Here is a 144,179-nt window from a genome sequence, read left to right as displayed (position 1 = left end):
TGAGGTTAGTGGGTCTTTCTATTCATGCTCTATGCTGCCCTCCACTGATTTAGTATGCAAGTCAGTACTTGAGCTAAGGTATCAAATGTGTTTAAATACTCACATTTCAGAGTCTCAAAACTATATAGAAATCTATATCTATATATATATATATCTCACAGACCTTCAGTGGTTTCGCATTATAGCGGGATCCAAAACATTGGGACGGTTGGGCAGTTACACATGCCTCATACTTCATACATGATGGTAAAGGCAAGAGAGAGTGATCTGCGTCTTCCAGGGCCACAGGCAGCTGTTACGAGTATACCAACTGCCATTCCTACAAAATATAGCTTTAAGGGCTACAGGCATTTTCACTTCATAACTGAGGGTGATGGGAGTTGTAGTACACAAATTATTTTCAAACATTTTTGAATTGATATAATTAAAAATATGCATTATTATATATTTATGTGTCTTTGTGCGTGCATTATTTTAAGTCATTTTTTTTCAACGAGGGGGGGGGATCTGTTTTTTCTTTTAGCAAAGACGATGTATTGGGTGAATGATGTCACTGCACCCTTCCTCACTGTAAGAGGGAAAGTGAGGTGTACCAGTGCTGGAGTTTTACTGCGATAATACATTATTCTTATCCCGCACTCATTTGACCTGCTCATTTTTATTAATGGATGTTCTCCATGGGTACATTAAGCTTAGGCCTTAAAAAGAAAAAGGCTGCAGGCTTGATCAAGAAAAAAAACAAACTATTGTGACATCAGCACTGCAATGACATCAGAGTGGTGATGTCACAAAGCACCCTGGTAAACAAAGCTTCTGACCTGCTTTTCGCTTACATCTTGTTTGGCATCTCAATTGTTTGGATGTTGGACTGGAGCAGTGGTGATAGCACCTATTTGACTATATATATATATATATATTTATATATGATATATATTTTTTTGCTTTTCTTGATACAAGCAGATCTGAAAGCGCTTTAAACATGAATTGTAGTTTCCTGTTTGCATTGAAAGTTCTGTTTGGAAATATTCCCTTTTCCAAATGTGTCTATTGGAGTCAGAAGTTTTGCAGGACAGTGGTATCACTGAGCAAAAAATGGAGGGTTATGAAGAAAAAAAGTAAAATATTTCCCAAAAAGAAACAAATTGGGAAAACTGATAGCAACAAGAAGCTGATTTCCAAAAAGACACCAAATGGAAAACGCACGTGCCGCACAAAAGGATTTGTAACAAAGGAAGATCAGAGCAACTCTGCAGAAAAGAGGACGTCACACACAACAAACACAATCCTTCCTGTGTCGACTATACGTGAAGTTAGCAACGAAGCTATTGGGAACAATGTGGCTGTATTGGAAAACAACTCTTCAGCACCCACGAGTAAAAGAGCCTCGCCACGCTTACATCAGCAAAAACGGATCTACAAACGTAGAAAAAGTGTGAGGATACTGAAGGGGGCTAAGAAAGTATTGAAAGACAAATTGCACCGCATTGTAGAGGATTTTCCTCAAGAAATTATTCAGCATGGAAAACCAGTGAAGCCACCAACCAAACCAACTAACTCCAGCAATGAAGGAGAACAAAACACGGATCTTGCCTTCATTGATCAGGATCAGTCTGTGGAATGGCTAGCTCTGTTAAATCTGGACTACGAGCAATTGCATATTCTGCAGAACCAGGAATGGTTGGATGACAGACTCATTGATGCTGCTCACAATTTATTCAAGACGCAGTTTCAGTCTGATGGTTTACAGTCTTGTCTCCTGGCACACATTGGATTTCAACCAGTGAGTAGGCAGGCTGTTCAAATCCATTATGACGCAGACCGAGCACACTGGTTTACCTCATGTTTCAGGAGGGGTCGAGTGGAAATCGCAGACAGTATTATGCCGGACGAACTCTCCCTCTCAGCCCAGGAGCAGATTGAGGAATGCTACCAAAATGTCATCGATGACCCACTGAAAAGTGTGGTACTGCTGGACGTAGATCAGCAACCAAACGGCCAGGACTGTGGGCTATATGCCATTGCAAATGCATTTGAGTTTTTGAGCAATGGAGACCCCACATGCAGGTACAACAATAAGAAGATGCGACAACATCTTCTTTCCTGTTTTCAGAAGGGTTACATCACAGCATTCCCAAGACGTGCTTAAAAAAACAATAGGGAACATCCAAATATTGGTAGTGGGCTGAAGAAACTTGAGCAGATCAGCATTGGTTCTAGAAACCCTCCATATGACAGGACTTTGCCACCTACAAAGGTAACTTTATATTTTAAAAATGTCACAAAAGTTCTAGAAACATACAAGTGCATCCGTACGTATGTGCATCATTTAAACAAATGTATATGTAAAAAAAAAAAAGTTTACATTCCTTTATTATTTCTTACATTTTATTTTTAATGACTCTGTGAATGTAGTGTGATCATGTGACATTAAATGTTCTGTGTGTCTCTCCCTTCGTTTAGAATACATTGTCCTGTTATCATTGGCAGTAATGGCATATCCAAGATGGCTGAAAAGATCACCGACGGCTTCAATGAAAGAACTTTGTCGCAGATAAGCCATCTTATTAAAAACACATTTTTGCCATTCATATACAATTTTTATTGTTTATTTTTGTGGATCCCTGAATCCATTTTTTATATTTATTAACACCCTAAAATAAAATTAAAAAGTCGTTTAATGTAACACTAGCAATTACTGTGGAATAGGTTTACCATATTTCCTAACCGCCCTTTAAGGACACTTACTTTCTTACTCTGACGAGTGCATTGCATAAAAGTTATGTTTGGGACCAGTGAAAACCTATCTGCCAGTGCATTTCACAGTATTTGCGCAATCACTGGCTACATAAAACGGTGATACTTCTATACATGTTAGACATCTCTTTTTTTAATGTTTTCTCAATGAGCAGGAACTTTTCATCTAAAAAAAACCACTAAAACATGTATTAATGACTAAACACATAATAAATTGCAAAAAAAACTCCTCAACCAGCTGCAACCTTCTACCTGCTCTTTGATGGCACAGGTGTATGACGACATGATACCTGGGAATACTCCAGGTATGACCGAGAATCACTATCTTCCCCATGAATCTGGGTCTGTTTCATCTTCCTCTGGGCAGAGGAGCTATGTTTGGCCACAACCACTCCCCATACCACTTCCTTCCCCTTACCACTTTTGGGCTAGTGATGGGAAGTTCGGATCATTAAGAGCGAATCGGATCACTTCGACTCGTTCGTTGAAATGATCCGATTCATGATCCGAATCTTCGGATCATTCAGTGTGACTCACAGGAGTTACTGTTTCCCAGTCCCTCCCTGCAGTCACACTAACGATTGGCCCGGCCCCTTTCATTACAGTCAATGAACCCTCCTGCCTGCCTACTCTAGTGATGTCACTGAAGGCAGAGAATCGTTCAAAGATTCGAATCTTACAGGGATCCGGATCATTCAGAGAATATCACTGATACCGTACTTTTATAAATAAATACATTAATAATCTTCACTGCCCCCAGGATTTCGATCTGCCCCCCCTTTACCTCTAACTGCACCTTCGCTTAACTTTATTAAATTAATTCAATGAACCCTCAGTCCTCAGCATTAAATCAACCACAATTGCCCCTAAATTAACCCTTAACACCCCATCAACCATAACTGCCCCTAAAATGAACCCTAAAGACCCTAAAGGGGTGCTTAGGGTTAATTTAGGGACAGTTATGGTTAATGGGGTCTTTATGGTTAATTTCAGGGGCTGTTATGGTTAATGGGGTCTTTAGGGACATCACTATTTTGGGCGAATTCTGCCACTAGGCGCATCTAGCCTTGGCCCTTCACAACACATTTACCGCAGAAGAATGGAGAGCTCCATGTAACCTACTCTTTGAAGTTCCCAAGTATGGATATCATATACCAGCAACTTTACTATCAGCAGTATAAAGGATATAAACTCTACTGAACACTACCGTATGCAGTTATAAAACATGCCCCATGCCACATAACACAGGAGAACGTTGTAGAATCTTATATTTTACAGAACGCATCCATATTACAACAGTGAGGAGAGGGTGCTAAAAGAGAAAGAAACAAGATATCCAAAACTAAGGTCTGGGTGTGTGCAGATCCAAAACGGGTAGACGAGATGGGCCATCAAACTCTGTTTCTAGTAGACTTGGGCACCAGGGGGCTCTTCGTGTTCGTCTTCGTGCTCGTCTTCGGGGAAAAAAAAATCTTCGTATTCCGCGAATATTCGCCCGTTCCTGTCTTCTCTTCGGGCGAATATTCGCGGACATTCTTCGTGCTCGTTTAATCTTCGTTTTCCTCCTGGTTGCCTAGCAGGGGTTAATACGGGGTTAATAACACATCACAGCAGCAGCAGCTGCCGTGAAGGTACGTGTGTGCAGCTCTATTGGTCGTTTCGGCAGGGGGCTGGTCTGGCATCAACGAGTGAATTGCAGAACTGCAGAATGCACTTCATTCGTTGATGGCAGGCGAGCCCCCTGCCGAAACGACCAATAGAGTTGCACACACATACCGAGGTGTACTGTCCATAGATGTTTAATAAAAGAATAGGGAATATTTTACATTTTTAAATTGATTTTGGACCACTTTACATGCCTAACATTTGCTACCTATTTACAATGGCATACTTTGCAACAACCCAACTTACTTATTGGACAGGACTGGAAAATAGCAGGACTGTCCACCAAAATCTTGGGTGTGTTGGCAGGTATGCTGATGGAAAAATGTTGGACAAGAACTAAAAAATAGCTTAGGGTTAATGTACGGTTATGTTTAAGATTAGTAGCAGTGCACTGGTTTGGTTAAAGATGGATTATGTCTAAATAATAATAATTTAATTTTAATGTTTTTTTTTTTTAAAAAAAATAGGGGTTTATTTAAATGTATTTTAAAGTTAGATTTATTATTTAGTACTTGATTATATTTATTAAATGTTTATAGTAGCGTTACCTACCGAGCTATAACTACCTATGTGTATTTGCATTTTGCATACCTAGTTTAGCTAAATTAGATGGGACAGGACTGGAAAAAAGCAGGACTGTCCCTGAAAAAGTTGGGTCTGTTGGCAGGTATGTGGATGGAAAAATGTTATAGGGTGAAGTGTGAGTTATAGTGTTAATGTAATGCTATTAGTGAGTGAAGGCCAGGGCAAATAACAAGGAAAAGGTCCTTGTGTTTTGTGCATTGTAAGTGTGTGTGTATGTGTGTTATGTGTGATGTCACTGTGTGTTATATGTGTTATATGTGTTATTGTGTGTGTTATGTTTGGTTGGTTGTGTATCAGAAGGAAAATAATGAAATGGAAAAGGAAATGGGAAAGGCAAATGAGTGGGCAATTGGCGACCCGCTCACCTGTTTCACCCCAGGGCAAAGCACCCAAACACTGTCAGTCTTAGACGTTTGGCAGCAGACTTCCAGAGCTCAGACACAAGGCCCTAGCGTAAGCTGGCCACTCCGGCGGAGGTAGCAGGCGTTGCCACACCGCAAACAGAGGCAGCCAGGGGGGAGAAACTGCCCTTACCATTAGGGACATTTTGGGCATGACTCTAGCCAGGAAGCGAACTGGCAGAGAAGAGATGCTGGCACCACCACCAGCAGCAGCATTGAAAAGGCGAATGAGTGGGCAATTGGCGACCCACTCACCTGTTTCACCCCAGGGCAAAGCACCCAAACACTGTCAGTCTTAGACGTTTGGCAGCAGACTTCCAGAGCTCAGACACAAGGCCCTAGCGTAAGCTGGCCACTCCGGCGGAGGTAGCAGGCGTTGCCACACCGCAGACAGAGGCAGCCAGGGGGGAGAAACTGCCCTTACAATTAGGGACATTTTGGGCATGACTCTAGCCAGGAAGCGAACTGGCAGAGAAGAGATGCTGGCACCACCACCACCACCACCACCAGCAGCAGCATTGAAAAATTGGAAAGGCGAATGAGAGGGCAATTGGCGACCCGCTCACCTGTTTCACCCCAGGGCAAAGCACCCAAACACTGTCAGTCTTAGACGTTTGGCAGCAGACTTCCAGAGCTCAGACACAAGGCCCTAGCGTAAGCTGGCCACTCCGGCGGAGGTAGCAGGCGTTGCCACACCGCAGACAGAGGCAGCCAGGGGGGAGAAACTGCCCTTACAATTAGGGACATTTGAGGCATGACACTAGCCAGGAAGCGAACTGGCAGAGAAGAGATGCTGGCACCACCACCAGCAGCAGCATTGAAAAGGCGAATGAGTGGGCAATTGGCGACCCACTCACCTGTTTCACCCCAGGGCAAAGCACCCAAACACTGTCAGTCTTAGACGCTTGGCAGCAGACTTCCAGAGCTCAGACACAAGGCCCTAGCGTAAGCTGGCCACTCCGGCGGAGGTAGCAGGCGTTGCCACACCGCAAACAGAGGCAGCCAGGGGGGAGAAACTGCCCTTACCATTAGGGACATTTTGGGCATGACTCTAGCCAGGAAGCGAACTGGCAGAGAAGAGATGCTGGCACCACCACCAGCAGCAGCATTGAAAAGGCGAATGAGTGGGCAATTGGCGACCCACTCACCTGTTTCACCCCAGGGCAAAGCACCCAAACACTGTCAGTCTTAGACGTTTGGCAGCAGACTTCCAGAGCTCAGACACAAGGCCCTAGCGTAAGCTGGCCACTCCGGTGGAGGTAGCAGGCGTTGCCACACCGCAGACAGAGGCAGCCAGGGGGGAGAAACTGCCCTTACAATTAGGGACATTTTGGGCATGACTCTAGCCAGGAAGCGAACTGGCAGAGAAGAGATGCTGGCACCACCACCACCACCAGCAGCAGCATTGAAAAATGGGAAAGGCGAATGAGTGGGCAATTGGCGACCCACTCACCTGTTTCACCCCAGGGCAAAGCACCCAAACACTGTCAGTCTTAGACGTTTGGCAGCAGACTTCCAGAGCTCAGACACAAGGCCCTAGCGTAAGCTGGCCACTCCGGCGGAGGTAGCAGGCGTTGCCACACCGCAGACAGAGGCAGCCAGGGGGGAGAAACTGCCCTTACCATTAGGGACATTTGATTCATGACACTAGCCAGGAAGCGAACTGGCATCGAAGAGACACTGGCACCACCACCAGCAGCAGCAGCAGCAGAATTGGGAAAGGCGAATGAGTGGGCAATTGGCGACCCACTCACCTGTTTCACCCCAGAGCAAAGCATCCAAACACTGTCAGTCCTTGGCGTTTGGGAGCGGACTTCCAGAGCTCAGACACAAGGCCCTAGCGTAAGCTGGCTACATTGGCGGAGGTAGCAGGCGTTGCCACACCGCAGCAAGTGCAACCAGGGGGGAGAAACTGCCCTTACCATAAGGGACATTTGAGGCATGACACTAGCCAGGAAGCGAACTGGCAGAGAAGAGACACTGGCACCACCACCAGCAGCAGCAGCAGCAGCATTGGAAAAGGCGAATGAGTGGGCAATTGACGACCCGCTCACCTGTTTCACCCCAGGGCAAAGCATCCAAAAACTGTCAGTCCTTGGCGTTTGGGAGCGGACTTCCAGAACTCAGACACAAGGCCCTAGCGTAAGCTGGCTACACCGGCGGAGGTAGCAGGCGTTGCCACACCGCAACAAGTGCAACCAGGGGGGAGAAACTACCCTTACCATCAGGGACATTCGAGGCATGACACTAGCCAGGAAGCGAACTGGCATTGAAGAGAGACACTGGCACCACCACCAGCAGCAGCAGAATTGGGAAAGGCGAATGAGTGGGCAATTGACGACCCGCTCACCTGTTTCACCCCAGGGCAAAGCATCCAAGCACTGTCAGTCCTTGGCGTTTGGGAGCAGACCTACAGAAGTCAGACACAAGGCCCTAGCGTAAGCTGGCTACACCGGCGGAGGTAGCAGGCGTTGCCACACCGCAGCAAGTGCAACCAGGGGGGAGAAACTACCCTTACCATCAGGGACATTCGAGGCATGACACTAGCCAGGAAGCGAACTGGCATTGAAGAGAGACACTGGCACCACCACCAGCAGCAGCAGAATTGGGAAAGGCGAATGAGTGGGCAATTGACGACCCGCTCACCTGTTTCACCCCAGGGCAAAGCATCCAAGCACTGTCAGTCCTTGGCGTTTGGGAGCAGACCTACAGAACTCAGACACAAGGCCCTCGCATAAGCTAGCTACACCGGCGGAGGTAGCAGGCGTTGCCACACCGCAGCAAGTGCAACCAGGGGGGAGAAACTACCCTTTCCATTAGGGACATCTGAGGCATGATTTCAGCCAGGAAGCGAACTGGCAAAAGATACTGGCACCACCACCAGCAGCAGCGTTGGAAACGGAAAAAGGTGAATGAGTGGGCAATTGACGACCCACTCACCTGTTTCACCCCAGGGCAAAGCATCCAAAGACTGTCAGTCCTAGGCGTTTGGGAGCGGACTTACAGAGCTCAGACACTAGGCCCTAGCGTAAATTGGCTACACCAGCGGAGGTAGCAGGCATTGCCACACCGCAGCAAGTGCAACCAGGGGGAGAAACTACCTTAAACATTAGAGAGAAAAAATTTAACTTTCCAAGCTAAGAGCTGGGTAACCCAATTTGGGCAGATTGAATTTAAGAAAGGCAATCTGCTCCATCAGATGAGGTGCCATGCGTGAGCGCTGTGGACTCAGTATGTTTCCAGTCATAGAAAACACGCGCTCACTTTGAACAGTGGTTGGCGGACATGATAGAAGCTGCTGCGCAACCCATGAGAGTGCAGGCCACACACTCTTCTTTTCATCCCAGTAGCTAAGAGGATCAACATTAGGAGCAGAAGGAACTTCACAGAGGTAAAGTTTGACCATTTCAGCAGCACTACTCTCCTTTCTGCTGCTAGCTCTGTCAGATGGTCCAACTATACTGCCAAGTGCCTCTTCCCAAAACGCAGCTGCTCCACTCAGCTGTGTTGTGCTGCTTGTGGCACTGCTGCTGATGCTGCTGCTAGGGGTAGCAGACCACATCATCTCTTCCTCCTCCTGCACCTCACCCACCTCGGACAGCATTCCCATTTTACGCTGCCAGTCACGCACCTTGTTGACCAATTGCTCCCGGTAGCTACTGAGAACATTGAATTTCAAAGCTAGCTTTCCCTTAATTCTTGGATCACAAAGGCACGCTAGCATCATTTCGGGACTCTCTTCCATTCGCTTGCGAAGGTGTACTTTTAGCAGATCCTTCAGCTTCCTGACTATGGCTGCTACGTCAGGATGTAGAGTGCCACCTTGAACAGCCTCACGGTTTCCAAGGAACACATCCATCTTGCTGCCTAGATGGGAGAACACTGGGATTACCTGGGCCAGACTGGCAGTGTTTGAGCTTAAATTTTCTGTGGCATCCCTGAATGGTTTAAGGACTGCCACTAGCTGGGCGATCACTGTCCAATCCTCCCTATTCAATGGAGAGGTAATCCCAATATTGTGCTCTGAGGCAAGATTATGGATTGCCCTCTGCTGCTCCAAAATCCTCTCTAGCATGTCTAACGTGGAGTTCCACCGTGTACTGACATCCTGACGTAGGCAGTGTACGGGAAGACCTGACCTCTCTTGCTCTTCCCTCAAAAGTTGGCTAGCCTTAACACTATGGTGAAAGTGCCCAGCGATCTTTCTGCAGCGGGACAGAACTACTGCTGCCACATTAGTTCCTTCTGACATTGCTGCCTTCACTACAAGATGGATGATGTGGGCTGCACAGCGCACACCAACAATATGACCATCTCGCAGCGCTTTCACCATATTGGCACCTCCGTCAGTTACCACAAAACCAACTTCAACATTGGTGCCCGCCTCTGCTCCCACCCAAAGGCTAAACATTTTCCTAATCGCATGCAGAATATTTTGGGAAGTGTGCTTTTCATCCATCACTTCTGCATGGAGAAGGAATGATCGGTAGCCTGCTGCAGCAACTTCCTTAGACACACCGGGCTGCCACCAGTGTGCTGTCAAAGAAAGAAAGGCATGCTGGGCGCTAGGTGCACTCCACAAATCTGTAGTGAAATGAACACACTGACCAGCAGCCTTGGAAAGCTCCTCTTTCACTGCTGCAACACAGGACCGATACAGCGAGGGGACAATGTTCCTGCTGAAAGTGGAACGTGACGGAACTGTGTATTGTGGAGCCACAGCCGCCATCAATTGTTTGAAAGGCTCCCCTTCAATCATGGAGAAGGATGCCCCTCCAACAGCAATGAACTGACCAATAAGTCGCGTTACTTTATTGGCCTGCTGTTTGGGCATCGTTCTCTTGGAGTGGAATGCCCCAAATTCTTCCAGGGTGGGCTGGGCATGCAGTGCTCCAACCTGCCTTGGTCTCTGGCTGCCAGCACTAGTTGCTGCTGCTGCTGCTGCTGCTGCTATTGGCTCAGAAGAAGAAGCTGTTGGGGTTTTTCCACGGCCACCAGCTATGCTGCCTGCACTAAGTTTTACCTCTGCATCTTTCCCCAATAGCACAGCGTTGTGTTGAGTGCTGAGGTGATGCTTCATGCTAGCACTGGTAAAATGGCCAGACACTTTCCCTCTGCTTATTAGCTTCCCACAATGTTTGCACTTTCCATAGCGCCCTTCTTCAACATTTTCAAAGTGCTCCCAAATTGGGGCGCGCATAGCCTTGGAGTGTGCCTTGGGTGCTGCTCTTACTGCTCGGGGTGGATGAACAGAGGCAGAACTAGTGGTGGTGGGACTGGTGGTAACAGTACTGGCCATAGTGGGACTGCTAATTGCTTTAGATTTGCTAGGTTTTGCTGCTGCTGCTGGTGGTGGTGATGGTGATGATCGTAGCGGAGAAGGTGGAGGCTCAGGGGAAAATTGTGCACTAGTCATTTGGACACTGCTCCCTGAGGAATCTGATTCCTGACCACTCATCTCCTCTACTTCCTCTGGCTCATAGTCTAGCTCTTCATTAGCCAGATCGAATGGAATTCCTGCTAGGCTGGAGCTAAGACTGATATCGTCGTGAGACTCGTGACTAGTAGTAGTGCGAGCAGGAAGAATAGACTCTGCACTTGGCCTCTCAGTCTCAGGCTCCTCTGCTACCTCGCTAGGTGGAGTTCCACTATGTGTAGCCCTCTCTCTAACTGTCTTTACAAAAATTTTGTAAGGACTTGGTGGCTTGCTAGAGGTACTAGGAGGACATGGCGTGGCGGTACCAGTGGGAACAGTAGGCGCAGCACTAGTGGTGGTAGAGGCGGGGGTGGTGGTGGTGGTGGTTTTCCCTACAAAGGAATGAGATCGCTTTGGTTTGGGACCCCTCTGAGTCTTGCTGCTAATTTGGCTCTGCTTGGTACCTTGCATGCTGCTGGTGGATGGGGAAGATGCTGCTTGGGGCAAAAGGCACTTCTTTTTAGTCACTGGGCTGGTACTACTTGTGCTACCCTTTAACTTTGAACGTGCTTCTGGTGCTTTAGGCTTTCCGTAAAAAACCATAGAGCTTGTGGGCCTAGCCGCACTACTACTGCCTGCTTTTGGTGCCTTTCCTTTACTTGATGATCCTTCAAGCAATGCTTCCCCAAATGATAAGCGAGAGCTTGGCCTACTTGGCCGACTAGACTGACGCAAAGGCTGCATCTTAGAGCTGGTGGTGGTGCTGGTGGTGGTGCTGGTGGTGGTGGTGGTGGTGGTAGATGGAGCTTGTCCCTCCTTAGTCCCAAAAGGAGGATCCATTTCAAATTTTGTGTTGTGTGTGTAGTGTAGTGTAGTGTAGTGTAGTGTAGTGTAGTGTTTAAAAAACTATAAAAAAAAAAATAAAAACATAAAAATAAAAAAAAGGAAAAACGAATTAAAGACAAAAAAATTAGAGGAAGTTCTCTTCAGTGCTACTGCTTAAAAAGTAAAACTATCCACTACTGCACTGTGCTGTGTGCAATCTGCCAAAATCCTAAAGTTATTGAAATTATTAACTCAAGATTAACTATTTAATAACTAGCAGTATTTTATTTTTAATTTGAATTTACACGGGCCTAAGAGCTTAGCCTACCACTATGCTAGCCTAAAGCTATATTTCCTTACTATAAGTCTACCTCTAGGCAGACGCTCTCAAACCCACTAAGCTAAAGTGAGGTTAAATCAGATTCAGTATATGATTTATTAATTAATATTAAGTTATATAATATTAATAGATTAGAACTAATTTACTTATATATTATGTATTATAGATAGAAGAATATAGATTATGAATTAGAATTTAGAATTAGAATTACTTATATTATAGATTATGAATTAGAATATTATTATTTATAATATATTATAGATTAAGATTAAAGAAGATTAGAATTATTTTAGTACTACAGCTAGTAGCTTGAAGCTTTGCTTAGTACAGCTCGTCACAGTCAATTTTTCTTGAAAAGAATTAGAAATAAAATAAAATGTCACAGCAAAACAGTTATCTTCACTGCTTGCTGCACTCACTAGCCCAACAAGTTCACTTCACTGATGGACTGAGGTGAGCAAAACACTAAGGGTACTTTTAATAAAATTGAAATAAAATGTAAAATAAATGAGAAAATCTTTGCAAAACAGTTAACGTCACTGCTTGCTGATCAAAAAAAAACACAGCACTTATGCGGCTGCACTCACTAGCCCAACAAGTTCACTTCACTGATGGACTGAGGTGAGCAAAACAAATGAAATAAAATGAAAGATTAATTAAGAAAAATTGACTTGGTCTCTTACTGTTGCTAAAACAAAGCACAAACTATAGAGCTGCAGCACCAGTACTAATAAGATTAGCTGAACTATACGCTAGTAGTAATTAATTAATATTATTACTTTTATTTATAGCTAATTTAATTAACTATTAAGATAAGAAAGAATTAGAGAATTATTGATATTACTGATTTTAGATTAGACACTAGTAGATGTTCTGAATGTCTACAGTACACTCTACACTAGTATACTATTACTAACTATAACTGACAAATATATATATAATTTTATAATGAATTCAATTATTAATTATATTAATTAATATTACTGATTTTAAATTAGACACTAGTAGATGAATGTCTACAGTACACTCTACACTAGTATACTATAGTATATATATATATATGACTGACAAATATATATATATATATATAATATTATAATGAACTATTAAATTATAGATTCTATTAAATTGTAATTTATAAATTCTATTTAATTTATTTAAGCAGGACAGGCAATAGGCACTAGTGCCAGCCCAGGGCAAGGGCACCCCAGTGCCACTGAGGCACTGGGTGCACTGTCAACTCAACAGCACTTACACTAAAGTTGATGACAAATTAATTTTAAAAAAATTAAATTAATCAAATTATTATTATTAAATATATTAATTAAGTAGCACTGAAGTGAGGATGAAGTACACAGTGAGAAATGGCAGGCTAAGGCTTACCAGTCTCACACAGAACAGAACAATCTCTCTCTGTAACGCTCGGATGCAGCACAGCAGTGTTGCCAAAGCAGTCACAGCGAAAAATGAATGGATCTCTCAGGCAAGCTCTGGTCTTATAAAGGCGCCTTCAGAATTCAAAAAACAGCAGCACAGGCATTGGACGAGACCCTTAGCGTTACGTCACAAGAGTGAGCTGATTGGACAGACGAGGATCAGCTCACTCCTGTTTGAAATTTTGGCGGTTGCGCGGCAAAAACGAAGACGATCACGAAGAATCTTCGATTCTTCGTGATTGTGAGTCTTCGTCTTCGCCTACGGTTTGCCGGCACTGTATTCTGTTCTACGTTCCTTCGGAACGAACAAAAAAACGGCCTCTTCGTGCTCGTTTTCATGTTCGCCCGAAGACGAATGCACAAGTCTAGTTTCTAGCCTATGTAATTGAGGTTAGTGGGTCTTTCTATTCATGCTCTATGCTGCCCTCCACTGATTTAGTATGCAAGTCAGTACTTGAGCTAAGGTATCAAATGTGTTTAAATACTCACATTTCAGAGTCTCAAAACTATATAGAAATCTATATCTATATATATATATCTCACAGACCTTCAGTGGTTTCGCATTATAGCGGGATCCAAAACATTGGGACGGTTGGGCAGTTACACATGCCTCATACTTCGTACATGATGGTAAAGGCAAGAGAGAGTGATTTGCGTCTTCCAGGGCCACAGGCAGCTGTTACGAGTATACCAACTGCCATTCCTACAAAATATAGCTTTCAGGGCTACAGGCATTTTCACTTCATAACTGAGGGTGATGGGAGTTGTAGTACACAAATTATTTTCAAACATTTTTGAATTGATATAATTAAAAATATGCATTATTATATATTTATGTGTCTTTGTGCGTGCATTATTTTAAGTCATTTTTTTTCAACGAGGGGGGGGGATCTGTTTTTTCTTTTAGCAAAGACGATGTATTGGGTGAATGATGTCACTGCACCCTTCCTCACTGTAAGAGGGAAAGTGAGGTGTACCAGTGCTGGAGTTTTACTGCGATAATACATTATTCTTATCCCGCACTCATTTGACCTGCTCATTTTTATTAATGGATGTTCTCCATGGGTACATTAAGCTTAGGCCTTAAAAAGAAAAAGGCTGCAGGCTTGATCAAGAAAAAAAACAAACTATTGTGACATCAGCACTGCAATGACATCAGAGTGGTGATGTCACAAAGCACCCTGGTAAACAAAGCTTCTGACCTGCTTTTCGCTTACATCTTGTTTGGCATCTCAATTGTTTGGATGTTGGACTGGAGCAGTGGTGATAGCACCTATTTGACTATATATATATATATATATATTTATATATGATATATATTTTTTTGCTTTTCTTGATACAAGCAGATCTGAAAGCGCTTTAAACATGAATTGTAGTTTCCTGTTTGCATTGAAAGTTCTGTTTGGAAATATTCCCTTTTCCAAATGTGTCTATTGGAGTCAGAAGTTTTGCAGGACAGTGGTATCACTGAGCAAAAAATGGAGGGTTATGAAGAAAAAAAGTAAAATATTTCCCAAAAAGAAACAAATTGGGAAAACTGATAGCAACAAGAAGCTGATTTCCAAAAAGACACCAAATGGAAAACGCACGTGCCGCACAAAAGGATTTGTAACAAAGGAAGATCAGAGCAACTCTGCAGAAAAGAGGACGTCACACACAACAAACACAATCCTTCCTGTGTCGACTATACGTGAAGTTAGCAACGAAGCTATTGGGAACAATGTGGCTGTACTGGAAAACAACTCTTCAGCACCCACGAGTAAAAGAGCCTCGCCACGCTTACATCAGCAAAAACGGATCTACAAACGTAGAAAAAGTGTGAGGATACTGAAGGGGGCTAAGAAAGTATTGAAAGACAAATTGCACCGCATTGTAGAGGATTTTCCTCAAGAAATTATTCAGCATGGAAAACCAGTGAAGCCACCAACCAAACCAACTAACTCCAGCAATGAAGGAGAACAAAACACGGATCTTGCCTTCATTGATCAGGATCAGTCTGTGGAATGGCTAGCTCTGTTAAATCTGGACTACGAGCAATTGCATATTCTGCAGAACCAGGAATGGTTGGATGACAGACTCATTGATGCTGCTCACAATTTATTCAAGACGCAGTTTCAGTCTGATGGTTTACAGTCTTGTCTCCTGGCACACATTGGATTTCAACCAGTGAGTAGGCAGGCTGTTCAAATCCATTATGACGCAGACCGAGCACACTGGTTTACCTCATGTTTCAGGAGGGGTCGAGTGGAAATCGCAGACAGTATTATGCCGGACGAACTCTCCCTCTCAGCCCAGGAGCAGATTGAGGAATGCTACCAAAATGTCATCGATGACCCACTGAAAAGTGTGGTACTGCTGGACGTAGATCAGCAACCAAACGGCCAGGACTGTGGGCTATATGCCATTGCAAATGCATTTGAGTTTTTGAGCAATGGAGACCCCACATGCAGGTACAACAATAAGAAGATGCGACAACATCTTCTTTCCTGTTTTCAGAAGGGTTACATCACAGCATTCCCAAGACGTGCTTAAAAAACCAATAGGGAACATCCAAATATTGGTAGTGGGCTGAAGAAACTTGAGCAGATCAGCATTGGTTCTAGAAACCCTCCATATGACAGGACTTTGCCACCTACAAAGGTAACTTTATATTTTAAAAATGTCACAAAAGTTCTAGAAACATACAAGTGCATCCGTACGTATGTGCATCATTTAAACAAATGTATATGTAAAAAAAAAAAAGTTTACATTCCTTTATTATTTCTTACATTTTATTTTTAATGACTCTGTGAATGTAGTGTGATCATGTGACATTAAATGTTCTGTGTGTCTCTCCCTTCGTTTAGAATACATTGTCCTGTTATCATTGGCAGTAATGGCATATCCAAGACGGCTGAAAAGATCACCGACGGCTTCAATGAAAGAACTTTGTCGCAGATAAGCCATCTTATTAAAAACACATTTTTGCCATTCATATACAATTTTTATTGTTTATTTTTGTGGATCCCTGAATCCATTTTTTATATTTATTAACACCCTAAAATAAAATTAAAAAGTCGTTTAATGTAACACTAGCAATTACTGTGGAATAGGTTTACCATATTTCCTAACCGCCCTTTAAGGACACTTACTTTCTTACTCTGACGAGTGCATTGCATAAAAGTTATGTTTGGGACCAGTGAAAACCTATCTGCCAGTGCATTTCACAGTATTTGCGCAATCACTGGCTACATAAAACGGTGATACTTCTATACATGTTAGACATCTCTTTTTTTAATGTTTTCTCAATGAGCAGGAACTTTTCATCTCAAAAAAAACCACTAAAACATGTATTAATGACTAAACACATAATAAATTGCAAAAAAACTCCTCAACCAGCTGCAACCTTCTACCTGCTCTTTGATGGCACAGGTGTATGACGACATGATACCTGGGAATACTCCAGGTATGACCGAGAATCACTATCTTCCCCATGAATCTGGGTCTGTTTCATCTTCCTCTGGGCAGAGGAGCTATGTTTGGCCACAACCACTCCCCATACAACTTCCTTCCCCTTACCACTTTTGGGCTAGTGATGGGAAGTTCGGATCATTAAGAGCGAATCGGATCACTTCGACTCATTCGTTGAAATGATCCGATTCATGATCCGAATCTTCGGATCATTCAGTGTGACTCACAGGAGTTACTGTTTCCCAGTCCCTCCCTGCAGTCACACTAACGATTGGCCCGGCCCCTTTCATTACAGTCAATGAACCCTCCTGCCTGCCTACTCTAGTGATGTCACTGAAGGCAGAGAATCGTTCAAAGATTCGAATCTTACAGGGATCGGGATCATTCAGAGAATATCACTGATACCGTACTTTTATAAATAAATACATTAATAATCTTCACTGCCCCCAGGATTTCGATCTGCCCCCCCTTTACCTCTAACTGCACCTTCGCTTAACTTTATTAAATTCATTCAATGAACCCTCAGTCCTCAGCATTAAATCAACCACAATTGCCCCTAAATTAACCCTTAACACCCCATCAACCATAACTGCCCCTAAAATGAACCCTAAAGACCCTAAAGGGGTGCTTAGGGTTAATTTAGGGACAGTTATGGTTAATGGGGTCTTTATGGTTAATTTCAGGGGCTGTTATGGTTAATGGGGTCTTTAGGGACATCACTATTTTGGGCGAATTCTGCCACTAGGCGCATCTAGCCTTGGCCCTTCACAACACATTTACCGCAGAAGAATGGAGAGCTCCATGTAACCTACTCTTTGAAGTTCCCAAGTATGAATATCATATACCAGCAACTTTACTATCAGCAGTATAAAGGATATAAACTCTACTGAACACTACCGTATGCAGTTATAAAACATGCCCCATGCCACATAACACAGGAGAACGTTGCAGAATCTTATATTTTACAGAACGCATCCATATTACAACAGTGAGGAGAGGGTGCTAAAAGAGAAAGAAACAAGATATCCAAAACTAAGGTCTGGGTGTGTGCAGATCCAAAACGGGTAGACGAGATGGGCCATCAAACTCTGTTTCTAGTAGACTTGGGCACCAGGGGGCTCTTCGTGTTCGTCTTCGTGCTCGTCTTCGGGGAAAAAAAAATCTTCGTATTCCGCGAATATTCGCCCGTTCCTGTCTTCTCTTCGGGCGAATATTCGCGGACATTCTTCGTGCTCGTTTAATCTTCGTTTTCCTCCTGGTTGCCTAGCAGGGGTTAATACGGGGTTAATAACACATCACAGCAGCAGCAGCTGCCGTGAAGGTACGTGTGTGCAGCTCTATTGGTCGTTTCGGCAGGGGGCTGGTCTGGCATCAACGAGTGAATTGCAGAACTGCAGAATGCACTTCATTCGTTGATGGCAGGCGAGCCCCCTGCCGAAACGACCAATAGAGTTGCACACACATACCGAGGTGTACTGTCCATAGATGTTTAACCCCTTAATGACAATTGCCGGTCCTGGCACGGCACGGAAAAGCATGTGCTTTACGACAATTGACGTGCCAGGACCGGCACGTCTTTAAACGGGTGCAGAAAGCGATCTACTATCGCTTTCTGCACCCAAAAAGCGTTGCTGAATGCCTCGACCTCGAGGCATTCAGCAACGCCGCGATCGGCACGAAGGGGCCATCTCTGGCCCCTCCACGGGGCGTCAACATCCGCCATACTTTGTATGGCGGCGGACGCCCGTTTTAAAAGCGTTTAGGAGGCGATCGACGATCGCCTCCTAAACTTAAATGGTGTCGCTGGAATGCCTCGATCAGGAGGCATCCAGCGACACCAAACACTAACCTTTTGATGGGCTGTGACCGCTCCGGAGAGCGGTCACAGCCGCAGCTGCCGGCAATCTTCGCCATCAAGGAAGATGGCCGCCGTCCTGTAACAGGAACCACAAATTTTAAAAGTTTGCTAGATGGTCCAGACCATCTAGAGAACTTTGGCTCCACTTGCAGGTTGAATACAGGTACTGCATTCACCATGCAAGTCAATGGAGCCCAGCTTTCTAATCACAGTGTGATTAGTAAAAATAAATTAAAAAATAAAATAAAATTAATAATAATTAGAAAAAAATAGTAAAAAACAGTAAAATGTAAAAATCATTTCCCACTGATGTCACTATCAGGGGAACCTCCAAGTTGAAAAAAAATGTTACATTTTTTTTTAAAAAAAAAATAAAAAAAAAATATATATATATATAAAAAATATATTTTTGTGAGCAAGTCCTAAAATTAGCATATTAGCTTAAAACAATTCTCGCATGGAAAGAGTTAAAATACTGGCATATTAAATGCCCGTGGGGTGTCTACTTTTAAAAAATGTATGATTTGATGGGGTAAATTGAATGGGCCAGGTTCAACAACGTCCCAATTAACACGGGGGGAAGGATGGCCACACATCTAATTTCCAATTAGAAAAATGCACACGTACCAAATGTGGCCTTTTAGTTCCCCAAAAAAATGACACACCCATGCATGTGGGGTATCACTGCACTCAGGAGATGTTGCTGAACACATTATGGGGTGTCGTGTGACAGCGGCATATACCAGGAGCTGTAAATTCATACATAAAGTAGGTGTGTGTGGGAAAAATACACACACAAAAATATTACTGCAAACTTTGAAAAAATGCTGGTGGTAAAATATGTGCATGCAAAGAGTTAAAATACCAGCATTTAAAATACCCTGTGGTGTCTAGTTTTGAAAAATATATGGTTTTGTTGGGCACACTGAAATGGCCTGGCTCAAAGATGTACCAAATAGGGCATGGGCAGTGGATCCCAAATGCCAAAGTTCAACATTGAAAAAAGCGCATGCCCCAAATGTGGCATTTTTGCCCCAAAACAGCCAGGCAAAATCATTCATGTGAGGTATCGCTGTACTCAGGAGATGTTGCTGAACACATATTGGGGTGTTTTGTGATAGTGACATATACGAGAACATTTTAATTCATACCTGAATTAAAATGTGTGTGGAAAACCAAATGCAAAAAAATGACTACCACAAAGTTTGACAAAGACTGGTGGTAGATATGGTGCATGGAAAGAGTTAAAATACTAGCATTTGGAATACCCTGGGCTATCTAGTTTTCAAAAATATATGACTTGATGGGGTAAATTGCATTGGCCGGGTTCAAAGATACCCGGAATGGCACATGGGGGGAAGAATTACCAGATTTGGAAAAAATGGCTTTGAAATAGCAAAACGCTACCTGTACTTATTGCCCCATAATGGGTAGAAAAAAGCAAAAAAACATAAAAACATTGGGTATTTCTAAACTCAGGACAAATAGTAGAATCTATTTAGCAGGTTTTTTCATTACCTTTTATAGATGAGTAAAAGATTTTTCAACTAAAAGTTAGAAACAGTCATTTTTTTCTAAATTTTTCACCATATTTTATAATTTTTTTAATAGTAAATAATATGATACAATCAAAACAATGTCATCTAAAGAAAGCCCTTCTTGTCCTGAAAAAAACAATATCTAATGTGTGTGGGTTCAGTAAACGGGAAAGAAGAAAATTACAGCTAAACACAAGCAGCGCAGAAATGTTAAAAAGGCCATTGTCATAAAGGGTACAAAAAGTAAAATCAGCCTTTGTCTCGAAGGGGTTAATAAAAGAATAGGGAATATTTTACATTTTTAAATTGATTTTGGACCACTTTACATGCCTAACATTTGCTACCTATTTACAATGGCATACTTTGCAACAACCCAACTTACTTATTGGACAGGACTGGAAAATAGCAGGACTGTCCACCAAAATCTTGGGTGTGTTGGCAGGTATGCTGATGGAAAAATGTTGGACAAGAACTAAAAAATAGCTTAGGGTTAATGTACGGTTATGTTTAAGATTAGTAGCAGTGCACTGGTTTGGTTAAAGATGGATTATGTCTAAATAATAATAATTTAATTTTAATGTTTTTTTTAAAAAAAAAATAGGGGTTTATTTAAATGTATTTTAAAGTTAGATTTATTATTTAGTACTTGATTATATTTATTAAATGTTTATAGTAGCGTTACCTACCGAGCTATAACTACCTATGTGTATTTGCATTTTGCATACCTAGTTTAGCTAAATTAGATGGGACAGGACTGGAAAAAAGCAGGACTGTCCCTGAAAAAGTTGGGTCTGTTGGCAGGTATGTGGATGGAAAAATGTTATAGGGTGAAGTGTGAGTTATAGTGTTAATGTAATGCTATTAGTGAGTGAAGGCCAGGGCAAATAACAAGGAAAAGGTCCTTGTGTTTTGTGCATTGTAAGTGTGTGTGTATGTGTGTTATGTGTGATGTCACTGTGTGTTATATGTGTTATATGTGTTATTGTGTGTGTTATGTTTGGTTGGTTGTGTATCAGAAGGAAAATAATGAAATGGAAAAGGAAATGGGAAAGGCAAATGAGTGGGCAATTGGCGACCCGCTCACCTGTTTCACCCCAGGGCAAAGCACCCAAACACTGTCAGTCTTAGACGTTTGGCAGCAGACTTCCAGAGCTCAGACACAAGGCCCTAGCGTAAGCTGGCCACTCCGGCGGAGGTAGCAGGCGTTGCCACACCGCAAACAGAGGCAGCCAGGGGGGAGAAACTGCCCTTACCATTAGGGACATTTTGGGCATGACTCTAGCCAGGAAGCGAACTGGCAGAGAAGAGATGCTGGCACCACCACCAGCAGCAGCATTGAAAAGGCGAATGAGTGGGCAATTGGCGACCCACTCACCTGTTTCACCCCAGGGCAAAGCACCCAAACACTGTCAGTCTTAGACGTTTGGCAGCAGACTTCCAGAGCTCAGACACAAGGCCCTAGCGTAAGCTGGCCACTCCGGCGGAGGTAGCAGGCGTTGCCACACCGCAGACAGAGGCAGCCAGGGGGGAGAAACTGCCCTTACAATTAGGGACATTTTGGGCATGACTCTAGCCAGGAAGCGAACTGGCAGAGAAGAGATGCTGGCACCACCACCACCACCACCACCACCAGCAGCATTGAAAAATTGGAAAGGCGAATGAGAGGGCAATTGGCGACCCGCTCACCTGTTTCACCCCAGGGCAAAGCACCCAAACACTGTCAGTCTTAGACGTTTGGCAGCAGACTTCCAGAGCTCAGACACAAGGCCCTAGCGTAAGCTGGCCACTCCGGCGGAGGTAGCAGGCGTTGCCACACCGCAGACAGAGGCAGCCAGGGGGGAGAAACTGCCCTTACAATTAGGGACATTTGAGGCATGACACTAGCCAGGAAGCGAACTGGCAGAGAAGAGATGCTGGCACCACCACCAGCAGCAGCATTGAAAAGGCGAATGAGTGGGCAATTGGCGACCCACTCACCTGTTTCACCCCAGGGCAAAGCACCCAAACACTGTCAGTCTTAGACGTTTGGCAGCAGACTTCCAGAGCTCAGACACAAGGCCCTAGCGTAAGCTGGCCACTCCGGCGGAGGTAGCAGGCGTTGCCACACCGCAAACAGAGGCAGCCAGGGGGGAGAAACTGCCCTTACCATTAGGGACATTTTGGGCATGACTCTAGCCAGGAAGCGAACTGGCAGAGAAGAGATGCTGGCACCACCACCAGCAGCAGCATTGAAAAGGCGAATGAGTGGGCAATTGGCGACCCACTCACCTGTTTCACCCCAGGGCAAAGCACCCAAACACTGTCAGTCTTAGACGTTTGGCAGCAGACTTCCAGAGCTCAGACACAAGGCCCTAGCGTAAGCTGGCCACTCCGGCGGAGGTAGCAGGCGTTGCCACACCGCAGACAGAGGCAGCCAGGGGGGAGAAACTGCCCTTACAATTAGGGACATTTTGGGCATGACTCTAGCCAGGAAGCGAACTGGCAGAGAAGAGATGCTGGCACCACCACCACCACCAGCAGCAGCATTGAAAAATGGGAAAGGCGAATGAGTGGGCAATTGGCGACCCACTCACCTGTTTCACCCCAGGGCAAAGCACCCAAACACTGTCAGTCTTAGACGTTTGGCAGCAGACTTCCAGAGCTCAGACACAAGGCCCTAGCGTAAGCTGGCCACTCCGGCGGAGGTAGCAGGCGTTGCCACACCGCAGACAGAGGCAGCCAGGGGGGAGAAACTGCCCTTACCATTAGGGACATTTGATTCATGACACTAGCCAGGAAGCGAACTGGCATCGAAGAGACACTGGCACCACCACCAGCAGCAGCAGAATTGGGAAAGGCGAATGAGTGGGCAATTGGCGACCCACTCACCTGTTTCACCCCAGAGCAAAGCATCCAAACACTGTCAGTCCTTGGCGTTTGGGAGCGGACTTCCAGAGCTCAGACACAAGGCCCTAGCGTAAGCTGGCTACATTGGCGGAGGTAGCAGGCGTTGCCACACCGCAGCAAGTGCAACCAGGGGGGAGAAACTGCCCTTACCATAAGGGACATTTGAGGCATGACACTAGCCAGGAAGCGAACTGGCAGAGAAGAGACACTGGCACCACCACCAGCAGCAGCAGCAGCAGCATTGGAAAAGGCGAATGAGTGGGCAATTGACGACCCGCTCACCTGTTTCACCCCAGGGCAAAGCATCCAAAAACTGTCAGTCCTTGGCGTTTGGGAGCGGACTTCCAGAACTCAGACACAAGGCCCTAGCGTAAGCTGGCTACACCGGCGGAGGTAGCAGGCGTTGCCACACCGCAACAAGTGCAACCAGGGGGGAGAAACTACCCTTACCATCAGGGACATTCGAGGCATGACACTAGCCAGGAAGCGAACTGGCATTGAAGAGAGACACTGGCACCACCACCAGCAGCAGCAGAATTGGGAAAGGCGAATGAGTGGGCAATTGACGACCCGCTCACCTGTTTCACCCCAGGGCAAAGCATCCAAGCACTGTCAGTCCTTGGCGTTTGGGAGCAGACCTACAGAACTCAGACACAAGGCCCTAGCGTAAGCTGGCTACACCGGCGGAGGTAGCAGGCGTTGCCACACCGCAGCAAGTGCAACCAGGGGGGAGAAACTACCCTTACCATCAGGGACATTCGAGGCATGACACTAGCCAGGAAGCGAACTGGCATTGAAGAGAGACACTGGCACCACCACCAGCAGCAGCAGAATTGGGAAAGGCGAATGAGTGGGCAATTGACGACCCGCTCACCTGTTTCACCCCAGGGCAAAGCATCCAAGCACTGTCAGTCCTTGGCGTTTGGGAGCAGACCTACAGAACTCAGACACAAGGCCCTAGCATAAGCTAGCTACACCGGCGGAGGTAGCAGGCGTTGCCACACCGCAGCAAGTGCAACCAGGGGGGAGAAACTACCCTTTCCATTAGGGACATCTGAGGCATGATTTCAGCCAGGAAGCGAACTGGCAAAAGATACTGGCACCACCACCAGCAGCAGCGTTGGAAACGGAAAAAGGTGAATGAGTGGGCAATTGACGACCCACTCACCTGTTTCACCCCAGGGCAAAGCATCCAAAGACTGTCAGTCCTAGGCGTTTGGGAGCGGACTTACAGAGCTCAGACACTAGGCCCTAGCGTAAATTGGCTACACCAGCGGAGGTAGCAGGCATTGCCACACCGCAGCAAGTGCAACCAGGGGGAGAAACTACCTTAAACATTAGAGAGAAAAAATTTAACTTTCCAAGCTAAGAGCTGGGTAAGCCAATTTGGGCAGATTGAATTTAAGAAAGGCAATCTGCTCCATCAGATGAGGTGCCATGCGTGAGCGCTGTGGACTCAGTATGTTTCCAGTCATAGAAAACACGCGCTCACTTTGAACAGTGGTTGGCGGACATGATAGAAGCTGCTGCGCAGCCCATGAGAGTGCAGGCCACACACTCTTCTTTTCATCCCAGTAGCTAAGAGGATCAACATTAGGAGCAGAAGGAACTTCACAGAGGTAAAGTTTGACCATTTCAGCAGCACTACTCTCCTTTCTGCTGCTAGCTCTGTCAGATGGTCCAACTATACTGCCAAGTGCCTCTTCCCAAAACGCAGCTGCTCCACTCAGCTGTGTTGTGCTGCTTGTGGCACTGCTGCTGATGCTGCTGCTAGGGGTAGCAGACCACATCATCTCTTCCTCCTCCTGCACCTCACCCTCCTCGGACAGCATTCCCATTTTACGCTGCCAGTCACGCACCTTGTTGACCAATTGCTCCCGGTAGCTACTGAGAACATTGAATTTCAAAGCTAGCTTTCCCTTAATTCTTGGATCACAAAGGCACGCTAGCATCATTTCGGGACTCTCTTCCATTCGCTTGCGAAGGTGTACTTTTAGCAGATCCTTCAGCTTCCTGACTATGGCTGCTACGTCAGGATGTAGAGTGCCACCTTGAACAGCCTCACGGTTTCCAAGGAACACATCCATCTTGCTGCCTAGATGGGAGAACACTGGGATTACCTGGGCCAGACTGGCAGTGTTTGAGCTTAAATTTTCTGTGGCATCCCTGAATGGTTTAAGGACTGCCACTAGCTGGGCGATCACTGTCCAATCCTCCCTATTCAATGGAGAGGTAATCCCAATATTGTGCTCTGAGGCAAGATTATGGATTGCCCTCTGCTGCTCCAAAATCCTCTCTAGCATGTCTAACGTGGAGTTCCACCGTGTACTGACATCCTGACGTAGGCAGTGTACGGGAAGACCTGACCTCTCTTGCTCTTCCCTCAAAAGTTGGCTAGCCTTAACACTATGGTGAAAGTGCCCAGCGATCTTTCTGCAGCGGGACAGAACTACTGCTGCCACATTAGTTCCTTCTGACATTGCTGCCTTCACTACAAGATGGATGATGTGGGCTGCACAGCGCACACCAACAATATGACCATCTCGCAGCGCTTTCACCATATTGGCACCTCCGTCAGTTACCACAAAACCAACTTCAACATTGGTGCCCGCCTCTGCTCCCACCCAAAGGCTAAACATTTTCCTAATCGCATGCAGAATATTTTGGGAAGTGTGCTTTTCATCCATCACTTCTGCATGGAGAAGGAATGATCGGTAGCCTGCTGCAGCAACTTCCTTAGACACACCGGGCTGCCACCAGTGTGCTGTCAAAGAAAGAAAGGCATGCTGGGCGCTAGGTGCACTCCACAAATCTGTAGTGAAATGAACACACTGACCAGCAGCCTTGGAAAGCTCCTCTTTCACTGCTGCAACACAGGACCGATACAGCGAGGGGACAATGTTCCTGCTGAAAGTGGAACGTGACGGAACTGTGTATTGTGGAGCCACAGCCGCCATCAATTGTTTGAAAGGCTCCCCTTCAATCATGGAGAAGGATGCCCCTCCAACAGCAATGAACTGACCAATAAGTCGCGTTACTTTATTGGCCTGCTGTTTGGGCATCGTTCTCTTGGAGTGGAATGCCCCAAATTCTTCCAGGGTGGGCTGGGCATGCAGTGCTCCAACCTGCCTTGGTCTCTGGCTGCCAGCACTAGTTGCTGCTGCTGCTGCTGCTGCTGCTATTGGCTCAGAAGAAGAAGCTGTTGGGGTTTTTCCACGGCCACCAGCTATGCTGCCTGCACTAAGTTTTACCTCTGCATCTTTCCCCAATAGCACAGCGTTGTGTTGAGTGCTGAGGTGATGCTTCATGCTAGCACTGGTAAAATGGCCAGACACTTTCCCTCTGCTTATTAGCTTCCCACAATGTTTGCACTTTCCATAGCGCCCTTCTTCAACATTTTCAAAGTGCTCCCAAATTGGGGCGCGCATAGCCTTGGAGTGTGCCTTGGGTGCTGCTCTTACTGCTCGGGGTGGATGAACAGAGGCAGAACTAGTGGTGGTGGGACTGGTGGTAACAGTACTGGCCATAGTGGGACTGCTAATTGCTTTAGATTTGCTAGGTTTTGCTGCTGCTGCTGGTGGTGGTGATGGTGATGATCGTAGCGGAGAAGGTGGAGGCTCAGGGGAAAATTGTGCACTAGTCATTTGGACACTGCTCCCTGAGGAATCTGATTCCTGACCACTCATCTCCTCTACTTCCTCTGGCTCATAGTCTAGCTCTTCATTAGCCAGATCGAATGGAATTCCTGCTAGGCTGGAGCTAAGACTGATATCGTCGTGAGACTCGTGACTAGTAGTAGTGCGAGCAGGAAGAATAGACTCTGCACTTGGCCTCTCAGTCTCAGGCTCCTCTGCTACCTCGCTAGGTGGAGTTCCACTATGTGTAGCCCTCTCTCTAACTGTCTTTACAAAAATTTTGTAAGGACTTGGTGGCTTGCTAGAGGTACTAGGAGGACATGGCGTGGCGGTACCAGTGGGAACAGTAGGCGCAGCACTAGTGGTGGTAGAGGCGGGGGTGGTGGTGGTGGTGGTTTTCCCTACAAAGGAATGAGATCGCTTTGGTTTGGGACCCCTCTGAGTCTTGCTGCTAATTTGGCTCTGCTTGGTACCTTGCATGCTGCTGGTGGATGGGGAAGATGCTGCTTGGGGCAAAAGGCACTTCTTTTTAGTCACTGGGCTGGTACTACTTGTGCTACCCTTTAACTTTGAACGTGCTTCTGGTGCTTTAGGCTTTCCGTAAAAAACCATAGAGCTTGTGGGCCTAGCCGCACTACTACTGCCTGCTTTTGGTGCCTTTCCTTTACTTGATGATCCTTCAAGCAATGCTTCCCCAAATGATAAGCGAGAGCTTGGCCTACTTGGCCGACTAGACTGACGCAAAGGCTGCATCTTAGAGCTGGTGGTGGTGCTGGTGGTGGTGCTGGTGGTGGTGGTGGTGGTGGTAGATGGAGCTTGTCCCTCCTTAGTCCCAAAAGGAGGATCCATTTCAAATTTTGTGTTGTGTGTGTAGTGTAGTGTAGTGTAGTGTAGTGTAGTGTAGTGTTTAAAAAACTATAAAAAAAAAAATAAAAACATAAAAATAAAAAAAAGGAAAAACGAATTAAAGACAAAAAAATTAGAGGAAGTTCTCTTCAGTGCTACTGCTTAAAAAGTAAAACTATCCACTACTGCACTGTGCTGTGTGCAATCTGCCAAAATCCTAAAGTTATTGAAATTATTAACTCAAGATTAACTATTTAATAACTAGCAGTATTTTATTTTTAATTTGAATTTACACGGGCCTAAGAGCTTAGCCTACCACTATGCTAGCCTAAAGCTATATTTCCTTACTATAAGTCTACCTCTAGGCAGACGCTCTCAAACCCACTAAGCTAAAGTGAGGTTAAATCAGATTCAGTATATGATTTATTAATTAATATTAAGTTATATAATATTAATAGATTAGAACTAATTTACTTATATATTATGTATTATAGATAGAAGAATATAGATTATGAATTAGAATTTAGAATTAGAATTACTTATATTATAGATTATGAATTAGAATATTATTATTTATAATATATTATAGATTAAGATTAAAGAAGATTAGAATTATTTTAGTACTACAGCTAGTAGCTTGAAGCTTTGCTTAGTACAGCTCGTCACAGTCAATTTTTCTTGAAAAGAATTAGAAATAAAATAAAATGTCACAGCAAAACAGTTATCTTCACTGCTTGCTGCACTCACTAGCCCAACAAGTTCACTTCACTGATGGACTGAGGTGAGCAAAACACTAAGGGTACTTTTAATAAAATTGAAATAAAATGTAAAATAAATGAGAAAATCTTTGCAAAACAGTTAACGTCACTGCTTGCTGATCAAAAAAAAACACAGCACTTATGCGGCTGCACTCACTAGCCCAACAAGTTCACTTCACTGATGGACTGAGGTGAGCAAAACAAATGAAATAAAATGAAAGATTAATTAAGAAAAATTGACTTGGTCTCTTACTGTTGCTAAAACAAAGCACAAACTATAGAGCTGCAGCACCAGTACTAATAAGATTAGCTGAACTATACGCTAGTAGTAATTAATTAATATTATTACTTTTATTTATAGCTAATTTAATTAACTATTAAGATAAGAAAGAATTAGAGAATTATTGATATTACTGATTTTAGATTAGACACTAGTAGATGTTCTGAATGTCTACAGTACACTCTACACTAGTATACTATTACTAACTATAACTGACAAATATATATATAATTTTATAATGAATTCAATTATTAATTATATTAATTAATATTACTGATTTTAAATTAGACACTAGTAGATGAATGTCTACAGTACACTCTACACTAGTATACTATAGTATATATATATATATGACTGACAAATATATATATATATATATAATATTATAATGAACTATTAAATTATAGATTCTATTAAATTGTAATTTATAAATTCTATTTAATTTATTTAAGCAGGACAGGCAATAGGCACTAGTGCCAGCCCAGGGCAAGGGCACCCCAGTGCCACTGAGGCACTGGGTGCACTGTCAACTCAACAGCACTTACACTAAAGTTGATGACAAATTAATTTTAAAAAAATTAAATTAATCAAATTATTATTATTAAATATATTAATTAAGTAGCACTGAAGTGAGGATGAAGTACACAGTGAGAAATGGCAGGCTAAGGCTTACCAGTCTCACACAGAACAGAACAATCTCTCTCTGTAACGCTCGGATGCAGCACAGCAGTGTTGCCAAAGCAGTCACAGCGAAAAATGAATGGATCTCTCAGGCAAGCTCTGGTCTTATAAAGGCGCCTTCAGAATTCAAAAAACAGCAGCACAGGCATTGGACGAGACCCTTAGCGTTACGTCACAAGAGTGAGCTGATTGGACAGACGAGGATCAGCTCACTCCTGTTTGAAATTTTGGCGGTTGCGCGGCAAAAACGAAGACGATCACGAAGAATCTTCGATTCTTCGTGATTGTGAGTCTTCGTCTTCGCCTACGGTTTGCCGGCACTGTATTCTGTTCTACGTTCCTTCGGAACGAACAAAAAAACGGCCTCTTCGTGCTCGTTTTCATGTTCGCCCGAAGACGAATGCACAAGTCTAGTTTCTAGCCTATGTAATTGAGGTTAGTGGGTCTTTCTATTCATGCTCTATGCTGCCCTCCACTGATTTAGTATGCAAGTCAGTACTTGAGCTAAGGTATCAAATGTGTTTAAATACTCACATTTCAGAGTCTCAAAACTATATAGAAATCTATATCTATATATATATATCTCACAGACCTTCAGTGGTTTCGCATTATAGCGGGATCCAAAACATTGGGACGGTTGGGCAGTTACACATGCCTCATACTTCGTACATGATGGTAAAGGCAAGAGAGAGTGATTTGCGTCTTCCAGGGCCACAGGCAGCTGTTACGAGTATACCAACTGCCATTCCTACAAAATATAGCTTTCAGGGCTACAGGCATTTTCACTTCATAACTGAGGGTGATGGGAGTTGTAGTACACAAATTATTTTCAAACATTTTTGAATTGATATAATTAAAAATATGCATTATTATATATTTATGTGTCTTTGTGCGTGCATTATTTTAAGTCATTTTTTTTCAACGAGGGGGGGGGATCTGTTTTTTCTTTTAGCAAAGACGATGTATTGGGTGAATGATGTCACTGCACCCTTCCTCACTGTAAGAGGGAAAGTGAGGTGTACCAGTGCTGGAGTTTTACTGCGATAATACATTATTCTTATCCCGCACTCATTTGACCTGCTCATTTTTATTAATGGATGTTCTCCATGGGTACATTAAGCTTAGGCCTTAAAAAGAAAAAGGCTGCAGGCTTGATCAAGAAAAAAAACAAACTATTGTGACATCAGCACTGCAATGACATCAGAGTGGTGATGTCACAAAGCACCCTGGTAAACAAAGCTTCTGACCTGCTTTTCGCTTACATCTTGTTTGGCATCTCAATTGTTTGGATGTTGGACTGGAGCAGTGGTGATAGCACCTATTTGACTATATATATATATATATATATATTTATATATGATATATATTTTTTTGCTTTTCTTGATACAAGCAGATCTGAAAGCGCTTTAAACATGAATTGTAGTTTCCTGTTTGCATTGAAAGTTCTGTTTGGAAATATTCCCTTTTCCAAATGTGTCTATTGGAGTCAGAAGTTTTGCAGGACAGTGGTATCACTGAGCAAAAAATGGAGGGTTATGAAGAAAAAAAGTAAAATATTTCCCAAAAAGAAACAAATTGGGAAAACTGATAGCAACAAGAAGCTGATTTCCAAAAAGACACCAAATGGAAAACGCACGTGCCGCACAAAAGGATTTGTAACAAAGGAAGATCAGAGCAACTCTGCAGAAAAGAGGACGTCACACACAACAAACACAATCCTTCCTGTGTCGACTATACGTGAAGTTAGCAACGAAGCTATTGGGAACAATGTGGCTGTACTGGAAAACAACTCTTCAGCACCCACGAGTAAAAGAGCCTCGCCACGCTTACATCAGCAAAAACGGATCTACAAACGTAGAAAAAGTGTGAGGATACTGAAGGGGGCTAAGAAAGTATTGAAAGACAAATTGCACCGCATTGTAGAGGATTTTCCTCAAGAAATTATTCAGCATGGAAAACCAGTGAAGCCACCAACCAAACCAACTAACTCCAGCAATGAAGGAGAACAAAACACGGATCTTGCCTTCATTGATCAGGATCAGTCTGTGGAATGGCTAGCTCTGTTAAATCTGGACTACGAGCAATTGCATATTCTGCAGAACCAGGAATGGTTGGATGACAGACTCATTGATGCTGCTCACAATTTATTCAAGACGCAGTTTCAGTCTGATGGTTTACAGTCTTGTCTCCTGGCACACATTGGATTTCAACCAGTGAGTAGGCAGGCTGTTCAAATCCATTATGACGCAGACCGAGCACACTGGTTTACCTCATGTTTCAGGAGGGGTCGAGTGGAAATCGCAGACAGTATTATGCCGGACGAACTCTCCCTCTCAGCCCAGGAGCAGATTGAGGAATGCTACCAAAATGTCATCGATGACCCACTGAAAAGTGTGGTACTGCTGGACGTAGATCAGCAACCAAACGGCCAGGACTGTGGGCTATATGCCATTGCAAATGCATTTGAGTTTTTGAGCAATGGAGACCCCACATGCAGGTACAACAATAAGAAGATGCGACAACATCTTCTTTCCTGTTTTCAGAAGGGTTACATCACAGCATTCCCAAGACGTGCTTAAAAAACCAATAGGGAACATCCAAATATTGGTAGTGGGCTGAAGAAACTTGAGCAGATCAGCATTGGTTCTAGAAACCCTCCATATGACAGGATTTTGCCACCTACAAAGGTAACTTTATATTTTAAAAATGTCACAAAAGTTCTAGAAACATACAAGTGCATCCGTACGTATGTGCATCATTTAAACAAATGTATATGTAAAAAAAAAAAAGTTTACATTCCTTTATTATTTCTTACATTTTATTTTTAATGACTCTGTGAATGTAGTGTGATCATGTGACATTAAATGTTCTGTGTGTCTCTCCCTTCGTTTAGAATACATTGTCCTGTTATCATTGGCAGTAATGGCATATCCAAGACGGCTGAAAAGATCACCGACGGCTTCAATGAAAGAACTTTGTCGCAGATAAGCCATCTTATTAAAAACACATTTTTGCCATTCATATACAATTTTTATTGTTTATTTTTGTGGATCCCTGAATCCATTTTTTATATTTATTAACACCCTAAAATAAAATTAAAAAGTCGTTTAATGTAACACTAGCAATTACTGTGGAATAGGTTTACCATATTTCCTAACCGCCCTTTAAGGACACTTACTTTCTTACTCTGACGAGTGCATCGCATAAAAGTTATGTTTGGGACCAGTGAAAACCTATCTGCCAGTGCATTTCACAGTATTTGCGCAATCACTGGCTACATAAAACGGTGATACTTCTATACATGTTAGACATCTCTTTTTTTAATGTTTTCTCAATGAGCAGGAACTTTTCATCTCAAAAAAAACCACTAAAACATGTATTAATGACTAAACACATAATAAATTGCAAAAAAACTCCTCAACCAGCTGCAACCTTCTACCTGCTCTTTGATGGCACAGGTGTATGACGACATGATACCTGGGAATACTCCAGGTATGACCGAGAATCACTATCTTCCCCATGAATCTGGGTCTGTTTCATCTTCCTCTGGGCAGAGGAGCTATGTTTGGCCACAACCACTCCCCATACCACTTCCTTCCCCTTACCACTTTTGGGCTAGTGATGGGAAGTTCGGATCATTAAGAGCGAATCGGATCACTTCGACTCGTTCGTTGAAATGATCCGATTCATGATCCGAATCTTCGGATCATTCAGTGTGACTCACAGGAGTTACTGTTTCCCAGTCCCTCCCTGCAGTCACACTAACGATTGGCCCGGCCCCTTTCATTACAGTCAATGAACCCTCCTGCCTGCCTACTCTAGTGATGTCACTGAAGGCAGAGAATCGTTCAAAGATTCGAATCTTACAGGGATCCGGATCATTCAGAGAATATCACTGATACCGTACTTTTATAAATAAATACATTAATAATCTTCACTGCCCCCAGGATTTCGATCTGCCCCCCCTTTACCTCTAACTGCACCTTCGCTTAACTTTATTAAATTAATTCAATGAACCCTCAGTCCTCAGCATTAAATCAACCACAATTGCCCCTAAATTAACCCTTAACACCCCATCAACCATAACTGCCCCTAAAATGAACCCTAAAGACCCCATTAACCATAACTGCCCCTAAATTAAATATAAACACCCCATCAACCATAACTGCCCCTAAATTAACCCTAAACACCCCATCAACCATAACTGCCCCTAAATTAACCCTAAACACCCCATCAACCATAACCGCCCCTAAATTAACCCTAAACACCCCATCAACCATAACAGCCCCTAATTTAACCCTAAACACCCCATTAACCATAACCGCCCCTAAATTAACCCTAAACACCCCATTAACCATAACTGCCCCTAAACTAACACTAAAGACCCCATCAACCATACCAATTTATTAGGTAATTTGCCTGGAGTACATGCAATTAATTTAGGTTCCGTTATGGTTAATGGGGTCTTTAGGGTTAATTTAGGGGCAGTCATGGTTGATGGGGTCTTTAGGGATAATTTAGGGGCAGTTATGGTTGGTGGGGTGCTTAGGGTTAATTATTGGGGGCAGTTATGGTTGATGGGGTGCTTAGGGTTAATTTAGGGACAGTTATGGTTAATGGGGTCTTTAGGGTTAATTTCAGGGGCTGTTATGGTTAATGGGGTCTTTAGGGTTAATTTAGGGACATCACTATTTTGGGCGAATTCTGCCACTAGGCGCATCTAGCCTTGGCCCTTCACAACACATTTACCGCAGAAGAATGGAGAGCTCCATGTAACCTACTCTTTGAAGTTCCCAAGTATGGATATCATATACCAGCAACTTTACTATCAGCAGTATAAAGGATATAAACTCTACTGAACACTACCGTATGCAGTTATAAAACATGCCCCATGCCACATAACACAGGAGAACGTTGCAGAATCTTATATTTTACAGAACGCATCCATATTACAACAGTGAGGAGAGGGTGCTAAAAGAGAAAGAAACAAGATATCCAAAACTAAGGTCTGGGTGTGTGCAGATCCAAAACGGGTAGACGAGATGGGCCATCAAACTCTGTTTCTAGCCTATGTAATTGAGGTTAGTGGGTCTTTCTATTCATGCTCTATGCTGCCCTCCACTGATTTAGTATGCAAGTCAGTACTTGAGCTAAGGTATCAAATGTGTTTAAATACTCACATTTCAGAGTCTCAAAACTATATAGAAATATATATCTATATATATATATCTCACAGACCTTCAGTGGTTTCGCATTATAGCGGGATCCAAAACATTGGGACGGTTGGGCAGTTACACATGCCTGATACTTCGTACATGATGGTAAAGGCAAGAGAGAGTGATTTGCGTCTTCCAGGGCCACAGGCAGCTGTTACGAGTATACCAACTGCCATTCCTACAAAATATAGCTTTCAGGGCTACAGGCATTTTCACTTCATAACTGAGGGTGATGGGAGTTGTAGTACACAAATTATTTTCAAACATTTTTGAATTGATATAATTAAAAATATGCATTATTATATATTTATGTGTCTTTGTGCGTGCATTATTTTAAGTCATTTTTTTTCAACGAGGGGGGGGGAGATCTGTTTTTTCTTTTAGCAAAGACGATGTATTGGGTGAATGATGTCACTGCACCCTTCCTCACTGTAAGAGGGAAAGTGAGGTGTACCAGTGCTGGAGTTTTACTGCGATAATACATTATTCTTATCCCGCACTCATTTGACCTGCTCATTTTTATTAATGGATGTTCTCCATGGGTACATTAAGCTTAGGCCTTAAAAAGAAAAAGGCTGCAGGCTTGATCAAGAAAAAAAAAACTATTGTGACATCAGCACTGCAATGACATCAGAGTGGTGATGTCACAAAGCACCCTGGTAAACAAAGCTTCTGACCTGCTTTTCGCTTACATCTTGTTTGGCATCTCAATTGTTTGGATGTTGGACTGGAGCAGTGGTGATAGCACCTATTTGACTATATATATATATATATATTTATATATGATATATTTTTTTTTGCTTTTCTTGATACAAGCAGATCTGAAAGCGCTTTAAACATGAATTGTAGTTTCCTGTTTGCATTGAAAGTTCTGTTTGGAAATATTCCCTTTTCCAAATGTGTCTATTGGAGTCAGAAGTTTTGCAGGACAGTGGTATCACTGAGCAAAAAATGGAGGGTTATGAAGGAAAAAAGTAAAATATTTCCCAAAAAGAAACAAATTGGGAAAACTGATAGCAACAAGAAGCTGATTTCCAAAAAGACACCAAATGGAAAACGCACGTGCCGCACAAAAGGATTTGTAACAAAGGAAGATCAGAGCAACTCTGCAGAAAAGAGGACGTCACACACAACAAACACAATCCTTCCTGTGTCGACTATACGTGAAGTTAGCAACGAAGCTATTGGGAACAATGTGGCTGTATTGGAAAACAACTCTTCAGCACCCACGAGTAAAAGAGCCTCGCCACGCTTACATCAGCAAAAACGGATCTACAAACGTAGAAAAAGTGTGAGGATACTGAAGGGGGCTAAGAAAGTATTGAAAGACAAATTGCACCGCATTGTAGAGGATTTTCCTCAAGAAATTATTCAGCATGGAAAACCAGTGAAGCCACCAACCAAACCAACTAACTCCAGCAATGAAGGAGAACAAAACACGGATCTTGCCTTCATTGATCAGGATCAGTCTGTGGAATGGCTAGCTCTGTTAAATCTGGACTACGAGCAATTGCATATTCTGCAGAACCAGGAATGGTTGGATGACAGACTCATTGATGCTGCTCACAATTTATTCAAGACGCAGTTTCAGTCTGATGGTTTACAGTCTTGTCTCCTGGCACACATTGGATTTCAACCAGTGAGTAGGCAGGCTGTTCAAATCCATTATGACGCAGACCGAGCACACTGGTTTACCTCATGTTTCAGGAGGGGTCGAGTGGAAATCGCAGACAGTATTATGCCGGACGAACTCTCCCTCTCAGCCCAGGAGCAGATTGAGGAATGCTACCAAAATGTCATCGATGACCCACTGAAAAGTGTGGTACTGCTGGACGTAGATCAGCAACCAAACGGCCAGGACTGTGGGCTATATGCCATTGCAAATGCATTTGAGTTTTTGAGCAATGGAGACCCCACATGCAGGTACAACAATAAGAAGATGCGACAACATCTTCTTTCCTGTTTTCAGAAGGGTTACATCACAGCATTCCCAAGACGTGCTTAAAAAACCAATAGGGAACATCCAAATATTGGTAGTGGGCTGAAGAAACTTGAGCAGATCAGCATTGGTTCTAGAAACCCTCCATATGACAGGACTTTGCCACCTACAAAGGTAACTTTATATTTTAAAAATGTCACAAAAGTTCTAGAAACATACAAGTGCATCCGTACGTATGTGCATCATTTAAACAAATGTATATGTAAAAAAAAAAAGTTTACATTCCTTTATTATTTCTTACATTTTATTTTTAATGACTCTGTGAATGTAGTGTGATCATGTGACATTAAATGTTCTGTGTGTCTCTCCCTTCGTTTAGAATACATTGTCCTGTTATCATTGGCAGTAATGGCATATCCAAGACGGCTGAAAAGATCACCGACGGCTTCAATGAAAGAACTTTGTCGCAGATAAGCCATCTTATTAAAAACACATTTTTGCCATTCATATACAATTTTTATTGTTTATTTTTGTGGATCCCTGAATCCATTTTTTATATTTATTAACACCCTAAAATAAAATTAAAAAGTCGTTTAATGTAACACTAGCAATTACTGTGGAATAGGTTTTCCATATTTCCTAACCGCCCTTTAAGGACACTTACTTTCTTACTCTGACGAGTGCATTGCATAAAAGTTATGTTTGGGACCAGTGAAAACCTATCTGCCAGTGCATTTCACAGTATTTGCGCAATCACTGGCTACATAAAACGGTGATACTTCTATACATGTTAGACATCTCTTTTTTTAATGTTTTCTCAATGAGCAGGAACTTTTCATCTCAAAAAAAACCACTAAAACATGTATTAATGACTAAACACATAATAAATTGCAAAAAAACTCCTCAACCAGCTGCAACCTTCTACCTGCTCTTTGATGGCACAGGTGTATGACGACATGATACCTGGGAATACTCCAGGTATGACCGAGAATCACTATCTTCCCCATGAATCTGGGTCTGTTTCATCTTCCTCTGGGCAGAGGAGCTATGTTTGGCCACAACCACTCCCCATACCACTTCCTTCCCCTTACCACTTTTGGGCTAGTGATGGGAAGTTCGGATCATTAAGAGCGAATCGGATCACTTCGACTCGTTCGTTGAAATGATCCGATTCATGATCCGAATCTTCGGATCATTCAGTGTGACTCACAGGAGTTACTGTTTCCCAGTCCCTCCCTGCAGTCACACTAACGATTGGCCCGGCCCCTTTCATTACAGTCAATGAACCCTCCTGCCTGCCTACTCTAGTGATGTCACTGAAGGCAGAGAATCGTTCAAAGATTCGAATCTTACAGGGATCCGGATCATTCAGAGAATATCACTGATACCGTACTTTTATAAATAAATACATTAATAATCTTCACTGCCCCCAGGATTTCGATCTGCCCCCCCTTTACCTCTAACTGCACCTTCGCTTAACTTTATTAAATTAATTCAATGAACCCTCAGTCCTCAGCATTAAATCAACCACAATTGCCCCTAAATTAACCCTTAACACCCTATCAACCATAACTGCCCCTAAAATGAACCCTAAAGACCCCATTAACCATAACTGCCCCTAAATTAAACCTAAACACCCCATCAACCATAACTGCCCCTAAATTAACCCTAAACACCCCATCAACCATAACTGCCCCTAAATTAACCCTAAACACCCCATCAACCATAACTGCCCCTAAATTAACCCTAAACACCCCATCAACCATAACCGCCCCTAAATTAACCCTAAACACCCCATCAACCATAACAGCCCCTAATTTAACCCTAAACACCCCATTAACCATAACCGCCCCTAAATTAACCCTAAACACCCCATTAACCATAACTGCCCCTAAACTAACACTAAAGACCCCATCAACCATACCAATTTATTAGGTAATTTGCCTGGAGTACATGCAATTAATTTAGGTTCCGTTATGGTTAATGGGGTCTTTAGGGTTAATTTAGGGGCAGTTATGGTTGATGGGGTCTTTAGGGGTAATTTAGGGGCAGTTATGGTTGGTGGGGTGCTTAGGGTTAATTATTGGGGGCAGTTATGGTTGATGGGGTGCTTAGGGTTAATTTAGGGACAGTTATGGTTAATGGGGTCTTTAGGGTTAATTTAGGGACATCACTATTTTGGGCGAATTCTGCCACTAGGCGCATCTAGCCTTGGCCCTTCACAACACATTTACCGCAGAAGAATGGAGAGCTCCATGTAACCTACTCTTTGAAGTTCCCAAGTATGGATATCATATACCAGCAACTTTACTATCAGCAGTATAAAGGATATAAACTCTACTGAACACTACCGTATGCAGTTATAAAACATGCCCCATGCCACATAACACAGGAGAACGTTGCAGAATCTTATATTTTACAGAACGCATCCATATTACAACAGTGAGGAGAGGGTGCTAAAAGAGAAAGAAACAAGATATCCAAAACTAAGGTCTGGGTGTGTGCAGATCCAAAACGGGTAGACGAGATGGGCCATCAAACTCTGTTTCTAGCCTATGTAATTGAGGTTAGTGGGTCTTTCTATTCATGCTGTATGCTGCCCTCCACTGATTTAGTATGCAAGTCAGTACTTGAGCTAAGGTATCAAATGTGTTTAAATACTCACATTTCAGAGTCTCAAAACTATATAGAAATATATATCTATATATATATATCTCACAGACCTTCAGTGGTTTCGCATTATAGCGGGATCCAAAACATTGGGACGGTTGGGCAGTTACACATGCCTGATACTTCATACATGATGGTAAAGGCAAGAGAGAGTGATCTGCGTCTTCCAGGGCCACAGGCAGCTGTTACGAGTATACCAACTGCCATTCCTACAAAATATAGCTTTCAGGGCTACAGGCATTTTCACTTCATAACTGAGGGTGATGGGAGTTGTAGTACACAAATTATTTTCAAACATTTTTGAATTGATATAATTAAAAATATGCATTATTATATATTTATGTGTCTTTGTGCGTGCATTATTTTAAGTCATTTTTTTTCAACGAGGGGGGGGGATCTGTTTTTTCTTTTAGCAAAGACGATGTATTGGGTGAATGATGTCACTGCACCCTTCCTCACTGTAAGAGGGAAAGTGAGGTGTACCAGTGCTGGAGTTTTACTGCGATAATACATTATTCTTATCCCGCACTCATTTGACCTGCTCATTTTTATTAATGGATGTTCTCCATGGGTACATTAAGCTTAGGCCTTAAAAAGAAAAAGGCTGCAGGCTTGATCAAGAAAAAAAACAAACTATTGTGACATCAGCACTGCAATGACATCAGAGTGGTGATGTCACAAAGCACCCTGGTAAACAAAGCTTCTGACCTGCTTTTCGCTTACATCTTGTTTGGCATCTCAATTGTTTGGATGTTGGACTGGAGCTGAAATATTAGAAAGCAAGACAGCAGTGGTGATAGCACCTATTTGACTATATATATATATATTTATATATGATATATTTTTTTTTGCTTTTCTTGATACAAGCAGATCTGAAAGCGCTTTAAACATGAATTGTAGTTTCCTGTTTGCATTGAAAGTTCTGTTTGGAAATATTCCCTTTTCCAAATGTGTCTATTGGAGTCAGAAGTTTTGCAGGACAGTGGTATCACTGAGCAAAAAATGGAGGGTTATGAAGCAAAAAAGTAAAATATTTCCCAAAAAGAAACAAATTGGGAAAACTGATAGCAACAAGAAGCTGATTTCCAAAAAGACACCAAATGGAAAACGCACGTGCCGCACAAAAGGATTTGTAACAAAGGAAGATCAGAGCAACTCTGCAGAAAAGAGGACGTCACACACAACAAACACAATCCTTCCTGTGTCGACTATACGTGAAGTTAGCAACGAAGCTATTGGGAACAATGTGGCTGTATTGGAAAACAACTCTTCAGCACCCACGAGTAAAAGAGCCTCGCCACGCTTACATCAGCAAAAACGGATCTACAAACGTAGAAAAAGTGTGAGGATACTGAAGGGGGCTAAGAAAGTATTGAAAGACAAATTGCACCGCATTGTAGAGGATTTTCCTCAAGAAATTATTCAGCATGGAAAACCAGTGAAGCCACCAACCAAACCAACTAACTCCAGCAATGAAGGAGAACAAAACACGGATCTTGCCTTCATTGATCAGGATCAGTCTGTGGAATGGCTAGCTCTGTTAAATCTGGACTACGAGCAATTGCATATTCTGCAGAACCAGGAATGGTTGGATGACAGACTCATTGATGCTGCTCACAATTTATTCAAGACGCAGTTTCAGTCTGATGGTTTACAGTCTTGTCTCCTGGCACACATTGGATTTCAACCAGTGAGTAGGCAGGCTGTTCAAATCCATTATGACGCAGACCGAGCACACTGGTTTACCTCATGTTTCAGGAGGGGTCGAGTGGAAATCGCAGACAGTATTATGCCGGACGAACTCTCCCTCTCAGCCCAGGAGCAGATTGAGGAATGCTACCAAAATGTCATCGATGACCCACTGAAAAGTGTGGTACTGCTGGACGTAGATCAGCAACCAAACGGCCAGGACTGTGGGCTATATGCCATTGCAAATGCATTTGAGTTTTTGAGCAATGGAGACCCCACATGCAGGTACAACAATAAGAAGATGCGACAACATCTTCTTTCCTGTTTTCAGAAGGGTTACATCACAGCATTCCCAAGACGTGCTTAAAAAACCAATAGGGAACATCCAAATATTGGTAGTGGGCTGAAGAAACTTGAGCAGATCAGCATTGGTTCTAGAAACCCTCCATATGACAGGACTTTGCCACCTACAAAGGTAACTTTATATTTTAAAAATGTCACAAAAGTTCTAGAAACATACAAGTGCATCCGTACGTATGTGCATCATTTAAACAAATGTATATGTAAAAAAAAAAAAAGTTTACATTCCTTTATTATTTCTTACATTTTATTTTTAATGACTCTGTGAATGTAGTGTGATCATGTGACATTAAATGTTCTGTGTGTCTCTCCCTTCGTTTAGAATACATTGTCCTGTTATCATTGGCAGTAATGGCATATCCAAGATGGCTGAAAAGATCACCGACGACTTCAATGAAAGAACTTTGTCGCAGATAAGCCATCTTATTAAAAACACATTTTTGCCATTCATATACAATTTTTATTGTTTATTTTTGTGGATCCCTGAATCCATTTTTTATATTTATTAACACCCTAAAATAAAATTAAAAAGTCGTTTAATGTAACACTAGCAATTACTGTGGAATAGGTTTACCATATTTCCTAACCGCCCTTTAAGGACACTTACTTTCTTACTCTGACGAGTGCATTGCATAAAAGTTATGCTTGGGACCAGTGAAAACCTATCTGCCAGTGCATTTCACAGTATTTGCGCAATCACTGGCTACATAAAACGGTGATACTTCTATACATGTTAGACATCTCTTTTTTAATGTTTTCTCAATGAGCAGGATCTTTTTATCCAAAAAAAACACTAAAACATGTATTAATGACTAAACACATATAATAAATTTCAAAAAACCCCACACATTTCTTAACGTATGATGAACTGATACATAACTGTAAATATATTCTTAAAATTAAAATATTTACAATACAGTAAATTATAAATATAATCTCTCTGTAATATTAATGGTGTTATCGCATGGCAAAATAACAATCATAAATACCGTATTTGCTCCAGCAGACTTTCCCGGCTGTCAGAGATCAGAGTTCCCATGCCGGGGGGAATTCTCTCTGACAGTCGGAGGGATCTCTGACAGCTGGGGAAGGTCTGCGCGATGGACGCATATAACCCCTGCTGCTAACCGCACCTCCTTCCGGCTGCAGTGGAAGTTGCCTACGTGAATCACATAGCCATCTACCCGCTGGCCGGACAACATACCGGGAAGTCAGAAGCACCGGTAAGTTGTGGGGGGGGGGGTGTTAAGTGGGAGGCATAAGGCATTTCTGTAGGCAGAGTGCTCTATGATATGCCTTTAAAAAAAAAATAGTTTACATGAATTAACATTTACTAGTAAAAAAAAATTCTATAAGGTCGTCTTATATTCAGGCTTTTTCTTTTTCTAAATTAATATTCAGATTTTGGGGGGGTTGTCTTATAGTCAGGGTCGTCTTATAATCGATCAAATACGGTAGCTCCCCATGGTGAAACTTGTCCCAAAAACAACTTCCCATTGCTGACCCATAGCAGCTTTCCAGTGCCAACCTTGTGCCCAGTTTTACATGGCTGAAAACTTCAGAAGACTGGAAAGTTCCTTGGACATGTGGTCACCCTACTATGGAAGCCAATACAAAGTGCCAGCTCTTTCCTCGACATTTACCACATTGACCATTATTGTTCATTATATATCGTTCTAATTTGGAGCAATACAGAATGTTTTATCACATGATTTTTAGTAAGGCCGTCGTTATCTTGCTTTAATCAGTTAATTAACAATAACTTTGTTTTAGCTATATTGTATTAATTTGTACGCCGGCATGTCCTCATCATAACCATCCTGGTTTAAAATTTTCCGTGATAAAAAAACAGATATGACTATATTCTAGCATTTCTCACCTACTTTGCTTTATCCTATAGATTAAAATGTTTATATCATCCCCCTTGTCTAGGTATAGTTATCCCATAACCAGTACTTATACAGGTTATAGGCAGTCACTGCATGATAGAACATGTTTTGACATAAATCATTCCGAAATCGTGGCATTCTCATGTACATGCTCTTGAAGGTAGGATAATAAACAAAATTGTTAAGCTAAAATATAAAACGTGAGAGTGCCGCTCCATTGATAGATACAATAATGTACACTTTAACAAAATAATACAATATTCTGACACTAAATGAATCTATTTTCTATTTTGTTCCTTTATTATAACTTCACTGATAATACACAATCTACAAGCAAGACATTAAAGCCGTTTCTTGTACCTGTGATGAGCTGGACATAAGCATCAGGCGACGTTCCCAGCTGGGTCAAGTTTCCAGGCAGACAAAACCAGAACTTTCTTCGATCCAAAGGTGGTATAGAATATGAAGTCGCTAAAAACATAAGTGCGTGTGGAAACTTTCCATTTTGAGGGAATTAGAAATGTTCCTTTATTATAGCAGCACCACTTTATGCGGCCGGAGCACAACAGGACGCCATTTTTTCACAGGTTATGGTATGGTATGGTTTTCCAATCTGTGGCGGTAAAATATTAGCCACCAAAACGGTTTGAAAGGGAGATTTGTAGCCCTGCGCGCGCAGGCACACAGTGGTTGTTATTGAATGTATACAGACTTCTATAGAAGTTCCGACCCAAGTGAGCTTCTGCTGCCGGAAGTTTGTCGGGCCCTGTGTGACGTATTTTTACTAAAGAATGAGTTGCAGTGTAGTGATGGGAAGTTCGGATCATTAAAGTGAATCGGATCATTTCGATTCGTTCACTGAAATGATCCGATTCATGATCCGGATCTTCGGATCACTCAGTGTGTCTGCACGGAGTTACTGTTTTCCAGTAACTCCGTGCAGGCACACTAACGATTGGCCCCGCCCCTTTCATTATGAATCCTCCCCCCTGCCTCCAGTGATGTCAATGAAGGCAGAGAGTCGTTCAAAGATTCGGATCTTACAGGGATCCGAATCTTACAGTGATCCGGATCACTGTAAGATCCGGATCACTGTAAGATCCGGATCATTGTAAGATCCGGATCTTTGAACGACTCTCTGCCTTCATTGGCATTCTAATCATTCAGAGAATGTCACCATACTGTTATAAATAATACATTAATAATCACTGCCCCCAGGATTTACATTCCCCTTTACCTGCAACTGCACCTTAAGTTAACTTTATTAAATTAATTAAATTAACCCTCACCATTAAATTAACCCTAAACACCCCATCAACCATGTCTGCCCCTAAAATTAACCCTTAACACCCCATCAACCATGACTGCCCCTAAAATTAACCCTTAACACCCCATTAACCATAACTGCCCCCAAATTAACCCTAAACACCTCATTAAGCATAAATGCCCCTAAATTAACACTAAAGACCCCATTAAGCATAACTGCCCCCAAATTAACCCTAAACACCTCATTAAGCATAACTGCCCCTAAATTAACACTAAAGACCCCATTAAGCATAACTACCCCCAAATTAACCCTAAACACCTCATTAAGCATAACTGCCCCTAAATTAACACTAAAGACCCATTAAGCATAACTGCCCCCAAATTAACCCTAAACACCTCATTAAGCATAACTGCCCCTAAATTAACACTAAAGACCCCATTAAGCATAACTGCCCCTAAATTATCCCTAAACACCCCATTAAGCATAACTGCCCCCAAATTAACACTAAAGACCCCATCAACCATACCAATTTATTAGGTAATTTATCTGGAGTACATGCAATTAATTTAGGGGCAGTTATGGTTAATGGAGTATTTAGGGTTAATTTCTGGGGCCGTTATGGTTAATGGGGTCTTTAGGGTTAATTTCAGGGGCCGTTATGGTTAATGGGATCTTTACGGTTAATTTCAGGGGCAGTTATGGTTGATGGGGTATAAGGGTTAATTTTATGCTGATGACTGAGGGTTAATTTAATTAATTTAATAAAGTTAACTGTAGGTGCAGTTATAGGTAAAGGGGGGGCAAACTCAGGGGAATCTAAATCCTGGGGGCAGTGTGAACATTATTAATGTATTTATTTATAAAAGTATGGTATCAGTGATATTCTCTGAATGATTCGAATCTCTGTAAGATTCGGATCCTTGTAAGATCCGGATCCCTGTAAGATTCGAATCATTCGACTCTTCGGATCATTCGACTCTTCGGATCATTCGACTCTTCGGATCATTCGACTCTTCGGATCATTCGACTCTTCGGATCATTCGACTCTTCGGTTCATTCGACTCTTCGGATCATTCGACTCTTTGAACGAATCTCTGACTCTATGAGTCATCGTTCCTGTGAGAATTAATGAGCTGTAACCTGACCCCAGAGTGCTCTGCAGATGACTCACAGCTCTAGGATCAGGTTACAGCTGCATGATGATTCACAGACTGAACCGCTACAAACGAATCGTTCAGTCTAGTGAACCGACTCATCCGGATCACTAAAAAGAACCGGATCAAATGAACGATTCGTTCATGATCCGGACATCACTATTGCAGTCAGTGTGGCTGGCCCTGTCTGAACCATATTTAAATCTGTGAGATTTCTAAAGTGAATAAGACGCAGGTGACTACAGAAATAACCCACTACAGCCAAGAGCTGTTACCCTTATAAATGCTTGCAGTGAGAAGCATACAGACCTTACACATATCATTCACCATTTTAAGAAACCGGGACACCGTTGGGGGTTACCGGGTTCTTCTGATAATATGCATTTTGCAGGTTTAGCTGGATGAACACTAGATGGCCCCAAAAAAAAAATCGGGGACAAAAACCCCCCACCCAATGCATCTGCAAGAGGACACCGGGTTGTGCTAAAGGCACCTCTCAGCTATCACATGCATCAAGGTATATATGATGGCTAGAGTGTCCCTTTAATTAGTAATCTTTACATTAGATTGCAAGCTTTCAGCACCAGCTCTCTTCTTCGGGCAGAGAACCTCCCAAACATATACGTTAAATACACTAAAATCCCCCAAGCTACCTTCCCGCACGCGCTGATTATAACCGTGCGCGGCCGTGTGGAATACACGGTATAGGCGGTGTTTCACCTCCGTAAGGCCGCCCGCCCGGCCGTGCACTCTGGATGACCCCGGTGCTGAAGCTCCTCCCCCGTGATAGCAGCTGTGGGGAGAAGCGCTGTGACCGAGGCCGCTGCTGTGATGGTCCATGGGGGTCCAACATCTCCTCCTAGAGCTCACACTCTGCCTGCACCGAGGATACACCATGTAAGAGGGGTGGCAAGCACACTGCTGGGGGACCCAGGGACAGTTTTTACCAATGTGTGGGTGGCTTTGGAGAATATTCCCCCCCCCCCCAAAAAAACAAAGTTTCTCCTTCGTGTAGTTTTAAGATGGTTAACATTCTTATCATATGTGAGAGAAGGGATAGCCTGCAAAGAATTCTTACTGCCTATAGATATGTTTAGGTTGTGAAATGGTTAAATGATTAAAACGTTTGTCGTTAATCCTGTTTATTAAGCTCCAAATGAAACACTGATGCATGGGCTGTTGTTCCATAAAATGTCTTTTACTAGCCTTTTAATGAGTTTAAATAGCCCAGTGAAAAATATAATGTAAATCTGCATGCCAGTGCTTGGATCTGGTATACACAATATCACGCTTCTTCTACGACCACGTTACTGTCCCATTGAGAAAGTTGGTGTTCTCCCAAGCCCAATGCCAGGCTCTGTCTGGTTCCTTAGTACAGGGAGAGCATTAGCTTTAAAATGTCCAAGGAATTATCTCTTAATTAGCCTTAGCTGGTGTCAATTGAAAATAAAATAAAGTTGTAAGGTATATGGAATATCGTTTGAGTCTGGCCATAAAGGTCAGCCATGTTTATTCATAGTACGGCAGTGGTGTTCAACTCCAGTGCTCAAGGGATTTCCAGTTTGAGTACAGGCATCTCAATGATGAAAGATTTGTTGAACTACTTGTTTTTAAGCCCGGATACTCAGAATACCTCGAGGAATGGAGTTGGAGTTGTGCCGCCCTGCCAAAGACAATGGGTACTCCAAAGCAACTCCTCATCCACAAGCTATTGTTCAATGTTTGTAATTTATTCTTTATGTCTTATTCAAATGTATTCTTAATTTTCACTTAAAATGTTACAAATGGAACCAGACAAAAAAACCAACATAACGTGTATGAACATCAGTATAATAAAAAGCCCCGCTTTTCTAACTTAACTCACAGAAGTAGGTTCTGGTGGGGCCCTATGCATGTCCTCCAGCCTCGATGGAATAACGCACAAAACAATGCGGTATAGAAATTTCTTAAAGTTTCTTTTCTATTTTAATCTTTTTAGCTGTAAGATTGTTGAGTCTTTTCTTGTCACTAATTATGTGTTTCTTGTAGGTATGTCAAGTGGGGAGTCTCTGTTGCCATACTGGCAGCTGTTGTTGGCATTTACCTGTTGCCCTCTCCTATTGATCCAGAGCCCTTTGTGTAAGTGTCCATACATCAGTGTGCGTGGTTCTTGTTGCACCCAGCCAGGATAAAAATAAAGAGAATCGGGGGGGGGAAATGTGCTGCTGATGAAAGTCTTTCCTCCCTCCTTGTTGTTACAGTTTGTAAAAAGCCACACTGGAAAAAATATCACTTGCCCTGAGCAAAAAAGTAGAAAGCTGTAGTAAATAGGAATAACTGTTGTTATGCTCCTTGGTTTGGTTTAAGGAATGTTTTTCATATGCCAGTTGGCTGGTTGTATCTTTCATTCTATGCTGCCCTAGGCACTAATTCCAGCAGTACCCGCCCAGACACAAAAATAATGAAAGCATTGCTGGCGGTGGCATGGCACAGGCCAACCATATTGGGGCTGACACCTTTTCTTTTGCTGCATCCATTCAAGATGGTGAATGGACCCATCATCTACTGCCCAGAATCAGCTATCAGCTATCATACACACTTTGACATACATAATGGCTGTGTCCCCTTTAAATTAATGTAACGTAAGTTCTGTAGAATTTGCTCCTCCTTCTCCTGTTTACTAGTGCATGTGCATATGTTCTACACCCACCCTCAGAATTCCAGGGGGTCAACTCAGACCTCGTTTGCATTTGCATGGAAAGTGCCCCATTTGTATACTTGTGTTTGTTGGAGTAATGTTCTTTTATTATTTTTGCAGGTTTGAAAGACCCCCTCCAGAATTAGTTGGACCATTGGCTGTCAATCGTAAACTTCATGAAGCTAGAAGAATTTTCTATGGGCAGTTGAAAGGCCCAGAGTCCTTCACTAGTGACAAGGATGGTAAATGTCAGTCTTCCAGAAAATATCTAGAAGTTGAGTTCTGAATCTATGAATTTTTAGTATTATTGCACTACAATGGTACTTGTGAAAACACAATTATGTGGTGAAGCCTTGTGATGGATTCATTTTTGAGGTCTCCTCTTCCACTGGGATCACATAGAGATCACTGGTACTGGTTTGATGTACCATGTACTGGATGAAGGCTTAAAAGGGAATATGGTAACAAATTCAGAAATTTCCTTGCTGTGTTTGAAGAGACTGAAACAGTTTGCAATATTTCTTAACTAATGCCGTACTTATTTGTGCAAAAAAAAGTACAGTGCTAAAAAATATTTAAAAAATGCATTGATGGATAGATGAGTCTGTCCTTTTGCTCAACTTTCATCTCCTATTTCTGCTGCCTCTCCCAGTGACTGCATTTATCAGATATCCACATCTGGCACACCGGACAGATGTGACACATCTGTTTGCTGTCACATTTGAAATTCCAGATTTCATACAATACTTCTTTCACCAGAGTGTTACTCATGTTGGCAAAATCCCATAGATGCTGCCTTAACCCAGGGTTATCTGAGTATTAAAGAGCCATACGTGAAACACTTTTAGCTTTCTGCATTTGTGCATTGTGGTCCTACTAGGGGTAAGCAAGTAATAAAACTCTTACCTATGTATTTCAAAATTTTCTTTTTTTTTATGGCCCTTAGGAGTTGGTGTTTCAATGCTTTCATTTTTGCTATTAGCAGTTTAACTTGAATGTTATCAGAGACCTTATCCAGCTGTAGAAGAGCAGTTAGGGACATCTGCCCTTGGTATAGGTTCATTTTATTTTGCAATTTGTCTCAGCGATCACAGTGCTAATTCCATGGTACACGCTCATAGCCAAATAAAGCCGTGCAGAATTCTTCTCATTCTGGAGATGTTCTCTTAACACGTATTCCTAACCTACCTATGAGCTATAATAATTCAATTGGTTTTATTTATTTTTTTTTATTACCTTATTGGTAGTGCCACATCTAGGGTATTTCAGTACTGTGTTAACATTGTGCTGATGTGGTAGGCAAGACAGCAAATGGTAGTATCCAACACAAGGGTGTGCATGGTTACATCAGAAGCCCAGAAGTGATAGATTAGTTGGCAGGGACAATAGAGTTACAGAATAGCTCTGAACATTTGTGAACTAGGAACCCAAGTAGTCCAAAAAATCTTTAACTTAAAATGTGTCACTTCTCCCTTTCTATTAGTTCCACGTATCTGAATGTTGAAATGTTCAGTGATCACTGCTGCTTTAAAATGGTTTATAAGAAAACCTTTTATTGTAGGTATTGGATACTGATGTTTGTAGACTGATCCAGTTCAGGTTATTACCGGTACTTTATCATAAAACACCCCAGTATTCACTGTGTATCTCCTACGTGTGTTTCCACCCACGTTCTATTAAACGTGCCACCATCTTACTAGGAGATCTTAGATAAGTGTGTTTCTGCGGTGTAATGAAAAGTGGAACCTTTTTCAAAAGACACGCTAATTAGATTAAAAACCTTAAACAAATTCACTCCCTAGTGTCGGGGTCACTTTAAAACAGTTGCCTGTATTTCCCTACTTAAAAGGTATTTTTGTATTAGTACTATATGATTAAGTAAGTCTTAAAATATTGTGCAGTTCTAGTTTTTGCATAATGGCAGCAGCATATTAGCCATTTATATTTGTTCTAGCTTTGTTATCTTGGTTATCTATTAGACAATAACATTATGATATTTTTTGCTCAAAGATAAAAAATTCTATGGCACTTCCACTTTAATTTTCTTTTGCACAGGCTTAGAAAACTTTTGAAAATCTGTTAGTAAATCACTGTTCTTGTGGCTCATTGGTACTTTTTTTTTTTTATTCATTTTTTTTTTTATATATATCTTTTGTATACTGATGCATACTTAAACACAGTGTTAAACAGTGATGATGTGTTTATGCTTTGTGCTTTTAGTTTGATCCATCAGTGAGTCCCCAGCCAGGGAGGGCTGGCAGCCTAAGGCCTGGGGGGCAAGTCTAGTCAGGTGGCCCATTGCACCACCAAAGCGGCAGTCATGCGGCAGTCACTCCACCAGCGCCTAATGAAATTAGAGTCTCTCGTACACCTGGCCGGGAGGGACCACTGGTCTCCCCGCTCCAAGAGTTAAAAGTCTGTACGAACCATGATGTGAAAATACTTCAGTGTCCACCTTGTCACCCTAACAAGGTGCTTCGACATCGCTTGGTACTAAGGATGGGAGGCCTGCATGGCTTTAATTGCTGCCCTTAAAACATACATTATGTGGCTGCATGTCAGAGATACACAAAATAATCGTTTGCTGACTTTCATTCACTGTCAGTTTTGGCTAGAAAGCACAGCTGGCAGTAAAAAAAAAACTTGGTTTTAGGCAGTCAGAAACAAGGAGAAATATGTGTTTCCAACCAGCAAAATCGGTTAGGACAAAATTTTATTGTCCCGGCCTATCTTTTTTGATTTGGAACAGGGAAAAAATGTCTGCTGCGTTCCCTGTAATTCACTTCAGCTTCTCCAATCCTACAATAGTACATTTTCTGTAGCAAAATAAACTATTCAATAACTTGTAGTATTGTATGTGAGTAATGAGCATCAAATTCAGCCTTTGCTAAGCTAACTGTCACTGTCTCACACCCCGAACTCCCATCATTCTGTAACTGACAAGTTAAACTGGCATCAGCACACCATATATCTAATGCTTGTCCCGCCCCTTGTAAATACTGATTGGCAGAGTGAAGAAAGTAAGGAAAATCTCCCACAGGTTGTTGGACCCATCAATCAGTCATTATCATTGAGACCACCCCCATTTATTTATACTTCTACCTAGTTATTGATATGTATCCTCCTACACAGTCCCTCTCGCTTTAGCTCATCAACGAGCACCAAAACACTTTTGCAATTTGTTCCCGGCGGTTTTGTCGGAGAACGCCCTCATTTTTGTTGATTCGCACAAAACAGACAATTTTCGTTAAAAATAAAGTTCCGACGAAGTCTAATTCAAACTATGTAGAAGTATAATGAAACGATACAGATGGTTCCTGGTGACCTTCTGTATGATGAGCTACTCTGCCGTCAGTGGTGCCGTTAACCAGATAACTAGACAAGCTTCTCTTGAGTTAGTTGAAGTTGCTAATTTTTTGGGGGGTCAAGTTAGAGAAATATGTGAGTCTACAGAAGCTTTCGGGACCTCAGAGGTCTTCATCTCTTCTAGAAATGGAAGGCCAGTCTAAGTAGTGAATAGAAAGACAACGTGGTTAATGCATAGGCAGCGTGGACCAAATGAGATTAGTAAACCAGTTATCTTCTTGGTTGCACAACTTAATGTCTAAATATTTGACTAGAGAACCTGTGATATTTTTAATTGCATGAGCTGGATTTCATCAGAATGACAGGAAGATAGACTTCTTTAAGCAAATGGCAACTATTGGTTTCATCGCAATGTATTTTTTTTCTACCGTATAACAATTCATTTTCTTCTTTAGGGAACATATACACTGGAACTGTGGATGGGAAGCTGTGGAAGATCTCTGGGGAAGAACTATTCTTCATAACACAAATGGGGCAAAATGTGTCAGAATGTGGTGAGTAAAAAAAGCGGAACCCTATAAGGCAGGGGGCGTCCAACATGCGGTGCCAAATGCGGCCCGCGAGACCTGGAGGTAAGGCCCGCGTAAGATCGGCAGCCAGGGCAACCGATCTTACGCGGGCCGCACCTCGAGCCCCGCTACAACAAGAGCCCTGCTACTTACCTGTGGGAGGTTCTTTTGTAGTGCACAGAGGAAGCGGAACCCAGCAGAGTTCACGTGACATCACATGACTCTGCTCCAGTCCTACTTCCTCTGTGCCGTACCAGAGAACGCAGAGGGAGGCCGCGCCCCCTGCTGAAGTCTGTGAGCGGCATCGAGGGAGCTGCAGTGCAGGTATGGGTTGGGGAGGGTGTTTGAATGAGTATGCGTGATTGAGGGAATGAATCTGTGAATGAATGAGTATATGAATGAATGTGTGTGATAGCATGGATATGTAAGTGCTGGAACCTAGGCATGATGGGACGGTGATTGCTGTTAGCAATCACACTCCTGTCATGCCAAGTCAGCCAGTACATGCTGAAACCTAGCTAGCTGCCCCCCTTGTGTATTGATGCTGCCAGCAGTGTGGGGTCTGCACATCACTTACAGCCACCCTGTACCAGCATGTACTGGCTGACTTGGCATGATAGGAGTATGATTGCTAACAGTAATCACAGTCCCATCATGCCTAGGTTCCAGCATTTACTGGTTGGATGTGTAAGTGCTGGAACCTAGGCATGATGGGACTGTGATTGCTGTTAGCAATCACACTCCTATCATGCCAAGTCAGCCAGTACATGCTGAAACCTAGCTAGCTGTCCCCCTTTTGTATTGATGCTGCCAGCAGTATGGGGTCTGCACATCACTTACAGCCACCCTGTACCAGCATGTACTGGCTGACTTGGCATGATAGGAGTGTGATTGCTAACAGCAAGCACAGTCCTATCATGCCAAGTCATATTGCTGTTTTTTTGTCCAATTATGGTGTGTTACCTACTTTTATTAAAAATGTGAGTTTTTATTATTATTTTTAAAGGTGGGGGTCATTTTCGGTTTTGGCTAAGTGAACCGTGAATGTTTTGGTCCAGAATTTTCATTTTGGTGCATCCCTAGAATAAATAGAACAATTTCATTTTTAATTATCCTGAATCCTGAATTTTTAGTCACAAAACTTTCTAGGCCCAGAAATCGGTGAGAAGAAAAGTAAAGGTTTTGTGTCATTTACTTTATTTGAATCTGCATATTTTATTAAAGGCCATATTTTCTCACAGTGAAAAATGAGTGCGGCCCGCGCACGTATACAATTCTGATGAAGTGGCCCACTGCAGAAAAAACTTGGATGCCCCTGCTATAAGGCATAGATATGCGTATCTATTGGTGGCGTATTATGAGAGATGCATAGATCAAGTTTTTATGTTACGGATTCCCCTCAAAGGTAGAACGAGATTGGTCACATTGTTTCTCCAGGACTACTACAGTTCCCTTTATTCTCAAGCTTTCGTTGTTCTCTGTAAACCTACTTGTCAAGAGGGCTTATCAAATTCTGGCACACCTCCCCGAAGCTGACCGACTGTCTCACCTGTCTGTAAGCTTCTGTTGTAAAGACCCCAGCCCCAATACACTGCCCAATTTTCTGTTTATTGCACGTCTACTTTGTAGATCAGAGCGAAGAAATCTATTTACCTTGGCTTTAGCTTCAAACGTTTTTGTAATATTTATCTCAGATACAATTTATGTGCTGGCACGTTTGGCCCCAAGCATTGTTTCTCTTATTGGATGACGTACAATGTTGAAAATGCTGGCTGCATCTTTCTGCACAGAAGACCTAAATATAATTAAAATGATAATTTGAAACAACTGGTACATACAAAAAATAAGCAATTTAAATGAGAACCATGCATCTAGACTTCAGGACAGGAGTGTACAGCAAATTATTTCTAGATAATGATATTCAAGGCAAGCAAATTCATCTATATTAAAGGATCACTCCAGTCCCATTTTCGGGTTAAGTGTGTATTGAAGTCCCTTTTGCTTAGACTTCATTGCAGTATTCCATGCAAAATCTACTACATGTATTGTTTGGTTATTTGAGTTACAAAGTGAGATTTCTGGCTCTGTTAACTCCTAGATGACTGCCTTTTCTGAGTGCAGGGTGTATAGTGTAATATATTTCTTACACATGCTCAGTTGAACTCTCGTTCTATTCAGTGGTGCCAGAAACAGCCAAACATAACATCCAAAGGTTAAGGGAAAAGAAACATACTTGAAAACTAAGATTAGGTCAAAGGATCATGTGTATTGCATTGAGGGAGTTTGCGCATGCATAGCATATAGAGATATTAGGTTAAGGTTATCATGATCATGGCTAAAGATCTCATAAGGTTTTGTGGTTTTTACAGCAGCTATTAAAACAGCCGAATTAGTGAATTCTAGTTATCATAGAATTTATTGTAATGCTAATTAAAAAATACATTTTGTATGTTAGGAATTAAATGTTTTTAAAACATTAGTAATCTGAATAAATGATTCTTCATTCCATGTAGCACCTGGAGCTCTGCAGTTAGCAAACATATTTTATTTGGAGTGAATCAAGACTTGCAAGATGACCAGCAATGGGATGAGGTTGATTTTGATTTGAAGATGCGCCCATGAGCATATTTTTGTTGTTAATAGTAGTATTATTGTTGTTTTCATTTTTCCTGCGAGGTATTCCTGAGTATGAACAGATATGTGGTCGGCCACATGGTATTCGAATGAATAAAGATGGTGATCTTATTGTAGCAGATTCGTATTTTGGATTGTTCAAAGTAAACCCTCAGACAGGAGAGAAGACCCTTCTGCTTTCCAGTGAAGAAGGTGAAGAGGTCACATGAAACGTACTTCCTAGCACATTTTTGAATTGCTGTTTTTGTGCCTTTATAAAATGATTATAACTGGTGTAAATAAAATAATAACTTGGCCAGTTTTAAGAGATCTCACCAGAATTTAAATACAATAATTGAGTCTTAACCTTAATATTAAATGTACTTTTATTCTTTACAGGGGTAGATGGCATTTCTTTCAGATTTTTGAATGGACTGGAGCTGTCCCAAAATGGGACCATCTTTTTTACTGACTCTAGCAGCAAATGGGGCAGACGACACCACAGATATGAGGTACAAAAGCATTTACCTTACAAATCATGTTGCTTAGCTAGCACAAGAGACAGCCTAGAGATAGCATTTCTAGAAGTCTCCACCTGCAACAATGCTGGTTCAAATCATCATACCATAAGTATGACTCTGATGTGGTCATGGTAATCTGAGAGAGTTGTTGACATCGTATATAGGAGCTCTCCAGGTTCTCAGGTCACAGACTCTTTGGATGACATCACCATCTAGAATTATGAGCCCTCCAAGTGGTATTTTTCATACATACATATTTTAAATTCTTACTTGAATATGTGACTGATGAGTCGGGGTAAAAAGAAGGACCATTATTGGAACAATTTAGCAATTTTGGAAAACGAGCAGTCAACTGCAAAATGGGTTGTTTTTGTTTCTTTTTATCTGAATTCTGTAGATTGTCAAAAAGTAATGCTATTACGATAGAATCTGCTCTAAATTATTTGTAGATATTATTGTACAATAGTATGCTCTGTAATTGATGTCCTAAAGTAAATACAGTATTTGCTTGGATAGTCACATTGATTATGTTTAAAGTGGGCTCAATATGTTTAGCTCTAGTTTTTTTTCCTTCTCTCCATAGAATATGAATTATAAAGAATTTAGAGCTCCCCTTTAAATATTAATGGTATCCAATTAAAACCACAATTTCAAATGATTGTGCTATTTTTTTTATTTATTTTGTAATAATGTTTTGTTTTACAAAAAACAGTTCTAGTTTTTGCACTGTTTTCAGGCAGCTGCACATTAGCCGTTTTGTATGTGTTCTATGTGTTATTATATCCCCAATCACCATGACTACTTACCTGTAGTAAACCATAAAATAGTTCTGTGTTAATCATGTAACCAGACACTGTGACTGATAAAAATATATGGAGGAATACACTTAATCATCGGGTCTGCAGATAAAGGACGATCCTTCAGCACTTTCGCTTATACATGCAACATGCTTTCTGTGTCAATGCAGGTACTGGAAGCAAACCATCTGGGACGACTCGTAAAGTACGACCCTGTGAGGCAACAGGCAGAGACCTTGTTGGATGGCCTGTACATGGCTAACGGGCTGGCTCTCTCCCCTAGTGAGGATTTTGTCTTGATAGCCGAGACGAGTATTTGCAGGATATCACGGTATGGAGTTGACATGCTTTGCAGACTACTGTAGCAGAGGAAATATTTGTGCATCAAACTAAAATTATAAGAGTCTTTCTTGCAGGGTTGGTCCTCAATAAAATTGCACCCAGGCAAGAAGGCCTGTTTTTTTGATACAAGTAGAATACCGATAAAGGCATAGATCTCTTGCTCGTGTTCCACACATTGTGGAAACTTGCACTGAGCCCTTGTCATGTACAAGACTGACTTCTACACATTGGGGACATTTTCTGGGGTGACTTCCCCCCTCACCCTGGTGCAGGCTCCCCAAGCATCTGCCTGACTCAGCTGCCACCTAGACACACTGCTTTCTTTATTTTATTCCCTTTTTTTTAGCTTAAAAGGCTAATGTTTGGGAGGGTAGAGGGACACTTCAAAATCAATGCCCCGCAACTCCAGAGAAAATAATATTCAGACAAAGTAATGTTTGGGAATATATACATTTATTTACTTTATTTGGCTTTTCTCTGTGTGGGTAGAAAGACGCATACTATCTGCTGCTCCAGTATATATTCTCCTCAAAATATACTGTAAATTCATACTATTTTTTTTTGTGGTAGACAATCTAACTTAAAAAAATAAACTACAATGTAAAGTAGTAAGTGTACAGCCTGTATAATAGTGTAAATTTGCTGTCCCCTTAAATATAACTCAACACATAGCCATTAATGTCTTAACCTTGGCAACAAAAGTGAGTACACCCCGAAGTGGAAATTCCAAGTTAGGCCCAATTAGTTGGCGCTATATATATATAAAAAAAAAAAAGATAATGATAATCATTATCAAATGATTGCATGTAGTGTTTCACCTAATAGTGATTTCTGAATCTTTTTTTCTTCTTTTTATAGGTATTGGTTAACTGGCAATAAAAAAGGAGTAAGAGATGTTTTTATGGACAATATGCCAGGCTACCCAGATAATATTAGGCTGTCTAGCCAGGGCACATACAGAGTTGGCTTATCTACTACACGGTTTCCCGGGTTCTTTCCACCATTTCTGGATGCCACTGCTTCTCATCCAACATTGAAAAGATTTATTGTGAAGGTACAATATACATAGCCAGGGGCTACCTAGAGTATTGAGCACCCTGTGCAGATCCTGTATGTGGCAGTCACTACAAAAAAATCAATGTTGGCAAGAATATTTATTTCACAAATGTGTAAACTCTATGTCAACTGGAAAAAACTAGAAATCTGAAAAAATCTAGAAATCTAAATATAAGTTTAAATAACATAAACTGAACAGATATACTATATACTGAGCCAGACATTGATGTTGGTACAGCATAACTCCCTTCACTATACACTGAGCCAGACATTGACGTGCCCCACCTCTGCCCACCTGTCCCATTTCTGCCCTTAAACACTCACTCATTAATTTACCTATACGCTCTCCCGCACTCCTTACCTCTCTTGTAGATTTCACTGGTCAGGGGGCCAGGCGAGCATCACTGGGGCCGCACTGATGTCTATGCAGGCCTGCAGCTTACCGCTGTGGCACCCGCACACTGTGTGAGGAAACAGGAAAGTGGGAGCTCCACAGTGGTAAACTGCGGCCCTGATGTTAGATGGCTGTTGGTCCGCATAGACATTTGCTCAGTATGTGTGAGCTCCACAGCGGTAAGCTGCAGGTCCGCGTAAGGTGGCTGTCAGGCTGCATTGACACCTGCTCTGTCGACCCCTGGCCCACCGGGCACCCTGCCGAATGAGAGGCACCTGGGGTGAACCCCCCAGCCCAGGTTCATTAGGGGGCAAGATTTTGACAGATGTTGTAGACCCACATTCCTGATTAAACACAGCATCCAAATAGATGTTTTTATGATTAATTTTAAACATTTAGTAGTATTTAGAGATTCCAATTGCAATGAACTTGTATACCATATGAAAAGCCACCTTCTTCAGGATCTGCATGATTATTCCTTAACACGAATCTATCTCCTTTTTCTCTCAAGGTTACGTTGCTGGTTGTGGCCACCTCAGTAGGGGTGAGCGAGGGTGATATTTATTAGATAATACTGAGTGTCTTACTTCTGTGAGGTGAATTTTTAAACTATCTACATCTATAGTTACTGTAGCTTTAATAAATTAAGTTATGGTAAAACTGCGAAAGCACCTCTTTTGAAAATGTGATGAAAAAAAACTATAGGTATCTCGAGGCCACTGCCTGGCTAGTATTTGTGACATGCAATTCACTGTCCATGTTTAATGGACTTGGTTTGGGTATTTAGTTCTAAAGTGAGCACTTACTCCTTACTTGATGGTACATTCTAGCCAACATATGCTATTTAATATGTGCAAATGCATACAGAGATTCGGCAGAATCTTCTCTATACATATCTTCTCTTTCCTGGTCCCATTTGCCTCGTAGATGCATTCCATCAATTGCATCTCTTGCTCAGCGGGGCACATACACTGCACCAGCCACCTACACTACCGGCTCATACAAGACTTCCAGTGAATTTCAGTGAATGTGAATTAACAAATGTGAAGTCCCGGCCCACCCAACATTACACATCTGACATATTCGCTGGGAATGTTTTATTAAACTTTTAACCCATGATATATGGTACCAAGTATATAAGAGTTTTGGACTGCTAGAAAACTTTAAAACTAAAGATGGGTGATTGTTTCTGCTTAATTTTTCTTAACTATATCAAGATCTTCACGATTTCACAGTGTGGTTCCAAGTTTTAGTGTTCTAGATTGGACCATCATCTGAGAGCACATTGACATAACCAAAAACAGCTGTTACTCGGTTAGTTGTGGAACATTTTCCTGCTAATTTGATGATGTATTTACAACGATGTGCCAGCTCTGATTTAGAATGTGTCCCCTCCCAAAGCCTGCTGAACTTAACTGCAGTGGCCAAAGAACCAATGTTATTCTTTGCCACATAGTAAAAAAACAAAAGTGCTAAAGAGTATTTAACAAGAAACTAATATATTTGCTTGCAGCCAAGTTAAAATAGTAAATATTCATTATGAAGGGCCAAACACATCAAGCTGATCCAATCTGGCCCTTTCCACTTGAGAAACTAGCTGGTGTTAGCCCTTCTTAATGCATTAATGAGTCACGGAGGTGTGAAATGTTTGTCTCTCTAGCATGATTCATTCTTGGATGTTGAGTTCTGTTATTATGTTTAGCTTTTCTTTAAAATGTATAACTAGTGGTTTTGTTTTTTTATTTTTCTGTATAGGTATAGCATATTTTGGTAAAACGTATTTTTGGTTTGCATTTTTTTTTAAATCACATTTTATGCAAGTTCTGATTGGAAACAAAGAATATTTATTTCTCATTTTCCTCTGCGATTATAGGTTTTTCCACTGTCTTTTTACAATGTCCTTCTGAGGAAGCATGGTCTGTTTCTAGAAGTGAGTAATCAGGGAGAAATTCTTGAAAGTTTCCATGATCCAGATGGCAGCGTAACATGGGCGATCAGTGATGTGTTTGAACACCATGGCAAACTCTACCTGGGAAACACTGACTTGCCTTTCCTTGTGATTTTAACAAAAGAACAGTAACTAGCCTTGTGAGCTCCACTGTCCAGTTCAGGGGCAAAAGGGGAAAACTACTTTGTCTACTACAGTTCTGTGGTATATTTTTTCAAATGTGTTTTATATATCTATTGAACCTTGTGTGTGTTAAGTGGCAGTGGTAATAATTCATGCAGTTTACATTTCATATTTCAGGTACCATGATGTGTAGGGAATTATTGTTTTAGAGTAGAAATAAAAGGGACATTGTTACTAAAGTTAGTTGTTATTTGCATTGTCGGAAGTCTGGGGGTAGAAATTTCCATCTGCACCCCTCGCTTCCTGTTGCCTCACACAAGCGTCCTGTTTAGAAGGTCCCACCGCACTGCATATGGAAACAAAATTGTTTAAGCTGTAGCACCATTTTCTAATCGCTGATCAATCCAGTATGAACTTTTTTCTTTCATTTTTTTTAAATAAAATGCAAAAGACAGACACATTTTGATGCGTGTGTGTGTTTTCTCTTAAGCATAGGAATACATATAAACACCTTGTCTTAGGGTTTCTGTTTACACAGAGGTATTATTAACCCGGAATACAATATAACAGTGTATGCCTTGGTTAGCTTTTTAAAAAATTTTTTTTGAAACAAACTACTGTTCAAAAGTTTGGGGTTATTTAGTGATTTCCTTGTTTTTGAAAGAAAAGCAAATTGACAATTAAAATAACATATTTCATCAGAAATACATTGTAGACATTAATGTTGTAAATGACTACCGGTATTGTAGATGGACACAGCTGATTTTTAATGGAATATCTTCTTAGGTGTGCAGGGGCACCCTTATCAGCAACCATCACTCCTGAGTTCCAATGGCACATTTTGTTTGCTTAAAAGGCTATTCGATTATTACAAAACCCTTTTTGGAGTTTTATCAGTACAGCTACAAATGTCCTTATTTACCATGAAAACAGATAAGCGACCCCAAACATTTGAGTGGTAGAGTATGCATAAACTGCAGTAATCATCTTAATAAGGAGATGACGGAAGGCAACTATATCACGCGCAAGGTGACATGTTTGGCTGAAAGCATCTCCTGCATGCAAATAGGTAGAAGTTGGTGAGACGGATCAAGTGCATAAGGGGATTCTGCAAATTCACCACAAAAAGGTAAAGGGACCATGTGCATTAAATCATATCTGTTCTACACAAAAGAATATCGTCATATGCGTTAAAGTGAATATGATGGCTGGAGTAAACAGTATCTTAACACAATTATTCAAGCTAGAGCACCACCTAATGACTGGCAGTTGTGTTTGCACTGCAGCAAAGCATTCACACTGGCTTTGAATGAAAAATGTCTCGCCATCACCAGGGAATCACTGCTTGAGATATTTTAGGGAATGTTGTCCGTGTGTGTGTGTATATGTGTATATTATATATATATATATATATTATATAAAAGGGAGTAAAGCTCCCAAAAGCTTGCCGTTCCAAAATTCTGTTAGTCCAATAAAAAAAGTTATCACAAGATACTTATTTCATCTGTTATTTGATATTGACACCACTGGACTAATACGGCTACAACCTCTAGAAGCACCAGGTCACAGGGTCTTGACACAGCCCGCTCCCTGCCTATTTCAAAATACTGAACCTCTGGGCTTCAAAAAAAAAAAAAAAAAAAAGAAAACCAGAATGTTGCATTAAGCATGTCATCAGTATCTAGAGAGTGCCTTGTTTTTGCCCACATACCCTCCTGCCAATGGGAGCTACACTCAGAAGCAGGCATTCTTGGACATTAAAGACAAAATCCTCTGAGTCTGGATTCAGTTGCAATTATTATAACTAGCTGAATGATCGCAGACATACTAGGAACCCACCAGCGCTGATGGCTAATAAAGTAAAACAAACACGCAAATAATCCTCTTTTATTGAAAAGTGCAGCAGTGAACAGGGTCAGTTAAAGGGCACTTCACTAACAAAATTGTTAAATCATACCACATAAAGCAAAATACACAACATCTGCGGATCATACATAAAAAAAACAGCATAGAAAGCAAAAACAATTTTAAGTAATTCAGAATTATTATCGGGCAGCTTAAAAAGACCAGTGCAATATTCTCCCTTTCCCCATTTTCATTTTGGGGATAGAGTCTACAATAAGTGGGTTAATTTTGAAGGGTTCGAACAACCATAATAATGAAAATCATTTAGCCCTGAAGCATTTAGATTAGTTTATCAGAAAAGCAATCTTGCCCTTCCATGGAACACTGTATCAATCTCAGCTTCAACATAAAAGCTGCCATTTTGATTTTTATCCACCAATCACAGCTTTGTAAATGTGTAAAGCGCTAGATATGATGGGTGTTGGTACAGTAGTATCACTTTGAGCCCTATCCACATGTTTTTGCTTGTTTGGGTCAAAGTTAGCGACTGTCCATTAACCGACCGTGAAACATAACTACTATGGTCCATTTTCCACCGTACCTCGTTACTTGTGACTACATGATATATCTGATTGCACCTATCATAAAAATATTACATTCATGTTTAATAGTTATTGGATGAATCAAAACAAAGGGGCTTCAACAGTTAATACATAAAAAATACATCTTCAGGGGAAAAAAAATATTGAATTATAGTGAACTAAAGTACCACAAGCCCATTCAATGCCAGAGGGCACTGAAATGTTAAACGAGATATTCAAATGTGCCGAAACATTTTTTTAACATGAATTAAAAACGTGCACTGTGAAAATTAGTTATGTTTTTCTATGTTGTGTTCGGTATGTGATTGCGATACCAAAAACGGGTTTTCATTTTCCTCACTTTGGTACGTGGCTTTAGATTTATTCAGAAAAGTATAAGCACGAAGCTGCATTATTATAATTAGATTTTTAAAAGTGTTTTCATATTTTTAAGCTATAATCTTTTGTAAATTGCTATTGCTTCACATTTGCTTCCATTATGGCAATAGCACAAGCCCATTTTATGTAATTCTACAGTTCCACCAGTTAAAAAATTAAGTGTGAGAATACCCCAAAATACTGTATTGTCTAAAGTTCCGTTCCAATTACTGCACCGGCAGCTTGTTAACAAGCAGGACAGAAGCACAACTAGATGTTATGGTACTAAAAAAGGGCAACCGACCTAAAAAAAAAAAAAAGACCCTCTTGTATTTAATAATGATATGAAAGTCCAAGAAGTCTCCTGATTCCTATCCAAGAACATCCTCCTGATGTGACCCTCAAGATATTTGTATACATCTGGAGATTTGTTTGTATTCCATAATTAATAGCACCTGGCCCCAAAAGTGACTATGTTTTAAGTAAATATCACACATACCAGCTTCTTTGGAACTCGCCACATTATAAAATTTCAAGTAACAAAGAAACTGTATGCTGGGATATAAGCTACTGGGATGTAACAGGCTTCATATAGGTATATTTTACTGCACACCTCTGATAACGGGGTACTAGGGCTGGATGGTAATGTACCACCATTTAAATTCACATTGTGGTTAAAGAATTAAGAAAATATAGTATTTTCAGACACGAACATGTATCCCGAGACAAATCATCTTACTGACTGGGAATTTTTTTATGATGATAGGTCAAATTGTCATCCTTAGTTTGCAAATATATATGTTTCTCATATATAGAAATGGTTTTCATGTGAGCGATTATACAATCCTATATCTTGTTTTATATTTTTTTTTCATTGCCATTTGAAAAAGGTTCATACCATTGATATTTCCCTTTATCACAGAAAAAAATATGCTTTTTTAAGTATATTCGCAGTGGTAAAAGTAACCCACCACATACAACCCAGATACAATGCCGCTCAAAAAAATCAAAGAGAACAAGTCCCATGGCAACTTTCCAGAGTGTTAAAAATTTGATATATTTCACATGATCGGCAACTACTGATTAGATCCTGTACAGAAATGATGGAAAATAAATCAGCTTACTGAAGTTTCCATACATACACACACACACACACACACACACACACAAGCTTGTGTACTTCATTTAAGAGATGATCTTCAGGATGAAATTCTTCCCGGTCAGATTTGGGGCAATTTCAAAGACTTTCTGCGGAATGCTTGATCTTGTGCACCTTGATCCTTAAACATCAACCTGGGATCAAAACTATACCTGGAACAGAAGGCATTTACCGTTACTCTTGGTAGAACAAGGTAGTGTATACACAATACAAGGGCTCTCATTTCATGCCTCATTTTAGCATTACACAAAAATAAAATTCATAAAGTTACAAATCTTAATTGCCGAAGCTCATTTCCCCCCTGTGGTCTCGTCCCTGGTCTTCAGTACCAAAGCAGACATAAGCATCAGCAAATAAGTCAGTTTGCTTTTTTTCTTCTAAAGTCTTAAATAAATATACACACCTTATTTTTAATTCACAGTAGATTGTGTGTGTTTTCTTAAGACTCAAACCAGTTTGAAGTTAAGTTTGCTAGTACCATAAGAAGCTCTGTTATTCAGTTTTAAATAAAACCATATGATCTCGCCTCAATTCACTAAAGGAGAGTTGCGGTTTCACTATTAATAATTAGGAGCCAACACTGGCAGGTTTCTCCAACTAGATTAGCTGAGCTTCCCCTGTATAAAGTGTAATTCAACAGAAAGAAGTTTGAAGAAACTCTGCTGAATTAGCTATGCATTATACAGGGCCAGCCAAAATGTACCTGCAGCAGAAGCTCCCTGGGGTTCATGTTCATTGAATTCAAAGAGCTGAATCCACAACTAAGTGAAAAAACCCAAAAGGCTTGAGAAAGAAATATATAATTAAGAAGGTTTACATGAACATCTATAATCTGTGCTATTTGACAATTATAAAGTTATTATTTCGTTATGTCAAATTTCAAAAATGTATTCAAATAAAAGAAATCATTTAGCAATTTCGCAGTTGAAGCCACGTGGGTATAACTACTAAGCACAAAAAAACAAAAACAGCAAGACATTATTTTTAATATGGCAAAAAATATTCTAGCTCTGTCATGATCATTGTCTTGCAAGTTTATGCTGGGAGTTTACCTTCACCATATTTTCACATTTAAAAGGGAAATACCTTGGGTCAAACACTCCTGGCGTGTGACATGATGCACCCACACAAGACTGAAGTATCATAAGCCGATGGTTCATCTTCTCCAGGATTTCCTGGTCTATGGATTTAGCAATGTTAGTCAGCTGGTTTGGATCTGCCGTCAGGTTATACACTTCTACAAACACCTGCATTTCAATAGTTAAGACATAGCGTGTTATCATTCTGTATTTGTGCGATACTGGTGTAGCACCGTGAATGCATTCTGCTCCACATACTCTAGCTTTAGGTCAACTATTATATAGCAAAGGCAATAAAAGAAAGTGAGGTCAGTGATGTACTTTAAGCCATCAACAAAAGTACAGCTGCCCAGCTGCATAGCGTCTCTGGTCTCTGGCTGATGAATAAGAGCCTTCACACCAAAGGATGGTTGTCATCTCCAATAACCTCTAGTCACAGTGAGAACCAATCACGCAAATGGCGTTGCTTGAGATAAGTATTTGGGATGGTGATTCCTGTACATCATATAATAAAATTAATTTAAATGATGAGAACTCAGCACCGTATCACAGGGAGGCCAATACCATTATCCGGCAGCTGTTGGCTGGAGGATTACTACTATAGGCTCCTAAATTGAAGCATCTCAAGCTCAAGGAGACAATATGAGTTCCACAACAATAGATACACTTACTAGATGCTAAACAAAAAAGGTCAGTTAATATATTACCATGGGTAGTGATATGACAAAACGATAACCAGCCTGATGCAGGTTATGTCAAAATACTGGAGGGGAGCCAAGGGAACTTGAGTGACAAGTGCCTGGTTTGGCAGCACCCATAATAATCAGACATGCAGGTGGCACAACCTGTTCTGTAGTCTGCCCCTGGTACCCCATATTTACCAGCAATTCTTTGGGGTGCTATAATATACTCACCTATGCTGAAATAAGAAATAGAAGGCATATCAAGCCTAATACCATATGAAATCTGGCAGTTTTTTCTTAATTCTAAATGAACTACAACATTGTGTAATTATCCTTACCTCTGCATCATCAAACTCACAGTACTGCAAGTCGTAGGATTCTGCGATAGTTCTCACGCATGCATACGTGTTATTGTATGAATCCTCGCAAACACAGTCTGGGAAACATTGCTGCAACATAAATATACAATTTCTATATAATACGTTACATTACAATTACAGAAAAACTGCAGATACCGAAAATCGGATCTTTTACGGTTTTTCACTTTTTTAAGTTGATAGAAACCATATCCATCTTGTGACTATAATGAAAAAAAGATACACACAGAAACACCAGGACCCAGATTCGGACATGTTGGATCTGTCACATTAAGGCCTTCCCCTTGGTATTCAACCAAAATATCAGTTCTCCAGGTCACGTTACTGGCATCCTTCTAAAGAAAAAGAAAAAAAATTAATTCAGCAACCCCAAATCAGAGAAGTCTGCTAAAAGTGGAACTGTGACACCAGGAGTTCACTGGAAATCAGGTGTACCCGTGTCGGAGGACTTTTGAAATTCACAATTAGCAGAGAAGGTGTGACTAAATTTGGATTTAGCTTGGTTGGCCCTCGTCACAGCTGCCACCAAGATTTAACAGGGAAACTAAGCATGAGTAAAGTTTAATAAACAATCAATTACTCCCTATTGGTTTAATGGAGACCCCCATGTCTTGTAGATATCCAAGAAAACAATCTTTACTGTGCAAAGAAAACCAATTACTGTTAAATACGTTCAAATGCCGGAACTTGCCAAAATTGGTAGGAATGACATTCCATCCATCTGGGTCTTATTCAGGTTATATCCAGCAATATCCAGAATGGTTGGACCCAGGTCAATGTTTGCAATAAGCGACTGGAGAGAAAAAGAACTTGTTTTAGACAGAGAATGAAACGTTTTTAGACATTTACAAAAGAAAAACAACTTCTCCAAAACTGTTTTAGCTCCCTCCTTCCATCGAATTTTTTTGGAAAAAGGCAGTACTGTTAAATATCCCCAAATGGAGCGAGACCACATAACCTGGAACCCTGCTTCTCCAAACATTAACAAAAATCCCAAACAGTGATTTTAAAAAAAATAATACCAAAACTAAGAAGATTTTGTAACTCGTCACAGCTCTTTAACATAACAGATGCAAAAATGAGTCTTGACGAAGCAATAACAAATAATGCTTTGATTAGATAGGCAGAGTGTTTAAAGGTTCTGTCCCAACTACTTCCAAACACTGGTACATCTAAACGCAGCTTTAAAAGAATCATCCCTAGAACCGTTGAATGCCCTTCCCGGATATGAATCTTTAATCATGTTTTTAATCAGGTATAAGACAACTCTTAAGGCAGCAAACAGTACAAAGTTAATTGCAGTTATCACGGAGCAACAGCTCTATGCTATGCAGTAAAATAAGTAAATATTGAAAAAGAGTGAAATGAGGAGCAGCTCAAAAGAAAAATTACAGTATTTTTGGATCTACAAACAGCTACATCATTTAATGTTATGGAGATGCATTATCCATATGTACAGTGTTTAATCCACGTCTGCTCATTTCCAGCAATCCATACACACTGATGCACAAATACCCCCAGCAGTGTATGTTTTGATGAGCTTTGAAGAGTGTCTGTTTCAGAGTAGCCTCCAAAAGCTGTAATTTCCCCCATTGAGTAATTTGGCTTTTTTGTACTAAGTGATCTAATAATGTATGATAACCAGGTAACTTCAGAAATAACTACTCCCCACATATATCCCCTTTCAGTATCCACTAGTTCATACTCACTGTGCTTTACCTTGGATATCTGGTTGGGCTTAATCCCAGGCCCTCGTACCAGCAGCGGCACCTTTATATCAAACTCATACAGCTGTCTTTTGTCTATTGGCAAAGAGAACTGACCTGCAACACAAAGAGAAAAGCCCTTTATTCCATGTGTTTGAAGAAATATACTAATGTCCCTTTTATGTTACAATGCAATATGATGTTTTAACACATGACTGTTCAAGGAGTTTATTAAAAGCATGAGGGTCAAGCACAATCTTTTTTGGGGTCAACACCTGCAGTCCAATTTGCCTCCCCTGCCCGGTGCAAGGGTGCAGGAAAGATCCAATGTCGTACCCATAGTCACTAACAGCATATCTAGTGGTCAGGCACAGGCTGCAGGTTTACTGGCAGGCAACAAAGAGCCTAGAATAACATGTCACAGTCCCACCGCAAGGAGGAGGAGTAACAAGTGTTTAAATCCAGGTTAACTACTTTAGAGCAAAGTTTCTAACCGCTGATCCCCAATTTACCCATACACCTGGTTTCCAGATTACTACTAAGATAGGATGCAGTGATCCAATTGGGCTTGGGCTCATATCTACTCTCGTCCTATACTTTATTGTTACCACCACCCCAAAAAAAATGTGTTGTTTTTTGTTTGTTTTTTAAGGCCATCACAAATTTGCCCATATATAAATGAGCTATAATGGTTGAAATATTCGTTTTCTATAAAACTAACTTGTATGTTAGTCCTGCTTTTTTAATGGTAAGGCATTATCAAGTCAGCAGATGTAAGCATTTTATCTTTACAGCCTGCATTTTAAAATAGAAATAAAAACACAGGAAATTATATCAGCAAAAACGAACCAGAAATCAGGAAGACAGCTATTTTGGATTACAGAACAATTAATAATAAAACAATATGAATGAATAGGTGTACTGTCCTTGAGCAACAAGTGCTGTTTATTCACTTACTGATACCAGCTTATCATACATCAGCATCTCATCATACTGATACGGATAACCAACAGATTCTAAAGAATATTGCTTCATTGTATTATCAGATGACCATACAAGACTCTTAAATTCTGTGTAAATAGAAGATATTTTTCATTCACCATCAAATACAGTGGTATATAAAGTAATGTACTTTAACCACAGAAGGACATTTTATATAAAAAAAAATCCATTTTTTATCCAATAAAACTTCCTTTATCTGCAGCCCTGGAGGGTGCCAGTGTTGTCAGTCGTGATCATTTTTGGTTGGCCCGGTTGCTCCAGATGTCTTGGAAAACAATTTCTGTCATGCTCAGCTGACTGGAACTTCCAGTTTATAGCCCGATAATTGTTACGACACTCAAGCTCAAACACAATAACCCTCCAGAAACTCCCAATACATTTCTCAATGATGTCAATATAAACAGAGACACCACAAGATATGCTTTGATCACTGCGACATTCAGCAATCATACCAGACCTCGTAGTCTAAAAGCTAGTGCAACACGGTCATGTAAGCATTTTATATAATAATATTGTATATTATTAACTTTACATGGGATAAGTCAACCTCTCACCTGTGTGGTATCCGTTGTCCGATGTGAAGAAGACATAAGTATTCTCAAGCTCGCCACGGGTCTCTAGTTCCTTCAAAAGTTTTTCGATAAGGTCATCAACTGAGAGAAGAGTTTGCCATCTAGACAAGTATGAGGACATCAGCATTTACATATAATAGCACTACCCCTAGTCATGCGAAAAAAGAAATTCATTAAGCAGCAGTAAACACAGTAAGTAACTAACTGTAGGGTTGTGTGTGTATACCTCTTCCGAAAGGCATTGTCCAAGAACTGTATGGATGTATTGCTCATTGGCGTCTTGGCTTGTCTGATCAACCAATGCTTATCCTGCGCGAAAGGAAGGGAAGAGGTTATATCATTGAATATTACAGTCAACACTTAAACTTCTTAAGTTTAACTCCACAGTATAACCAAGATAAAGAAACAAAACAAAAAGTGGACTGTTTTCACATTTCAAGGAACGTGCTGGATCCTGTAAATTGTGAATACACTATATCGTAGCTGGTTTGCTGTGCCACTTCCTAATTTGAGAAATGCACAATGAATTCACCTGGCTTTAAGCATTTTTTTGCCCAACATATGCTTACTACATTAGGACCCAATTTTGCTGTGCTACTGTGCTAATAATTAATATTAAATGTTAATATTTGTAGATTTATGGAAGTGACTGCATATGGCACATCTTTTACCTGTCTCCCCCTGCTATGTAGTAACGGGCCAACAACAACAACTATGCCAAGATAACCAGAAGTTTGGATACAAAAGCAAAAGTAAGAACAAGGACACGGTTACTCTTACACAAATAGCTATATTGTTGTTTCACTATATTAACAACACAGATATATATATATATATATATATATATATTTACACAGATAGAATAACAATTTATTGGGCTTTAAGACATAGTTACTGCACCTTGCCATGCACATTGAAGTTGCTGCTCCTGGGTGCACTGACATTGAGGAAGGACTTCTCATACTGGGGTGCCGCTGTCCATGGAGAATGAGGAGCAGGCGTAGCAATCATCATGAAGAACGGCTCATAGTTGGATTTATAGCTTAAAAAGTCAAGGGATATATTGGCCTGTGTATGAAACATTAAATAAGTCAGTAGTGACATCACAAGAAAGTTTTGAACCCTCCTTGGTATATTTCTAGGTTTATAGACTTACAACGGTCATAGCTTGGGGCAAGGACCACCATTTTCATTATTGTTAAATATCAAATGGGACCGTCCATATTTACAATTATCCGTGTATAAACTAAGAGTTTTTTTATTTCAATAACAAAATGCTTTACCTAAAAATATATATTGAGCCAAGTAGGGCTGCAACTAACGATTATTTTAATAATCGATTAGTTGGCCGGTTATTTTTTCGATTAATCGAATAAAAAAATGCAATTTTTTTTTTATTTAAAATAATGTAATAAAAAAAACGTACAATTTACACTTTCATCTCTTTATTGCAATGGCCTCTCTCTATTCACCTTATTTTACTGACATAATTATAAAAGCTACAAGAACCCAAACACAGTGTTTCTCAAACTAGGTTTTAATACAAAGTTATTAGTAAATATTAATTCATATGTTAACTATTTTTCATATTTAATAAAAACTATGAGAAAAAAGCCTTGTTTATATTTTCTTTTATTTACCAAACTGCCCCCAGTTATGCACATCTGACCCCCAGCTTGCCATTCTGCCCCATATATGCCTTATACCTCCTATATGCCAGAGATTCCACTGTGCCCCCTGATATGCCACTGTGCCCGATATGCCTTATACTCCTTATATGCCAGTGATATGCAACTGAGCCCCCTGATATACCTTTTACCCCCAGATATGTCTTATGCCCCCCTGATATGCCTAATATCGATATATACCTTATACCCCCTATATGCCTTATAACTTCCAATATGCCACTCGCCCCTATTTATGCCTTATACCTCCCTATTTGCCACTCCGCTCCCCATAAATGCCCTGCAGCACCCTGAAATTCATTATACTCCCTGATTCACCACTCTGCCTCCCCCAGATATGCCACTCTGAAATTCATTATACCCCCCATACACCACTCTACCTCCCCCCTCCCATACTCCACTCTGCCTCCTCCCCCTCCCATACTCCACTCTGCCTCCTCCCCCCTCCCATACACCACTCTGGCTCCTCCCCCCTCCCATACACCACTCTGGCTCCTCCCCCTCCCATACACCACTCTGCCTCTCTCCCGACTCCCTGGTGTTTTGTGAACCTCTGTTGCTGACAGGCACTTTCACTGCAGCTTCATAGAAGCCTCAGCGTAAGTGAAGTGCAGTAACGGAGGCTGTCTGTGCGATGCAGACCCCCACCGGCTGACAGAGAGGATGATCCTCTGCAGGAGACCTCGATTCTCTGTCAGCCGGTGGGGGTCTGCACGATGCACACAGACAGCCTCCGTTACTCACCTTCACTTACGCTGAGGCTTCTATGAAGCTGCAGTGAAAGTGCCTGTCAGCAACGGAGGTTCACAAAACACCAGGGAGTCGGGAGAGAGGCAGAGCGGTGTATGGGAGGGGGGAGGAGTCAGAGCGGTGTATGGGAGGGGGAGGAGCCAGAGCGGTGTATGGAAGTGAAGGGGAGAGGCGGAAGTTGTCTCTGCGCATTGCACGGACACCCACCGGCCGACAGTGAGGGGAATCCAGGTCCCCTGCAGCGTTGCGGGGGATCTGGATTCTAGTGTTATAATCCGATCTCTGTTTAAGGTCGGATTATATAAGGATAAAATCGATAAAAATCGATTCGACTAATCGATAATAAAAATTCTTGACAACGATTTTCATTATCGATTATTATCGATTTTATCGATTAGTTGTTTCAGCCCTAGAGCCAAGCTTCTTGTAAAGCTCTTATTGTTACACAACAAGGAGCGCTCTCCATAGAAATAGAGTACAAATGGAAATGGTGTATATAATTTAAAAAAAGAAATAAATCAGCAGAACTACTTTAATTATTTTCATTAGACATCACTATCCACTGTAATTGAAACAAACATGTTTTTGTAAATTGTGTGAAGCTTATACTATTAATAGAACAACAAAAAATAGAAAATAAGGTAGTAAAAGCACTAAGAGGAAGTGGTTTATCATAAGCCAACATTCTGTTTACTAATTCCCCAATTATCTGCAATGGGTCACACATTCTCCCCGACGTTTCGTTCCTCTGGAAAATGCATACGAGACATTTTAGGTTTCCTACTAGATAAATAAACTTTGGTGGATCACCTCAGTCTTCCGCCATGCATTACCGTACCCCCATGTACTTTAGAATGTCATTCCATTTGTTTTGTTCCAATATGCTGTATATATAAACGTCCCAGTATGCGTTATATGTGTGATGTCAACAGCTATGTGTATGCAGTGTTGCAGGATACTCACACTTTTAAAACAAATAATTATAAATTCAACTAAACTCAATGTAAGGTTGTTGCTCCAAAAGAATCAATTAACAGTATGTGCTCTACGACACATTCTCAAAATCAAAACTTCTGACATAATGTAATAGGTGTGACAAAATTCCACATGAAGGAGATATGGAAACCTTACACCATTGGTGTGGCCCAAAATCTGATTCTGAAAACCCATTCCCAGAAGCAAAAATACTTTAATTCCTGGTTTACTGCTTTTTTCCAAATCAGAAAAAAGGGAAGGTGACATCATTTTTGGGCAGGCAGACTAGATGGGCCAAATAGTTCATTCTCACCAAAACATCTGTCAAGTAATCCAAAGTGTAGTTTCCCCCATGACTTTGTGCTTTGCCATTCTTTGAAAGCGTGTAGTTATAATACTTTGAATTTTTCTCCTAAAAAATAAACAGGTGTTAGAAAAGGTGGTTTATTATCTAAATTATATATATATATATATATATATATATATATATATATATATATATATATATATATATATATATATATATATATATACACATACATACACACACACATATATATATATATATTCAAATTTATGTTTATTTAATGCAAAAGAAATCAGTTTAAAGATCGTTAGAATTCAGAGTGGTCACTACTTGGACACGCAGACAGGAGTAAACTAACTCAAAAATGACCAGGTGCCATTCTGTATGGGGTAACGTTGAGCTATTTTATTATTTTAATCCACTGTACAAAAATGCTTCCTTGTTACTTTAGTAGGGAATTCATACACTCTGCGGAGGAGACTGCCCATTTAAATGTGATCTATGCTGAAAGATGAACTAAAGTATTACTGCCCCTTTAAGCATAGTAACATCTAGAAGAGTGATATTCACTCTTAACATATGCACAAAAGCAAACACATTGAGAATAAACAAGTGAAGAACATGTCAGCTGCTCAGTGATCTGTGACATGAAGCCAACCTGGTTCCTCCGCAACATTCAAGTATTTTCAAACACAAATTACCGTAGTTTCATGTTATACCTGAAGCCTTGTGGGGAAGAGCCAACGAAGAACAAATATTTTGTATCAGTTCCAGTAGGTGGGAGATGAAGTAATACTGTACACTTGTTGGCTATTCTGCTGACACAATGGGTGTTCCATATTACATGTTTTTTGATCAACAACATCACTGACAGTTATGGTGACAATACTCACCAAAGCGTACCAATAACTCCAGCCTGGAGGCACATGGCTGATCCCGCCTGCCTTCTCCACTCCATACTGTACAAAACAGCACAAAATACACAGCACGTAAACAACAAATGGCCAAAGACACATCAACAACATTTGTGGCGCTTTTCTTTTTATCCATGTCATGGTTTCCCAGTGGCTTGTGACCTCAACTACAAGCCATATCTAACAGCGACCAAAGGGGGCAACCACTACAGAAACATTTCTGCAGATTGCTACAAATAAAGCAGATTGCCCCAGTTTTCTCTTGATGGACGTGGCTCAATAGCATACCGTATTCCTTGAAATAAAGCTTTTTATGGCAAAAAATTACCTACATCTTATACCTACGCATCATGCATGTAACTCTTTAATGTTCTGGGATCGCTTGGAGAATACTCCAAAGTACGGCCACCGTTGTGTGTTTGCTTTGCTGATTGACTGCCACACTGCACAGCTGACAAGGTGCACTGATCTGAGGGTGAGTGGAGCAGCTAAGTGTATACTTTCTGCATGCTGAACCCCTCCCAGTTATTGGCGATCTGATACAGTCGATGTTGCAGTTCCATGGCGGTAGAATAAAGCCAGGGAAATATCACCAAAAATGAGCTGCCCCCCCCCACCCTCAGATCAGAGCACCTTGTAAGCAGCAGTGAGGGAACGTCCGTTACAAGCAAAAAGCATGCTTGCTTAACACGTTACATGGATAGGCTTTGCCCGATATTACGTCGCATGGTTCTGTGTTTTTTGGTTTACATAATGTTTGGCGTTCTAATAAGCGTTACAATACTTTGCTTAACCCCTTCGTGACAAAGGCTGATTTTACTTTTTGTACCCTTCGTGACAATGGCCTTTTTAACATTTCTGCGCTGCTCGTGTTTAGCTGTAATTTTCTTCTTTCCCGTTTATTGAACCCACACACATTAGATATTGTTTTTTTCAGGACAAGAAGGGCTTTCTTTAGATGACATTGTTTTGATTGTATCATATTATTTACTACTAAAAAAAGTATAAAATATGGTGAAAAATTTAGAAAAAAATGACTGTTTCTAACTTTTAGTTGAAAAATCTTTTACTCATCTATAAAAGGTAATGAAAAAACCTGCTAAATGGATTCTACTATTTGTCCTGAGTTTAGAAATACCCAATGTTTTTATGTTTTTTTGCTTTTTTCTACCCATTATGGGGCAATAAGTACAGGTAGCGTTTTGCTATTTCAAAGCCATTTTTTCCAAATCTGGTAATTCTTCCCCCCATGTGCCATTTCGGGTATCTTTGAACCCGGCCAATGCAATTTACCCCATCAAATCATATATTTTTGAAAACTAGACAGCCCAGGGTATTCCAAATGCTAGTATTTTAACTATTTCCATGCACCATATCTACCACCAGTCTTTGTCAAACTTTGTGGTAGTCATTTTTTTGCATTTGGTTTTCCACACACATTTTACTTCAGGTATGAATTAAAAAGTTCTCGTATATGTCACTATCACAAAACACCCCAATATGTGTTCAGCAACATCTCCTGAGTACAGCGATACCTCACATGAATGATTTTGCCTGGCCGTTTGGGGGCAAAAGGGCCACATTTGGGGCATGCGCATTTTTCAATGTTGAACTTTGGCATTTGGGGATCCACTGCCCGTGCCCTATTTGGTACATCTTTGAGCCGGGCCATTTCAGTGTGCCCAACAAAACCATATATTTTTCAAAACTAGACACCACAGGGTATTTTAAATGCTGGTATTTTAACTCTTTGCATGCACACATTTTACCACCAGCATGTTTTCAAAGTTTGCAGTAGTATTTTTGTGTGTGTATTTTTCCCACACACACCAACTTTATGTATGAATTTACAGCTCCTGGCATATGCCGCTGTCACACGACACCCCATAATGTGTTCAGCAACATCTCCTGAGTGCAGTGATATCCCACATGCATGGGTTTGTCATTTTTGTGGGAACTAAAAGGCCACATTTGGTACGTGTGCATTTTTCTAATTGGAAATTAGGTGTGTGGCCATCCTTCCCCCGGTGTTAATTGGGACGTTGTTGAACCTGGCCAATTCAATTTACCCCATCAAATCATACCTTTTTTAAAAGTAGACACCCCACAAGCATTTAATATGCCAGTATTTTAACTCTTTCCATGCGAGAATTGTTTTAAGCTAATATGCTAATTTTAGGACTTGCTCACAAAAATATATTTTTTATATATATATATTTATTTTTTGTCTTTTTAAAAAATTTTAACATTTTTTTTCAACTTGGAGGTTCCCCTGATAGTGACATCAGTGGGAAATGATTTTTACATTTTACTAGTTTTTTACTATTTTTTTTCTAATTATTATTAATTTTATTTTATTTTTTAATTTATTTTTACTAATCACACTGTGATTAGAAAGCTGGGTTCCATTGACTTGCATGGTGAATGCAGTACCTGTATTCAACCTGCAAGTGGAGCCAAAGTTCTCTAGATGGTCTAGACCATCTAGCGAACTTTTACAATTTGTTGGTTCCTGTTACAGGGCAGCGACCATCTTGCTTGATGGCGAAGATCATCGGCAGCTGCGGCTGTGACCGCTCTCCGGAGCGGTCACAGCCCATCGAAAGGTAAGTGTTTGGTGTCGCTGGATGCCTCCTGATCGAGGCATTCCAGCGACACCATTTAAGTTTAGGAGGCGATCGTTGATCGCCTCCTAAACGCTTTTAAAACGGGCGTCTGCCGCCATACAAAGTATGGCGGATGTTGACGCCCCGTGGAGGGGCCAGAGATGGCCCCTTCGTTCCGATCGCGGCGTTGCTGAATGCCTCGAGGTCGAGGCATTCAGCAACGTTTTTTGGGTGCAGAAAGCGAAAACAGATCGCTTTCTGCACCCGTTTAAAGACGTGCCGGTCCTGGCACGTCAATTGTCGTAAAGCACATGCTTTTCCGTGTCGTGCCAGGACCGGCAATTGTCGTTAAGGGGTTAAATATCCTTGCAAAACAACAGATTCATTGTGTGTTTTATGACAAAGAATACATTCATAACTAAAACAAAAAGTTATAATAGTTTAACTAAGTGCTTCCTCATTCCTGTGGTCTTCCTTAACGAAGAAAAATCATCCGGAACATTACCTGGTTTAAATATTTGCCGGCAAAGAACGTCTGGTAGCCGATGGAGTTCAGCAGAGCGGGGAACGTGTATGGCTCCTGGGTCTTCTGCCAGGCCTTACTGCTGCAGTTGCCCTCTATGGTATTATTAACCACATGGTGATTGTGGGGGTATCTCCCCGTCAGGATGCTGGACCGGCTGGGGCAGCACAGGGCACTGGCGACGTACTGAAACAAAAGAAACCATTCAGTAAATTGTTAAACATACCGACAAGATCACTGCCACAGCGGCACTGACCTCATTATGCCTGCATATAGTCGTCTGTCACGTAAGCAAACATATGATAATGAATAACCATTACATAGCTACTAATATTTAACTAAACTCCGTGTAGTGCTCTCGTAAGGTTTATCTGATGGGTCACTTACTGTTATATACCATCTTACATATTACCCTCCTGCCCTACATGTGGCGTGGGCATTAATGTGTGATTAGAAGACAAAACTGTAACCATGGATGTCACTGCCAAAAGATACAGGACATCAAGGAAAAAAGATGATACAAAAGATGATACAATTCACAATTAACTGTTAAACATGAGAGAATTCAGCACCACACTATTATTGCAAATGCATCCTGTAGTCAGCACTGGTGCAATAGAGCTATATATCGTTGGCAAGCACTTACTGCGTTAGGAAACGTTATCCCTCGGTCGGCAATCAACCCCTTTGTCTTCTTTAAGGGCGTCTACAAGGAGGGGAACAGTGATGAGGATGCAGTGCATTGGAATAGTATCATTTATCTATTTTTATCAGAAGCTACAGTACGACTCACATATCACATAAAAACAACAAATAACAATACCGCATTTAATAAACAAAAAGCTTACCTGCGCTATACCTTCCATCTGAAGATGGAAGTCGAATCTATAGAATATTTCTCTATTTGTAAATAAAATATGGGCATCTTGCTATTGTTATATATATTTATAAAATATTATTGTTGTCTTATTTTCAGTATCAATATCAGCCAATTTAAACACTTGATGCGTTGTTTCAAAGATCACAAGTACGTCTTGTCCAGATATAAACTTTAGGACAGATATGCTTGGGCAAAGTGCAAAATGGAAAGCATTCGTATCCTATGGAAGATGCCTTCAGTCTCGTTAATGTTTCTACGTAAGCTAAATTAATAATGACACATCACATGGCTTTGTTTCCAGGGGCAGAAATCTTTGGTTTAATAACTAAGAACTACTGTGCCGTGTAATAGTTTTGGGGACCTGGGTGAGAGGGAGACCTGGGTGCGAGGGAGACCTGGGTGCGAGGGAGACCTGGGTGCGAGGGAGACCTGGGTGCGAGGGAGACCTGGGTGCGAGGGAGACCTGGGTGTGAGGGAGACCGTTATCTGGTCGATTTCATGTCCAGAAGTCCTCTACGTTCTTCTCACTCATCCTTACACCCAACTGAGCCAACCGACAGCTTAATACGGGAGAATAGTCATGCGGATGACATGTTATATATATATATATATATACACATATAAATTATATTATATTATACCTACGTCGTGTTATTTCGTGTACTAAACATTTACAGTAGGGTACACTTGGCCAGCTGGTCCACCTCACCCCCAACTCTTTAAACTGTAAGCACTTTTAAGCAGGTCCCTCCTTACTGTTCTTTTCTGAAATCTAATTTTTTTGTGATGCTATATTCATTATGCTCTGTACAGAACTGTAAAATGCAGGGTTTGTTACAAGCGAGAGGAAGTGTAATGATGCGCTGCGGAGGTTAGGTGACCCGTAATGTCACTTACATGCCAGTGCAGTGCCCGTCTGGCTACCCTCTGAGTGTAAAATTTGGCAATTTTCTTTGAATACTCCGAAAAATGGTTCCCAAGGGATTTTTCCGTCGTAGCTCTCAATGCCACAGCCATACAGGCTCTGTCGGTGATCTCTGCGACCGCATGTATGTGCCATACACTATATACATTACCTATACGACCTCGCACATATACCTCCGCAGCGTGCGACCATTCTAGGAGTCTGCATCACCTCGGGATTAGATCACCCGGGTGCGGGCTGAAAGATCTGGAGTACCATCGCATGAGATGCCAAGGACATTTATGTGAAAGATACAGTATACAGTATAATACCACTAAAACCAGTAACAAATGCTACATCATCACCAATCGCTTTGGATTAAAATAAGCAACTTGCTTATGCAGAAAGAGATCTGACAGAGTAAGCATATCACAGGGCTAGATGGGTTCTCACCTTCACCACTCACTGATTCAGAAATACAGTAAACAAGATTAGTACCAGCACTAACGATATGCCCAGACCTGTACCCACAACTACCTCTCAAGACACAATCCCTGCCCATGATCGAGTTACCATGCCACCGAGCGAGACATCCTGATCATCAGTCAAGATCAGCACCACGTTAGGCTTGCGAGACGCCCCCCTCGCCTCCACAAGTGGTGACCCCGAAATCCCGACAAGCAGCAGCAACAGCAAGCGGGTCCAAGACACGAAGCGGCCCGGACGGTCCATCACTGCAGAGAATGACAGCCCGGATCTAGTTCATCGCACGGATCGGAACCCAGCGAAATCCCCCGAGGAGGAAGTTATGAAGTGCCAGTCAGCTGCTCTGTTACAGGAGAGTCACATGCCTGCCGAAAACAGGAAGGGAGGAGAGACGGGAGGAAGGCAGCCTGCGGTGTGCGGAGGCGTCACGTTCTTATCATATACCAACTAACGCTTCTCGGTACATTGGCTATTAGGCCTGAATCCCGTAACGGTCCTCCAGCTTCGTTCTGAAAGCGCCGGTTTAATATAGGTTACGAAGTCCTCCCTAGACCGCTGTACAGGGATCCTGCAGACCCCTCTGCTTGCCCCTTGCGCAAGTTACCCTGGGGTGACTTTGAAGTGTGTAAATACATGGTGATGAGTGAGTCGGTGCCACTCTTTTCTCCCCTGATGACCCTCTTTTCTGGGAATGTTTGGTGGGTATGAGTGTATTGCGGTGTTCCACACATTTAAAAGTCATAATATTGTGAAGAGAAACAGCAGGAAGGGAGTTTAGAAAATAAATCGCCTAAATCAAATAAAAAAAAACACCAATTCTAAAGGGTGTTTGAATTTCAGAAGAGTGCTCCTTTGTTAAAGGGTTAAAGCAGACCTATAATAAAGGAAAATACCTTGCAGTTCCTGAGTAGCCGCTAGATGGCGGTAGTTGCCAGTTCTTATGTGTATGGGCAATGTCTGTCTATATTTGTTGTCTTGACAGTTATGGTATATGTTACAGTAGGGACCCATACATTTGGCACCTGCTTCTTCCATTAATTCACCTCCAGGTTCTTTGGTTACTCTCTATTATACAAATGCGAGCTCATTAACTTTTAGAATGTGTGCGTGTATGTCTATTATTATGAAGGTTGAATTAGACTGAGATATATATTGCCAATAACTGTTAGCTTCTTGTTTTTACTAACATGGGAAAGCATACCTAGGCAGGTCTCATAAAGTTTCTGTTAAGCCTCTGCAATATCCAAAGGCCATTCAATCTGCAGAAGCTGGTAGCTTATAGCGCACAACATACCTAAAAGGGACACTCCGGCAACTATACATACTTTAATGCATGGGGGTAATCTGTACTCTGTGATTAAGTACTTTAATATGCATTCTTTTTTGGTAAGGCTATTAGGGATGTTATACTGTCCATTTAATTTATAGATTAGTTAAAGGGTGCTGCTGGAATTTGTGAAATATGTACCAAGCAAGCATCTAGCCAGCCTGGATATTTTCTGATGGGTTCTCAGTACCTTTCCCTTGATGTGCAATGAATGCGACAACACTACGGCCATAACTTACATGGAGTAAGAAGGGACGCTACCGCAAGGTGAGGGGTGTACTTGAGCTACTAGTGGCGATATTCCTTGTGCTTGCCTCTGCTTCCAGAAGTACGTGTGACATCAGTCACCTTGGCCCCAGGTGCCAAGATGCCTAGTTACCTCTCTGGGTGGCACATGCCATCAACCTGATATCAAAGAGAGAGAGTTTGGGCCATAAAGTATAGTTTATCAAATAAACACATTACTGTGTGCCTTGTTGACCGCTTCCAGTAAATCTGCAATTTAATGTAGGAACATGTAATTTGGGAGCTGGGGGGGAGGGTGAACCTCTATATCATAGACCGTGGAGGAAAGAGGCATGGGCTTTCTTTCTTTAAACATGATACTTCCAATGTGGATCTCTGCCACAGATCTCAGCTGGAGTTTAGCTTCCCTTCTGTATATTCCATTTAAGAGCGACCATCAGGAAACAGAAATGTTCTATGCCACAGAGTGAAAGGATTCAAATTCCCCGTAGAAACTCTCCTTCAATTTTGTTATGTTTGAATGCTATGTTTTCTGTGAACACATACCCATTGCACAAGTGTCTGTAACTTCACATAGATTAACATCACGCATTATTCTCTAACTCAAGTCTTAGCTCCCGTGATGACCTTCCAACCCTTTAGAGATCCCGTTGAGTAAATCACTTGCCTTATGCTAACTTCTATAAACTGCATATTTTACCATATGATGACTTGCGTGCTGAAAGTTCAAGTTGTTGGAGTCTTTAATCTTTCATGCAATACATACTACGTTGGAAATGTCAGGGTACTCTAATGTGTACCAATAAAAAGCAAATAATATTATCAAGATGTGTCTACAGAACACAATGCCTGTAGTACCGAATAAGGGCATGGTAGATTTCGATTAGGCAAATCTTTATTTGCCAACCACTACAAAGAAAGACTAACTTGTAGGACTGGAAAAAGTGTCAGACTTCCAGACTCCTACCAAATAGATATTCCAATCTGAAAAGTTGTGTGTGATTTGCTTGATTTTAATGAACTATAACAAAAAATTAAGTGCCAACCGTTGCCCATATTGCTATCAAAGTAGGTCCCCTGCTATTGTGTACCATGTATCCATGTATCTATTAACTGAGTTTATATTTTTGGACAGAATACCAGTAGAATCACTATTACCACAAACATCTAATTATTAAAAGGCCATCAGGATCACAGACAATATTCACAAAAAACACATTTGTTAGGAAGGGTACTTTCAGTATTATTGCTATAAAGTATATTTGTTTAGCCTGATTTTTGGCACCAACAGTGTTGAAAAGAAAATACATTAGCCGTACAAAGCAACATTTTTATTTTATTATGGCTACATATTTGAGTTTTGTGTAAATGATTTTCAAAGGTGTAAATGTATATTTCTAAGGAAAGTAATGTGGATTTTACCAAGCTACATTAAAACAGTGGCTGAGAAAGGTAACACGTATTTCGTCACATCGTTTGCTGTGTTTTCGAAATAAGGACTGGTGTGATACAGGAGTTAATAGTAATTAGTGGAGATACATTCTGTATCTGGTGTTGAAAACTGGTCAAAAGATTGTCTTCTACAATGATTCACAGGAAGGATCTGTGCAAGGTTTAGATGTATAACTAGAGGCTGCACAATCATAGATTGGTTAGTCACAGCTTGGAGTTATTATATAGATCAATTACCATGCAAAGTGGTTAGAATTTTGCATACAGCATAGCAATCACTGGAATATCACTGCTTATTATATATATCACCACTGTAATGGTCCTGAAGTATAGCTTGTTCAATCCTCCTCAAGACCAGACAGCATCAGCATGTAGTCACTCACCAGGACATTTTAGCTTTATGTCCCAATCACGCAGGTGTTTTTTTGTATTTGGCACATGTAGCTGTAGGTCAAATGTGAAGAACTAGCCAACAGTAATGTTCCTGCACCCACCACCAGAAGCTTGGGACAGGAGGACCTGCAACTCTGAGGAACAGGGAGCTTAATTTGCAGGCCATAAAATTAAACAGGCCTCCCATTTTGGACTATTGTCCCTTTGTAGTAAAACAAAATTCTAATTTCACAAGGTATAAAAGGTAGTAGTATGGCTATTCGACCCAATCCAGCCCATAGTATCCCATTTTAAGTGTGCATGTGTTATAGAACTGAGACAACACCTGCACAGTGAGGTCTGTTGAGGATGTGTCTATAGCTGCAGGCAGAGCGACTGTAGCTGTAAATAACCGTGTGCTTTTTTAAAATAATTTAGTAAGTATGTTTATATTTTCCTTAAATTACTTCACCAAAGCACATGACATGCACATACTTAGCCATTTCAGTTTATCTCCAATATATTCTTCTGGAGAGCGGAAGAAACAAAATTGAATCTTAACTAACTGTAAATTTTGCCCTGTGTCATACCTTCCAACAGTTGCTGAATGGCTGAATTTGGGCACTTTGGTATTGGGGTATAGTAACAGTTAGGGCTGGGGGTTTAATTAGATATGGGGCCAATGAGGACACATTGAATTATGAAGACATACGTTGGCACCTTGTGATCTGCTAATGCATAGTGGTGGGATATAATGCAATATCTTGATGGTCCATCTCAATAGGCTGACAGGTGGCCATCTGAGTGCAGTCAGACCTCAATTTTCTTACAGCACAGTCAATATGCAAAGATTTGCAGACCAGCCCAACCAGCCCATGATCACAAAGCTTGCTATAGTAGGACATTGGAGCTTCTTTGCAGGATAGCTGAAGAGTATAGATCAACACACAAACCCAGATCAATTGAAATTCACTTGTGATCTCAGCACTGAAGGTATATATCAAATAAACAGAATCAGACATACAAATAAATACATGGAAACAGCATTGTAGGTATTAATCAACTGAATAAGACATATTAACCCTGTATTTGCAGCTACACATAAATAATGTATGGAAACATAGCATAGCACATATGGATCTACAGAATAACACAAACCCAGCTTTGCAGGTAAAGATCAATTGGAATTCACATAAAAACACGGCATTAAAGGTATATTTAAAAACCCATAAATTACAGGCATAGATCACAGGTTGCACACCGCAAAGCCAGCACTGGCGTCCACACTGCCCACATAGAACCTGACCAGCACCCAGATAACACACATTAGATTTGCAATCTTTGTCCCCAAATAGCCCAGCACAAGTCAACTTTGTCCCCAAACAGTCCGGCCTGTGCCATCTTTGTCCCATATACACCCTGCCTGTGCCATCTTGGTCCCCAAGGCTCAAACCTCCTGCTAGTGCCATCTTTGCCCTTCCACAATTATACATCTATGATACACAAACACTTTTACAGTCACTCACTAATTCACACTTGAATTCAGACAACTCATCCACACATTAACTCATGCTCTCCCTCATTCAGACAATAATTTACATATTAACTCATGCTCTCCCTCATTCAGACAACTCATCCACACATTAACTCATGCTCTCCCTCATTCAGACAATACATTCACATATTAACTCATGCTCTCCCTCATTCACTCAATGCATCCACACATTAATGCACACTCTTTACTTATATCTACCCCCCTCTCCCTCCCTTATCACTTTCTACTCCCTCTCCCTCCCCTATAACTTTCTAACCCCCTCTCCCCCCCTACCCACTATATACCCTCTCCCCCTATATACCCCCTCCCCCCGTAGTTCTCTCACCTTGAAGTCCAGCGACAGGAGCACGATGCTGCTGTCATCCTGCACCGCTCGCTGGTGCCCGCTGCTTCACTGCTGAGCGCCGTAATATGACGTCATATTTCGGCGCCCAGCAGTGAAGCAGCGGGAACCAGTGAGCGGGTTTTAAACGCTGTCTTCTTTTTTTTGATGCGGGGGAGAACGAGGGGCGCCGAGCGGTTGCTAGGCGCCCCTCTATCTCCTCCGCATAAAAAAAAAAAAGACAGCGTTTAAAAGCCGCTCGCTGGTGCCCGCTGCTTCACTGCTGGGCGCCGAAATATAATGTCATATTACGGCACTCAGCATGAAACCGGGACGGAGGTAGAGGCCTCGTGGAGGAGAATGAGCGGCGCTGAGCAGTTGCTAGACGCCTCTCTCTCTCCTCCGCATCAAAAAAAAAAAAAAAAAGACGGCGTTTGAAAGCCGCTCACTGGCGCCCCCTTCAAATGGCGCCTATGGCACGAGCCATAGGTGCCATACCCTAGATACGCCTCTGGTATTCACACTTTATCTCTTCTGGTAAGGTAGGTGGGCAGCCCCACTCCTCAACTTTGTAAGTACTTTGCTTAACATGGTAATGATCTTTGCTTCACTAAGATCATTGCTGGTGTATTTCCTCTTTGTTATTGTGTTAACATACACCTGAATGCTCCAGACCAGCAAACTGCCAAAACCTCTGCTTTTATAGAGGTGGTCACATGTGCTACTTAGCATCTTAATTCTTATGGAAGCAGTGTAGAAGGGTGTACTCAGTTTTTCATACCTGGCTTCTCCATTTTGGCTTTATTTTTGTTGAATAAATCATGGCAAAGTGTAATATGTCATGTGTTGTTGTTCTGTTTACCTAACTTTTAGACCTGCTAAGTAAGAGATGATTGTTTGTCCATTTTGTACTTTTTTTCCACACAACTGTATTTAATAAATCTTCTATTATTTCATATATAAACTTTTCATCAAGAAACAAAATGTTGAGCTAGCTGCGGCTCTCCTGCTTCACTGCATTAGCAGCCATATGTGGCCCTACCCCATTAAACTTTGGCCTGCTCAACCATACAATGTTAAAAACATCACAACCAATATCGGACAAAATGAATGCTATCTCTGCGATAAAGACCTACATAGCCACCTTCCAAATCTCAATGCCTAAAGCCCGCTTCTGATACCAAACAATTCTCCAACCCTAGAAAAAATGTGGAAACTCTTTCTAGCGCTACAGGGTACAATTTCCGAGCATATTAATAAAGCATAACAACTAAATCTTTAGTTTGCAGAATAATATTTTTGCACTGGAACAAAAGCTGTATTGGTTTAACTATACCGATATTGTTACCACCACAATTAATAATTACAGTATTACCTTAGGCCAAAGGAAAACATGAACAATCAACTAATCTATCCCCCGGTTAGGAGGAACACATACTATACCACCCATCCTTATCCAAAACAACAATACCTCATAACAAATGAGGTATAATATATATATGATATTGATCAGATTCAGTTTCCCAATATCTTGATAACTGACTAATCCAACAGCTTTAAGGCATTCCTGTAAAACCCTTCTTGACTGAAACATAATCAAAGACGAGCTTGACCTATGGATCAGCCAGTTACCAGAAAATGCTGGTCAAACTAAATAAAAACCTCAGCCATCTTTAACAGGCAAAATAAGGAACATTAAACCCTGCCAAGCTTTCTTTTTCTTATCCATTTTAGATCTCCTTAAACACATTAATAATCTACAAACACAAATGACATCACAAACCTCCAGGCTTATTACTCACAACCAGTTCAGTAATCCTAAATGCCTCCCAAAAAAAATGATGTTGGAAAAAGAAGAGACTCAATTCTGTCCAAACACACCTTATCATAAACTCCCACTAATCCTTGAAGAACATCAAATGAAATGGGTCTCATGGTATACAATGTGATTGCACCTTTATCATAATCTTTTAAAGCCAGAGGTTGCTTCCCTGACAGCTTCAAGAAAAAAACATGACCTCCATACTTTAGCATATATTTCCTACTTTGCCTTGAATAACAACTTAGCTATTATAAATAAAACAATAAACCAAGCACCTAAGTACATTGATAAGCGGAGCAGATTTTGTTTTTAATTTTTGTAATTCACACCACCCCCATATTGTCAACAAAATCCTCTTATTTATCTCCAAGCCACCATTACTGGAATTATCTCTAGTAACACCATATTCTTGATCCATCTAGCCACAACCCATGCCTGTGGCCATTTAGCTGATGCCCTTCTTTCTTGCCAAAATATATCAAAGCCTTGAGATCCTGCTATGCCTGTAAAAAAAATTCTATAGTCACTATTCAAAACAGAACCATTAAACTTAAATATGTTTAAATAAAAAGGTCCCATCCCCTTAAATTTTTCTTAACATGATTGGTTACTGTGACCCGATGATATAACTCCTTTTTCCTACAGGAGACCCAACAAGGTGGCTAGAATAAAACTGTCCATAACACTAGAGGCAAAATTCAACAAAACAATTAATGACTGGATTTTCCAAACAGTGAAAAAGGTAAAGCTACACTTATATTAGTAATCTTCTCCAAAGGTTTACCTACCATGTTAATGATATAAATTATGATGCCCAATAATTGCAGAGATGTTGTAATGCAAAACCATCTTCTCCTTGGACAAAGGAAGGCCACAGTGTCAGATAGTTCTTAGGAAGAATTCAGCAACATATATAATGTTTCCAGTACTTCCAAGAAACAAGAAGTCATCCAATTAATTACCGTAATTACCGATTAAAAGACGACCCCCCAAAATCTAAATATTAATTTAGGAAAAAAACAAAAAGCCTGAATATAAGACTACCCTATAGGAAAAAAAGTTTTACTGGTAAATATGAATTCATGTAAACAATATTTTCATATTTAATAAAAGCTATGATTGAGAAAAATATATATTTTTTTATTTCCTTTTATTTGCCAACCTGCCCCCCCCCCAGTTATGCACATCTGCCCCCAGGGTTGCCACTCTGCCCCCAGAAATGCCTTATACCCCCTATTTGCCACTCTGCCCCATGATGTGCCTTTTAACCCTCTATATGCCACTCTGCCTCCAGAAATGTCGTATACCCTCCTATATGCCACTCTGCCCCATAATATGCCTTTTAATCCCCTATATGCCAGAGTGGCATATAGGGGTTAAAAGGCATATCATGGGGCAGAGTGACATATAGGGGGTTAAAAGGCATTTCTGGAGGTATATATATATAACTGCTAACAGCAATCACACTCCTATCAAGCCAAGGCAGACAGTACATGCTGGAACCTGGGGATGATAGTACAGCCTCCCTATGCCATGCTACCACCACCACCCCCCTTACACATCCATACTAACATACACTCATTCACAAACATTTAAATACTCATTCATTCCATTAATCACACATACTTCACACATTAATCACAAAAACCCTCCCCCACCCCCTTACCTGAACTGCAGATCTCTCACTCGAAGACTTCTGCAGGGGCCCGGCTGTGCGAGCAACTTCTCTGGCCCCGCCCCCAGAGGAAGGAGGGGGGAGGCAGAGTTATGGGAGGACTGTGCTAGCTTCCTGTTCTCCTGCTGCTCGCGACCAAAGCCCGGTAAGCAGCCTGGCCCCAGCTGACATTTTGAGGTCTGATTAGCATTTGCTCTGAAAAAAACCTTGTCTTATAATCGAGCAAATACGGTAATTATAGATCCTATGCCCAAAAACACAAAGCAGAGCAACCCACCGGCATGCATTTATCAAATTAAGAAGAACCTTCACATTGAAAACCTAACAATTTAAAGCAATCCTTGAATTAGTAGCAATCTATCAACTTAATAACAATATCAAGACAAAAAGGACAGTGATCAGTTTGATCATTTAGAGAATTACCCCTAGGGAAAGATAAATGGTGAAATAACCGGAAGGGCACAAATTTCTTCTTGGGAACTAAACCAAGGTGTGATAAATAAAATCTTGAAAACAGAAGCTGTGAAAATGGGCCTTAATTCCTCAGAAGCATTAACTGAAATCATTATAATAAATTAGCCCAAGCCCAATAAACGCCGTTTTTTATGTGCCTTTAAACCGAAAACATTCACTCACACACATATATTTATGTGCAACTCCAGTCTATCATGGCCGTTCCTAATTTGTATTGTTAAATGCTGTCAAGTGCATCCTCACTACCTTAATCGAAAAGCCCATTAACTACCCCAGAAGGTTACATTAGACTGTAGATTAATAAACTTCTCAGAAGTGCAAATACCGGTAACTGTGTGTGACATTTTTTCTAAAGCTTAATGAAACTCAAGTATATCAGAAACGACCTCCATTATTATAAGGTTCCCCTTTTTCAGCATCTGGCAATTCCCAATTTGATTGCAGTAAAGAAATGTTTCTTCCTGGACAAAGTTTTTTCAATAAACAAATGTAATAAAGCTACTTCAGGTTGTTCCAGGATGTAGTGCTGTAGCACTTAAGATAATTTCAAAATAGGAGACTGACGGGACACCGCGTCCTTCTGCCAAGACACCAGTGGTTAAACCCTTCAGGGTGATGCCGCTGCACCAGAACTGCGTTGGCACTGTAGCCAGCCATAGCTTAGCGTCAGAGCTTGTAGTGTCCTGAAAAGGACAGTGAGTTATTACAGCAGCCCACCCCAAGCATTAGACAGAACCAAGGTTGAGTTGAAAACAGGACTAGGTTTATAGGGAACAGCACAGATATTTATACACACAAACATAATTAGATCAGGAGTATAATCCCATCAACTACTAGACAGCCCGGCCCTCCATACAGTTCTATGGCCAGCAATGCCCACCCGACAGAGGCACTATTTTGGGGGGTTAATTCCAAGCGAATCGTTGTTAATCCTGGGGTACCAATGGAAGAGCTTGGGGTCCAAAGATGTTATGTTCCGAGAAATGACTTGATCTGTCGTCTTTACCCTCAGCGACAGTGCTGGAAGCGTCCCCGGGAATAGTCTGCACTATAGCCCAGCACTATAGTTCCAGAGCACTGGCTGGGTAAACCCTGGTTCTAAAGATGGGTAATAAAACCAGATTTCCAAAATGAGTTCCCTCTCTGTGACCACCTCCAATTGTGGCCAACCACGAGCAAAGTGTAACCACAAATGAGTGACATGGTAGGACAATGGACGCCCATAGCGATTCAGTTCCAAATATCGGGGAGGGGGGTATCGCTGTGGTTCCCAGCCACCGCACTGTTCCATGGATTTGCAGCTAGGTCCCAGTCAGACGCATGGAGCATTTAGAGTCATGTAGAGTAGCCGGCAAGGCAAAAGAGACAGGGTTTCCTGGTCACCCTGTGCCCCAAATGAGCGACGGGTGACTTAAACATAAGAGGGCACTGAACAGCTAGGCAAAGAGTCTCCCCATGAATCCATCATGGCCCCCCTCCCAAACACAAACCTTTCCCCATGTGTCCTCAGGGGGTTACCGTGACATAGCCCAAAGTAGCAAATAAGAGGGAAAGACCACCTCATACGAAGCATGGAGCGCCTCTCACCACCGCATCTCCAACATCTCTGGGATGCGTCAAGAAACATATATATATATATGCCAACCTCACGAGATACTGTTTGTGATTTGTGTTTCACTCATATTATTCTCTGCTATAAACCACTGTTGAGAAGCAAATCCGCCCCCAAATGTAAGAATAGATTATTGTAACAAACAGAAATGCTGTGCTTTTTAAAGGGGGCTCTATCTTACCCCTGTCAAAAACGTGACTAGACACAGGGGTGGCTAAATTAATGGACTTAAGAACTGGGACCCATCTAGATGCTTTGCTACAACTTTCTATCAAAGAGCGAGTAGTAGGTAACAAATAACTCAGATCTTGCCCATTGGCCTTCTTAATCCACAAAATTTGTGCTATATTAAGGTTTCACCTGGAGACTCCGGGAGAAGCAACTCTTCTCTGGGTCGACACACAAATCCAAGGCGGAGTCTAGGGTCACTGATGCCCCTCAGGTTGGTGTGGCAATATTACTAACTCCTCTTATCAAACATAACCCCCCCAACCACACCCACTTTCTACTCCCCCTCTTTGGGCCCCTCGACTTCACCCTGTAACATGTCACTCACTTCCAACAGTGCCAGCTTTTCCCCCAAAACAGTTCGTTAGTGCCATCTTTGTCCTCAAACAGCTTGTCAGTGCCATTTTGGACTCAAACAGGTCATCAGTGAAATCTTGTTTTTTCTACAGCTATTGGTGGAAAAACTAGGAAAGCTTGCACCAATGGCCCAGCACCCAGGTTACATCCACAGGACTTAACAGCTGAGCGCCGGGATATGACATCGATATGACACAAAGCGTCAGCACCGTAACCGAGACCGAGTCCTCACGCTCCCACACTTTCAGGACACCCTAGAGTACCCCCTCCTTTTTATAAAACTTATCCTATCCTATCCCCCAACCACATGTAGCCCTACTTTAATAGTACATGGGCTTTTCACATATTATCGTTATTATTATTTCTTGTTTTATATAGCACCATCATATTCTGCAGCGCTGTACAATGGGAAAATATCTGTTCTAATATTAATTAGCCGAATAATTAAGTAAAAAATGTTTCCACAAATTGTGCTACAAACATTATAGACAGAGGTCAGTATCCAGTTTAAACCGTTCAGAGAAGAGGAAGAAGGAAGGAAATGAGTGAGAGGAAAAGCATTTAAGATGAAAGAGAGTGAGAGAGAGAAAATCCAGCAGCGGGTCTCTGCAGTCTCTTTTGACAATGACCAGTAAGTGTTAAGCATATCTGCCAACTATATTTTGGGCCCCTATATTATGGACTAGTTTGGCCCCAAACCGATATTCCCTTAGCATGTAAAAAGGATGATTTGGATTCATCGATGCCGTATACATGGTTAAAGGAGGCATTGAGTCCCCAACTATATGGTGTTTGTGAAACCCAGGATTTTGTACGAAGTACAGGTCAGTTGCTTTTCCTTTAAATCGAACAACAGCTTTAGGTAAGAAAAATATATTTTATTATTTTTTGGAATTGTCTCTCCTTTTCTACTGTGCACAATAGCATGTGTGTATTTAGCAAAATTCCCCTTTTTCCCACATTTCTTTTTTATGGGACATGCATGACAATGTTTCACATCCAACACATTTATATTTGCATTAACCTTGCTAAAAATGCCAAGTGTCTTTCATACATGGGGCATCAAATGCAAGAATTTATACGAAATTTAATTTAAGGAAAACATTGCCATGAAAAAAACAAAAACTAATATTTCCTGATTCTATTTAGAGAGACATTTAGAAGCCCGGGCTAAATGTTGGTCAGCTACTGGAAGGAACATGTCAATAATTACCCCCCTACTGCACATCAGAAACACTTAATATCAACTATTATTCACATTTTTTCTCCTAGAAACATATGATTTGACGTCAGAAAAGAACCATCCAGCCCACCTAGTCTGTCTGTTTTTGCTGCTTTAAAGACTCAGACCTTAATCAGTCTTTGGTCTTGTCTTAGATTCAGGATATCTTTATGCCTATCCCATGCATGTCTATTTTCCCTTGCTGCATTAGCCTCTACCACTTCTGCTGGGAGGCTGTTCCGCTTATCAATCACGTTCTCGGTAATGTAAAACTTTCTTTTACGATTTGGACCCTTTAGCTTATGGCCTCTTGGTCTAACATGTTTTGAAATAAACTTCCCTCCTGTATTTCGTTCAATCCCTTCCAAACTATATTGTTATCCTGCACTTTTAATGTTTTGCAAGTAGTTAGGCAATGCTAGGAATAAACAAGAAATCAGGTGAGAAACTTAAGTAGATTTTGTGTGCAAGTGCTTTGAATATCCTGACAAGTGACGTCACAGCCCCTGCAGCTACTCGCATGATATCAGAGTGTATGAGTTAAAATCCTAATCCTCCCCCAGCCCCCTCTATTAGCAGGATCTGTGGAGGGCTCCTCCCCATGTAAGTTCCCAGCTGTCTGGTCAGTTTGATGCTGGCACCATAACAGCCTGGGAGGAAATGAGAAGCTGGAGCTCTGGAGGCAACTGCGCTGGGCTAGGTGAAGCACACATTAACCCTTTCTATGCCTCACCACCAACGGTGTGCTCTGTGGGGATGCGCTGAGATTGAGTATGGCTTTGGAAGTATGGGGCAGGGTTATGGGTTAGGATAAAACACATACGGTAGCATATTGCTTATTTAAATATAAGTATGATCCCTTTTCTTATATAAATCCTGTAAAGGTATACTATAGTAAGGCTAATTTTATTATCAGAGTTTGTTTTGGATTGTGTTTGTTTTGTGTAGGATTATAACAACAAACTACCTGTTGTGTAACACAACCCAACTCCCTCTAGAATTGAAAACTCCTCGCCTTGTTGTTTCTGTAAGTCAGATTGTTATGCTATATACTTCTTATGTCCTATCTATCCATTGTACAGCGCTATGGAATATGATGGTGCTATATAAAAGTGTAAATTATAATAGTATGTATGTGTTTTGTTGTAGATCTTTAAAGACAAAATGTAACAACATCAAGATGGATTTTGTGTTTAATTTAATGGAACTCTCCATACTACCGCGTGAAAGCTAGTAAGTACGTAATGCCTGTTCTCCTGGAGCCAGATTTTCAATATCCCTTCCTCTCCACCCTATCCTGATAAACGAAAGGATAAGGCTGACACGCATGCCTGCGAGCTCCAGCAGGTGAAATGGCTGGAGACGTCACATGTCTTATTCACCTGTTAAACAAGTAACTGAGAAAGTGACCAGACAGGTTTGCACCACTTTGAGTCAGGAGGAGGAGAGTCTAAAACAAACTTACTGAGAAAGCACAGGCAGTGGAAGGTGTCTCCACCCCTTGTATCTCTAAGTAGTACAGTCCCGGAACTTTTTCCAGTGTCAGAAACTTGGATTTTACGGTGGAGTCAAAAAAGTAAGAAGCAAGTCAGATATGGGTGGCGAGTATTCCCTACTCTGTTACTTCCAGTTTGTTTCACTCTGGAGGACATGTTGGTAACAACTGCAGGATTCTGGAATTGCTCCCTGGCTCTTATCTCACAAAGTAACCATGGAGGTTGATACTCCGGACTTATTTGAAGATTATGAGAGTGATGTGTTTATCAATGAGAGTGGCACAGAGTCTGGCTTTCCTGCAAACCTCAACTCATGGCCCCCCACTTTTCCAGCTGTCTGGACACCGCTAAAGCCTGAAGATCAGGAAGGTGAAGTGCTGCCAAATGAATGTTCAAGTGGCAGGGGCAGTGCAGACAGTGCCACCTCGGCTTTCTCACAAGAAGGCCGTAGTCGCACATCATCTCTCGTGAATGGTTTACTTACAGAGCTCTATGACACATACCGGTCTGGATCTACCTCTGGACATCTTTACCATGATAGTGTTGACAGCTCAACAGAGGCATCTGGATCAGATGCCTTTCTAAGCAGAAGTAATCCTGAATCTGGCTTCCTTCAGGAGCTTTCGGAGAAGCAAAGTCGCAGGCATCAAATACAGTATCTGAAGCAGAAAGGTAAGCTTGGCACTGGATACGGGTAATTTTGATCTTTAATCTCATGTATTATTGGCCCCTAAGTGGTGGCTCTGGCTTCAAACTGCCAGTGGGTGGCAAGAATATTTTTTTGGTTTTAAAGAATGCATATTAAAGTTCTCACAGAGTACTCTTCAGTGGGGCTGCCAGTGTCTGCCAACTGTACCCTTAAGCCCCCAGGCACGTATAGATCGAGCAGCTGTGTGGAAGATCTAGTATCTAAGCAGAATGCAGTAAGTAATCCATTTTCGACGATGGCTTTGTGGACGATCTGTTGGACCAGCCACACATCTGTTTGCCTACCTCGGCGGCCGTTGAGGGGCATGTTAAGAAAGTTACCATGACTGGTACCTGGAATGCAGTATGTATTTGCTGCTCATTCTCTCTCTGCCTGTTTGTCACTTAAGTGAAATTCCAAAAGCACAGAGTTCTCTAAACAGGAATCCATCTGCAACGTGGAGAAATGTGAGCAACCAGTGGCAATGCTCCGCTTCTAACATTTTGCTTCAGAATACTTATTTTATGCATAACTTGGATTAGCTATTTAATACCGATTGGCATTACTGTGTACTGTTTAAATCCATGCAAATCAGAAGAGACCAGGGCCCTTCTTTAAGGTTACACAGAACAATAGCTATGGCCTTACAATTGGCAGGGCCCTGTACTCTCGCTTGTACAAATATATAATTGATACAAATAAAACCATTTAAGTTTTCTGACCACATAATTTACACAACAATTTATTAAAACATATGCCTTTGATTAGGCATAAGCTGCCACATTTATATTTTAACCTGGATGGACACTGAGTGGTGGTGTCAAATTCTCGATTATCCCCAACACGACTTTGTACACCTACACTCTACATATATTTCTTTTTTGCTTATGTTTAAGTAACAAATTACCTGTTTTGTTTCTTCTGTTCTCTGTAAGAAATATGTCATCTTGCAGCTATGTCACATGCTGTAAATTGCTCTGCCCTCGGATAGCCGTGACTTTGCAGAGGAACTGTCAGGGTCTAAACAGTTCTTCATGGTAGATGTACATTTGCGATCATAACACCAGGTTCATGGACCAGCTGGGTTCCAGCAGGCATTTTGAGAAGGAATCAGGAAATGTTTGCTAAATATGTATAAGAAATAGACACTCCTGTGTCCAGAAAGAGCTGGCTTTTCCTTAGTATGTAGTGCAGGGATGTGGGAGCTCGGTGGCCTCCCATGACCTAACCGGAGTAGGACCTTGTATGGCTTAGGTATTTTATGGTTACTTCTTGTGTGTGGCACACAAACGTGAAGAGTGCTGCTCTAAATTGTGTGTGTCTATATATATATACACACTTCCATATGGACCAGTGGTCGTAGTAGCTGGTGTGAGCATTAAGCACAGGTAGGCTGAGGGCTGTCCTGAGAAGAGCTCATACAATAGACAAGAAGGGTGAAGGCCTGGATTTAAGCAACAGCTTTAATGTATCACGATGATGGGTAGTCACACTGAAGGGGTTAGGGTATAAAATGTTGAGTTGGAGGTAGATTTGTGGCTAAAATAGATATATAACTTCCCCATAGTAAACAGGTGATCCCAGACATCACAGTGCATTAGGAAAGTTCACCCTCAATGAGCTTCTGTTACAAGAAGAGCTTGGTTGACTGTATAATGCATTTTACATCTGTGAAATGTGTATAAAATCATCTCACTGATACTTTATTTATTTCTTTGTCAGAAAGCCCACTAGCCCTCAAATGTTTTGCACAGTTATTTGGGACCACCCTTTCTGGATTCATGGTATAGCAACCTGTGGTTGGTAGCACCCAATAGTAATATAAATGAACAATGTCTATAGGTAAAATACTTCTAGATCAGGCAGAGGTGTATTTACCTTGGTCTCTGCCCTATGCAGTGCTCCAAGCTGCCCCCGTTATGGCTGCCATTCTTACTATGATGTCAGATCCCAGCACTTTGTGACGTTAACGATCTTGGCACAACACTCTATATTGTAAAGGGGCTCATTGGGGAGACCAGAGATCGATCTTCCTTGTTACCTGTCTATTACACAGTGGTGCAACGAGGGTGATGTGCCCCATGTTTTGCTTTTTTCTCAACAGATGAATCAAATGCATCGGTCGGGCAGGCAGTGCTTTCTCACAATACTCTTCTGGTCCTATGAGTTTTAGGCTATGCAGTCACATCTTCAGTTCAGAAAGCACTACAGAGCATTGTCTAGAGTTTTGAGAATGGAACTTCAGCGTTGGTCTTTACTCCCTCGCGAAAGTGGGATAGAGGGAAACATGTTATATAGTGATGTTTGTTTATGCGCCAAATGGCTTGAGGCTCATTGATGCATGTTCAAATGCTCAATGGGGAAATCCTCTACTGTTTAGATTTAGCAAACCCCTTTATATGCAGTGCATAGATTGTAAGCAATACTTTAATATTGTAACTTTGTATTCTAACTATACATTGGTAATTATATTAAATCCTCAAATCCCTCTCACCCGTTGGTCCTGGCTTTGTACAATAAATACCGATCTGTACAGTATATCCAAATCACTTTTTCCCTATCCTATACAGTATGCGGCACATGACCCTCTCTTAACAAGCGACCCTCAAAACCAAAAACTGAAAGCAAGCAAGGGGGTGGATTTGGGGGGGGAGGTACAGTATTCATCTAAAAGCAGGTTACATTAACAAAAATCTCGCTTTAGTTCTGAATTATTTGTTGATAATAATAATATTAGATGCCCAGATCATAAACACAAATTATACTAACTCTATCCCCAGTTATGTCATAGGCAATGTTTAATACTAGCTTTTGGTCGTGCGACATAAGGAGACTGGACTGATAGGGTCAAAGCATTGTTGCTAAAGCAACAGAAATATGATCTTTTGAAAAATCTGCATTTTTTTTATTTTTTTATTTTTTTTTTATGCTTAAAATACTGTGGTGCCCAGGCAATGTGTTGTCTATATGGAGCTCTCTATTTTAGCTCTGTATTATGGCGAGGGACAATTGGGCCTGTACCTATAGAAGGGATGGGAAACGTTTGTCTAGTAAGCAGTTTATTCCTCCCCATTCAGAGGCCTCCATGTAGACAATTCAGTCACTGTTAAAAACACACATTATAATATATGTAGTAAGTTTTCTCTAGCACCAAATGAAAAACAGCTTAAACATCCTCTTCTTTTATGTATCAGTGTGTCTTGTCTCATTTTATACTATAAGTAGGCAATGTATGAGAAAAAGGAACAGCAGTAAGTCTTCGTTAAGCAGCCATGCGTTGCGTTATGGTTTCATGGTAATGTATGTACAGACTAAACTTCAAAGGAGTGTCAAACTCTAAAGCAAACATTAAATGTTAAGGAAGGGAAAAGTACTCTGGGCTACTGGTTTTCCAAGAAATTAGCAGACTTGTTCCCTTTGGCTACTGTGCGTGTTGCAAGACTCGTTATCAACAGGTGGTGTGTCACTTAGACAAAACATTAATGGCCCTCTCTTGTATGTTAAGCATAATAACCTTAAAAGATCTGCTATTTTACTGTTTCTTCTGAAGGTTTAATCACATAAAACAGCACATTTTTTACGTAGTGTATTCCAAAACCCTGTGCTGGTGCCTCCTTTCGTGTCCAGGCCTTCAACTAGTGATGTTACTAATGCAGTATTTGGTTATCCATGGTTAAATGCTGGCAGAATAGCTGGAAGCAGTGATGACCTTAAGGGGTTGCTGCGTTCGTCTTGACCCAGGGTAGTGCCTTGAGCCCAAGAAACATGAGGAGTCTCCTCGTCCACTGCCCATCTACTTATTAAGTGTGCCGGAATATGATGTCTAATTGCATTCTGCATTAGTTCATACGTGAAACAATAGTGTGGCACTATGCACAGTTTGGTGTTGTACAACTAGGCCTGTTGCAAGGGAAAGCTTTGTTCTCCCCAACTGGTCTAATGAGAGTTGCTGGTTACCAATGAAGCTGATCGTCCCCTGGAGAAGTGGTGCAGCTAGGGACTACCCTACCCTGATCTGCCACCCTAGGCCAGAATACGCCACAGTACCTTTTGAGAGTTGCACTATTGTCAGATTGTCTAGAGCCTGTAACACAATACATTGTTGAAAATGTAGCATTGCAATACTGCCAGTAAAATGATCTTGTGCTATGAACATTATTTTCTGTCTGCTTCTGGATTGAAAAAGCAAACTTTGCCCTAAAATAAAGGTGTGGGAGAGGGGTGGCAGGTAAGGCATGGTTCCCCATTCTGTCAATATTACTCACTATGGATGTTGACTGAAGGGGTGGGGTGATACATCAATTATAGCTTGAGCAATATAGGAATTGGATAACATCGGAGCCTGATTGTATAGGAAGCAGCTGTCAAGGTATGATTTCTTAGAATATTACTACCTTTGTACTGAAAGTACCTCAGTACCAAAAAATACTGAATTGCATTTGCAGCATCCAAAGAGAATAATACAGACCAACTAGTCTTGCTAAAGATTGCATAGGGTTTTGCTCATATATATATATATATATATATATATATATATATATATATATATATATATATATATATATATATATATATATATATATATATATATATATAGCCTCCTCTGTAGTGAACAGAGCCCTAGTCACTGTGCTGTGGCCTGCTCCCTGTAGTTTGACAAATTAGGAAGAGGCCATGGGAAGGAAATTGTGCCCAATCTGTGGATATACCTTGCTCTGCAAACACTTTATTGTTTACTACCAGTTTACCAGAATCGGTGTCGCTTTATTTTTATAGGTTTGAATTTTAGAGCATGGTGTACGCAAATTATCTTTTTTTTTATTTTATACATAATATATATGACGTATTTTGGGGTCCCCAAAATTGTGCACATTCACCCAAAAGGACAGGTGATTCTCACACACTTAAGTACTTGGTGGTCCCGCTCTGTGCGTGGTCTACCACTTTGTGGCTAAGCTCTTACTGCTAGACACTTTAATGTCGCAATAATAGCACTTACAATGGACCAGGGCAGACATTTCCCAAACTGTCTTGTGGTGTCCTAGGACATTACCATGTTTTAAAGTCCCCAAGCTCTTCAGTACTGCCAAGTTACATGTTTTATACACATATAGAGGAGCGCACAACCTAAAGACCATGAAACACTTAAAAACTTAGATTCCCTGGTTGTTTACTCAAATAATAATGACCAGTAAATGCACAAAACACAGCGAGAAAATTACATGCTTGTCTATGGAGAGGGCTTGCTTATGTGCTTGATTTTATATACCTGTTAGCAATGTGGCTGAACCACCTATACTTCATTATTTAGGAGGGGTGTCTTTTGGTCATATAGAGTTTCTGTGTGTAATATATATAAATATAAATTATGTGTGTGTATGTATATATATATATATATATATATATATATATATATTTTTTTTATTGCTGGAGATATATATATATATATTTTATTAGTGGGAGTGCTGGAGATAAGTGCATGGAGAAGGTAGGCTTTTCCTATAGGCAATGTTCTTGTGAGCCACTTTATGTTTACCTAATGTTTATCTAATTGGTTTTTTTTTTGTTTGTGTTAGTCCTTCTATCTATTGTGTTCCAGTGCCTACTTTAAATTGTAACCATTGTTTAATCATCCCCTATTGTTTTGATATGCATAGAAGACTTGGTGTTGTCCCTAACCGACAGATTCACAAGAAGTTCTGTGGTCCTTTACTATGTCCTTTGACTCCCATCCCATGGATCGCTGATTTGGACCACAGTAGCTATCCCATCTTCACATTAACATATTGGTCTGGCTGCACTAAATAATCTTCAGGGCCAACCATTCATTATAATCTCTCCCATGGGGGTAGAGGGTTTCTTTTTTACCCCTCTAATTGTATATAGCATGGGACAATTTACAGGCCATTATGCATTACATGTGCATAACCATTTGGTGGGTTATATGATTTTATTAAGATATTGCCCATAACAATTTCCTTTTAGGACCCCAGTGGTCTCTTCTTCAGACGTCTTCCATCTGAACAAGAGACCTCTGAGGTCGTAAAGCTTATGTGACCTTGCAATATTTTAATATGTTTGCCCTATAAAATATCTCAACTTCCATTAAAGCCTCCATCTTTTCTTGAACTAATACCGCAATGCATATCTTCTTCATAGAAACCGATACAAAATGTTTTCCTGTACTGTATTTGAGAAATGTTAGAATCATGGTAAGGAAGATGGATATCGAAGCCTAAATAATTGAGTTTAATTTCTCTTTCTGAGCGGCAATCAGCGTTCATTATACGATTCTGTTTTTCTAAATCTATCCGCTGTTCGGTGGAGAAAACATTGTAAGTTAATTTGATTCACTGGTAGAACATCTACAGATGCCTGAAGGACATTTAAACAAAGCAAACAGGACTTGTTTTCTCTGCCGTGCAACAGGTACCACTCTAGAAGGTCACGTTGTTTTTTTCCTGATTTATTAAATATACTGTCATGATTAAGTACATTTCCTTGGAATATTTTTCCGGTAACCATGGCACCAAAGGGTGTGGGGAAGGTTAACGTGTTACAAGAAACCCTTGATTTATCTGTCTGATAAGTGTCTTGTGTACATAGATAAATTGTGTTTGCATTATGAGTTAGGGCGCAGCTGGCACCTGCAGAGGTTTCACGGTGGGGAAAAAGTCAATATATACATAGAGGTAATTTACAGGTCTCCTGCCATAATACAGCAGTATGGTACAGAGAGGCAGGATGATGCAGTGGTCTCATACGTTCTACATCACGAAAGGCTAACAAAAAATCTGTATCCATACCATGGCAGTTCTGGCCACGTCTTGCAAGAGAAGGCTCCGGGTAACCGGAGCTCAGAAGTTCCCAGATATCAGGCCTGGACTCGGCAGGGCTGGATTGACTTAGGGGCTGATGGAGCTGCAGCTCCAGGCCCCTACTTTAAAATAGGCCCAGTCAGGACCGGACTAACTGCCTCTACGGCCGCATTAACGCAGGGCATAAGGGGCACCTGCCCCTTAACCCCGCCGCAACTGCGACCGCCACTCTAAGGGTCCGGGAAGCCCCCACCAGGGCCGGCCTTACGGGTGTAAGGTTTAACCCCTTGACTGCTAACGACGGCATGGTGCAGTCGCTAGCAGTCCCAGTCAGGTGCTAACGACGGCACCATGCCGTCGCTAGCACTATCTTACCTTTATGGAGGTCTGTGGACCCCCATCACCACCTACCCCGGCGATCTGCCCCTCACATTGAAGGGCATCACCGGGGCCATCCGATCCGGCCGGTGACGGCACGCGCAATGACGCGATGACGTCACCGCGCAACTTTATTAATAACTGACAATTGTCAGTTAAAGCGGTATGGGGGCATGCTGCTTAGATGCCTGTATCTCAGGCATCTAAGCAGCTACAGACCCCCAACATATACCGTTGGAAAGGTATAAGGCATGTGAAACAAGAATAACAAATTTTAAGTAAAAAAAATAAAAATGTACAAAAAAAGTAAAAAAAAATGATTTGGGGGTCTCTACAGGCAGATAAATAAAGATCAAAATTGCCTAGAGACCCCCAAATTAAATTATCTAAACATAAACTAGTTTAACTTAAAAAAGTGATCATATAGCTATGAAAAGTCACATTCCCTTTTTAAAAATGGCCGATACTAAATTTTAACCCCATGATCCCTTTGACCATGGGGTTAAATTTAGCCAATGGTAACATAGTAACATAGTTCATAAGGTTGAAAAAAGACCAAAGTCCATCAAGTTCAACCTATATAGAGGAAGGCAATTTTTGAAATCCTGATGAACTGTAAATATTATTAAAATCAGCCATTTAGCCTGTGTGGTACGTGAGTAACCATCTCATCCCTGGAGCTCCTTGCATTTTTACTGCAAAACCATCATTTCTTTTGGATTGTAAGGGGAAAAAATGGTGTGTGCTTCTGTGAGTGAATGTATGGAAAGTATGGTGCGTGCTTCTGCACACATTTGTAAAAACTACACCCCTTGGCGCATCAAATGAGGGGCTGCATGTGTTTCTAGTCCAAACCTGGAGTGCGCAAGACACAAATGAACATGTCGCTATGGTTAGAAAAAACATATTTTCTAGTCAAAGCGACATATTCCATCATTATTTGTGCACTCAACTTTTGTCCTAGAAATACATGTAGCCCCTCAATTGAACCGCCGAGGGGTGTAGTTTCTTGAAATGTGTACTTTATGTACCCTAATTTAACTTCCCAGATGTCTAGACCACTTTAACTTCAGATATGGCAGATTTAAGAATCTTGTTAAAAAATTGTCTTAAAACATTTAGGGGCGATGCCTGCAATTAGACAGCTGGGAAGTTAAATTATGGTACATAAAGTATACATTTTCAGAAACTACACCCCTTGACGCATCAAATGAGGGGCTGCATGTATTAGTAGCACAAGACTGGAGTGCGCAAGACATAAATGAACTTGTCGCTTAAAATTTTTTTATTTTTGTAAGTGTGATATTCAATTATTTGTTGTGCGCGTCAGATTTGTGATACAAATACAAATCAGACCTCATTTGCTGCGGCTGGGGGTGTAGTTTCTAAAAATTATATAGTTTTGTTGGCATATTTTAACATCCCAGGCAGCTAGAGCTGTTTAGTTGAGGGCAGCCATGCATTACATTTAAAGATGTCTTTTGTGATAGTCTAGTAAATTTCTCAATTTCTGTTTATTTTAGACCGGTTACCTACTACGAATACTTAGCAACACAGATTTTGATATTAGAGTTTAGAAAAATAAAATTACAAACTAATTTTTATTGAGTCGGAAGTGAAAAAATACACTTTTTTCCAATTTTTGGCTTTATTTTGCAAATCTAATGAGACATACACATATAAAAATGGTATATTTCGAATCCGCTGGGTGGGCTGAAAAAAACAATATAGGGTTTGTATAGTTTATTCCCAAGAAATGTACTTCTAAATGCGTTTAAACGAGAGATGCACCAAAATGCCGAAAACCAGCTTAGCACCCAGGTGGGAAATGGCTTAGCAGCCAAGGGGTTAAATTAAAACAGCAGGGGGTTTTTTTTATTTTTATTTTTTTTACTTTAACATCCTCCATTTTAAATAAAGGTTTTTGTTAACTTTATTTAACATGGAGGATGTTAAATAAAGTTTAAAAAAACCCAAAAACCCGATGTTTTAATTTAAGCCCTGTGCGGCCGCAGACCCCTAAGGCCGGCCCTGGTGGGGGCTTCCCAGCCCCTTAGAGTGGCGGACCCGGTCGCAGTTGCGGCGGGCTTAAGGGGCCCTGCGTTAATGAGGAAGCATAGGCCCAGTCAGTCCGTTCCTGACTGGGCCTATTTTAAGGTAGGGGCCTGGAGCTGCAGCTCCATCAGCCCCTAAATCAATCCGGCCCTGCCACGGGCCCGGTCGCAGTTGCTGCTTGCTCCGGCAACAAGGTAAGTAGGGTGAAGGAAGGGGGGTGCAGTGAGAAGGGGCAGAGGGGGGGTTAGATAGTGAGAAATGGGGAGAGGGGATAGATAGTGAGAGGGGGTACATATTGAGAAGTGGGGAAGGGGGTACATAGTGAAAAGGGGGAACATAGTGAAAAGGGGCAGATAAGATGGGCAGAGGGGGTAGTGTGAATGCGTATGAGAATGAATGAATAAATGTGTGGATGAATTGTGTGAATGCGTATGACAATTAATGAATTCATATGTGGATGAATTACTTGAATGATTTGTGAGACTGCATTAATGAATGTGTTAATGATTTGTGTGAATGAGTGAGTAAATGCAAAGATGGTACATGAAGGGTGGGCTTTAAAAATAAATAAATAAAAATGGGCTGCTCAGGCTTAAATGCCCGGGCCTATTTTTTGTCCCAGTCCAGGCCTGCCAGGTATACATATGGTTCTGTACACTTTCTCCAAATGCATATCTCTCTCCCCCAGCTCTTAGGCTTGCAGGAGATATTCAGCGGTTATTCAGCCACAGACCTTGCTCTGCCTGCTCTTTCTGCCATATGTACTAATCTAATGCCAATTAGGCTGATGTTATGACGAGTTACTAAAATACTGTCCATCTTCTCATTGTACAGCACATTTGATGTTTTGGCTAATCGCTCGAATATTTGGGCAAGTCTGGATTTCTACCCTGTTTCGCTTTAAAATACCCAATAAGAGTTCATCAAAACTATACTGAAAATGAGTTTTATTCATTTCTGTATGTTTCCAAGAGATTTGTTTGAGGTAGTAGTTTAAAGTGTTTATTCCTCCTGTGAGAATGCATTTAATTTCACTGTTAGGTAATTGTTTTTCTTAATTTTATGGGCTTTATGCCACATGCTAAGAAGTTTTAATTAAAAGATTGGTGGTATCCATTCTCCCCTTGAAGCCAGCAGGCTACGCGTTGCGCTGTTTACACAAGGAATGATTAATGGTTCCAAAGGTTGTCTTTTTGTCTCTGATCATACTGGGCAGTGGGGGAACTAATGGCGGTGTGCAAGATACAAGGTATCGTGGCCTCACTTTTTTGTCATGGTTAAGGAGGAACTGGGGACTTGCAGTAAGGAAGGTGCTGCCCAGGTGTAAATCCCCTGCTGAAGAACATGGAAAATCATCCCCAGTCTGAAATGAATTCGTTAGATGAGGTATTGAAAAAACAACGTGGTTTCATTACTTTTAACCTTTATTTCAGATATTGGAGAACTAAAATCTATAAGAGGAGAGCTGGACCACCAAATTGGGGTTCAGTCTGCCAAACTCTTACGTCAGCTGAAGCAGAAGGACAGACTCCAAAACAAACTGCAGAAGAATTGCGATATTGTCACTGCGTGTTTGCAGGCAGTTTCACAGAAAAGGCGTAAGTATTACCTGTAATAAAAGATAAAATAAAGCACAGTCTATCTAGCCCAAGTTGCTGTGACATTTTGGTCATCTGCATAAGATGAAATCTGTCCTGAATGCAGTAGTGAACAGCTATGATCCATAATGCATACTGAGTAAAACATCACCCGCTTTTAAACCTAGCTGTCATGTGGACATTCATAATCACTCCAAATATCTTCTCAATGAATACTAGATTATGCACTCAAATTCGTACAAATTTAAATTTTAACGAAAATTGTGAATTTAGTCAATTTTTATGAATGTCCAAAAATTTTTTTTTATTTAAATTTTGTTGTCCTTTTTAACTCACTAATACTTACTAATGCTCTGTCACGCTCTCCCTCAATGTCTCTCTGCCGTCTCCGCTGACTGCTTCTGTGTCTGTCTCCTTTCCCGCAGCTCTGTTTCTTCTCTTGCCTCTTCTTGTTCCTTTCTTCGTCAGCTCTCCCTTTTTTTTTTTTTTTTTCTCTTTCTTCATCCCCTTCTCCATGAACCAGGCCTCCTGGAGCACATCCGCAAAAGGGCGGAGGGCACACCCTCTCCCCAGATTGGAGGAATGCAGAGAAGCTGTAATCATGGCTCCTCTCTTTTTCTTGGGAAGTACACCAACACACCAGAATAATGCAGACAGATTTAACGTGGAAAGAGAAGTGCAGACACGCTTCTCTTTCACTATGTCTTCGTTATTCTTGCCTCTCTGAGTACTTACGCAAAAGAGTGAAGCCTCAGGTATGTCCGTATGATCCGCACTTTTGCGGAAGTGTTCCGGAAGGCTTGGTTTACGGAGAAGCAGGTGAAGAAAGAAGACGCAGGAGGAGTGACGAAGAAAGAAGGGCCAAGAATAGAAGCTAAAGTGTAAGAAACGAGTCAGGGACGCAGAAGTGGTCTGCATAGATGGTAGGATGACATTGAGAGAATGTGAATAAGCATGTGAGAGAGCTAGTGTGAGTCACAACGAATTTGGTTTCCAACGCTAAAAAGCCCTCTGAATTTCATCCAAACCAAAAGGCCAGGACACCGGTACATTTGATCGTCTATTAAATGCATACATTATCCAAATGCATTAACTTTGCTGTTCCATGTAGAGAAAATATTGCACTCTATGGTATGTCAAGTAAAGAAACCTCTGTCACAACACAAACAAAAGTGTTTGTTTAAAATTTTCTATGGCAACAACCTATCAGTGTCTGCTTTCGATTGTGCCATATGATAATTAAGTATCCCCAGCAAAAATATGAATGCATGGCAGTGTTTTACTTGATTAAAGAATTATTTTAAGGAAGGGTCGGGTTACTTAACATTATTCAGAAGGGGGGGAACAGCACTTTTAAACTTTTTTGATATCGCATAAACTCACAAATCTACTGTAAATGCAAATATTTGGTTTTACTTTTCTTTCACAAATAGTTGTGGAGGAACACTAATATTCCAAGAAAAATACCTTGAAGCGATTTAGTAATAACCTTTTGTTTAGAAAATAAACAATCTTCTCTCCTGAAAAGTATCATGTGTTTTGATCATGTATCCTGATACACTGTTATGAGTGTCAGCTCTCTACCGTTTTCAGAATTAATCATAGATCCCCTTTCTAACAACCCTGGCTCTTGCCGTTAAGGTATGAGACCTATGTTCAAGCAGTCGTCTACACCGATATCACAGACGTATTGATTACTACTGTAGTGAAGAGCTGTGTAGTTTTTATGAGACGCATAAATGGCTTAAGCTAAGACAGACTAAGCTAATGTTCCTGTCTCTGTTTTGTTGACATGCAGCGTGGCAGCACATTGTGTACAGGTACAGTAAACATTAACCAAACACATGATTATTGCATTGGGATGTTTAGTGATGTGTTCATTTAACTCCTCTTTCTTTCCGTTTCATCACTTGTTACGTACATTTATTTTCTTAATGTGTCACCCTCGCGCTGATTGTGTTAGATGTAAGGAATCATTCATGGATGCATCCTCATGAATATTGGAAAGTGGCATTAAACCCAAAGGTTTATATACGAATGCAGATTGTCATGTTTCAGGGGAGGCTAGTTTAATTCTGAATTTAAGATAAGACGAGAACTGATTAAGGTCTCTAAGTCAGGAAAAATGGGGAGAATAGATGGTCCGAATGGTTCAAATTTCTAAATGAATGTAAACTATAAAAATTTTAGTGTGCTAGATGGTGGTTTTATTTTATTTTTAACATCAACTGTTTTCAAAAAAGCGGCAGCAGCCTTTAAACTATTTTGTCGGCCGAAGGTGGTACACAAAAGCTTTTTTTTGGGGGGGGAAATGAAAACGTGTATAAATTTTGTCATCCTTAAAATAAATAAATTTTAAAAATAAAATGATTTGTAAACACTCACTGCACAGTGAACATCATAAAGAACAATAAGAAATTACAAATAATTTACTTGTTAAGACATACCAATAGCAAACTCCATACAACAGAACGGACAAAGAACAATATATTCATTATAGAAGCCTGTAATGCAGCCAGTGGGCAACCTAAATGTATTCTTTCCAAATACCAATTAATTGCAAAAAATTAAAGTTTTGCAAGCATAGCTAACTGTGATACAATCTTATCAACTAGTACTCTGAGCTAGATTCCTTGTTGTAGTTAATTGCATTAAAGCTTTGTTATTACAAATGACAAGGAATGACTGACCTTATTACGCGTGCAATAATATAATTAGTTCTAATTTCTTCTGAAATAGATTTTGAAGTCAGCGAGTAGTCAAGGGAAATCTGGACTGCATCTCTAAGATGAGCAAAATGTGTTAAGCGGCAGTCATATTGGCTGCTTTTGTAAATCTCTAGCTGTTTTCTTCTCGGTTACAGGATAGTAGGTAGTGAAAATTTACCATTCAAGACGCTTTTTTGATATTGAGTTTAAAATAGATTTATGTAGTTTATATAGATGAGTTGCAGTTGCATAAATAACTGATGCAGGGTCATAACTTGTGCAACATAGAATCGGAAATGTGACAAATCGTCATAACGGATCATTTTAATCTCTTGCGCATATGTATGAATCCAGAATTCCTGCCATTGCAACCATCAGGTGTAAAGTCCTTTCTCCCATTAAAGCATACCCACCTCATAGGGGCAGCACAAACTGTTTTGATGTAAAAACCCATAGGAGCACTACTTTATTATTGCCACTTAGTGTGCCGAAAACATATACACATTTTTCTGGGAAGAATCTCTGTAGTAAAGTGTATGCTCTGCCCATAGGCATTAATATTAGTCTACGCAGACTTATATATAAGCCTTTAACACTGGACCGAGTGTGAAGCTACGACACTTACCTTTATTCAGGCAACTAAGTGCAGTTTCTTATATCATGAGCTTCTTCATATGATCTTTGATGGAACAAGTCCCCAGGATGTATACAGACTAGCAGAATGTATAGCTCAAAATACAGCGCTATGGAATCTGCTGGTGCAATATAAACGGAAAGGTCAAAACCTGTTTTTGTTCAAAAGAGGCAACACGTTTTGTAGCACTGGCAAAAAACTAAATAGCTGTCGCATTTTTGTTTTTTAAATTCACAAAACCCCTGTAAAAAAAACTTGCTGTGTAGCTGCCAGTGTCCCTTTAATTGTTTTGAGTAACTTATTTGAACAATGTGCTGCAGCATAATGTAATTTTTTTTTTAATTTATTTATAAAAAAGTGTTATAAAGGACTTGTGCTTGCAAAATACCTCTCCATATTTTAGCAGCTCCCAAGTTTAGGTTGATGCTTTCCAAATTTAACAGGGCTGTAATCACATCACTGCCTGTAGCAGGTGTTTCCATAGCAACCGTATCCTGAAACGATGCAGCACATCATACACTTAGGTCTAATGCATCTGCTTTGTCTGTAAAGTGCGGTATCCTGGTCCATTAAATGGAAATAAAAAGGAAATGGTGATTAATGGAGGTGATATTGTGAGAAAGGAGATCAATTGCAAAGCTCGGCATATGCCTTAGGATGAATGAAGAAAACAAACTGTTGTGACAGAATACAATATGTAATATAATATATTTATAATTTTTAATATGTCAGCACTGGGCAGATACTATTAGGGTTAATGCTTGAAACCTGGTTGTTTCACCATAGGAATGAACTTGACATTGCTGTGACTGCTTTTCAATCTTTGAACAACAGTCACATTTTTAAATATAACTTCCCAATATACTGTTACTGGCTTCTGCAATGACAGTTTGAACGCGAGCTTACCTTCAAGAATTCAAAACTGGCCAACACATCTTGTAGCTTGTCATCCCAACCTCGCTTAGATCAAACAAACACAAGTGTTGTGTATGTTTCTTCCTAAGGGGAGTTTTGAGCTCTTAATCCCTAGGATGCATTCATGAAATTGGGAGTTTACATGGTAACATAGGATGCCTCTAGTTTTATGCTGCAAGGGGCTTTGATTGAGGACACGAACAGTCAGGTTGTTGGCAAGCCATATTATATCAGGGAGCGTAAATATGCAATCAAACTATAGCTATATAGATAATTTTCCTGACCGTGTATTCGGTTGCAGCTCTGGTTTAGTGACTATGTATCGCTCAATCACGTTCATTTGGCGTTCAGAAAAGGTTTTGGTCGTAAAAGTAGCGTTAGCGCAACAGTGGATATCTAAACCCGTGAGTAAAATGATTTGTGTGTATTAATGTCCTGCATGCAAGTGTTACTTGTGAATGTGTGTAAGGATACATGCCTCTATGTAGTGTACAATTTACTGAGTGTACCTAACAATATGTAAAAAGTTGCACCAAGTGGGATCATTTCAAAACGATCAATACAAGTTAGAGGCATACGTGGTACCCAAGGAAGTAGTATGGACCCGTCTCTTATATTCTCCTTATTGAAATAACTAATACCATGCAACTCTTTGAAAATGTTTAGCTTTTCTTCCCTTTTATTGCACTTTGGTGCAACACAGGCTCCTCCTTGGCACACCAGCTGGGGCCACAAGTGCCAAGGCCCCTATGCGGCAGCCCTTGGAATTACATTGGTGTCCCTTGCTTTTGCCACTTGAAGGGATAACCTTAAACACAAGGTACTGTTCAGTGGCGCTGTGTGACTCGGAGGCCCTGTATCTAGATAATGAAAAAGGAGTCTTGGCATTTAATATAACATTAGTCAGCCAGAGAGGATGTCACATGAGGATACATAAGAGCGAGGAAGGGCTATTGACATTAACGCTTTGAGAGCTAGTCTTGGTGTTTCTGGTCTGACACACAAAGGGTTAATAGTCTTTGTCAATCTCAATCTAAATATTTGGAAAGGGAACTTCACCATAGAAAGTGTATATAATCAGAAGAATAGCAAAGTGCATCTGTATCAATACTCACAGGAGTATTAACTTCATGCACCGTGCCGCTGATATCTCTTGGGCTAGTTCCAGCCCCTGGGGTCTGTAGTCCACCCAGGAAAACCCTTACATCAATATAAGAATGCATTTACAAAAATAAACCGGGAGATTATCTTTAACGGTACTGACACCATTTATAATCTAGACAGCTGGGACCTCAATGCTTACATTTAGCTGGCATTTTTAAGATTGTAATGTTTTATTCATCTTCCTTGTATATTCTTAGCAGATGAAATGAGGAGCATGCGCCTCACCTCTTTGGGGACCATTATATTTTAACTTTAGCTGTGTTCCATGAGCCATTTCAGTGAATGCGGGCTAAGCGATGCACTGCTTTTCTGGTATTAAAAAAAAAAAAAAAATTATTTCCTCGGCAAGCTATTCTAAGCTCACCCATAAGGCATATACTGTACATTATACTGTATCCATCCATCCAAATTTTGAAGAATTTGTGCTAGCTTGGGGGGGGGGGGTGTCTGTTGTCCTCCCCTGTATGCTTTATGCATATTTTGGGAAGAAATAAAGTCCTGTTACATCCCATTTCTAGCTTCAGAAGCACAGCTGGCCTCACACAGGCATGTATTGGGGGCTGATCTTGGTGTATATGTAGGCCATTTGACAATAATAACATCTGCTGCCCGTGACTTATGTAATTTGATTTATTTTATTTTTACCAGGAATACACAGTGATGTATTTTGCTTGGCTGCTGCCCCGAGTCAGGTTAGGTCAGCATCCCAGCTAAAACCCCTTAACCTCTGCCATGCCATCCTCTTTCCTAGGCACCCGGATGTGATGTCATATTACCCGCACACTGCCGGGAGGGGGCCTTAAGGATTCAATGGAGCTGCTGCCATGTAGACACAAACCCAATTAGTTATTTGTTACTGAGTCTAACTTACTAACTTAAGTGTTGGTTACAAGGGCTCTCACCCACGACCCGTTGAGGAACATGGTAGTTTTGAGGTAGGGCTAGTCAGTCAAGGCCAATAAATGTAATTGTTTATGCACCGGTGTTAAAATTAAAATATCACTGTGCTATTGCTTTTTGGGTGCAACAGTGCCACCTTGGTAGCTAATTTGCGTCAAATGTCAGGAGCGCCCTCCCTTATACGTCATGCTCTTATATCACTGATAATTTCCGTAGGTGAATGTATGGCATTTTACGGTACGCCAGGTCGCTTAGTGCCTTTCCTGGGCTTCAGTTTGTCCGCGAGCCACTTCTCCGTAAATCCCTTTGAAGAATAGCGTTGCGTAGGCGGCGTGAACGAGGAAGAGCCGCTCTCCTTCAGAATGATATCATTGTGAGTAGGCGGGGCCGCTCGCATCCTGATCCCGCCTCTTTCCTGCATCTCCTCTTGGTTACCTCTGCAGTGCAGATGCCCTCAACAAAAGAAGCCCTGTACACTCGCACCGTATGCGCGCCCGGATCTCGGCCCCTTGTGCCCATGGCTGGTTAATGTGACTGCGGATATTACCTGCACCCGAAGCCTCTGCTTGCCGTCTGACAAATATCTGGCGGGAGAGAAACTGATGTATTTGCGTCACCGGTGAATGACGGTTGGATCGCACCGCTGCCATCGAGAGCCGGCGATCTGTTTTGGTTTAGATTGCATCTCGACTCGGCGTTTCCATGAGGCAGGAGAAGCTAACGTGCTCCCTGCGGCGTGGGAGTAGATGTCTCAAGAGGCAGAACGCGGGTGGAGTGGGCAATATTCTGAGCAATGTGCTGAAGAAAAGGAACTGCATCTCCCGGACTGCACCCCGGCTGCTCTGCACACTGGAGCCAGGTGAATGCCTGCTGCTGATCTATGCTCGATCAGGGTGTAGTGCTACTCCCAATGGAGGCTTTCCTCGCCGTTTCCCCCAACAGCTAGCCATGCCTAGGGGCGAGACACTCTGAGCATTGCCCCTTCTGATGGGGGCGTACTAGTGTGAGTCACCGAGTGATACTTGGCTCTTCCCATCTGTCACTTAAGGGGTATAATCATGTGTTAATTCTTATTGAAGAGTTATCGGATTAGCAGCCGTTGGCTGGCAGTGCATGAAGCCTGCACAGAATAGGACACACACTGTGCCTTGCAGGAGCCGAGGAATGGAGGCACTTGGTAAAGCATTGTATAACATGGAGCTTGCTGTGCTGTGGCTGATGCTGACTCCTGTTCAGGCAAATGGCTGCTCTTTGCTTGGTTTCCAGTGGTTGCTGGGTGGGGATTTATTTACACAGTGCTGTACCTGGCTGGGGCCAGTGACATTAGATTGCCAGGCCTCCAGCTCTCTTGAAGGGGTCTCCATGACCCTGTAGATACGTAGTGAGCTTGGTTGGGTTGTGTAAGCAAGATCAGTTACAGTATTATGCTGAGCACCTTTCTGTTGTACACGCATGTACTGGGTATGCTTGGATGAGCAGTGAATGACAGGAACAGTAGTCACTGGCATGGTTTATTATCTTTTTATATAGCGCAAGCAATTTACACATCGCTTCTTACAGTACATACAAAGGGTATGACAAACTTTAACTTTATCTTTAATTTGTATCACACATGTATGGTACTCTTCTATGCTCATCAACCCTACCGATGATCAGTTCTTCAGATTCCTGCAAGCAGGCTGGTGGTAGTTTGAAGGAAAGAAATATTTGGGCACTGGGCTGTTTCAGCACTGGACAGCGTCCAATCTGACTTTAGTTTCAATGCGTAGATAAATGTTTATGGAGCATATCTCTTCGGAAGGACTTCACACAGTATGTCCTACGTCTTACGACTAGCCTACAATACATCTAAGTATATTTAGAATTTTATTTTTAACACGGGTTATTGTTGAGTGTATTGTGATAATTGAATTAATTGACTGGGAAATAGTCCTGAAATCCCTATTCTTTATTCTTCAGGTGTGGACACGAAGTTGAAGTTTACGCTTGAACCCTCCCTTGGGCAGAATGGCTTTCAACAGGTACTGTTCCTATATATTGACCTATTTTACAATTATATCTCAATATACTTTTGTAGAAATAAAGAACATGTCGGCATAAGTGCCCATTCTGGACAAATCTGAATTACTAAGTCTTTGGCCACTGTGGCTTAAAAATACCTAAGACATCATTTTCTAGAGAAAATAGAAATGATGTCCTTTGTTTCTGTTGTTGTACTTTAACAAGATGTATATGTTCTTCTGGCTTCCTTGTGCCCTGCAGAATGTTTATAAGCCTTTCCTCTTTACTAAAGCAGCCATGCCATCCTATCTTGCTGGAGACCATACCTACGGCACACAAGTTGGCGCTGCTTCTAGTTCCTGATACTATGTACATGTGCAGAGTCCGAGCACTTGTGACAGACAAGCTGTCAGGAAGCCCCTGTTGGTTAAGTAAACAGATTAGAGACCCAGGAACAGTGAAACAAACGCAAATATGTCCATGTGTGCACGTGGCATGACTATCATATGATCGTGAAACAGTTGATTTCATGATCACACCCTCAACTTCTCAAATTGATATTTACCTACCATGTCAGGTGATTTGCATTAAAGTAGCTTCAGTCACTTAGTTGACCTTTTCTTTGTTTGAGAACCCTCAAAAAGTGTGTTGAAAACATTCTAAACAAGCAGTTGATATACATGAACTGACAGGTGGAACAATAGAATTAAGTAAGAAATAACTCGTAATGCACATTATACTTTTTATAACCCACTTTTGTTCTTCCCCTGCATCAAAAAGTCTTTGTGATAGGATTCATGTTTTTGTGCGTCACAGACTCTATTCTCAAGTTACCACTAATGAAGATTAATTGTTGAGTGCTAAACAAGCAGGAGAGATGAGTGAACCTTTTCACAAACGAATGAAATGAAACAAAGCTTTGGAACCTGTGTCACTAGAGCCATACCAAATTTATGCATGTATTTGATTGGCTGCAAATTGGAATTATAATTCCTGCTTTTAGTAGAGGCAGCTAGCAGAAGAGGAAAAAACCTCCAACAACCAAATGTCATGCAGTAAAATTCACTGGTGTCCATGGAAAACTTAACTTAATCAATATACATTTTAAAAAAATCAAGGTTTATAACATTTTAACGATACTTGTTTTTCTTCCTAACTCACATGTGAATGAAATGCATGCATACATTACAACAAATAAACACATTTCAAGTGACCTGTCCAACTACCTTGAGCACATGCAACAGTGAGCTGCTCATGCTCAGTTCATGTATGCTGTGGCTGTAATAGTGTAGTAAAGGATTTATGCCTTTTTAAAGATGGTGATATTTGAGTTTTGGATTTATTTTCTCAAGCAACATTTGAATGTTTGTATTTAATGTATTATTTATTTATTATTTATCTTTTATTTATATAGCGCCAACAGTTTATGCAGCGCTTAATACAATACATATACTCAAGGGGTATGACAAGACTAGAATTGATAGAATAAGACAAACCGATACATTAGCTGGAGAGAGCACTGCTTGCAAGCTCACAATGATAAATACATATATATAATTTCTTTTTCATTTTTATAGTGGTATGATGCTCTTAAAGCTGTGGCCAGACTCCCAACCGGTATACCAAAAGAATGGAGGCAGAGAGTAAGTGGTTTTTTTTGTGTGTTTTGAAAACTTCTTTTTTTTTTTTTTTTTATGCAAATTATGTTGTTGGCAGACTACCTTCACTGGGACATTTCCTTTTCTTAGGCACTGTCTTGCTTTGTGGATCATTGGTCATTTGGAAAGATCCTCTAATTTTCCTTGATTGGCCCAGTAAAGTATAAAATCGATGGAACAACACTGTCCTCTTTAGCAGCTGAAGCTGTGTTAAGGTAGACAGGCAGTCCAACCCTTGCCCAAATCTGGTCACATCCAACGACAAAGTCCCGATTTGGACACCTGGAATGTTGGTTGGCATGTCTAAGTGTTCCAAACTAAAATGCATATAAGTTCCATTTCATAGATATATTTATGAATGAGACCCCATGGAATAAGAGGCAAGGAAGGTGTTTCTCATTGTGCTTACTTACCCAGTCACCTTAGGCTGTGGAGTGTTTTAGCAAGCATTTAAAATAATGGTGCTCATTTCTTCTAGGTATGGCTAAACTTAGCAGACCACTACTTGCACAGCATTTCTATTGACTGGGAAAAAACCCTTCGCTTTACATTCAATGAAAGAAGCAATCCTGATGATGACTCCATGGGTATACAGATAGTTAAGGTAACTACTTTTAAGTGAACCTTATAAACTATAATGTCATTATTAGTTTAATTTTAATCGCGATCTTAACAAAAAAGTTTACTTTATCTATCTTCTGAGCCCAAAAGAAATGTAATATTACAATAATTCTTCTCACATTGATATGGGTTACTAACATTTTGGATTGAGTTAGATTTTTTTTTTTATTAGTATAAAAAGTACTACCCCCTCATAATCCTTTATACTGAAATAAAATAGGCATACCTAGATGATGGTGATCAAGCACAGAAATAACCACCGTTCAGAACTTTCTTGCCAGAACTGGTGGAAATAGTGGAGTACAGAGGTGGAGTGTGCTGGTTCTTCTTCTAAAGATATGTTTGGATATTTTTCCCTTACTGGTAAAGAATGTATATTAAAGTACTTACAAAGTTCTTTAATATTCGTTCTTCATTAGTAAGGCTATATGTGATACTAGACTGTTCCTTTTAAGTTTTCTAAAGCATGGACTTGAAATTCTTGTTTGTACAGACCAGTCTACAACTGGTTATGCTACATTGAAGTTTTGCTTAATGTTAAATACTAGTTGACTCACCAAGTGATTCAGACATAGCTCAGCTGTTTAATCATGCAATATGATTTACTAAAGTATGCTTTTTGGAAGAGCTTTTTCAGGCACGGTTCTGTCAAAAGTATGTATGGCTTAAATGAACTTTCGTGTAATGCATAATCCTTGAAATACCTCTTGATGAACACATTTGGTGAAGGAAATGTCCATGCTTTATTAATTTCCTTAGGATCTACACAGAACAGGCTGCAGCTCCTATTGCGGACAGGAGGCAGAGCAAGATCGAGTGGTTTTGAAACGTGTCCTGTTGGCCTATGCCAGATGGAACAAGTCTGTTGGATACTGTCAAGGATTTAACATATTGGCTGCGCTCATACTGGAAGTCATGGATGGGAATGAAGGTGATGCACTAAAGGTGAGTACATACCACTTGGTAAACAGAAATTAGGTTTTAGGGGGTAATAGGTATTAACAAAGGGAGGGGTACCGATCATTTCGGTATACTAAAGTATTCTCTATGAGAAACAGTCAATAAGAAGTCTCTGCAGCAACACAAATCCACTTGTAAAAAAAATAAATATATAATATTGCTACTGTTCTGAAATATCTTGCATGTATTGAACTTAAACATAACATTACAATATGTGTCTCGTTCATTGGAATGTTTAGTCATGTTGTGGAGAGGAACCTCCTGGGTTTGTGTCCTAGGTGTGGATGTTTCTTTGTTGTTCTATATCGCTATTGGATAATGCAAGGTAACAACCTTTCTAAACATCAGCACTGACAAGACATTCAGTATTGCTCCAAATTAGGGGTTATTTATAAATAGTGGTTAATATGGTAAATGTCATGAAATGAGCTGAAGCGGTGAAAGGCGGAGAGGGAGAATGTTCCTCTTCTTCCCTCTACAAAATTTGTGCCAGTAGCTTTACAGTAGGGCTGCAACAACTAATCGATAATGATAATCGTTGCCAACGAATTTAATTATCGATTAGTTGAATCGATTTTTATCGATTATAACATGAGGGTTTTTTCAGAGCAAATGCTCCCTAAAATACCCCTCGTTTTATAATCTGTTTCAGCAGTTCCTACTTACCAGTCCCTCCCCGCAGTCACTGCCGATTGGCTGCAAGGAGGGACAGGGAGAATGGGAGGGACAGGGAGAACGAAAGGGACAGGGCCAAACTGTCGATTGGCCCCGCCCATTTCCTATAGCATCCACATAGCTCAGGAACTCATCTAATTGTGAGTATAAGATTAATTTGGGCTGCGGAAAGTTAGGGGAGGTGGGGGTTAATTTAGGGGCAGTTATAGTTAATGGGGTATTTAGGGTTAATTTAGGGGCAGTTGTGGTTAATGGGGTCTTCAGGGTTAATTTAGGGGCAGTTGTGGTTAATGGGGTTTTCAGGGTTAATTTAGGGGCAGTTGGTTAATTTAATGCTGAGGACTGAGGGTTAACTTAAGGTGCAGTTAGAGGTAAAGGGGGGGGCAAACTAAGGGGAATGTAAATCCTGGGGGCAGTGAAGATTAACCCTGTATTTTTCAGTAGCGTACCTAGCGGGGGGCGGGGGGGTGGTTCGCACCGGGTGCCGCTCATCAGGGGGGTGCCAACTTGCCGGCACCCCTCCAGAGACAGACAGTAATGTCCGCCGCTGGAGGAGCAGGCTTGCAAGGGAGCGGTATCGGAGGTCTTTAGCAGACCTCCGGCTCCCTTGAGTAAAACCACTCAAGGGAGCCGGAGGTCTGTTAAAGGCCTCCGATATCGCTCCCTTGCGATCCGCGCGGCAACAGCTGCTGTGCGCCGGGATTTGTTGTCGGATCCCGGCGCACAACACTGAAGCCGCGCCCACTGCCGTCCGTGCCCTCTGACCCGGAAGAAGACAGAAGAACTGAAGAAGAGGAGCGAAGAGGAGGAAAAAAAGCTGTAAGGAGAAAAGAGGAAAGGTAGGAAAGCATTCAGTGAGTGAGAGTTGATTGGTATATATGGATTGGTGTGTGTGTGCGGATTGGTAAGTGTGTGAGAGTGATGGGTGTTATGCTGTACCATTTTCAATGTATTTTTCATTATATAATTATGCTCTAGTACATCATAACTCCCATCACTCTATACTGTTCCATACAGTGGCAGAGCTGGGAGACGGAGGCCTTGCACCCCCACCGCAGGACTCCTGAAAGGTAAGTGAGAGAAAGTGGGAGAGGGTAGATAGTTAGGAGGGGGTAGATAGGGAGAAGGGAGTGAGACGGGGGGGATAGGGGGTAGACAGGGAGAAGGGAGTGAGAAGGGGTAGGTAGGACAAAAGGGAGTGAGAAGGGGTAGATAGGGCAATCATACTCCTATCATGCCAAGTCTGCGAGTACATCCTGGAATCTGGGTATGCCTGGGCATGACAGGAATGTGATTGCTGTTAACAATTATATATATATATATATATATATATATAAATATTGTTATTTAATTGTTTTGTCCTATTTTGGTGTGTTACTTACTTGAAATAAGTGTTAGATTTGTTTTATGGTGTGGGGGGGGGCATATTCCGTTTCGGCCAGGTAAATGCTGAATTTTAGTTTTCAGTCCAGAATTTGTTTTCGGTGCATCCCTACTACTAATGAAGTGGTAGGCCTACACCACATCAATGTTTGGCTTAGTATATAGTGATAGGAGTTATGCTGCACTATTGTCAATGTCTGGCTCAATGTATAGTGATAGGGATTACGCTGTACCACCGTCAATGTGTGCCTCAGTATATAGTGATAGGTGTTATGTTGTACCACCGTCATTGTCTGCCTCAGTATATAGTGGTAGGTGTTATGCTGTACCACCGTCAATTTCTGCCTCAGTATATAGTGATAAGTGTTATGCTGTACCACCGTCAATGTCTGCCTCAGTGTATAATGATAACAGTAAGTGTTATGCTGTACCACCTTCAGTGTCTGCGCCGGTATATAATGGTAGAAGCTATGCAGTTTTAAAGTGTGTGTGGGGGGGTGCCACATACAGGATCCGCCCCAGGTGCCAAATACTCTAGGTACGCCCCTGATTTATTTATTAAAACACCTTGGCTGCTAAGCCATTTCCCACCCTGGTGCTAAGCTGGTTTTTCGGCATTTTGGTGCATCTCACGTTTAAACGCGTTTAGAAGTACATTTCTTGGGAATAAACTATACAAACCATATATTTGTTTTTTTCAGCAAACCCAGCAGATTCCAAATATACCATTTATTTTTGTCTCATTAAGTTTGCAAAATAAAGCCAAAAATGGGATAAAAGTGTAATTTTTCACTTCCGACTCCATAAAAACTAGCTTGTAATGTTATTTTTCTAAACTCTAATATCAAAAGCTGTGTTGCTAAATATTTGTAGTAGGTAACCGGTCTAAAATAAACAGAAATTGAGAACAGTAGACTGTGTTTTTCTAATATTTTATAGCTAAAAGTAAAATTTATTAGACTATCACAAAAGACATCTTTAAATTTAATGCATAGCTGCCGTCAATTAAACAGCTCTAGCTGCCCGGGATGTTAAAATATGCCAACAAAACTATATATTTTTACAAACTACACCCCCAGCCGCAGCAAATGAGGTCTTAGTTGTATTTGTATCACAAATCTGACGTGCACAACAAATAAATTAAATTAAAAGCGCCAAGTTAATTTGTCTTGTGCTACGAATACATGCAGCCCCTCATTTGATGCGCCAAGGGGTGTAGTTTCTGAAAATATATACTTTATGTACCATAATTTAACCTCCCAGCTGTCTAGAGCTGTCTAATTGCAGGCATCACCCCTAAATGTTTTAAGACAATTTTTTAACAAGATTCTCCAATCTGCCATATCTGAAGTTAGTGGTCTAGACATCTGGGAAGTTAAATTAGGGTACATAAAGTACACATTTCAAGAAACTACACCCCTTGGAGCTTCAAATGAGGGGTTACATGTATTTCTAGGACAAAAGTTGAGTGCACAAATAATGATGGAATATGTCGCTTTGACTAGAAAATGTTTTTTCTAACCATAGCAACATGTTCATTTGTGTCTTGCGCACTCCAGGTTTGTACTAGAAACACATACAGCCCCTCATTTGATGCGCCAAGGGGTGTAGTTTTTGCAAATGTGTACTTTTTGTGCCATAATTTAACTTCTTACGTGAGCAGTAATGCCACGTCAAGGCTTCAACCCTAATTACTGACCATTCACACGCCTTTCATATCTCCATTCACTCACAGAAGCACACGCCATTATTTCCATACATTTACTCACAGTAGCACACACCATTCTTTCCCCTTACAATCCCAAAGAAATGATGGTAAAGGGAGAAAAAAAATCACTTTTGCAGCAAAAATACGTTTTGCAGTAAAAATGCAAGGCGCTCCAGGGATGAGATGGTTACTCACGTACCGCACGGGCTAAATGGCTGATTTTAATAATATTTGCAGTTCATCGGGATTTCAAAAGTTGCCTTCCTCTACCATTGGCTACATTTAACCCCATGATCAAAGGGATCATGGGGGTTAAAATTTAGTATCGGCCATTTTTAAAAAGGGAATGAGACTTTTTCATAGCTATATGATCACTGTGGTAACATTGGCTACCACAGTGATCATTTAGCTAGAATACTTAAACATTTTGTATTTTTTTTTTAAAGTTTTAACTAGTTTGTTTAGATAATTTAATTAGGGGGGTTTTTTTTTTTACTTTTTTACTTTTTTTGTAAATTTTAATTTTTTTAACTTTAATATTTTTTATTCTTTTTTCACAAGCATTATACCGTTGGAAAGGTGTGGCGATTACCATTATATGTTGGGGGTCTGTAGCTGCTTAGATGCCTGAGATACAGGCATCTAAGCAGCATGCCCCCATACCATTTTAACTGACAATTGTCAGTTATTAATAAAGTTGCGCGGTGACGTCATCGCGTCATTACCGGCCGGATCGGGTGGTCCCAGTGATGCCTTTCAATATGAGGGGCAGATCGCCTGGGTAGGTGGTGATGGGGGTCCACAGACCTCCATCAAGGTAGGGTAGTGCTAGCGACGGCATGGTGCCGTCGTTAGCACCTGACTGGGACTGCTAGCGACGGCACTATGCCGTCGTTAGCAGTCAGGGGGTTAAAGTATTGTGTCTGTGAACGAGTCTGCAATTCTGACCGCACTATGGCATATCAGGGGGTTATACGGCATACCTGGGGAGGACCGAGTGACATATCTGGGGGGTATAAGGCATACTGGGGTATATAAGGCATATGTGGGGGGGCAGTGTGGCAAATCTGGGGGGCAGTGTGGCAAGCCTGGGCTCAAATGTTTTTTTTTATTCTGCCGTTTGTTTTTAACATCCTACGTTACTTTATTAAATTATTTTAAATAAATGAAAATTTTACATTTTTCTATCCGATTAATCGAAAAAATTATCGACCAACTAATCGATTTATGAAAATAATAGTTAGTTGCAGCCCTGCTTTACAGATTAACTGAGCATCTACAAACAATCTCTCTTACATTAGTACTGAGTTACAACTTTGCATGAGATTCTATTTTTAGATTTTCTTTTTTCATTTTGTGATGTTAATATATATTTAAAAAATAAACAATAAAAATTGTATATAAATGGCAAAAATGTGTTTTTAATAAGATGGTTTATCTGCGACAAAGTTCTTTCATTGAAGCCGTCGGTGATCTTTTCAGCCGTCTTGGATATGCCATTACTGCCAATGATAACAGGACAATGTATTCTAAACGAAGGGAGAGACACAAAGAACATTTAATGTCACATGATCACACTACATTCACAGAGTCATTAAAAATAAAATGTAAGAAATAATAAAGGAATGTAAACTTTTTTTTTTTTACATATACATTTGTTTAAATGATGCACATACGTACGGATGCACTTGTATGTTTCTAGAACTTTTGTGACATTTTTAAAATATAAAGTTACCTTTGTAGGTGGCAAAGTCCTGTCATATGGAGGGTTTCTAGAACCAATGCTGATCTGCTCAAGTTTCTTCAGCCCACTACCAATATTTGGATGTTCCCTATTGGTTTTTTAAGCACGTCTTGGGAATGCTGTGATGTAACCCTTCTGAAAACAGGAAAGAAGATGTTGTCGCATCTTCTTATTGTTGTACCTGCATGTGGGGTCTCCATTGCTCAAAAACTCAAATGCATTTGCAATGGCATATAGCCCACAGTCCTGGCCGTTTGGTTGCTGATCTACGTCTAGCAGTACCACACTTTTCAGTGGGTCATCGATGACATTTTGGTAGCATTCCTCAATCTGCTTCTGGGCTGAGAGGGAGAGTTCGTCCGGCATAATACTGTCTGCGATTTCCACTCGACCCCTCCTGAAACATGAGGTAAACCAGTGTGCTCGGTCTGCGTCATAATGGATTTGAACAGCCTGCCTACTCACTGGTTGAAATCCAATGTGTGCCAGGAGACAAGACTGTAAACCATCAGACTGAAACTGCGTCTTGAATAAATTGTGAGCAGCATCAATGAGTCTGTCATCCAACCATTCCTGGTTCTGCAGAATATGCAATTGCTCGTAGTCCAGATTTAACAGAGCTAGCCATTCCACAGACTGATCCTGATCAATGAAGGAAAGATCTGTGTTTTGTTCTCCTTCATTGCTGGAGTTAGTTGGTTTGGTTGGTGGCTTCACTGGTTTTCCATGCTGAATAATTTCTTGAGGAAAATCCTCTACAATGCGGTGCAATTTGTCTTTCAATACTTTCTTAGCCCCCTTCAGTATCCTCACACTTTTTCTACGTTTGTAGATACGTTTTTGCTGATGTAAGCGTGGCGAGGCTCTTTTACCCGTGGGTGCTGAAGAGTTGTTTTCCAATACAGCCACATTGTTCCCAATAGCTTCGTTGCTAACTTCACGTATAGTCGACACAGGAAGGATTGTGTTTGTTGTGTGTGACGTCCTCTTTTCTGCAGAGTTGCGCTGATCTTCCGTTGTTACAAATCCTTTTGTGCGGCACGTGCGTTTTCCATTTGGTGTCTTTTTGGAAATCAGCTTCTTGTTGCTATCAATTTTCCCAATTTGTTTCTTTTTGGGAAATATTTTACTTTTTTCCTTCATAACCCTCCATTTTTTGCTCAGTGATACCACTGTCCTGCAAAACTTCTGACTCCAATAGACACATTTGGAAAAGGGAATATTTCCAAACAGAACTTTCAATGCAAACAGGAAACTACAATTCATGTTTAAAGCGCTTTCAGATCTGCTTGTATCAAGAAAAGCAAAAAAATATATATCATATATAAATATATATATATATATATATATATATATATATATATATATAGTCAAATAGGTGCTATCACCACTGCTGTCTTGCTTTCTAATATTTCAGCTCCAGTCCAACATCCAAACAATTGAGATGCCAAACAAGATGTAAGCGAAAAGCAGGTCAGAAGCTTTGTTTACCAGGGTGCTTTGTGACATCACCATTCTGATGTCATTGCAGTGCTGATGTCACAATAGTTTGTTTTTTTTTCTTGATCAAGCCTGCAGCCTTTTTCTTTTTAAGGCATAAGCTTAATGTACCCATGGAGAACATCCATTAATAAAAATGAGCAGGTCAAATGAGTGCGGGATAAGAATAATGTATTATAGTAGTAAAACTCCAGCACTGGTACACCTCGCTTTCCCTCGTGCAGTGACATCATTCACCCATTACATAGTGATTTTGGGGATTGATACAATGAACTGTTGGAAAATCTAATAAACTTGGTGTTCTTGAAACTTTTTTTGCGTTTTGACAGTATTTGTGTTTATTAAAGGGGAGCATCTCCACCAAATGTATCGGTTTGTCTTAGTCTGTCAATTCTTGTCTTGTCATACCCCTTGAGTATATGTATTGTATTAAGCGCTGCGTAAACTGTTATATAGTTTATATAAATAAAGGATAATAATAAGTTACATTTTACTCAGACATAAGTGGCTCCTTGATATAGTGATGCCTAAAACATGTTTAGAAGACAGTAATCAATCAAAAGAATCTGATCCTTATTGGGTGCAGTATGAAGCTGGCAAAGTGAGTTCAGAATTCCAACTATATGCAATAATGCTTTGGCACTCTGATGCCCAGGATTTGTTGCTTCAAAAAAAAAAATTATAGTAATGCCTGCAGGTGGGTTAAACTGTAGCCCTGAAAGCTATATTTTGTAGGAATGGCAGTTGGTATACTCGTAACAGCCGCCTGTGGCCCTGGAAGACGCAAATCACTCTCTCTTGCCTTTACCATCATGTATGAAGTATCAGGCATGTGTAACTGTAGTTAAGGCATTACAAAGGCATGAACCTCATTTGCATGTCGCCACCTAACTCGTTAATGCACACCTCCCAACTGTCCCTTGTTCTGTGGGACAGTCCCGTTTTTTGGGGGGGGACTAAACTATAATGTGAAACCGATGAAGCCTGGGCTATATATAAGGTACCATCCAAATGTTTGGGGTCCCTTAGCTGTTTTCATGGAACACAAGGAAATTTGTAACTGTGTAACATAATTGCAAAAAGGATTTTCTAATGATCGATTAGCCTTAAACTTAAACCTGGATTAGTGAACAAAATGTGCCGTTGGAACACAGGAGTGATGGTTGCTAATAAAAGGCCTCTGTACACCTATATGGATATTCCATTAAAATCAGCCGTTTCTTGCTAAAATAGTCATTTATAACATTAACAACCTCTGCATTATATTTATGATCCATTTCATGTTATCTTAAAGGACAAAATGTGTTTTCTTTCAAAACAATCTATACATATAGTACTGTGCAAAATCGGAGGCGTCATGGCGTGCGATACACACGTGTGGGTTGTGATTGTGCGCTGCCGCCCTGAAGAGGTCATCATAAATTAAGGGAAATTCTCTATTTGTGCCAATCTGTACCCTACCCTAATCGCTGAATTGTCACGCTCAGAAAAGCTGAAATCTCCAATGGGGGGAGTCAGTCAGTTTCCTTGTATAGTTGCTTCCATTCAGGGAATAAGATTGTCTAGTTGCTGCATTTTGAAGGTCACCATGAATTATTCACATTCAATATCTGCTCTCCTAGCTTCCTGAAACTACCCTTTGATTTTGTATTCAGGCTTCAAGTGGTAGAAAGTTACTACTAACAACAAAATATTTAGTAGTCTTGGAGAATCTAAAATTAGTTTTTTTTTACGGTGCTTGGTAAAGGTGAAATAATATCCAACAGTTTTTTTTTTTGTTGTTTTTTTTTAGAATACATAAATTTTTCCCTTTCTAAGTTGTTTTTTTGATTGTTCCATTTGACGCTAATTATGTGTTTGATCACAATGTGGCTCACTGGCTCACTCTCTCTTTTCATCTGGTTTTATTTCTCGTAACAGATAATGATCTATCTCATAGACAAAGTGCTTCCAGATAGTTACTTTGTTAATAATCTGCGAGCTTTATCTGTGGATATGGCTGTGTTTCGGGACCTTTTGAGAATGAAACTGCCTGAACTATCCCAGCACCTTGATGTACTCCAGAGAACCGCTAACAGGGAGAGTGGAGGTGAGTTGGTCTGGAGTACTTATCCATGACATTGTTTTGAACTGGAATGTGCTGTAAGGTAAATAAAAAAACAAATAACTATATATATATTTTTTAACATAGGAACGCAGAATTTGACCGCAGAAAAAATAATTTGCCCATCTAGTTTAGAAAATGTACTCATGTCCGTATTCAAATGACTGTAGCAATACTTGGTACAATACTTGGTAAACACGCCAATCCAGGAGCCTGGTACTCCTAATGGGTAGTTATAACATTTGCTAGTGATACCATTTGCAGCATCAGCCGCCAACACAAATGCCACAAAAAGTGTTTGTTCATAAATCTCAATGTGTTTAGATGTAGCGGTGTATGAGACGCTTACTGCGTATGAGTTTATGTCCTGTGTCAACAATCCAGGGGGCTGTGAGCAGGTAACAGGAGTCGAACAGTGTGGTTCATGATATCCACAATCAATTTAATCTCCGACGAAGTATAAAACAATAGATCTGGTACATGTACTATTCAACAATAAGACCACGGGGAATATAAATCCATGGTCTGGTGCGCAGTAGCAAAAAGGTCTTTAAACCACAACAGACATGAATCCGACCATGGTTTTGGTCTACTATGACCCCATTACCAAATGACTGGCAGATAAAAAAAAGAACTTTACTTATAAAACGATGCAGAATTTCCTAGATATGTAATGTGGTTCTACATTCCATCAATCCAAACCTCTTTCTTTGTGCTTTTGCAGGAGGTTATGAGCCCCCTCTCACAAACGTCTTTACAATGCAGTGGTTTTTGACTTTGTTTGCGACCTGCCTTCCCAATCACACGGTTCTGAAGATCTGGGATTCCGTGTTCTTTGAAGGGTCAGAGATCATCCTTAGGGTCGCATTGGCCATTTGGGAAAAACTAGGAGAGTAAGTGTGGATATTATTATATGATGAGGATACATTTAGGGTTTGAAATGAATTGCCTATTGGTAAACAAGTAACAATGTGTATCTAGTTAAGATCTGTATATTCTAAATATTTTCTAAAAATCATTGTAGCACAGTCAGGCCTGATATGAGCTAAGCAAATCTAAACATGTTTTCATGTCAGTGTAAAAGAGAATACGTGCTCTGTGTAGCATAAATAAACCCATCCTTAGGATGGACCATTGCATGTTTGTGACCCGCATAGTGGATGTAATATTCATTTTGTGGACACAATAAGTCTACGTTTATCCCCAATTTGGTGGGTAGCAGCAATAACAGGAAGTTTAGCCATATTTAAATACAAAGCACAAATTACCAGCACACAAATCAAAATCTAAAATATTAGGCTGCTATGTGAGGGGGCACATAATGCATATTAATTGTGATCTGTGTCTTATAGGCAGATTGAATGTTGTCAGAACGCCGATGACTTCTACAGTACAATGGGGAGGTTGACCCAGGAGATGCTTGAAGATAACATAATAGACAGCAATGAACTGATGCAGGTCATTAAATAAATTTTTTTGCCATATTTTGTGAGTTTTTCTGCTTGATTTTTAAAGGTTATTTGACTTTCCTCTGTTTTCTAAATATTTGACATTTTTACAGTGCAGTGAAATGTATGGTCTCTGTAACTAATGAACATGCACCAAGTGATGTAGTAGTTGGGGCTGCAGGAGGTCTACCTTGTCTGCCTTGAGTCTGAGTGCGGTCAGCCGTGCTGCAACTCCTGCAGTCCTGGTTGTCAGCGCTTTGTACGTACCCATCTGGTGGCTGAAAACTGAAGAACTAACTGTATGTTCAGAAGTCATGGAAATGTGCCTACCTTGTATTATCAATATTTTTATGTAATGCCTAAATGTATTCTACAAAAACAATGCTTTTTCATCTGATATGTAGTAATTTCACATACCTAAAATATGACCTGGACAGCATCAAAGACACCCTTCCCTAATCTTTAGGTTTCGTGGCAATGTTTCTTGTAGCCATCTCTAAGTTTCTTGCATCTGTCCGCTGGCAGTTTCTCCCACTCGTCAATTATAATGTGTTCAAGCTTCTGAATATTCGCAGGATTCCTTTTCCTGGTGGCAAATTTCAACCCATTAAGAAGAGTCCGATCTGATTGAGAACATGACTAATTTTCCAGCCATTCTTTTGTGCTTTTGGACATGTGCTTTGGATCATTGATCTCCTGGAGGACCCATGATCTTCAACAAAGACCTAGTTTTCTGAAACTGGGTAGTGCATTTCTCAGTAAAGTGCCATTGTGAAGCTCTGCTTTCATGGTTGCATGAGGTCAACTCCTCAAGTACCAGAGACAGCAAGTAGCCCACAGCTTTGCAGATCCTCCACCACCCTTAACTGTAGGTAGGGTCTTCTCCTTATAAACTTATATTCATCATCTAAAAACATATTTCTGGTCTGCATTGCCAAAAAGGTTCTACTTTGGTTTGATTTCCCCCAGAATTATCGTGGTTTTGGCAAACACCTGTTGTGCATCTTTTATGTTCTACTTTTAGCACCAGGGTAATCCTTGGCCCTTACCCATAAAGCCCTTTTAGTTTAGTGTTCAGTGTATGGTACAGGTTTAAAATCATCACTCCAGACCTCTCCTTCACCATTTTGAAACAGAAACAAGGAATACACTCATTAAAGCCATCATTGATTGCAGTGGCAGTTTATCACAGATGACTAACTGTATTTTTTCATGCATTTCTTTTCAGACTGTTTACTCTATGGCTCCGTTTCCATTCCCACAGCTGTCTGAACTGAGGGAGAAGTACACCTATAACATTACCCCATTCCCAGCACCTGTTAAATCCGCTTCATTCTCTGGGTAGGTAGTGTTTGTGCTCTCTTTTGTTGCCAATACAAGTGGTAATACTTGGTGTGGAATTATATTCTTTAAAGAAAGAGTAATTAGAGAACCTTTCCTGTAAAGCTCTTTCCTGTAAACTTATTAGTGGTAAACCCACGGTTTGAAATGCATGTGTGCTTTTATTTTTCCTTATTAGAGTTCAGCATGAAATGTTGATGTGATATGCTGTAAAACAAAGTAATTATGTACTTATGGAATTCATCAATACTTTGGTAAAAACCCCATATATCGATTCCCCTTTGCATTTAATATCCACCAATAAAAAAAATAAATCTGTTTTTGAATTATTAAAAATCCACATTGTCTTACATTGTACTGAATTTGTCTATCTTCTGTGTTCTAGGTGTTCAACGAAAATGCGCGACAGTGATGAAGAAAATGATGTGGATGAGGATGCTATTAATGCCAATTCTGTAGGCTGTCTTGGACCATTCAGTGGACTCTTGGCCACAGAGCTGTTAAGTTACCAAAAACAAATAAAAGGTAATACTGATCAAGAAAGTACAAACTTTTTTTTTTTTTCTCAATTGTGAGATACAGTATTGTGGTGCTCCTTATTTTTGTGTAGGGAACAGTTTTTTGCAAGGTTTTTAATGATCTTTACCTGTTTACAGATCAAAAAGAGGAACAGGGACTGAAACCAAATAATATTGCTGAGCTGAGTCCGGGTGCCATAGATTCCTGCCGGAGCGAGTATCATGCAGTGTTTAACAGTATGATGATGGAGCGCATGACCACGGATATCCATGCCCTGAAACAACAATATTCCAGAATTAAGAAAAGGCAGTTGCAACAAATTAACCAAGTCTATATTAGAGCAGGTAATTGCATTATTGGTCTATCATCTTGTCCATGTAATGAGAAATTTGCAAGGATAAAAGTTAGCCTTTAAGAAGCCGACATGCTGATATTATCTAGATTTGGCTTTCGAATAATCAAATTAATGTATTTTACAGGTGTCTGTTTTAGACTGATTATAATGCCACTGCCATTTGTAGTCTATGTGAATACTTCAGGGTGATATTGAAAGAAGCTGATTTCTCACAAACTACTACATTAAATACCTCCTTTAGATGTCAAAGTGTAGCAACAATTTTTATGTCAGTGGCATTTAAGTTCCCATTTTAATGCATTTACTTTTCAATTTAGGGCTTCAAGAAGAAAAAGACCCTGGGATCCCACTTGATCCCAGGGATCATCTGACTAATGGTATTTAAACGTTTTTATTTATGTGTCCTTATTTATATCATACATGCAAAGTCATCTTTTGCACTGGGACATCTGAATTATTTCTTTGTTATTAATCTAGCCTTTAGACATGTCGGAACTGCTTAATGTTGTGAGTTTAATATGAGAATTGATGCAATCAAGATGATGTCTTGTAGCAAGGATTACCGTGCATGTATTTTCAAATTTTAATCATGTTGAAATGATTTTTTTCTCATTTTTTGTCTTCTTGTTCTTTATATATCTAAATGGAAAAAATCTTGTCAAATTAATTTACTCGGATGTCTAATCATTTTGCTGATACTGATTTTAAAACATAGGAGTTTGGTGAATGGTGCACTTTTTACTGAATCTTATTGCAAATAAACTTTTTTTTTCTTCTATCTATCCTCAATGCCTCGAATGTATTTAAATGGAAGCATGTTAACTTGCCAGCACTTTGCTTTGTTTCAGATAAAGGGCCTGTGAGCAGCATCCTGCCATCTCAAGTAAACAATTCTCCAGTTATCAATCATCTGTTACTTGGTAAAAAGCTGAAGCAGGTGAATCGATCGGCTAAAAATGCAGTTGTGCAGTTACCAACTTCAAAATCCTCACCGCTTCTTAATGAAGACTCAAAGGGCAAGATGAACTCACCCTGGAGAACCCACATCAGAGTTCATCGAAAGACCAAAGGTCAACTTGGCTATGGAGACACAGTTGGACTCATAGAGGAGCAAAATGAGGTCCCCAAGGATCTGGTTAATGGGTCAAAAGAAGCTGAAGAATCTATGCAGATTCCTACTACAACAGTTGGAGGAGAAACCAGTTTGGATAGAACGGTTTTGAAAGTTGACAGCCATTCTGCTGAACCAGTCTATCAGGATGAGAATGCAAATGTGACTGTTGTGCAAAGCAAGTTGGAGGCACTGGAGCTAAACGCAAAAGACGAAGCGGAGGGAAGGTCAGAGAATATCTTGCAGCTTCCACCCCCCGACTTGCAGAACATGTCAAGTGATAGTGGAACTTTGGCAAGATCACCCAAAGAACAGGTCTTTAGCCCTTTCCCAAGTGTCAAACCACTTAGGAAATCCACCGCGGCCAGAAATTTGGGTTTATATGGTCCAAATAATAGAACCCCTACTGTGAACTTTCCACACATGAGCAGGAGCTTCAATAAGCTGTCCAATGGTACAGCTGGTAGCAAAAAACGATAACTTAACGTAAGCACTTTACACGCCTTGATAGCTTTAGTTTCTTTTCCAAAACGGAGTCTTTTTTTTGTTCTTTTCAGGTGCAATGCTCTGTAAGGCGACGTCTGAAATGATACAATTCAATATTTGCAATTGCATCATAGTATATGTTGCTTTCTGTAAGAGATACTTTGGGAAAAGGTGTTTAAAAAGAGTTTATTTGCCTGTATTGTGTTAAGCTGTTACATTTCTGTACACCCCCGCCTACAGGTCTCCCCCAATATAGTGATAGAGAGACATAGGCTGATGGGCCAAATGCTAAGACATTTATGTTATTTAGTTGAGGCTAACGAACCTATATTATCGGACAGGAACGCACCCTACAAAAACCCTACCAGCGACCTCTGGCATTGTAGATTACGGTTTGCGACTATAGAAGATACATCTTATCAACACGTGTGAAACATGTTCCAACATAATTTGTATTGCGATGATGCACTGTTACTTGTATGTATTTATTAACTGTGTTACCCAGGTGTACATAATTAAAAATAGCGAAGTAAAAAAACATGAAGGATCATTTGGAGTACTAATGTACTTCCGCTAATTGTTGCCAAATTTCATTGTATCAAAAATCATGACGGCTGCCCTGTTTTACGGTTGGTGTCTTGCAAATAACGCATTTGAGTTGGTGTACAATTCTGGGAGAAATTCATAAAATACTGTATTTTTTATTTATGCTGTCACAATATGTTCGTTCATATTAAGTTTCCTGTTCTAACTTCAGCTATTTCTGGGAGCACTTTGCTGAGATGTACTCAGTAAGACATTGTGAACATTTGCCAGTGTCTCCTATAATTAGCAAATATCTGGGGGGGGGGGGGTTAAATAACAATTTATTCCAAGTTCCACATTGATGCTTTTAGAAATAACTGCCTAAAATATGCATGTTTTCTTTTTGTATCTTGGATAAACTTGTTGAGATGTTATTATTCAAATTACTTTTCTTTGTAGAATACAGTAAAACTGGATCATCAAAGTCTTCATTCACATTTGAAACCTCCGGTCCTATGGTGGGTTTGCTGTATGTGTTATCTGTAAAGCATTATCTAGTTTTTCCACTATGTTCCTAAAATGTTCACATTTAAAGTGCCAAACGCATGGTTTCTTTAATGTAGGATTCAAATTATAAGAAGGTATCTTTTTTGGTAATAAAGTACTGGAGCATCTTTTTGGGTGTACTTTTTGGCGTCATGCATGTGTCCACTGTCTTTTATATACATTATACGTCCATTATATAAAATAAACACACTGATCAATGATCAATGCCTGCAAGTTATATTTCATAACCCCCTTGTCAGGCATTAAAGTATTGCTAAAGGGAAACTATACACGATAAAAAACTCAAAGTATTAGATTACTAGGTATGATAAAATCCTTGCCGGGAAGGGACATGACAGAATGCAGAATGCCATGATGCATGAAAATTGGAAGTATGAAAAGGAAGTAAAATGTGCTGATTTTTGCAGCGTTATGTAAAGAAAGTACAAAGCAGATGCAAAACAATTATCCAGGACCTCAAGATTACTTGTTTCGACAGGGTAAAGGATTCATTCAAGTGATGTTATAAAGCATAATATTTGGAAAGTGTCTGGAAGAGTTGAGTTCCAAAAAATACTACCGTGATTGGGATCTTATTAACTTCTAAGCTGTGATTAGATGCAGATGAGCTGAAGATGGTGTGGTTTGGAGGACATTCAGGTCGGATCGCTGTGGATGTAGTACACTGACCTTTCAGTTTCAGAATTTTGTAATGGAATAGGAGTTTGAAGCAACAAGTTTCCATAGTTTGCCTTTAATCTAAACGTAAACGGTAAGAATAAAAATTCACATTCTGCTCTGTATTTTTGTCTGTGATGCCCATCCACAAGCTCTGGTGTCTTCCTAGTTTTGTCAGAATGAAAGGATCACACAGTTTCAGAATTCCTAAATAATTAATGTGTTTTTCTGAAGAATGGCCTTAATCGGTTCTAGTCTTATGTTATACATTTCATTCACTGTCATAGGTCATGGTGAATATGTAATTACTGTGCTGAGAGCAGGACAATGAGGGAATACAATAAGCATTCCACTCTTATCTGTGAATATATTAATAGCCCAGTGTGCTGATAATGTTGGAAGTTTAAAGGGGAACAGTTCTTAACAAACCAAAGTATAGTTCCTTAAAATCAATATAGATTGGGCATCTAAGATCTGTGGCTGAATGTGGCATAACTTTGCCTCACCTACCTTTTTAGAAAGGTCAACCAATTAAATAAATCTTAAAAATAGGCAAGAGATGAATTAACCACTTAGGGAAGAATTGTTTTTAGACGAGCATGAGAATATTTTCTTTATACATTTGTTCAACAGTAATTCCCATAAATTGCACAAAGCTAATGCTGATAGGGATAAAGTCAATATTCAATCCCTCGTCTTCAGTATTAAACAATTTGCCATGATTTTTATCTAACCGTAGTGTTCACTGGCAAATATCAGAAAGTGTGCATCGCAAATCTCAATTCGGAAAGTTTATTTGACCCTCTAAGCATCAACAGAATTGTAAAATGAGTGATTTGGGAAAGTGACACAACTGCTGTAATAGCGCTTTGTTCCTGTCTCTAAACTGGAATTATTTAGTACACGGAGTACCTACATTTATGGCTTGTATTCTTTGAATGGCCTTTAGTTAAACAATATGTAATTAATACATGAGTTTAAAAGATGCTATGTGACCATGCTAATTGGACATATGTTTAACACCTTAATGACAAAGCCCGTACATGTACGGGCTCAAAATGCATTGTTTTCAATGGGTTTTGGGACCGCCCATTCTCCTTAAGGGGTTAAATGTAATGTACACGTAGACAAGGAAATATGGTCTGCACACCTAAGAGATTTAAGTGGCACTATATAGTCTGCTGAAGATACAATAGGGTTGCATTTACAACACATAGTAACATAATGCGTATATTTGTTACGGTAGCAACAAGAATAACTAGAAGCTGGTGAGATGAAACATTGCAACTCTCCTACAAGCTGAAGGCTTACTGAACAAACCTCCCTGACTCCCCCAGGAGAAACTTTGTCTGTTACTGTAATACTTTTATGATGCAGCAATAACTGCAATTAATAGAAATACTAATGTATAAAACAAATAGAAACATCAATATGATAACAAACCAATCATGCTTGGATCCATGGTGTGGAAACAAAGCTAACGTGTCATAAACACACTATTATTTTGCATCAAAATAATAGCATCCCTTTGCATTTGTGCTTTGAAGCTTTTCTTTATCCTTCTCTTTTTCTTTATCCTTTTTCGGTGGCATTATAAAAACGGTATGTGTAATATTCAATAAGTTACTCAAGAAGTTGTAATGGAATATAGCCTTTAAAGCTTAATATAATAATATCCAGCCAATTGATATATTACTCAAGAGATTATAGTCAAATAAAGTCTTTAAAGCTTAATGTAACACCATAGAACATTTGTAGTTTCTGCAGACTCTTCTTATATATATATATATATATTCTTATATCAAAAATTCTCCACTCTCCTTATTTAAGATTCTTCCTTCTCAAATTAACTTACAAAGCCTAATATATATCAGCCCTTAATCAGCCTTCAGTTCCATAAATTTCAGAAAGGGAAAAAAAAAAAAAAAAAAAAAATATACTCTATAATGCCTCCATACATCAGGCATCAAAAATCCATCAGAAATCCATCAAATCTGTCTCTGCATCGCTCCCACTCTCTTATGACCCTCCAGATCAACTCAAATTGCTTTTATATTTTCTTTTTCCTTTCTTTTCTCCTCTTTTCCCAGCTCCAACCTTCACCTCCTAACAGCCTCACCGCTGACCGCTTCTCCGTTTCAGTGTTTCGATATTTCATTCGCCACTCACCGCTCACCGTTCACAGCAGCCGCTCGCCCTCGTTTTCGCCGTTTCACCGCTCACCGCCCTCACCGCTCCCCGCCCTACGCCTCACCGCTCCGCCGCTTCCACGCTTTACCACCTCACCTCATCTCCTCTCTTCCATGCCGAGATCGCTGAGGTCAAGGCTGCTGGGTGCTGGCTTCTGGGTGCTGGCTTCTGGGTGCTGGCTGGCTACTGGGTACTGGGTGCTGGCTGCTGGTGGCTGCCGGTGGCTGCTGGTGGCTGCTGGCGGCTACTGACGGCTGCAGGCAGCTGCTGGTGGCTGCTGGTGGCTGCTGGTGGGAAACATTGCAACTCTCCTACAAGCTGAAGGCTTACTGAACAAACCTCCCTGACTCCCCCAGGAGAAACTTTGTCTGTTACTGTAATACTTTTATGATGCAGCAATAACTGCAATTAATAGAAATACTAATGTATAAAACAAATAGAAACATCAATATGATAACAAACCAATCATGCTTGGATCCATGGTGTGGAAACAAAGCTAACGTGTCATAAACACACTATTATTTTGCATCAAAATAATAGCATCCCTAGTTAAGATACGTTCTAATGTGCAGAATAATATTATGAGCGATACAGAGACTTATAATAGTCTACAAGCTCTCGCTAGGTGAATAATTTGCTACTTTACTGCAGGCGTAAACAAAGCTTGTGGAAGTCGCTGTTTATGGGGCAGTTAATGTCCTTTGCAAAGAATGTTGCTGCCAACCCCTGGTTTACAGTGGCATTTGAAACTATGATTTGGTTTAGGTTTTTATTTCCATCGTATAATAAATTATATATGTTCACAGACATTATTTCAAGTGGAACTATGATAGGTTTGAATGCTGGAAGCCACTGATCTATTTTTTCCCTATGCTAATGCGATATTAGCATCAACGAGCTTAATCTGCGAAGAACCTTCGTGAATAGATGCTGTTATCTTCTTGAACACCTGATGGCAGTATTGCACCAGTTTACCACAGCATAGGAAACAAGGCAGAACTTCCAGGACATGCCAATAGTTGATGTTAAACGAGGATGAAAATAGATGGTTTGTGATTCAGCTCTGATTTATCCCTAAAATGCTAAAAAAAAAAAAAAAGTTACATTAAAATCAATAAGATTCATTAGTGTGAGAAGATTAAAAGGATGATTTTGAAACATAGAATCTGATGGCACTTAAGACCCATTCTGCCAATTCTAATTTTAGGTTTTCGTTTGATTGTAACAGCAATGCCGTGGTTTAGGCATGGAAATGGCACATCCTGGGCTGTTATAAGATATGCTGACTAAATGTGAATGCACCCTGGGGCTTGAATTGCTTACTTGTGCTTATGATTATGCTAATAACCATCAAATTCATTTGTAGACTGGAACAGAAACAGCTGTGTAGGATGAAAGAAATGTGGGAGAGGAGAACCCAATATCGTGTCGGCTCACAAGGGTGACAAGGTTGTTTGTTGAATAGCAAGACGGAGCACAGCAAATAGACACATGGTAAATTCTTTTCATTTGGATTGCACCCACATGATGTGGAATTTGTTTCCTAAATAGATTGTGCTCTCAAATCCAATGGATGTATTTAAAAAAATGAGCTGAATACTTTCTTCTAGTAAAAAGGAATGCACAGAGATATAAAGATTAATAAGGACATAATAAAGCCATACTTTAAAAGCTCAGTACAGCAAGTGGTACCTATACAGAAACAAATTACAAACTTCAACGGTCAAAAGTTTTTTTGTCTTTTTTACCATATGTTTGTTAAAGCATGATATCCCTTTTCCATGTTTGATCAACCTGCACAATTTTTTTATTATTTCTTTTTCATTTTATTTTTTTACTTATTGTGAAAGGGAACTTTTCTTTAGAAAAAATATATTTTATTTTATTTTAAAACAAAAAATTATTTTTGGTAAATCAATGCTTATTATATTTTAAAATATATGGGAAACCAAAACAGTCGAAAGAAAGGTAATAAACCCAAGAGCATGATATAGCGAAATGTCCATGATAGAGGGTGAGGTCATACATGGTGGGAACACAACATAAACATGGCAAATCTGTATAGCTGTATAACACTGCTCATGCATTTTTTATGCCAGTGATATGGTGACATTACTGGGCCTCCAATCACTTTTTTCATTTTTGTTATTTATTTCATTTATGTTTAACCTTTTTTTCCTTAAGTTTTGTTTTATGTGTTTATTTTTTGGAAGGGGGAGAAACTATTTTAATCCCTCTCCTCCCCGAAGAGTGGCGGACCCGGTCGCAGTTGTGGCAGACTTAAGGGGCAGGTGCCCCTAGAGGCCGCATAGGCCCAGTCAGCCTGGTCCTGACTGGGCCTATTTTAAGGTAGGGGCCTGGAGCTGCAGCTCCATCAGTCCCTAAGTCAATCTGGCCCTGCCGCGGCCCGGCCCACCGGGCAAATTCCCTGTGTGCCCGATGGCCAGTCCAGGCCTGCTGTCAAGGACTGGAAGTCATGGATGGGAATGAAGGTGATGCACTAAAAGTGAGTACATGCCACTTGGTTAACGGAAATTGGGTTTTAGGGGGTAATAGGTATTAACAAAGGGAGGGGTGCCGATAATTTCCGTATACTAAAGTATTCTCTATGAGAAACAGTCAATGAGATGTCTCTGCGGCAACACAAATCCATTAATGAGTTAAAAAAATCCACTTGTAAAATGATTTAATATAAAAAAAATATATAGTATATAGTATATATATATATATATATATATATAGAAAATATTGCTACTGTTCTGAAATATCTAACATGTATTCAACTTAAACATAACATTACAATATGTGTCTCTTTCATTGAGAAAAGGAGTGTTTAGTCATGTTGTGGAGAGGAACCTCCTGGGTTTGTGTCCTAGGTGTGGATGTTTTTTTGTTGTTCTATATCGCTATTGGATAAAGCAAGATAACAACCTTTCTAAACATCAGCACTGACAAGACATTCAGTATTGCTCCAAATTAGGGGTTATTTATAAAGAGCAATAGTGGTTAATATGGTAAATGTCAAGCAATGAGCTGAAGCGGTGAAAGGCGGAGAGGGAGAATGTTCCTCTTCTTTCCTCTACAAAATTTGTGCCAGCAGTTTTACAGATTAACTGAGTATCTACAAACAATCTCTCTTACATTAGTAGTGAGTTACAACTTTGCATGAGATTCTATTTTTATAGATTTTTTTTAACTTTGTGATGTTAATATATATTTAAAAATGAATTGAGGAATCCACAAAAATAAACAATAAGAATTGTATATGAATGGCAAAAATGTGTTTTTAATAAGATGGCTTATCTGCGACAAAGTTCTTTCACTGAAGCCGTCAGTGATCTTTTCAGCCATCTTGGATATGCCATTACTGCCAATGATAACAGGACAATGTATTCTAAACGAAGGGAGAGACACAAAGAACATTTAATGTCACATGATCACACTACATTCACAGAGTCATTAAAAATAAAATGTAAGAAATAATAAAGGAATGTAACTTTTTTTTTTACATATACATTTGTTTAAATGATGCACATACGTACGGATGCTCTTGTATGTTTATAGAACTTTTGTGACATTTTTAAAATATAAAGTTACCTTTGTAGGTGGCAAAGTCCTGTCATATGGAGGGTTTCTAGAACCAATGCTGATCTGCTCAAGTTTCTTCAGCCCACTACCAATATTTGGATGTTCCCTATTGGTTTTTTAAGCACGTCTTGGGAATGCTGTGATGTAACCCTTCTGAAAACAGGAAAGAAGATGTTGTCGCATCTTCTTATTGTTGTACCTGCATGTGGGGTCTCCATTGCTCAAAAACTCAAATGCATTTGCAATGGCATATAGCCCACAGTCCTGGCCGTTTGGTTGCTGATCTACGTCCAGCAGTACCACACTTTTCAGTGGGTCATCGATGACATTTTGGTAGCATTCCTCAATCTGCTCCTGGGCTGAGAGGGAGAGTTCGTCCGGCATAATACTGTCTGCGATTTCCACTCGACCCCTCCTGAAACATGAGGTAAACCAGTGTGCTCGGTCTGCGTCATAATGGATTTGAACAGCCTGCCTACTCACTGGTTGAAATCCAATGTGTGCCAGGAGACAAGACTGTAAACCATCAGACTGAAACTGCGTCTTGAATAAATTGTGAGCAGCGTCAATGAGTCTGTCATCCAACCATTCCTGGTTCTGCAGAATATGCAATTGCTCGTAGTCCAGATTTAACAGAGCTAGCCATTCCACAGACTGATCCTGATCAATGAAGGAAAGATCCGTGTTTTGTTCTCCTTCATTGCTGGAGTTAGTTGGTTTGGTTGGTGGCTTCACTGGTTTTCCATGCTGAATAATTTCTTGAGGAAAATCCTCTACAATGCGGTGCAATTTGTCTTTCAATACTTTCTTAGCCCCCTTCAGTATCCTCACACTTTTTCTACGTTTGTAGATCCGTTTTTGCTGATGTAAGCGTGGCGAGGCTCTTTTACTCGTGGGTGCTGAAGAGTTGTTTTCCAATACAGCCACATTGTTCCCAATAGCTTCGTTGCTAACTTCACGTATAGTCGACACAGGAAGGATTGTGTTTGTTGTGTGTGACGTCCTCTTTTCTGCAGAGTTGCTCTGATCTTCCGTTGTTACAAATCCTTTTGTGCGGCACGTGCGTTTTCCATTTGGTGTCTTTTTGGAAATCAGCTTCTTGTTGCTATCAGTTTTCCCAATTTGTTTCTTTTTGGGAAATATTTTACTTTTTTTCTTCATAACCCTCCATTTTTTGCTCAGTGATACCACTGTCCTGCAAAACTTCTGACTCCAATAGACACATTTGGAAAAGGGAATATTTCCAAACAGAACTTTCAATGCAAACAGGAAACTACAATTCATGTTTAAAGCGCTTTCAGATCTGCTGGTATCAAGAAAAGCAAAAAAATATATATCATATATAAATATATATATATATAAAGTCAAATAGGTGCTATCCCCACTGCTGTCTTGCTTTCTAATATTTCAGCTCCAGTCCAACATCCAAACAATTGAGATGCCAAACAAGATGTAAGCGAAAAGCCGGTCAGAAGCTTTGTTTACCAGGGTGCTTTGTGACATCACCACTCTGATGTCATTGCAGTGCTGATGTCACAATAGTTTGTTTTTTTTCTTGATCAAGCCTGCAGCCTTTTTCTTTTTAAGGCCTAAGCTTAATGTACCCATGGAGAACATCCCAATAATAAAAATGAGCAGGTCAAATGAGTGCGGGATAAGAATAATGTATTATCGCAGTAAAACTCCAGCACTGGTACACCTCACTTTCCCTCTTACAGTGAGGAAGGGTGCAGTGACATCATTCACCCAATACATTGTCTTTGCTAAAAGAAAAAACAGATCCCCCCCCTCGTTGAAAAAAAATGACTTAAAATAATGCACGCACAAAGACACATAAATATATAATAATGCATATTTTTAATTATATCAATTAAAAAATGTTTGAAAATAATTTGTGTACTACAACTCCCATCACCCTCAGTTATGAAGTGAAAATGCCTGTAGCCCTGAAAGCTATATTTTGTAGGAATGGCAGTTGGTATACTCGTAACAGCTGCCTGTGGCCCTGGATGATGTAAATCACTCTCTGTTGCCCTTTGTAACTGTATGTATCAGGCATGTGTAACTGTAGTTAAGGCATTACAAAGGCATGAACTTCATTTGCATGTCTCCACCTAACTCTTTAATGCACACCTCCCAACTGTCCCTTGTTCTGTGGGACAGTCCCAGTTTTTTGGACTAAACTATAATGTGAAACCGATGAAGCCTGGACTATATATAAGGTACCATTGAAAAGTTTGGGGTCCCTTAGCTGTTTTCATGGAACACATGGAAATTTGTAACTGTGTAACATAATTGCAAAATGGATTTTAAAACTTAAACCTGGATTAGTGAACAAAATGTGCCGTTGGAACACAGGAGTGATGGTTGCTGATAAAAGGCCTCTGTACACCTATATGGTGTGACAAACCCTATAGCGTGAGCGCCATACATGTCACTTTTAGGGGTCCTAAGCACAGTCCTCTAGGGCAATCAGAGTCAGGAACAGCAGCTTTGAACAAAACAGCGCTTTATTTTAACCGCTTAAACCCCAAAAACCAAATCATAAAAAGAAAACCTAGCTCCCAATTAGAGCCCTCTCTAACTGAACTATGCTGGTCCAGACTGACCAGCCTAATCACCCACTAACTCAACCTCCCAGCCAGACCCAGCTACGCCAGGCTCTGGAAAACCTCCCCCAGACAGCACACAAAATGTCCAGGCAGGTATTGCCTCACTTGGCTCAGAGATGGTCTTCTTCAGGGCCTCTCCTTGCCCTGGGAGCGCAGGAAACTTCTTCTTCCCCCAACAGTCTCTCTGAGTATCAGGCTCCAGGGGTTTTTAATGTTCAGCACCTGTGCCTGACGCCGGCCCCATAGGAATCCCGGACCGGATCTTCTTGCCTCCTGGAAAACCCGGCATGGAATTCACATGTTCCCAAATGCCACACTAAGCACATGTACCCAAATGCCACACTAAGCATCTCCCTGGGGTTTACACTGTCACAATGGATATTCCATTAAAATCAGACGTTTCTTGCTAAAATAGTCATTTATAACATGAACAACCTCTGCATTATATTTATGATCCATTTCATGTTATTTTAAAGGACAAAATGTGTTTTCTTTCAAAACAATCTATACATATAGTACTGTGCAAAATCGGAGGCGTCATGGCGTACGATACACACGTGTGGGTTGTGATTGTGCGCTGCCGCCCTGAAGAGGTCATCATAAATTAAGGGAAATTCTCTATTTGTGCCAATCTGTACCCTACCCTAATCGCTGAATTGTCACGCTCAGAAAAGCTGAAATCTCCAATGGGGGGAGTCAGTCAGTTTCCTTGTATAGTTGCTTCCATTCAGGGAATAAGATTGTCTAGTTGCTGCATTTTGAAGGTCACCATGAATTATTCACATTCAATATCTGCTCTCCTAGCTTCCTGAAACTACCCTTTGATTTTGTAGTCAGGCTTCAAGTGGTAGAAAGTTACTACTAACCAACAAAAACATGGATATTTAGTAGTCTTGGAGAATCTAAAATATGTCTAAAGTTTGTTTCGTTACGGTGCTTGGTAAAGTTGAAATAATATCCAACGGTTTTTTAGAATACATAAAATTCATAAATTGTTCCCGTTCCATTTCACGCTAATTATGTGTTTGATCACGATGTGCATTAATATAAATATATATATATAATTAACAGATAATGATCTATCTCATAGACAAAGTGCTTCCAGTTACTTTGTTAATAATCTGCCAGCTTTATCTGTGGATATGGCTGTGTTTCGGGACCTTTTGAGAATGAAACTGCCTGAACTATCCCAGCACCTTGATGTACTCCAGAGAAACTCTAGCTTGTGTGTATGGCAGATACATCTGATGAGATCTAGTATGGAGTACTTATCCATGACATTTATTTGAACTGGAATGTGCTGTAAGGTAAAAATAAATAAATATATATATATACATTTTAACATAGGAATGCAGAATTTGACCGCAGATAAAATAATTTGGCCATCTAGCTTATCCAGTCATCAGCTCAAAGGCAAAGTAAGACTTTTTTGACCCTCTAGTTTTGGGCTTTGACCTTTTTGTTGTAACATTTCTTCTTATTTGAAATGTTGGAACATGCTTGCACTTTGAATTGCTTTATGTATTTCATTGATTCTGTTTCTCTTCTTTCCTACATACTAGAAATATACCAGTTTAGAAAATGTACTCATGTCCGTATTCAAATGACTGTAGCAATACTTGGTACAATACTTGGTAAACACGCCAATCCAGGAGCCTGGTACTCCTAATGGGTAGTTGGTATCACTAGCAAATGTTATATTTGCAGCATCAGCCGCCAACACAAATGCCACAAAAAGTGTATATGTTCATAAATCTCAATGTGTTTAGATGTAGCGGTGTATGAGATGCTCACTGCGTATGAGTTTATGTCCTGTGTCAACAATCCAGGGGGCTGTGAGCAGGTAACAGGAGTCGAACAGTGTGGTTCATGATATCCACAATCAATTTAATCTCCGACGAAGTATAAAACAATAGATCTGGTACATGTACTATTCAACAATAAGACCACGGGGAATATAAATCCATGGTCTGGTGCGCAGTAGCAAAAAGGTCTTTAAACCACAACAGACATGAATCCGACTGGTTTTGGTCTACTATGACCCCATTACCAAATGACTGGCAGATTAAAAAAAGAACTTTACTTATAAAACGATGCAGAATTTCCTAGATATGTAATGTGGTTCTACATTCCATCAATCCAAACCTCTTTCTTTGTGCTTTTGCAGGAGGTTATGAGCCCCCTCTCACAAACGTCTTTACAATGCAGTGGTTTTTGACTTTGTTTGCGACCTGCCTTCCCAATCACACGGTTCTGAAGATCTAAGATTACGTGTTCTTTGAAGGGTCAGAGATCATCCTTAGGGTCGCATTCAGTGTTAAACAATTTGCCAGGATTTTTATCTAACCATAGTGTTTACTGGCAAATATTAGAAAGTGTGCATCGCAAATCTCAATTTGGACAGAGTACCTACATTTATGGCTTGTTCTTTGAATGGCCTTTAGTTAAAAAAATATATATAATTAATACATGAGTTTAAAAGATGCTATGCGACCATGCTAATTGGAGATATGTTTAACACCTTAATGACAATGTACAATCATCATCGAGTCTGTAATGTACACGTAGACAAGGAAATATGGTCTGCACACCTAAGAGATTTAAGTGGCACTATATATTCTGCTGAAGATACAGTAGGGTTGCATTTACAACATTCCATTGTATAATAAATTATATATGCAAATAGACATTAGGCTGGAAGCCACTGATCTATTTTTTCCCAATGCTAATGCGATATTAGCATCAACGAGCTTTATCTGCAAAGAACCTTCGTGAATAGATGCTGTTATCTTCTTGAACACCTGATGGCAGTATTGCGCCAGTTTACTACAGCATAGGAAACAAGGCAGAATTTCCAGGATATGTCAATAGTTGATGTTAAACATGGATGAAAATACATGGTTTGTGATTCAGCTCTGATTTATCCCTAAAATGCTTAAAAAAAAAAGTTACATTAAAATGAATAAGATTCATTAGTGTGAGAAGATTAAAAGCATGATTTTGAAACATAGAATCTGATGGCACTTAAGACCCCTTTCTGCCAATTCTAATTTTAAGTTTTCCTTTGATTGTAAGAGCAATGCCGTGGTTTAGGCATGGAAATGGCACATCC

General features: G+C 40.6%; 2 protein-coding genes across 5 annotated transcripts; one reads left to right on the top strand and one right to left on the bottom strand.

Annotated features, from left to right (window-relative positions):
• Window positions 1-63,908: 63,908 nt before the first annotated feature.
• Window positions 63,909-79,542, bottom strand: LOC149299837 (N-acetylglucosamine-6-sulfatase-like). The gene is made up of 14 exons (XM_089486121.1): window positions 79,384-79,542; window positions 77,673-77,732; window positions 77,009-77,212; window positions 73,877-73,942; window positions 72,990-73,088; window positions 70,167-70,334; window positions 69,493-69,575; window positions 69,249-69,367; window positions 67,706-67,809; window positions 66,678-66,779; window positions 66,214-66,321; window positions 65,948-66,058; window positions 64,934-65,094; window positions 63,909-63,999 (listed from the first exon to the last, which is right to left on the bottom strand). Exons 1-14 carry the CDS (start codon window positions 79,540-79,542, stop codon window positions 63,909-63,911), a joined length of 1,635 nt encoding a protein of 544 aa, XP_089342247.1.
• Window positions 79,543-93,671: 14,129 nt separating this feature from the next.
• Window positions 93,672-130,922, top strand: TBC1D30 (TBC1 domain family member 30). Of its 4 annotated transcripts, none has more exons than XM_089486164.1 (13): window positions 93,672-94,128; window positions 104,829-104,993; window positions 113,274-113,335; window positions 114,893-114,958; window positions 115,452-115,577; window positions 116,354-116,539; window positions 125,485-125,653; window positions 126,393-126,561; window positions 127,021-127,126; window positions 128,345-128,457; window positions 128,843-128,982; window positions 129,114-129,320; window positions 130,180-130,922. In XM_089486164.1, exons 1-13 carry the CDS (start codon window positions 93,672-93,674, stop codon window positions 130,920-130,922), a joined length of 2,709 nt encoding a protein of 902 aa, XP_089342290.1. The 4 variants fall into 4 exon arrangements, with proteins under 4 accessions (XP_089342290.1, XP_089342292.1, XP_089342294.1 ...); XM_089486166.1 differs by lacking the exons at window positions 93,672-94,128; window positions 104,829-104,993 and adding exons at window positions 112,017-112,173; window positions 129,649-129,708; XM_089486168.1 differs by lacking the exons at window positions 93,672-94,128; window positions 104,829-104,993 and adding an exon at window positions 112,017-112,173 and having other exon boundaries at window positions 130,231-130,922.
• The last annotated feature ends 13,257 nt before the right edge of the window (window positions 130,923-144,179 follow it).

Source organism: Sceloporus occidentalis, unplaced genomic scaffold (genome assembly GCF_023333645.1).
Source record: "Sceloporus occidentalis isolate IW3139 unplaced genomic scaffold, rSceOcc1.0.p SCAF_28, whole genome shotgun sequence".
NCBI lineage: Eukaryota > Metazoa > Chordata > Lepidosauria > Squamata > Phrynosomatidae > Sceloporus > Sceloporus occidentalis.
This window is presented reverse-complemented; position numbering and strand designations above follow the sequence as displayed.

Coding starts and splice junctions, on each gene's coding strand:
- LOC149299837 (XM_089486121.1), bottom strand. CDS start 79,542: ATGGACCGTCCGGGCCGCTTCGTGTCTTGGACCCGCTTGCTGTTGCTG. Junction 69,576..70,166: donor ACTTCAATGTGCATGGCAAG/GTGCAGTAACTA, acceptor CCTTTCGCGCAG/GATAAGCATTGGTTGATCAG. Junction 67,810..69,248: donor GGACAACGGATACCACACAG/GTGAGAGGTTGA, acceptor TTTGTGTTGCAG/GTCAGTTCTCTTTGCCAATA.
- TBC1D30 (XM_089486164.1), top strand. CDS start 93,672: ATGGAGGTTGATACTCCGGACTTATTTGAAGATTATGAGAGTGATGTG. Junction 104,994..113,273: donor GGCAGTTTCACAGAAAAGGC/GTAAGTATTACC, acceptor TTTATTCTTCAG/GTGTGGACACGAAGTTGAAG. Junction 127,127..128,344: donor ACAGCAATGAACTGATGCAG/GTCATTAAATAA, acceptor ATTTCTTTTCAG/ACTGTTTACTCTATGGCTCC.